This window comes from Homalodisca vitripennis, chromosome 2, assembly GCF_021130785.1.
Source record: "Homalodisca vitripennis isolate AUS2020 chromosome 2, UT_GWSS_2.1, whole genome shotgun sequence".
NCBI classification, from domain to species: domain Eukaryota; kingdom Metazoa; phylum Arthropoda; class Insecta; order Hemiptera; family Cicadellidae; genus Homalodisca; species Homalodisca vitripennis.
Genome location: NC_060208.1, coordinates 108598051 through 108742229, shown reverse-complemented (window position 1 = coordinate 108742229; position 144179 = coordinate 108598051). Strand labels below are relative to the sequence as shown.

Below are 144179 nucleotides of genomic sequence, written 5' to 3'. Positions count from 1 at the left end.
CCATTAAAGAAAATTAGAAGGAAAAAGAAGGTGACAAATAAACATTTTGTAGACCATCAGGTAAACTTGCTAAAAGAAAAACTTCCTTCAGAAACTTCTAGTATATGAGAAAACAAATAATGAGGAAGATAAACGCAATCTAGCAAAGGCTAAGAAAGAATATGACTTGAGGCTGAGAAAATTAAGACAAGAGGCATCAGCCAGTTTCATAAATAGAGCTGAAAATAAATCTAAAGCCTTGTGGAAGATAATACAACGATGAAAGACAGACAAAAAATGTAATACAACAAACACTCAAGCTTGAAATTGATGGACATGTAGAAGATAACCCCTATAAAATTGCAAAGCATATGAATCACTTCTTTACCAGCATCGCTGAGAGAACGCTGAAAAACAATCCTAAACCATCTATAGACCCACACACAACCTCGGACACCGGCCATGACTTACATAACTACCAACACGCAAGCCAAATAGAAATACAAAATATTATAAAAAAATCTCAAACAAAAACTTCTGCAGCCACCGACAATATCTCCACAAAAATACTTAAACATTGTAAGGAATCACTAACAATCCCCCTCACAAGTATTATTAACAAATCATTGAGTCAAGGTCAATTTCCATCAGCCCTAAAACTTGCAAAAGTTTACCCAAAACATAAAAAGGGGAGAAAAAACCGAAGTTGGCAATTACAGGCCAATATCAATATTGCCAAACTTTCTCTAAAATCTTAGAAAAAGTTGTCCTGAGAAGGCTTTTGGACCACTGTGAGAAGTTTAATTTATTAACTGAGAGACAACATGGTTTCATCAAGGGAAAAATCAACCATGACCGCCCTGACCGATTTTGGCTGACTACATAATTGACAACCTTGAGGAAGGAAAACATGTTACTAGTTTCTTCCTAGACCTGAGTAAAGCATTTGACTGCTTGAGCCATGATCTCATATTACACAAATTAGACAAATTAGGAATTAAGAGCACAGCCAAGATGTGGTTTAAAAGCTATCTTAAAGACCGAAAACAAATAGTAGAAATAAAACAAGCAACAAGTGGAATCACAGCAATAACTAGATACCTTTACCTATAAATCGAGGAGTGCCCCAGGGGTCTGTTTTGGGACCAGTATTATTTATACTGTTTACAAATGACATACCCGAACACCTGGACAAATTTTGTACAGTTTCAATGTACGCTGATGATACCACCTTGCTCTTGAGTGGACAAAAAGACAATCTAGATATCAGATCATTCACAGCCTTGAACATGGCTTATCAGTACTGCCACTCAAATGACTTGGTGGTAAATCCAGACAAAACTAGTCAAGTCGCATTTGGGAGAAGATGTGATGAAAGTACCAAACAATACCCGACGTGGATAGAAACACCCAAGCTAAATATTTAGGAGTCATTGTTGATGAGGGATTTACCTGGTCACAGCATGTAGACAATCTTCTCTCCAAATTAAATTCCTCCCTTTATATGATCAAACGTACAAAATGTAATAAGCGACATATCTACTGCGAAAATTGCCCTACCATTCCTTGTTTGAAACTCACATCAGGTATGGCCTAATGATATGGGGAGGAACTTCTGCAAGTAATCTTCAGAAAGTTTTGATTCTACAAAAGAGGGCCGTAAGAACCTTAGCTGAGCTAGGCTACAGAGAAAGTTGTAGAGAAGCCTTCAAAAACCCTGAAGATTATGCCAATAGTAAACCTCTACATAAAAGAAGTCATCTTGTATGCTGTTGGACAACCCCTGACGCAGAATAGACACCTACATGACTACAATACTAGACACGGTACTCGTTACCAACTACCAGTTCACCATCTCTCCCTATATGAAAAGAAACCCTCCTACATGGGCATGAAGCTGCACAACCTTCCTACCTGAAGAATTGAGATGCCTCACCGGGAGAAGACTGAAGACTACTCTTACTGACTGGCTAATTAACAATCCTTTTTACTCACTTAACGAATTTATTGAAAGAAGACAATGAACATTGCCATTTGAAAAGCTTATTTTTGAAATTGTAACAACTGTTTGTGATGATTTTATTTGACGCCATTTCAATACTTAATGTATTTGAAAATAAAGAATATTTGTATTTGTATTTGTATTTGTATTTGTATTCGGGCCATCAAAGCAAAATCCACTTCCATTTCAAAACTACATCATTCATTACATCAAGTATGTTTTAACTGAAAAGCTAAGAACTTAGACTTTAGGATTCCTCCACACTGGCCTAATATTTTTTTCATTGTTACAGTAATATTGGAGAGAAATTCGACGTACTGTTATAAAAACTGTTTCACTCTCTGACTTAAGGTCCCCAAAACACTGCTCTTTAAACATAAATCCAAAAAGGAACAGAAGATTTGGAATATATTACCACATAGACCATGATTGTTTAGAATGTCATTTTAAAGCAATATGGTCACCGATGTTTCTGTTTTTCAGTAGGGACTTGTGTGCGCATTTTTTTTATTGAGTCTATATACGGTTTTATATTGTGGTTATTTGCTTGATTCCTATTAACATTAAACTTTTCATACTCATTTAAGGATATCTCATATTGCTTTTGAAACTATCGTGATTAAAATTGTAGCCCGTTATAGGTTTTTGTTTTTTTTAGTTGATCGATTATTATTATATGTTAAAGAGGTTTTTTCTTTATTTCAAACAGTATTATATTAGTAATACATTTAACACTTTGTAATATATGTGTATTACTTGAGGTATAATTTAACTCCAGATTCTCAAAGCATAAACTCCTTGTATGAACATTTAATTAGTGTAGTAAATCTTTAGAACTTTATTCCAAGGAGGACATTCTCACAATAAAATCCGTTTACGTTTGGATAAATTGTGTATCTTACCTAAATCATTTAATTTGATGTTTTATATTTTTGGGAGTTTATATTGAAACATTCTTATCTTGGCTAAAAACCTGAAAATAGCGTAAAATTTTCTAACACTTTTACAATATTTAAAAAAATATGTGTTAATAATAAATTAGTTAGTAAAATATTTGTACCATAATAATAATATCCTTTATTACAATATATCATATAATTACTTATCATGTGTCACTACTACTGTATACATAATCATAATAGTAATTATAATGCTAACAATAAGGCTTTTGACATTGCTTTCGATACCAGAACTGGGATTTCACATTCACTATCGATTGTAATATTCAAATATTTTCTTCCCAGCGATCCATCTAGAACTGTTCAGCGGAGTAAAACGCCTTTGACTCCAGGAGGTGTTTTAATCGAGATTTGAAGTGTGTGATTATTTAGATGTTTAATTCTCTCAGGAAGCTTATTAATTAGTCTCACGCCAATTTGAGTCAGCAAGTCGTTCTGTGTTGTTCATTTCTAAAGTTTTCCCTGCCTCTCGTCTCTTATTGGTGGACGTCCCTACCTTAGACCAACTCGTATTTAAAACGAAAATACAGGGAACATATAACAGGGTAAACACTTTAAGCTCACTGAAGGCACCTTTGCACTACTCTCTGGAATTCAATTTTAAAAGAATACTGAAAGTTTTGTTTTGTGGTCCAAATATTATTTCAAATTTATATGTATAACAACCGACCCGTAACGTCAAACCGTAAGATAAATATTGATGTATCATCAATCAAAATAGTCAGTTTTCAACTACGTTTGTGCAGGACATAAGACCCAGAAACAACCTTTGAGCAAACACTTTCGATATGATATTCCCATGTCATCCCTCGATCAAGGGATCATTCCGTTTCTTCCAAGAGAACGCCATCCACTATCACCGCAGGTAGATATTCTTGCTCCAGTTCTCCAGTTCTAAGGCAGAAAATCATAACGTTTCAATTTGCACTGTTTGCTTTTAAATTTATTTTTGAAAAATTTGTAATGCATGAATTCAGCTCAATGAAATACTTCACTTCAACATCGTGTTTTTTTATCTAATGCAGAGAATCGTGTCGTTATCATATTGAATCATCTTCACGATTATTTTTATACCCTAACTAAAAGTAATGTATGTTAAAGAATTTGCATGGAAAACATTAACTTTATTTTAATAAATGATGATGTTACAATGATGTTTACATAAATTCATCCAATTCACCTCGTATTGCGGCTGTATAACTTGTTATGTCAAAAGCAGTCCATAAATAGTTGGCTGTGGCCACTACAAAGCTAAGGGCCTCGTTATTTCTTACACGTTATACCTCAACACGCTGTCTGACTTTCCTGTATACCTGTACATTACACAACTTATCCTTCTCCCTATGCAACATAAGTTGTAGCCTACCTTAATATTGCTTTTTATTAATTAAAAATGTAGTTTTACACCGATAAAAATTATAATAAATGTTTTAGGACAAAACTTTATCATTATGAAATATAGTGATGTTACAGAAAATGAATTAGGGACATAGCCAACAATGCTTGCGATAATCATTTGATTGAAATGACAATAGCCGTCTTCATAAAATATGCAATAAATTATGTTCGACTATTCCGAATGATTATTGGTCACCGGATATTGATATCTTCCTCTACAATAAATTATTCCCAAAATTTACATCCCATAACAAATTACTACCGACATTAAATATATATATTGTAACCTAACACTATTTCAGATTCTCAAAGGAAGCAAAATAACATTTTGATGCTTAATTTGCTTCATCATTTTTGTGTATTAAAATATTAGGAATGATGAAAAATTAAATATAGTATATCTTCTAATATTGCGATTAGAACTCAAATGTTTGCCACTTTCAACCTGAGTCGCAGAAGCTTGACTTATTTATGTATCGTGACTGCGAGATCAACTCCATTGTGGGCAACATTGAACTGTCATTATTACTATTATAGCCAGCTCGTAATGGATAATTATAAGATTAATTACATAAACTGTTTTATTAATGTTATGAGTCAAAATAAGAGTAAAACTGTGCAATATTATAGAATATGTTTGTTCTTGTACACACAAGATTGAAAAATTCAGTATGATGGCTAGGTGATAAATCAAACCCCCTACACGTAATGTACACGGAAAATGTATGTGAAGACTAAATCTAAAAATTCTAAAGCTCTGTACAGGTGTTGGTATGTTAATATGCATAATTTACTGCGTTGATAAAGAAACATTATGAGATGTACTCCTATTTTTCTATTGTAATTAATTATTTTGTTAATATATAAGATATTTTTCTTGCATAACTTACTCAGTTTTTCCAAAACATATAATCGGTAAATATAATAAAAATAACTAACCAAATATAATTATATCTGAGTTGGAAGACATTTTGAATATTCATGTAGTAGGTTATAGTAGGTGGAAAATTAAAACGAAGGTTGCACTTTATAAAATATCTTTCATTCTGATTTTATGATACGGAACAGTTTAATATTGAAATTCAAGGAGACCAATCATTTTTTTTTATTTTTATTTAAGATAGCTTTCATTTTTTTATATCATGTAAAATGTTAGTTCACATTTTCATACGTTCGTTTCATTGTCATTAAATCTCATTGGTAACATCAATGTCTCCAATGTTGGAAATTACGAGTAATTTGTGTACTATTTTCGTTGCTAACAATGTTCTGTAAATTTTTAGAGGAGATTAATTAATTAATAAAGGGTATAAATTCATTTTTTTGTAGTCAAGGGAGGATGGAAGGGGGAGGGGGAGTTATGAAGATGAATGGGGAACATGAACGAGGTTACATATTTGCCACTTCCGCACCCGCAACAGATTATGCCGTCCTACATCAAACTGTTTATAACACGTATTTTGAAACAAACTGATTAGGGATTTCCCAATTAAATAAAATCAGACCGAGTCAAAAAGTTTGCATATGAATTTGTAATAGACAAAAGTACTTACTCTACTTTTAGAATTAAAATTTTAGTATTATATCATGATATATTGTTTGCAAAAGATTACAAGATGTTACCTGTTTCTCCACTCAGATTAACTCATTTTGTGAGAATAAATAAGGACTAATAAGCTTTCCTTAGTTCTTCAGGAAGTTTCATTGAGATTGATCCCTCTTTTCGTAACCCTTACATAAGCCAAACCACCAGCAGAAAAAAACATATTCCCAAACTAGGTGATGGTAATGATATTTAAGGTTTAATGATTACGGCCACTGGTGTGAAAAACCAGCCAGGGTTTTCAGGAGGATGTAAGTTCATTTCAAATGATACATGAGTAGTTCGAAATCATTATTGTCAGTTGAGAGGCACCAGCTTTGGACATTTTTGTTGTTCCCGGCTTGTGTTTGCGTATATTTATAGTGGTCGTGCTCGATTATATGCTGACGATATTTTAAACAGGTTTCGTTAGAGTTTTAATAAAATTTCAGGTGCTGCTTTCTTAATATTAAAGCAAACACAATGGTTTTTTGTAACTTCTTATTTTCAATAACCTATGTATGCAGTATGGTACGTATATTACTAATTCTAGAAATAAAAATAAATTGTATGTAATAAATTCATTGGTGGCTAATCAACATGTTTTTCGACCTATGTTTATAAGACATTGTATTGTTTGAAATGATGAGTGCCTATGCCCTTTTCTGAATACTCTGTATATAATAACAATATTTTGTATTTATCCCTATTATATCTTATTATTTATTATTAAATTTTAAAGCGTTTTTGTTATTTGCACACAAATTTGTTGTTTGTTTTTAAATTTTAAATTGTCTTTGTTAGTTCTATTTTTATGAATTTCATTTTATCCCCTAACTTATTTGAATCATTGTTGTTATAATAGTAATGTTTTTTATTTGTTTATCTTTAGTATACTACTTTATTTAGTTTATAAATGCAACCAATATACTTAAAAAAGTGTTATGTACCACGAGAAAACAGTATTGGACTCTTTAACTGTCAAAAAAGTGAACAACAAAATTTATTCAAAAACAAATTGTTTACTTATTCTGCACGTATCATGAAATACACGCGATACCATGGAAACTAACGTAAAACTCACGATACAGTAATAATCTTATTTGAATACTAAGTGTAAATCTACAAATAATATTGGTAATAAAGAAATTTCAAGAGTACGAATAAAGTATGTATGTTGCATTGTACATAATTTCTAATTCTTGCCTATAAACGTAGGAACCTGATTTCAACCCAAATTCAATCCAAAACTGTTGACTTCTTGAATATTTTTTCCAGAATAATCGAAAAGGCAACAGAAGTCTAATTCACAGACCGAAGAATTGCGGTAATATTTTAAATTTTAAAAAGGGCAAGTTCCGTTAACAGTTTTTCTCTGCAATGAACTACCCAAGCATATAGTTGCTTAGACACAGCTGTTGGGGTTTATTCAGATCTAAAGTGGTTGTAAAGAAATTAAATACAAACAATATCCCGATTTCCTGATGTAACTGACGCAACGCAAAGCCGGGGCGTATAATGCGCTTTGTTCCCAGGCCGCTACTTAACAACGCTTTATGAGGAGCTTTACTATTCTTAAAGTTTCTTTTATGCAAGAAAACATGGCGTCTCATTATAGAAAATCCTTTAAAGGAATAATAGAATAATACAATCTAAGAGGATTTTTCAACAAAGGGAATCTTTGAGACCTCAGATCTCTTTAAAATGAGGACAGCCATTCATTATTCTGTCATTGAAACCCATTATATTTTTATAGTAAAAGCATATTACATTTCTATCTTATTTAAAAAGTCACTGTTATTAAAATATAATTTTTAAATATTACATAACATGAAAATGAAATTATTTGACATTTAATCTTTAGGTTGTTCCTATAAACGATTTATTTTTTTGACCTTTCATTGTTTCAGCGGTAGTGATTGCATGCAGATAGGGGCTGTAAGTTCAGGTGTTTTATAGGTAGAGTGAAAACGTCATATGTATTTAACATCATATATGTAGCTATCACTACTGCAGAGCAAGATTAACTAAGTTGTATTTACACAAATATATTTATTGACTGAAAATCTAATTATATATGTCATTGATGTTTCTAATGAGAAAATGATTTGTTTTTGAACAACCTTTTAATGAGAAGACGACAAGGCATCGGAGTAAGTTTGTTTGGTCAATCTAAGAGAAGTTCATTTGTAAAGTCTTCACTTGCAAACCGTAACAAATCATGATGAACCTTTACAGTTGTCGCAACTTCTATGCCCAACTTATAAAATAAAAATGGAAAGAAATCAAATTTATTTTCCAATCTGTTTCTAAAGAACCGCTTCTCTGTTTCTACATTATAAAATAGCGATGGAAAAGTTACGATCGTTGAATCGATTGTGCTTCGATGATGGTGCGGTTGACTTAGGGCATGTAGCGACATGTAGTGGTGAATTAGGAGTCTCCTCTCTGGACTTTGGCATCCATACTGGATTTTGTTCGGACTGAAAATACCTTCATTCATATCTGTAAAGAACAGTAATCTACGAAGCAACTGCAGTAGAAGAAATTGGCCAGACGTCCCTTTTTTGGAACCATTTTGGAACTTTATGAGAGTTGATTCCACTTTCCTTAGGACAACTATAAAATAATGAATATAAAACAGGTTGATTCGTGAACTGAGAGCACTGCTGGATCTCAAGTCCCATTGACACAAATATTTTACCACCGTTACACCTCAACACTATGTTTCAAGGACACTACGTTACAAAACCTATCTTCTAGTTAAGTTCTCAAAAACCTTAATTCCTAGCTTCAAGCATTCCTAAGGTTAAGCATACTAAAACAAAAATTAATCATTATATTATGAGAAAGAACTCGCTAAAGTTAAAGTTCACCAGGATCAGTAAACAACAAAAGCCGCATATTTCAGAGACGTCGAAAAAATATTTTTATATCTATAGAAAAGAACAGATTACAATCCTCGAAATGTACTGTTTATGTTTCCCGTATATAACGATGGGGAAATGTGTGAAAATACTCGTATTGGATCAATAACAAATTATTTATCGTCAATACAAACTCTCAACAAAGGACTGGAGATTGTGGCGCATTTCACAAAATCATTATAAAGGCGTGGTGCTTATAAAATCGTTCTAGTTCAGCACAAAATAAGTAGCAGTGATGACTGCGCCAAATGAACTGTAAGCCGACAATGCCCAGTCTGCTAACTCAGACGGATCAATATGACAGTCTGAGTGGAATTGTCGCCGATACAACTGCATACGTGGTTATCTTTGAATATAGTAACGTTCAACCCTGTGGTTGCTTTCTTACTTATGTTATCAATTATATTTTTTTTATCAGTTCACTAGGATTTTTTATCAGTAGAATTTCTGTTACTGTCACACATAATATCTGACACTTCTACAAAAGACACTATTGTACACTCTGTCCCTTGTTAGTGATGCATTTCAGATAGGAAAATCTGTCATCTCGGCTTTGATAGCTTTTTCCATATTATCTTACTTGATTTCAGAAAGTATGCTTAATTTCTATTACGTTGTCTATAATAAGTGTTATTTTTCTTTTTGGTTATAATTTTGATTGATATAAACGGTTTACAACATTTAGTGTTTCATGTATTGTATTACTGTTATATCATACTTCTATTCTATCCTGGCACCTGGATTATTGGTATCAACTAATAAACATAGGGTCTTATAATAGTCTATCTAGAGTAGCTTATCAAGAAATGTGAGTAAAGGTTATAAAGGTCAATAACGTAAACTTAGATTTTAAAACATACACACATTTTTCGCATCATAGTGCATCATTTAATTAATCAAAAGCGTACTAATAAAAATAACGTTATCACATGTTTACAACCTATAATTTCCCCAAAAAGTTTATAACCATGGAAAACGTTAAAACACAAGCATTGTTACTGTATTTTTAAGTTGAACATTTTTTATTGTTTGGCAAACGTTATGGTTCGTGAGTATTTTTTATATATATATTGGAATTCATTTATGGAATATTTTGAACCAACACGCAACCCAATACACCACTGGATTGTATAAAGCAGGAGATTGTTTCATATTAATTAAATTAAATCTGTGACTAAAACTAAAACCGCATTTTCTGTCTGTCTGTGTGTCTGTCTGTGTGTGTGTGTGTGTGTGTGTGTGTGTGTGTGTGTGTGTGTGTGTGTGTGTGTGTGTGTGTGTGTGTGTGTGTGTGTGTGTGTGTGTGTGTGTGTGTGTGTGTGTGTGTGTGTGTGTGTGTGTGTGTGTGTGTGTGTGTGTGTGTGTGTGTGTGTGTGTGTGTGTGTGTGTGTGTGTGTGTGTGTGTGTGTGTGTGTGTGTGTGTGTGGTGTGTGTGTGTGTGTGTGTGTGTGTGTGTGTGTGTGTGTGTGTGTGTGTGTGTGTGTGTGTGTGTGTGTGTGGTGTGTGTGTGTGTGTGTGTGTGTGTGTGTGTGTGTGTGTGTGTGTGTGTGTGTGTGTGTGTGTGTGTGTGTGTGTGTGTGTGTGTGTGTGTGTGTGTGTGTGTGTGTGTGTGTGTGTGTGTGTGTGTGTGTGTGTGTGTGTGTGTGTGTGTGTGGTGTGTGTGTGTGTGTGTGTGTGTGTGTGTGTGTGTGTGTGTGTGTGTGTGTGTGTGTGTGTGTGTGTGTGTGTGTGTGTGTGGTGTGTGTGTGTGTGTGTGTGTGTGTGTGTGTGTGTGTGTGTGTGTGTGTGTGTGTGTGTGTGTGTGTGTGTGTGTGTGTGTGTGTGTGTGTGTGTGTGTGAATATATACGGTAAAAACCGTCTTCAGGTGTATAAATTGTATCAAATATAAAAGAACATAAAACAATAAAACAAACAAAATAATAAACTGAATACATAATAATAAGATTTATTCCATTATTTGTATGAAATCTACATAATTGTGATGAATTTTATCGTAAAGGAACATTTTCTCTAGAATTTGAGAAGTTAAATAAGTTAAATCACATATGAAAACAATCAGACATCTAATTGGCTATAAACACAAATATAGAAAGAATACCAACCCGAGAACAACTATCTATTGTACAACAATCGTGAAAAAGACGATAATTTATCAAACAATTCCACAGTACAAAAATTCTAGTTGAAAGTGATTTGGTGAAATCTTCTCTCTGATAAGGATAGAAATGTATAAAATTAATAAATGAGAAGTTCTTAAAGAAGAAGTTCAGAAGAATTAAGTTTTATCAAACTAAAACATAATTAAATTTGACTATAAGTAAGACCGTTTTGTTTTAATTTAAAGAACATCCATATATACACATATACGAGGGGGATCGTACATTCGACCATGAGAAGCATAAAACGTTTCGTTAAGTTCAAGGCTGTAGGCGTTATCTCTACGACATCCTATGGAATCAAGTTAATCACTTTGAACTACAAACTGTCTCGACTGAACTACCCCCAAAAGGCACTGAAGGTTAACTGTAATCATGGCATGAGGACTGCTGTCCCTCCGGACCTCTTTACTGTTCAAATGTAATTAATTAGCTTACCCTTGAACGGATAACCGTCCCTCTTCCCTCGTCCCTCTAGATTAGAGATAACCTAGATTTCTTTGATTATAAGTATTATATAATCAAGATAGTACTTAATGCAGTATATAGTCGATTCTTACATACCATAGATGAATATTTTTATTTACACGCAAATGTAGTTTTGATGGTGACTTCCGCGACAAAATGTATAAACAATTTTTTAAACCGTAATTAATAAAATATTATAAATTTGTTTTTACCCGTGGAAATTTAATTACCTATACTTAAAAACTAAATCAAAATCACATAAAATTAAGAAATACCAGTAGGAAATTTAGCACTGAAACAGAAAGTGTATGTAAAGATAGTCCAATATGATAAATCAACTCTCACAATTCCTTATATAGTTGTATATTAAATCATAAACTGTACTTCCTAGAATAAATCTGATTTTCTTTAATAAGTCAAGATTAATATCCATCTCAATTATTCTTTATTTGCTTCTTTAAACACGAAGCTATCGTCCACACTGGAACGAAGTTTTGCAAGATTGTTTTGGAGAATATAATTATATAACTGTAGTTGTTAATTGATTAATCCAACTCGCATCTCGGTAAGTTTCTAAAGTTTATGGAAACATTTTCTTGAACTATATTTTGATGTGCTCTACAATGCGATACTTACCTTAAAATCAGATTTGCTCAGTATATATATATATATATATATATTCGAAAACAGTTATTTTACAATGTTACTGTATAAATATATATTTTTAATCTGTTCTTTTACGGTGAAAAACTCATAAAACAACTTATAATTTATACAATAGGAAAAACCATTGTAAGTCTTGATTGACAAATTTTGTGTAGGGCAGCAACATTTTATTATTATTTGGATTATTCTCACAGTTTAGTCTTGTATATAGAGGCGTTTTTACAAATTTGTACGTTCATTATGACTTCCGAATTGGATACTATCCTTTTAAAAAGGCGTATAAGTCATCATAGCACGATCAAGTCGACAACAATACATGAAATACAGCGCAACAAACAGCATACTAACAAAACACTTAATTGTACGCACAGAATAGCTTGATGAAGTTGACAATAGTAATCAAATATAGCGCTACCAAGAGCGCACGAACACAAAATATAATTGTACGCACAGAATAGCTTGATGAAGTTGACAACAGTAATCAAATATAGCGCTACCAAGAGCGTACGAACACAAAATATAATTGTACGCACAGAATAGCTTGATGAAGTTGACATATAGTAATCAAATATAGCGCTACCAAGAGCGCAGCGTACGAACACAAAATATAATTGTACGCACAGAATAGCTTGATGAAGTTGACAATAGTAATCAAATATAGCGCTACCAACAGCGTACGAACACAAAATATAATTGTACGCACAGAATAGCTTGATGAAGTTGACAATAGTAATCAAATATAGCGCTACCAAGAGCGCACGAACACAAAATATAATTGTACGCACAGAATAGCTTGATGAAGTTGACAACAGTAATCAAATATAGCGCTACCAACAGAGCGCACGAACACAAAATATAATTGTACGCACAGAATAGCTTGATGAAGTTGACAACAGTAATCAAATATAGCGCTACCAAGAGCGCACGAACACAAAATATAATTGTACGCACAGAATAGCTTGATGAAGTTGACAATAGTAATCAAATATAGCGCTACCAACAGCGCACGAACACAAAATATAATTGTACGCACAGAATATCTTGATGAAGTTGACAATAGTAATCAAATATAGCGCTACCAAGAGCGTACGAACACAAAATATAATTGTACGCACAGAATAGCTTGATGAAGTTGACAACAGTAATCAAATATAGCGCTACCAACAGCGTACTAACACAAAATATAATTGTACGCACAGAATAGCTTGATGAAGTTGACAACAGTAATCAAATATAGCGCTACCAACAGCGTACGAACACAAAATATAATTGTACGCACAGAATAGCTTGATGAAGTTGACAACAGTAATCAAATATAGCGCTACGAACAGCGTACTAACACAAAATATAATTGTACGCACAGAATAGCTTGATGAAGTTGACAACAGTAATCAAATATAGCGCTACCAACAGTGTAACAACAAAACATATAAATGTACGCACAGAGTAGCATAATGAAGTTGAGAATAATTCATCAAATACAGCGCTACTAACAGCGTAACAGCAAAACATATAACTGTTCGCACAGAGTAGCATAATGAAGTTGAGAATAATTCATCAAATACAGCGCTACTAACAGCGTAACAGCAAAACATATAACTGTTCGCACAGAGTAGCATAATGAAGTTGAGAATAATTCATCAAATACAGCGCTACTAACAGCGTAACAGCAAAACATATAACTGTTCGCACAGAGTAGTATAATGAAGTTGAGAATAATTCATCAAATACAGCGTAACAAAAAACATATAACTGTTCGCACAGAGTAGCATAATGAAGTTGAGAATAATTCATCAAATACAGCGTAACAAAAAACATATAACTGTTCGCACAGAGTAGCATAATGAAGTTGAGAATAATTCATCAAATACAGCGTAACAAAAAACATATAACTGTTCGCACAGAGTAGCATAATGAAGTTGAGAATAATTCATCAAATACAGCGCTACTGACAGCGTAACAGCAAAACATATAACTGTTCGCACAGAGTAGCATAATGAAGTTGAGAATAATTCATCAAATACAGCGCTACTGACAGCGTAACAGCAAAACATATAACTGTTCGCACAGAGTAGCGTAATGAAGTTGAGAATAATTCATCAAATACAGCGTAACAAAAAACATATAACTGTTCGCACAGAGTAGCATAATGAAGTTGAGAATAATTCATCAAATACAGCGTAACAAAAAACATATAACTGTTCGCACAGAGTAGCATAATGAAGTTGAGAATAATTCATCAAATACAGCGTAACAAAAAACATATAACTGTTCGCACAGAGTAGCATAATGAAGTTGAGAATAATTCATCAAATACAGCGTAACAAATAACATATAACTGTTCGCACAGAGTAGCATAATGAAGTTGAGAATAATTCATCAAATACAGCGTAACAAATAACATATAACTGTTCGCACAGAGTAGCATAATGAAGTTGAGAATAATTCATCAAATACAGCGTAACAAAAAACATATAACTGTTCGCACAGAGTAGCATAATGAAGTTGAGAATAATTCATCAAATACAGCGTAACAAAAAACATATAACTGTTCGCACAGAGTAGCATAATGAAGTTGAGAATAATTCATCAAATACAGCGTAACAAAAAACATATAACTGTTCGCACAGAGTAGCATAATGAAGTTGAGAATAATTCATTAAATACAGCGTAACAAATAACATATAACTGTTCGCACAGAGTAGCATAATGAAGTTGAGAATAATTCATCAAATACAGCGTAACAAAAAACATATAACTGTTCGCACAGAGTAGCATAATGAAGTTGAGAATAATTCATCAAATACAGCGCTACCAACTGCCCAGAGTTACACGACATGCTGCAGGATAAAGTATTTTATATTGGACTGCAGTTTTATATTCATGGCACGCACTAATCCCATATATTATGCTCAAGAGCCTGTCTTATATATCCTGGCGACTATACACGAGTTACAGTTCTCTGGAGTTCTTTCATTTTTAGATTGGATTTGAAGTGATGCCATTAACTGATTACCAAGTATTATGAGTAATTACTCTTTTTGAAAGAACAATTTCGAGTTTTACTAAATAAAGATAATTCTTAATTCCTCATAGAGTTTATGAAAATATTTGAAAAATATATTTTTGTTGTACAAGAAATTTTGCAATGACTGATATCAGGCTTACTTTATTTATGTTTAACATGCTTCCTAATATCTGATTATGCAACGCTGGTACTTGAAGAATAGTTTGAATTCTTTTCGGGAGTCCTATCACTTAATGTGCATATAGATAAATACATAGTAGCTATTACATTCACTTTATGGAAAGTGGGACTATAACTTAACTTGGTGAAAATGCAAATGGAAAGACAGTCGACAACTAATTACAGGCTTCTGCTATACTTTAGCTTGTAGAAGAAGTCAATTAATTATCTTGAATAATTCATTGTAATGAATGTATTAGCTTCGTTTAATTATCAACAAGAGAAACTATGTTTAAATCGTGGTTTGTATAAAACTTTTCTATGCAAAAGTGTATAATAAAGCATCATTTGAGCCAACGTGAATTAGTTTTCTCATAATTTCGTATAATTATTTTTCATATTCGTTACAGTAAATTATCTACTCTTTATTTATTTAAAATAATAGTCCTATCGTAGGCAAGAAACTAAGGGTTTTTCATAACATTAACTGAAATAAATCTCAGTGCTTCTAACAAAAGCTTTATTATCTGTGGCATTATTTTACTTTCATCGAGAATGATAAGCTGAGGATTGATGCGGTAGTACGAACTAGACTGTGTTTCAAGTCCAGCTATTTACATTAATGATTATATTCTTAGAAAATGAGGTGACAAACTGTGCTGTATATAATTGATACTCCTGGCATGGCTCGCAGGCCAAGAATGTTGTCGAGTATCAGGATAACTGTGGCTACGTCTATCCCAAGTGGAATTGATGTAATACTTATTGTCTTGTCTAAATGAAGATCCCTGTTATGATGTTCGAAGCAGCCATGCGAATCTAAAAGAAACCAAGGAGACTGCCTAGTATGTCGGAGTTGTGAAGGTTCCAGTTCCCTTCCAATGAATACTTTCCTCTTCTATTTTCATCAGTTTTACTGCTTGTATTATTTGCGTTCCTGGTATTCCAACCGAATCAGTGTTTCCGTGTTGACATAGCCTTCTGAGTTCAAAATTGTGCACTGAACCCGACGTGCTGATAAACGCTGCTTAATGCAAGCTTTTCAATCACATTTTTAAGTGACTACTTCAATTCATGAACACATTGACAGTGATAGTATCCCAGCTGCTCTAAAGTCGGTAAATGATTCATGTTACAGTGAAGGTTTTAAATAAGGGGGGATTGTTAGTATGTAGTAAATGTCCAAAATACATATTAGATACATCTCAGTTACGAGGTTCAAACATCGATGCACGGCGCTTAAGCAACATTTACCAGGAAGAAACAAAACTATCAATTGTAGCCTCTGTCTTAGAGCACGGTTCAAACCGCTGAGCATGTTTATACTTTGCACTCCTCAACTCAAAATTTTAGAGAACTAAAGTATCCTAAAGAAATCAAATCACTTAGTAAAAAGTGTTTATTTTATGGAGATTCAATAATTGATTATATCAATCAATTCGTGATCCTAGTGGTAAAGGGCCTTAAATGTTGTAAATTAACTATAAGCGTTTTTCTGATTAATTTTATTTATTTCGTCGTTTATACCACAACCTTCCTGTGTATGTATAAAGTATAATAATTAAATTAATTAAAACTGTTATTTTAGATCACTAAAATAAAAAAATAAAACTTGGACCGCATGGTTAGCATTTATAAGCAAATAAGTCTTGTACGCCCCAAGTATTGTACATTGTACATACTTTATTTTTATTTAATGTATGATAATTGTTTTATTTTACTTAACGTAATTTATTGTTATTAAATTATTTTAACTTATTCATCGAAAATACATTTATGCTGGCTTCCAAGTTTTCAGTTTCACCCCGCGTCCAAACATTGTTAATGATTAAACATTCATGATTATATTTTTACTAACCTAACACATAACTTTTTTGTAACTGAACGATGACAAAATGTTCGAAAAATTCTCTTTCCTTCACGATCGAATATTCAAAAACAAACTACAAACAAAGGTACCTATATTATTTGATACAGTTGCTCCTGTGTTCGAATTATTGTAACGGTAGAGTTAAAAATGAAAGTTCAGTGTCCTTCTATCTGGAAAATTACGGTAGTCATTAAATATAATTACTAATTATAGAAATCTCTATAATTTTATACTAAATAATGTTGAAGGCGTTGTAACCAAAAGTAAATGAGAAGATTGTGCGCAGTTTCCTTCATCTGAGATTATACTCGTACTAGTCTGTCTCTATGCATTACCTAGCGTCGTAGTTAAGTAATATTATCTACCTTAACTTCCTAAAGAGGTTTACCAAGCTTCTCATTATCTCTTAATGAGAAGCTTTCAGAAAGAACATTTAGAGTACCGTGTGGGCGAGTGTATTCTGAGAGTTAAGTTGCAAATTCAGGTATGCCCCAAGGCTTTAAATTAAACTCCCAGTTTTTCTTGTTGTTTATAAATGCCAAAACATCTATACTGAAGCGTAATGTTTAATATATCTTTTCAAGACTATTTAGCTCTGTAATTTGTCATTGATTCCTATGTAGTGTGAGCTGAAACAAACAAATATATTTGAACTGTACCAATACGGCAGTAGTCATATCTGGTCATGAAACTCATCCTTTACGGTTTTATATGAGATGAGGAGCAGGACATCATGGAAAAGCACAACGTGCCTAGTCTTAGAGTTTTGTTTTTGTCTTGAAATTAGTGACTTTTTTCAGAGATTTGCTGAGTTGGATCTTACTTTTTAGTGAAGGAAACATGATTTAACCGAACATTTTCTATCATTCAGTTATACACACATTTAGTAAAACTACGTTTCAAGATCTGAAATCTAAAACTATTACTATGTACTATCCAAAGTATTATCCAATATCTATTTATATAAGATAGATAATAATCTAATTAATAAGATATGATCCATGTCTAAACTATTACTGCTATATACTATTACAATGTAGACAGCAACAACAACTCTTTAGATCCTTAGAATTTATATACTTTTACAGATCATTAGGGCCCACTAATTACAGTATTTCCACGTTGAAATATATAAAAAGGTTACGCAGTGAACTTTCATCTTGTCTTACTCTGCAGTACAGTTGATTTTTTTGCAGTACTTGACACAGTTTTTCAAACCATCTTATCTATGGGAGGAAACACAGATCAAAAAGTTCCTGAATATACCTTCCTTTTGTATCAAAGCACACAGTCGTTATTCTAATAATTGAAGTACTTGACCCAATTTTAGTACCGGAATTGCTAACTGTATTGAAAAGTTGCATTTATTCTAGTAGTGACATTTTCTCATTTTCCAATATGTTACACGCTTAGACTCGGCTGTTTTGGAACATACGGTTTTTCAAGACATTGGCCAATAAAATTATCGGATTAGGTGTAGTAGTGGGTGTGAGTGTCTAAAAAAAGTATTGAGTTAGTGATTAGATCAAAATAATGTTCGATATATTAAATTATGCAATAAATGATCTGTACACTACATACCAGTAAACATCCTATAATCACCAAGGACTTTCCCACTTGTGAGTGTGTGTTACTAGAGGTTAAGTATTATAATTTCTGGGATATTGATATCGTGGCTCACCTGCTCGCTATGTACAGTAATGTTGTTTATAATATTGAATACGTCGCTAAACATTATGTAGTGTCAAAATATAATCATGAAGTGTTAACCATTAACAATGTTTGGACGCGGGGTGAAACGGAAAACTTGGAAGCGAGCATAAATGTCTTTTCGATGAATAAGTTAAAATAATTTAATAACAATAAATTATGTTAAATAAAATAAAATAATTGTCATACTTTAAATAAAAATAAAGTACGTATGATACTTGGGAGGTACCTGAGGAAGAGATCAGATGACAGATCTGAAAACGCAGTGTTAATTATTTCTTATACCTTTTGTAATAAGCGCATAATTACCATCAAACCCATACACAAGCTGCTCGAGTATTGAAACAATTTCATAATTTTAATTTATATTTATAACAAACAACAAACCTTTGGAAATAACTTTAAACATGTATTATGTGTTTACTTGTTATATAATAGTCTTAGTGATATTTTAGGTTATAGAAACAGTATTTATTTAATTGCAAACTAAACAGTGTTCGGCAATTATGACGAGATATTTCATGACAAACAATTATTGTTTGCATATAACAGTATTAACATGATACAAAAATCTATAACCTGTAGCCAGTATAACGTGAGTTCCCCTCTCATCCGAAACTTGTGATACTGATGGGTCCCTGGAGAGAAGGGATAATATATTACAAGATAACTACTTTTCCAATATACATACAGACCCTGGCTATTTCTATTTTTCTTTGAAACTCTTATCTATTTTTTAGGATATCTCTCAGTTATATCATAATGACACTAGCTTTAGCTGTTATAATTTATTCCTAAAACTCAATCATATGTAATTTTATATTTTGTAGTTTTTTGTTCTTAACAATAATTCGTTTAATGTAATTAACGTTTAATTTATACCAATTTAATGTGTTACAAATGAGGGATTTTTCAAACAATAAATGCAATTTCTTCGTAACTGGGACGTTTATATAATTTAGCTTTTTTGAGGCTCAGCTATATTATTAATTCATATAAAATCTTTTCATAAAAAGCTCCCTTTCATTTTATTTTAAAAAACAAATCAAATTATTCTGTGACAATGAAGTACGTTAAAGTGACTGTAAGCAATAGTTTCCACTCCATCAACAGGAATGATTTCAAAGGTGGTTCGAGTCGGAATTGAAAGACAGAAAGTGATGCAATTTTCCCAGCTCCATCTTTCCGCTCTGGTGATTGTTAGTTCTGCGGTGATTGATGTCTTTCCACGTGATTACCCTAATACTTCCCCTCTTGAGCCTAGAATTACATTATATTAAAATTGACATGAAATAAAATATTACAAATTACTCACTAATTGTGCTATTTAATTGATGTTATATCTACCTTATATACACATCACTGTTTTTCGACACATTTATGTGGCAAACGTCAAAAACAAACAATATCATCCTTTAGACTTATGTGCCCGTTGTCATACCTAATAAGTTTGTCTATTCACACCACGTAAAAATTTTTATTTCACAATTAGATCCTTGCAAAATTTTAATAGGCTAATTAGTCAGTTGGAGAAAAATAATAAAATGTCACACAACTGATCTCTCCATTTTATATGTATAGTATAACTGAGATCACAGAAATCATCATTCAAATTTTGGTTTAGAAAAAAAAATAATAAAATTTGTTTATCCATAAAATCAAACAACGTAAACAATACTTATCTGACAAACTTGAATAGCCAATCGAGTACTCACATTTAGCTGTGATTAGTTAAGTTTCTGGTTACAAGGACAATAGTTCATCAACCTTTACTCACATCAATTATTCATTCACACACGACAGTTACTCTATTTTCTAATAATAAAACCGTACTTATTTACAACAATATGTATTATTTTACTTATTAAAGCTCAATTTTTACTATTTTATGGGAATAGTTCATCCCTTTTTATAACCTGATGAAGAAGGAGTACACCACAACTTGTGTCACGTAACAGGCTTCTCAGAAGTTTCATGCAAACTTCAAGTTTATAACTCAATTCTTTCTTGAGATATCTTGCATACAGACAAATATACTGGCAGAAGATAAATTTGACAGATAGGTTTAGTTAACACTCAGCGATAAAAACTTGTCCACCACATTATTTTTGCACACACAATGTTGGATGTTTTCTTATATATATATATATATATATATATATAATTTTTTGTATATATCATTTATTGGATGCCGAATTATAAAGGGATTTATTAAAATCATATAGCAGATTCACGGCCAAGGAAGACTCTAAAAGACCGTTTTATGACGAGATCAGGGCTAAGGCGTTTCTTTCTCATACAGCTGAGCTGTAGTAAATGTAGTAGTAGTAACTGTAGCTGTAGTAGTAGGAACTGTAGCTGTAGTAAATGTAGTAGTAGTAAATGTAGCTGTAGTAACCGAAGCGTAGACGAAGGTCTCAGGCTATCAAGAATCTCATTCTAAAGGTTAGTCTAGACTCCTAGGTCTGAGGAGGGAGAATATACGACTTATAATTGAAATAATGCTAACAGGACACTCCTTTTTTTAAATGTCTATTTAATCGATTTTAGGTAGATTTTGTAATGCGAATATCCTCATGGTAGCACTTACCTAAAATTGCTGTATAAGTTAATTTAATCCCCGGATAAAAATTGCACACGCGCACACACACACACACACACACACACACACACACACACACACATATATATATATTATACACGTCTTTTGTTTATTTATTTTATATAGTGTACTTTCTTATTTGTTTACTTGAAAATATAACAATTACAACGAAATATTGTACAGTTAATAATTGTAGTGTTATTTTAAAGTATACATATAAGAAAGTTTTTGCAAACAAAAAAGTTTTTTATTATGTTTTTATATTTGTTTTTTTATAAATAAAAACCATGCCACTTTTTCTAGTTGGCTTTCATGTACTTTGGATACTGCAAAAATATATATCCTTATCTTCTACAAAATTTTCTTAGACTTATTGTAATATGTCCAAAACTTCTGCTTGAAATTCATACTAATCCTTGAGGTATAATCAAAATAACTTTTTAACGTGATTTCTGCTCCCATAAATTATTTGTTGTTATGTATCAAGAGCTGTGACCAAAATTTTCTTTACAGATTAAAAAAAAAAACAGTATTAAAAACGATACCCGACTTCACTACCTTATGCCAGACCTAGGAATGTGTACCGAAATTAGTTAATTAAATTTCATATAATGTAAATTTCGCAACCTAGTCAGCCAGTATAATATAATATTATTTTACATCCCATGTTCCGGAACTAAATTATTGGGCGGAGTAACTACCTAATTGGCACGCGTATGAATATTTTCTTCTAACCCTTTATAGCAGCCCAACTACGTGATCGATCAGACCTCGCGCGCTTTGTCCGTAAGTAAAATTTATCTTTTCGTATTATTAAATTAGCCCTTTGATGCCAAACGTATAAAAATGAATGTAACGTAAAGTAAAGTTGTAAATAGTAAAGTAACGTACCCTTGAAGATATTTTATTTGCTTGATTGAGATAGATAAAAGTTGTGGCGTCATCCCTATGGCGAACACGTTTTTATAATAAGTAATTTGTATCATTAAATGGCTAATACCGTCGCGAATTTGTTTTAGGCGAGTTCACGTAGCTCACGAAGCTGATGTATCGCACGTGTTGTTTGAGTAGATGGCTACCACTTTCCCAACTTCTACTCCTCTTCTAGGAATAACCATTCTTAGACTACAGCTTCAAAGTCTCGTGCCAAGACGCCGACGCCCGGGTTGTGAGTCTACATATTGCGAAGGGAAGTGGAATCTTATTGTTTTATAAAGTAAAACATCGTAGGCATAATTCCACAGAACATTGGATATTTTAGGCCCACCTAGCAGATAAATACATTTTTAGTTCTTATATTCTAATTGGCAGCAACGTGTCATTACTTACTTTTCCTTTACCATCTAAAAGTGGTGCTTGTAAGTATTCATAATTAAACTGAACTTATAAGTAAACTTTGCAATTCGAGTATTTAATACTACGACCTCAGAAGTCACCACCCCCATGTGTTATCGTCATACGGTACAAATGAAGACTGTGGATAAGTAGAAGAGGCACCTATAGAAGTTTAGAACTGGTTCAAAAGTCCGGAGCTTAATCAGGTAAAGTTTAAGAAACTTGTTACTCAATACTTTGGACTTACTGTACACCTGGAAACTTTCATAACAATAGTTTTAGTTTCGATTAGCAAATAAGTAAACTTTGAAATGTTCCATTAATTAATGAGGACTAAGCTTTAGTATGGTGGTCTCAATGGAGAAAAGCTTCATTAAAGTTTATACCGAGCGTTACCTACTTAAATATTCTAGTTCAATTAGAAACTTGCATTATCTTATTTGAATAATCCTTCGATTAAAACTTGTGGACATTGGGAAACAGTTAAGCAAACTCTGCAATTTTCGAGTGAAACGTGAATACATGTTACACCATAGTACAGTTTTCATGAATGTTAGTCAGTAAATACTTGATCAAATTCAAGGAAATACTATATTGTGATGAAATGATGAGTAAATAGATAACCAGTCTCTTAACTTAAGTTATATTTTATTTAGTGACAAAGCAACCTTCGTGCTTAACGAGGAGGCGTCTCTGGCGTGATATGTTCCTTACTGGGTGCGAGAACACCACACAACATCCCGAAAACATTAATGTTTGGCTACGTGTGATGGAAGGATGAGAACCTTACTGGTGGCGTGTACTTAAATATGCTCCAACAACAGATAATTCCAGCAATTCAGACATCCAGAGGTGATTTTGAACAAGGCTTCCAACAAGGTGGAGCACCTTCTTAATATAGCCGGCTAGTCCGCCAATACTTTAATAATTTTCTTCCCCAAATCGATGGGTAGGTAGACTTGAGTTAATTGATTGGTCTGCCAGTCCACTAGACCTGTCACCACTCGACTACGCCATGTGGGGGTACAAATCAAAACTACAAGATATTGATGATCTGAGGAATATAATTGTACAGGAAATACAAGGGATTCCTCAACAAATTAATTAATTGTGGCCAAAATTGTAGTCATAATATGACATAAAGGTATGTAGAATTTAGTTTTTCTAGTGTGAGCTGTTACAATATTAATAGGCAGTGTGCAGACTGTTTGTTAACCCTTTGTGCGTATACATATTTTTTATGAAAGACTTGGAATAAATTCTTCGTATATGTGAACTGCAATTAATACAATACTAAAAGGTGGATTATTATTCATGTGTGTCTTTCATGAATTGATTAAAAAGCATGAAAATTCCCTGCCATACGAGTAAAAGAAAACGTCAATACTCTCACAAACCATATTGACAAGAGCAGAGAGAAATCTTCAACAACAAGAGATGAACAAAACAAAGGTTTTACCTCTCCTTGGCTTTTCTTTAAGAGATTACCTCAGGCTTTTATTTGATGCAATGTTTCTTTAATCTTGTTCTTATTCTCTATGTAGATGTAGTTTCTTCCTTTTAAGACTTTTAAATTATTCTTTTTTTGATAAGTTTTTTATTTTATTAAATTTTGTAAGCTTGCAGTATTACCACATCGTCTTACGTGTAACTATTATTCGGTTTTATCGTATTAGTGAGTCATTTAGGATTATATATTTTGGCGTGGCTATTAACTTAAAAATCGTGTATTATGTTCTCATTTTTGGTACATAACTGTCCAAATTGAACCATTTCTTTTCAAAAACATATTCAAGATTTGAGAGGAGATTTTAAAAATAATTATGATTTTTATTTTTCTATGTCTGAATCTTTGATATTTCATAAAAATAAACCTATATTTCTTCTACAGAATCTATATATCGAATAAATCTTGTAGCAATGATTCTATTTTGATTAATTAAGTTCAAATATTTTATAGTTTTTATTATTACCAGAGTTTACTCTAAACAATGATTGAGTACACCTAAACCATATCAATATTGTTTTGTTTGTTGTTACTACATAGCGCGTGATCATAAGTTTGAAGGAGTTTTTAACATTGAATAACATCTTATAGGCTGTAATGCAGTCAGAACATTTTTTAAGCCAAGTGTAGCTAAACACCATTTAAAATAAACAGTGAAAGCTGTCCTCATTTTCGCTGACAGCGGTAATTATCGCTGAGTTAAAATAAAAACCTCTGCAGCAATGTCGAAAGAAAGGGAGAGAAGCGTATAAGTTATAAGATGAAAGTTTGCGGTATAATCCTAATAATTCTCGGACTCAACATTCCAACATTCAACTCAGGAGATTATTCAATTATCTAAATCTATAGATCAGATGTGAAAATTAGAATATTACGTAATAACGTTATTACGTAATCAAATATGGAAAGTGCTAGGGATATTATGAATTGTATGAGCAGTATAGTTCCCATCTTTTAACAACAGACAGATTGAAAAATTAAACATTTAAAAGTTTGCTGATTTAACATTTTTTGTATTTTATATCCAAAGTACGTAAATAGTTATATGTTGTGATCATACTCCCAAAATCGTGTAGGGTACCAGAAGAATCAATACATAATAAATGTATAAATAATATGTTACTATAATAAATGTTTCTACTCCTTGGCTCTAAACTTGGGCTACCATTTTTCCTGTTCTATTATTAATCATCCATAAATTCTTGAGATTACAGATAAGCACCGATTGTTCTGGTCATTTTGATCAAACAACACGACGCAGTGTTAAAAACATTTTAGTTGTATTTCAAACTGATAGAATTGCGTATGGCACCAACCCCGCACAAACAATTTTATTATAAAAAGTATGTATTAGAAATGTTTATTGTAGAGTTTATGATCAAAATATTGTCAGTTCATTTTTAAGTACTAAAATATAAAAGAGATAAAAGGAATGTGTGAAACCCCAGAAGACAGCTGAGTGCCGTTTGTCAGTCGGTTGTTTCCCTCGAGGGTTGTGAATAAACAATGAACCGTGGGAATTCCTCCCTCCCCTACCCCTCCCCTTACCACTCCTTCCACAAAACCCGTCAGTCTCCGAAGTAAACAACCAATTGTTCTCCAGTGTCTTGGATTTATGACTTTAGGGATATTATATAAGTGTGAGTGGGGTGTTTAAACCAGTGTAACGTTTTATATTATCTTATTGATTATAAATCTTCCTATAATCTTCCTTGCTAATGAAAAAATTTGGAAAAACTATTGATTCTTGTCAAAGTAATAATTAAACTGTTTGTCTACAATCAATATACCAATGCATTGTGCCACAATATGTATAAAACGTGAAATTGTATTAGTAATTATAAAGTAACACTAAGAAATTGCTGTAGTTCACCTTGTGTCTAACTAGCTCAATATGCCAGCTGTCTTAGTCACTAGTAACTTGTAGCTACTTATACTATCGAGTTATGTGAGCTTATACAATATATTTTACTGTGGAAGAATATACCGTCTGCCTTTATTCCTCACGTAACGAGAATTTATCATTGTTTACATGAGATGGCGAGAAAGCTCTTTTATATTCCACTGAAAAACATGTTTACATCGTCTCACCGAATTCTGAGCACATTGTAGTCTCTTTCTACCTTATGATTATTACCTCCACGTGTTTAAAGTTTCACGTGTTAAGTTATATATTATAAAAATACAACAAAAACTTAGCGTGTACGGAAGAACGAATTCTGAGAATTGCTTGCTAAGAAACGGTGTTGAGCAATTTGAGGAAAGCTGTCCACTAAATTATGTTCTGGAACTTAAACTCGCACTTTAGTTGCCTCGTATGTGGATTCAAGAATCGAGGACTGAATATGTATAAATGTGTTAATTATGTTACATTTCTCGAAACATGATATAAAAAACGTTAATTGTTTGAGCATTACGTAATGCTCAAACAATTAACGTTTTTTTTCTTACAATAAAATCTACATAGAAAGCAATACAGGACAAGTTTTAAATTGCAAGATACAAGAATAATTCTTATTTTTATTCAGCTATGAACTATTGTGTAATAATCCAAAATTTTCCATACAATTCAAAAATAACTCGCGTAAGAGTCATATAGAACCAATATTAAAAGATAAAAGTGATTAAATTTCAATAGCCATCAAATTTTATTAGGGCTGCATAATTTTGTAATAATACGCTATACAAAAAACTAACCTTACAAAACTCCCTGATCCAAATGGAAGGGTAATTAGAAATTATTTGGTTTATGATATTTCAAGTAAGTTATTTTAAATAAATAATCAAGAAATCTCGTTATTAAGGGGCATTATGTTTGCAGAATTATTAAATTCAGCAAACGCCCAAAAACTTATAAGGAATATAAAATTGTGGATTAGTATTACGTGAAGGGCCTTAATGCTAGCCGTAGAACATAAAGACACTTTGATGTGCCGTAAAAACTAATCAAAATTAATTGAATTTTAAACTATGCTGAGCTGGTAACCTTTAGTAACACAGATATATAAATTATATTATAAAAAATTTATAAATTAGTATCAAAGTTTAAAAATAATTTGAATGCCGTATGAAATTTGGAAATTACCAAAACACAGGCAAAAAGTAAGATATATTAGGACACTTCAACTTTATACGATGCGTATAAAAAAAGGTTAATGTTACAAGAGTACAGTTTCAGAAACATTAATTAAACCCAAAGTGGTTTGTGTGATAAATTAATCGACAGTCGTTCAAAACCTAAGGGTAAAATATAAAACTTATGAAAGATTTAAAATTGGTTACTAACTTTAAAAAGAGTTTAATTTATGATATTTTGTCAATGTTGGAGAGGAAATACAGATTGAAATATTTCAATGAGAACTTCTGTCAAAAAGAGTTAGTTAATTATCACAAATATTAAGTTCAAACGTTCCTCGCGTATAAACAATAGTTCTTAGAAAATAATATTTCACTCCAAACTGTCAACTGGCTTCAATGCGTAAGTATGAATGTTCTGAAAGTAATTCAGACCGGACTATACATCTATCTTATTAGTGCATCTGTTTAAAACGTTTATCCGTTGTTATGCCTTTCCGAATGGTTGTGAGATTCGTGAAGTTAGACTTCTTATTAAGAAGGGTGAATAGTCGGAGGAATTTTCGTCTGATCTCGCTTCCTTTAGTACATAAATTAATTGAAAAATATGGTGACCAACTGGCTGATTACATGGAAGTAAACAAACTCCTGTGTGAGTGGCAGTATGGTTCAGAAAATGTTAAATCAACTAATCTTGCTATAATTAATTTCGTCAATAATAGCGTCGATGCAATGGGATCGGGAAAGATGGTTGTGAGTTGCTTTGCCGATCTTAGTAAAGCGATTATGTCTGTAATGGGTATTCCAATTGGCAAACTCTCTTGGTATAACAGGTGGCGCTTTGAGATGGATGGTCTCGTATCTAAGTAACTAAGTAGTGACTAAAATCCATCACCTTTTTAAATTTAAAATTGAATTTTCAAATCGGATAAAAGGCAAATTCCACCGGTGATCCACGTGGAACTGTGTTGGAGCGTCTTTTATTTCCCATTTATATAAATAACATTACAGAGAATACCCTAGAGAGCTATCTCTGTATGTTTATAACCAAACCAAACATAAATATTTTAACACATTATAAGCTGACGCATTTACAAAAATAAATAGCATGTTACGATATTTTTCAAATACTTTTCTCACGTTAAATTTTTAAGTATACAATGTTTGTTTCAAAACAAATTTAAAATGCCTCCTAAACTATTCAAAGATACCAACTCTTTCAATTAGAGACACTCAGCTTGAAGTCACTCAGGCAGTCGATTATCTGGCTGTGTGGTTAGGCCAACGTTTAGAGTTAGCGATGATCTCGGCTGGCAAAGATCAAATCTGCTTCTTGGAGGTTTGGGTGGGCTAAATAATTTTGCTCTGCTCTAGGCAATCAAAAAACATTACACTCTATCAACTAATCTGAATAAGCAGATATGTGTTGTTGACTTTTTCGTTTTATCATCTATTGACGTAAGATGGCTCACCACATAGAGACCAAGTAATTCAACAACTTAAGAATTACAAATTTATTATTTAACTAGTTAACGTGGTGTGGACCTGAAAACTTGTGTCGCTAAAGGACCAATAATTTTAAAGTTACGATGATTTTAAAGGCTATAAAACGATGTTCCTCCATAGATCTAAGTCAACTATGCCCTTAAAAATATTTGTAACAAAACAATATTATTGCTATTGTGGTAAGATAATAATTACTTATTGGCCAACCTATGTTTTTATAAGTTTAGTAGGATACCAGTAAAATATAATTATGATTGAGTATTTTGAGTTATATGTATAGTTCTGTAAATCAGTCACTGCTTAAATGCTATTCCTCATATTAACACAAAGAAATTTTGAAACATTCAAATTATTTAATTAAAATAAAATAAATTTTATGCTTACTCTCCACGAATAATATTACTAATAGAAAGAGTAGTGGAAACTAGTTCACTATTCCAATAGCTTTGTAAATTTACCAGTATGAATAAGGTACTGGAGTAGGAATGAAAGAAGCTCCAACAAAGAAAATATATTTTACTGGATAGCCAGACTGAGCCGATAATACTCGTATATCTAGTCTCAAGATACTGTACAAGATACTGCACGATTACCTTTCATAACAATATTTATGTTCCTCCTTCTATCGTGTTTTTCTTTCGAGTTTTCTGAAAATGATCATTCTGAAAACCATCTGTATTTTCTACTACATATTTTAGTATTAGTCAATAGGACGATGTATGTGATAAACAAAATAATTTCAATTAAAATCTTTTGGTGCAATTTTATATACAAGTCATTTTGATCAATTTCACCTTGATGTAGGTGTATGTCTAACGGAAGATAATGTCTCGGTATTTTGCAACACGATTACGATATATTAGATTTAAATGAAGGTAAAAGTACTACTAGCGCATCACCCTAAGCTCGTTATGCGCCTAATGTTCTGTTAGTAGGGGCTCCCCGCCCCTGTAGCTTTAGCTAGATCTAAGGATTTTTGCCCACCACTGACGTCAAATTCAACTTATGGATGTGGAGTTCCAAATAAAGCCCTTCTCCTAACATCAAAGCTCTCAAACTCCAAAATAATATGGTTAGTAGTCTTCTCAGATTGGCCGCATACTCTGCATCTAGGATTTTCTGAAGTGAACCTTGAAAGTGCACAGGTTTTCTTGAAATGGGCATATCCACTGATAAAAGAGATTATCTGTTTCAATAGACTTTAGTTAGTCATCAGCCAGTCTTCGTGATTCTAATGAATTTATTATCAAACAATTCTCAGGAAAAACTGACACCCGTGACAGTGCATACCTCAGCCATTTCGAAATAGCTTGTTAAGTAGTTGACTTAAATACACCACAAGCTGGTACAGGTCCAATAAGGGGCTTATTTGAGAAGCCCATTATTTCTTAGAAACTGGCTAACGTGTGCATTGCATTCAAAACAGACCATTCAGGAACCCAGCTGCAATTCACTGAGTTACGACTAGCTAGAACGGGTATAGTCTTAAAACATTTCCATACCAACCTTAAGGAAATTCTGTCATGTTAAAGGCCTCAATATCAGTCTGACTATCCGATAGAATCACTTTCCGTGGGTCGATATAATCTAGGTCAATCCTGGCACAAGCTGAAACAGCAAAGATTTCAGCCTATGACGTGTTCTGGGCGATAAACTATACACGGCATAATCAGATTTCCTGTTCATAGGAGCAATCTGTATAACAAAAGTTGTGTAGATCCTTTTTTCTCCCCAAATCAACCCGAGTTCGGACAGTTACGAGAAGGGGCTACTAAATATTATCATCGGACTCTTAGGTCATAACGTCCGATACCATATTCCCATATTCGGCACTAAATCACAGATCGCTTTAGCTGTGATATCGATTAAATTTATAAGTGGTTTACACCTTTTCATTCATAATCAGACTTATTAAGCTTCCACCATGATGTGTAACTATTACGGTATAAGTACTAAAAGAATTTCAAGTGCAGCTGTAAATTCTGCTCCTACGACCTCAAGCCGTTAACAAACAGGCCACCTTTGCAAGTTTATCTTTAATACAATAAAAGATGTACGTAGTAATACTGCTATATAGTATGGATTATAACCACAGCACCTTTAGAGAATCTTAGTCATGACTTCCACAAGCACCCAAGACCTAAAACCATATGATGAATTTAACTACATTACGAACTATATGGTATGAGATGACCAGAGTGTACAGGTTTACCCGATGTTGATTGCCCTATAAAATTTAACTTATTCTTCATAACCATCTTCAATGACTTATAAAACATTTGGGTAACTTTATTTTACATATGTTTTTATATCGAAAATATATTATAAGAGTAGAACGTAAGAGATAACAACGTTAACGTTGATACGTTACAATAACGATAAATGAGGCAAGTCGTGGGAAGAATAATAATAAAGCTTCTTCTGTAAGCTGTCCTCCAGAAGGATTGAGATCGACGTGGGTGATGTTGTTTTGGATTGAACCAATCACGTCTTTGTAAGAATATGAGGAATTTTAATAATAATTAGGTTTGTATGGTATTTGTTTTCTCTATCAACACACTGTATTGAAAAAAGATGTGTATAAAATTTCTAGAATTTCATTTATATACTCATTTTAGATTTTAGAGTACCCTGAATTGCAAAATAAGTTTCACAGCGTGTACTCGCGCGTGCGTGGGTTTGTCTGCGTGGTATGTCTACGCGCTTACTGCAGGAGTTATGGAACAGTGCTCAACGCTTGTTATGGAACAATGGGACAACATAATTGTTATAAAATTGGGCGTTGTATGTAGATATAGGTGCAAACTCGACTATGTTGAAACAATTTCTTATTTTATTATTAAGGCATCTAATGCCATTTCTTAATGTGACTTTTCTCACAAATTCTCATAATTTGGCAGAGAATTATGTTAAACCTAAACTGACAATACGCTTATAGACGATGTCTATTATTATCAGCTTCTATTTAATTCGGTTTACTGAACTTGGCTCTCCTGGGCGAGGCCTATTTCAAGACTATAATTGTGCAAGTACGCATTATAATCCAACAAACCTAAATGGTAGTTAAAATTTGTTGCTTGAATATATTTTACTGCATTTATAATGAATGACCTTCAACGTCTTTGGGTTTCATATTGATATTTAATATTTTCACTTTACGTTTTTGCCAGTTACGTGGGAGTACTGTTATTTCATTTATGCGTTGAAGTTGACTTGTATAATAGTAAAAATGTGAAGGAAAGGAAATTCCTTGTTTCCTCTTTCCTTCCCAATCCTTCCATCGTCAAAAATAACCTTCAAACAAAGAATTAAAAATGTAGTAAAAATCACATATTTTTTCGAATATTCTATATTAATAGTGTCACCTCGTTGATTAAAAACACTAATTCAGTATAATATTTACCATTTTACTATCCCATAGTTTTTCTTTGCTGTATAAAACACTAACTTTAAATAAATTTACATTATTACAATATCTCAGAGTAACCAAGAACGCTTGTTATAGAACAAAGACCACGTTCTGGTCAAATGAATATTGCATTACTATTCAAGCAGTGATACCAATTAACACTGAATATTAATTTTCAGTATGAGTCGGGGCTGCTCTCAGTGTATACAACTTATATAAGGATTTGATATCTGCTGTATATATTATTGCATTATCTGTCTTTATAGTACAGACTAATCCATTTATATTTATACACAATGTCCTATTGAATATTATATTTAAAATAATTTCAGAGTACAACATAATAATAAGGCAATATGCTAATCAAACTATAGAGAACACCGGGTCGATTTCATGTGTGGTTGTCATCTCGAAAAGTAAATTTGAAGATGAATTACCCGTATTAGTTTTGAGGGCTAATTTATACAAATTTTATTATTGACTGCTGATTATTGTTTATCATTTTAATAATATGATACTTTCAATCTTTCTGAAATTCCATCATCTAAAACTTTGGCATTAATATTTAAGTAGTTATAAGCCATATTATTGGTTTTTAAATTTGGACTTGGTTTGGATATAATCAGCTTGAGTTACGTTTTTTTCATCTTATAAAACTTTTACAGCTTTGATATTATTGTATATTTTCCAAAACTGTTGATACAACATTTATGAGCAACTACACGGAAATTTTCAAACATAAATGCATTACATGAAATAGTTTTGCTGTAATTGTCTTTAAAATTCTAAAACCATTTCTTTTCAAAACTTTGAATGACCACCATCTAGAAATCATAAAATAAATAAATAAGTATATGGTTATTAAAGTGTTTGACATTTGCGGAAAGCCCGATTTTCGTGTGGTCTATGGCGTTTGACTTTGAATTTGGTTTGAGATAGCGCAGGTCCAATGATATGTGACCGGAACATATTTTATCAGTACTATTGTACTTGAACTGCGTCGACCCTCCTCTTATTGTGTATGATATGATCCTCTCACAGGCCATCAGTAGGATCATATCTTTCAGTCCATGCGGACGGATAGAGCAAAATGAAAAAGAGGATCAACCTTTCCTATTTAAAAAATCCTAAAAGCTACTCATACACTAAATATCTTTATTAAAAAACGTTTTAGGTATTAAATTTTTTTAACTGCTAAAGGCCTAAAATAATCATTTAATTCCCTTATTTTCTAAAATATTTCAGGCAAAATTTGCACGAACGGCAACATTTTATAAGTTTTATTATTTTATAAATATATAAAGAATACTAATAAGCGTAACCCAGAGAAATGACCTTTGTAACAAACTAGTCTACGTCAATTAGAAATTATTGTAGTTGCAACGTTCACTCATAACGTCCATATGCCGTATACATCTAAATGTACGGCCACTATTTTGAAACTTTATTGATACAAAAAACTAATAAGAAAAAAATGTGTAGTAAATAATCTTAGAGTTCATAAACCTTTTCATTGTGCTGTACAATATATAACTTTTGTTTACTGTGAACGTACATACCATCTTGGAAGCAAAACCTATAGGAGTATAAAATGTGTTTAACATTTCTAGAAAATTGCTAAAGAGAGATTTGATTTTTTGGTTGTGTTATGGAATAGTAGAGATATGCATTTTTCACAAGTGCGGACAACTGTTGATACTACCTAACAAACTTATCTAAGCTACTTGACGTATTCGATTACTTATGGACACATGTACTCTCCGTACTAAGTTTAGCTTGAATCAATTAAATATTACGGCAGGTATTCTGATTACAAGCCCGCGTTATATTGCTCAATAACATACATACAGTGTACTAGATGAGAAAAAATATGGAATACCATTATTCTCTCGGATTGCACTTTTACGGTATTGAAAAGGCCTTACCAGTATTGTTGGTCAAAAAACCATAGAGATTCCATAAAAATACAAGTTTAGAACATACTGTATATCGCACACGATGAATATAGATATTATAAAAACATTTACGCAATATGATGTATGATTACATAACCACCTTGAACTCTCAGGCAGAATTTATCTCCCAGTGCCCATTTATAATAATGACGAATTGCCTAGGAACAAGTATTACTTCCAGTATACCAGTTATACGTCAGCATAGATATAGGGCAGAGACAAAACCATCCTGTGTTCTCGGCACATATAGCGTCCATATGTCATATGCACGGCTCATAGACTAGGGACATCGTCGTGCAATATTCACATCAACTTCAGTATCGACTCCTTCGATATTAACTAAGCCATGTTGCCGATTATTGGCTTGCAAATCCTATATTCTCGGCCCATATACACTTATGTTATATTTTAAGATCCGAGACTAGGGACAAGTATTATTTCCACCATCATTCAACACTATATCAGCTCCTATAGTATTGACAAGACCATTCTGTATCCTCAGCCAAAAACATTGTCGATTTATGTTATATTCACATATCATATAAGCATTACGTCGTGCAATATTCATCTATCCTCCAGCATCTCCTCCTTGAGTACTGACAAAACCATCCTGTAATCTTGGCACATGTACAGCCCACATATGTCATATTCAAAAGCCATTTACAAAGTATAACCATTACATCGTGCAATATATCTTATATTCACATATCTTTGACTTGATATCACCATTACGTCGTGCAATATTCATATCTACCTCATCATCGTCTCCTTGGGTACTGACAAAACAACCCTATATTCTCGGTTTATCTGCAGCCACTCATGTCGTATTCAAGAGCCATTAACTAGGTACAACCATTAAATCGTGAATGTATTTTATATTCACACATCTTTGACTTGATATGACAATTACATCATGCAATATTCATCTCTAGACCTCATCATCGTCTCCTTGAGTAATGATAAAACCACCCTGTATTCTCGGCTCATCTGCAACCCACTTAAGTCATATTCAAGAGCCACTGACTAGGTACAACCATTACATCGGGCAATGTTCATCTCTATCTCATCATCGTCTCCTTGAGTAATGATGAAACCACCCTGTATTCTCGGCTCATCTGCAACCCACTTAAGTCATATTCAAGAGCCACTGACTAGGTACAACCATTACATCAGCAATATTCATCTCTACCTCTGCATCGATCTTCGTGTGTTGGCAAAGCCATGGCGCCGATGCTCGGCCTGTAAATTCCCTTATTTTATCCACACGCTGTCCACTTATGTCATAATGAAGGATCATTGACTAGGAACAAGCATTAGTTAAAACATAATTCAGCATTATATCAGTTCCTTTATAACCAAAAAACCTTTTCTATTGCCTCAGAAAAATATTGTCCATTTATGTTATATTCACATTTATAATTACGTTATGCAATATTTATCTCTACCTCAGCGTCGCGTCGGCTCCTTGAGTATTGTCAAAATCAATTTATATTCTCGGGCCATTAGCATCCCACTTATGTCATATTCAAGACCCATTTACTAGAGACAAGCATTACTTCCACTTATATTCAGTACTACCTCAAAGAGCGTCAGCTCCTTTCAAAACCATACGGCTTTCTCGGGACTTATTCCCTTTAGTTTACTAGGAGCAAGCATTACTTCCAGCAGCATTCAAATTTCTTTGGCTATACCAAACCATTTTGAATTGTTGGTCAAAACGATAATTACTACGATTTTATTTGGTACTTGTATGCTAGCCGTGTTTCTACTTAAATTGTTAGTTATGTATATTTTTTCCAAACTTTCAAGAGTACTACTAGGGTCTTAAATAATTAATTCAAAGGCGCGAGAAACCTTTATCGAGGCTAGATACTGTTAGCAGCCACTACATCTTACCGGAATGTTGAGGGAGCTGGGCACGGGCAGCCATCTTTTATAATATTCCTCTGTCCTCACTTTTCAGCAAGCGAAGTTCACTCTCAGGAGTCTGGAAGGCAAGAGAGCTAGCTAAACATTGTACTGTAAAACTAAAAGGCGAAAGGCCTTCAAATCTATAAAGGTGCTCGTAAGCAATATCTATAAGCTTAAAGGAAAAAGGTTAGCTCCCAGAACTGGTAGATGCGGGACCTGCTGTAACTAAGATCAGGAAGAAGGATCGGTACTAATACTGGCCCCACCACCGGGCAACATACAAATGTGTCTAATAGTAACATTTGATTTATTGCAATGTAGATGCCACTGTTATATGTACTACTGTTATATGCTTTCCTATTAAAATATTTATTGAAATGATATAATGACTCCGTTCAAACTTTACAAACAAAAACATTAAGCATACGTTCTAATGTGTAAAATGCAGTTGCTCCAGTTTACTACGACCTATTTCCTCTTTTTACACCGTCTGTGAGGGAGATTTACGGTTTAATCTTGCACCTCACTGTCACTGGTATATCCTATTTTATGCAATTTATTGTTTTTAGTACGCTTTTTAGGTCAACTGTCATAACAATGCAACAAATGCTTCTTTATCGAATTCTGAAACAGTTACTGTACAGATACCCCTTGCATTCGTAAACTAATTCGTTAGCAAAACTACAGAGGTCTCAGTGAATTTCGTCGATTTAGTTTTAAACTGAAATTGACCTCATATTACAAGAGCGAGATACTTCTAAAAACCTGAAGTGGCTTAGACGCTCTATGACGTATATTGTAAACGTACCAATCGATATAATCATTCCATCTACTGAAAACTTACTCCACAGTCTCTTAGTTCCAGTCTACGGTACAATATATAGTCAACTATGTCAGTCTCTATTTCAACATCAATATATTGTGACCTCCAAACCCTCCAAAATGAGATGCTGATTTATCTCATTGCATTCATCGATTATTCAGTAGGTTAATTAAAAAATTTTATTGAAGGTTTAGCTCACAAGTATTACATTACATTAAAAATATATAGAAAGGTCTTACTAATGTGATAAGAAATGAGCCAAATAATATTTCAAGATCATAACATTTCAATTTGTATAAGTGGTTCCACTACCTTAAAATCCATATCTAGTTGAATTTTAATCTGTGCTATCAAAATATTTAATAAGCCTTTACTCAAACTGTAGAATTCTATATAAATAGGTGTTCTTTCAGTATACAAACTTTACATGCAATAAGTTAACTCATTTTCCCATCTTCTGACAGGTATCTTCAAGTTTTCCTTGTATGTTTAATAAATAATTTTCCATACATAAAATCATTCAATTTATACTTTTATAAAAATTCGTACAACCATCTATAAACATTTTAGAAATATGCATATAAAAAGAAATAACAAACAAGAAAAAATACCATGCTTATGTCTTCCCATTTACATTTTCGTAAAAATAAAATGAATACCTGTCCTTTGCTATGAGACAAAACATAAGTTTGTTTCACTTAATTTGCTATATACAAACTATTACTGTGTATTGTTTTCTGTAATATGTGAGTTTATGATCTTAATACATGTGTTTATCATCTTAAAACTTCCGTATAGACGATATTTTTGTGTAATCCGCGTTGGGGAATCAGAATTATTAGACTGTCAAGAGAGCTGGCTGAGAGAGAAACCCTACTTAAATCCAATTCAGCAATTTTTAACAATTGATTCAACTGCCCATTCACTGCAAAATACAGTTTGACTGCGAATTCCAGTCCTTTAAATTTAAGCTGATAATCTAAAGGTATCATGTGTGATTCATCACGGTTAGCGTGATCAGGTGATTTCCACAGCCAGTGAATATAATACTACCTCAATGATATTTTGATGCAAATTTTTAATTGCAGTCTTGTGCCATTGAATAGTTTAGGAGGGATGAGGTTCAGTAGCAACATTATTAAAGTAAATTTAAGATGTCTTACTTTACCAGACGAATGTTATTAGAGATCCAGCCTTTAAACAGGTATTTTAAAGTGAAAATCCTGGTGGGATGACTTTTTCTAGAAACTTCGATACATCCTTTGGTTTTGTTTACCATTAACTTTTATTAATTTGCAGCTGAATTGCATACTTTCATTCATTTCATCTCTAATAAAAAATTAATAACATATTTTATTTTTCCTGTTTTAAGTGTCAAATAAAAATCATCCAAAACATTAAATAAACTATTAACCAAGTCATTTATATTACAAAGGTCATTTGATACGATTGTCTACTGCTAGCTGCAATCAAGTACTTTTCTTCGATTTTCTTCAACATCTTTTTTACTGTAACAGACAATACAAAATTAAAATAAACCTTTGTGTAATTAAAGACATGCAATTCTAATACTGTAATTTCTTTAAAAATGAGTTTTTATAAGTTTTCTTACACAATTGTCAAAACATGTTTTAAATAACATTATTTAATTCATTCCCAAAAAGGAATACGTTATTTTTCATTCATTCTTTTATGGCATGATACATCAAAACGTTAAGTATGTAGTTGTTAACTATCACAATATACCACAGTAAAGTTAGGCTAAATGTAAACGAAGGATAAATGTGAGAGAGATGTAACCATACTACTGGCTGATATCCTAAACTGTTTCTGTCTCTGTAAGTGTAATCATTCATTAAATTGAACAGTCATTAATATGAAAACAGCAAACTCAGAAATACTGCATATTTCATGGAACTGTAATAAATAAGATTGGCTATGGTGTGCTGGACACATTCACAACGCTCCATGCCTTTGAGGTGTTAATGCGGAGGTTATATGATAAAAGATCTTTATTCACCAAATCTTTCAAGGTACACAGGACCATGCCACCAGTACCAAATCCCCTATTTATAGAACAATAGCAATAACACTAAAGCCCCCAGATTTCAAAGCCATTCACCAGTACTAAAAGCCATACTTGCAAAGCTATACCATCAGAATCTAATCTTCCAAGTTAAAGAACCGTTGCGGTAGTATTAAAGCAAGCCCCGAGATTATAGAACTATGCCACTATTATGAAACTGCTAAAATACAACACCATTCCATTAGTAGTAAATAGTCATTTAACAACTAAAACTAATAATTTTGACTTCTTTAATATACTTATTTACTAATATTACTTTTTACTATCGATATTACTCACTTAAAAATCAGACCCTTGCAAAATGTCCGTTTTGAGCATTATAACGGGATCGTCGATTTCTTTCTCTTCGCATTCTTATTTCTTTGATTTTCTCATCATCCGCAGAATTTGCAGACTGACCATTCTTTACGTTGTGTCTTGTCTGAGGCTTTTTATTTCTGTATTGCTGAAAAATAAAATAATTTATAAACAGTTGCCTATCAAGAATTTGAGTTTGGGAGACCCATACCCATTATCTTATGATCAGTGGTGGGTTTCGGAGAATATTACGTTAATCGCTGATTTGTAATAAAACCTTTTTTCAATTGTTATTTAAAACATTTTTCTATAAAATTGAAAAATTGAGTTGATATCACAAGAGGATATTCTACCACTATATATCTTCTTTTTAAACAACGTAATGGATGGATCTACTATAATCCACTGGTAATTAACAAGAAGAAACAAGAATATTTACTTTGCATAAATTTGTATGGGTCAGATTATAATAAAATACCCAAAACCTATAAACGCAACATACACTGGCCACCAGGCAATTCGTTGTTTCAAATGTTTTATTGACGATGGATGATTTGATAGGATAACATGAATTCAAACGTTTGACATTGGTATATGTTACTAAAATAGAACAGAAAGCTTCAAGGATTACAATCTGTTCGCTAGATGTCAAAAAACTTAACTTATAGGGTTAAACTACGAACAAAACTCGTAGCACATTTGTCATTTAAATCAATGAGACAGGAAGGCGATGGTCCGGGGGAAGGATTAAGGTCTCCCCCGGGTCCACCGGCCCTATTGTTTAGTCCTAGGTCTTAATTTTAACTGTGTGTGTACGAATATTGTTGGTTGAGTTTTGTTTTATTGTTGAAATCCTTCTATGTTTCCTAGTTAGTTCTTTTTTAATATTGATAGTCGAAGTGGCCTAACTTCGACCGAAGGTTAATTTAGTTGGTCTGCTTATTGTTAAATTACATGTTACAATTTTGTTACAATTGGTTTTCCCATTATCCTGTTATCACTTTTACAGGCAGTGAATTGCACTAGATTATACAGTATCAAGTGAGTAATAACAAAAAAGGAAAATCCCACTGAATAAATATACGATTATAAATTAAGTATACGCTGACATTGCTGCAAACATTACTATTCGACTATTTCGTGCCTACATCCAAGCCGATGATACAATCTCAGGGAGTTACGTTCCGATATTAGGATTTAGTGGAAGTAAGATATACAAATATAACGCAACTGTATCAATATTGTGCTTTATATCTTTGCTCAAATTGAAAACTAAATTAAATCAAATGATTGATTAATTACTAACTTTTGGTAGAGTTATAACTACTACTGCACCAAATAGATTTAAGTGATTGTATGTTATTTTTAAAGTGCTGTACAATAAATTAATTCCTTAATTTACCAGGACTGAGACTAAGGACTAAGAAGCCCTCTATAACACTTATCCTCGATACTAAGCAGTGGATATTTATTAGGCAGTTAAATGGGATCATACGCCTTAACTGACTGATAATAATTAGTACAAACTTGAGTAAAAACAAGAATTATAGCCTTGGTATTGATTTAGTTTTGTTTGCGACGTCATGTCTTCCAATACAACATCATAGTTTCTCTATTATCACTCGTAACAAAATTACATCACATGTTCTTTACATCTACTCCTACGATGAAAATGTAAATATAAATTACACAAATCTGCGTGTTACATCTTGTGCACGGTTAAATTAATACAGTAAGGAATTAATTCATAGTTAATGATTACTGTTAACACGTCCAGCGCGATTGAAAATTACTTAGTAAAATTTTACAGTAAGTGAAGGCGTAACTTATTCCGGAATATTGCATTTTTAAGTTTATCAAAAGTAAAGAAATCTTATTTGAGAAATTCAATTTATATATACATGTATAAGGTATATAAATTGTGATTACCTTCAGAAACATAACTATACTGTTTTAACTAACTACACAATAAATATTAAGCAAAACTGTAAAAAAATTACCATGATCCTTTCAACACAACGTTGGGCATCACACTAAAAATGTTTAACTTCTTTTGCTTTAATTTTAATGCCACCTGCGGAGTAGGCCAGATCCTACTGCGTCTCAACGTATACATATGCATCCACATACATATATTCATATATGTGTATCCATATACATATATTCATTTGTCCTGCAGCTGTTCTTTTTATTTTAAAGTCAATGGCCATGTTATCTCAAACCTTTTTATATTATTTTGCTTTATTATTTCTAAAACAGAACAACTTCGGCTCTGTAGCTATCATCTGTGTATATTTACACAAGTCAATATTATAGTTAACATATGATTTGCTTCCGGCCAGGTGAGAAGGAAAAGAAATGTAGGTAGGCTTCTCACGTCTTATTGGTGGATGAGTAATATTTTCTATTCTTTTTGAGATCGAGGAAAACTCTGTCCTCTAAATAAAAATTTGAGTTTTAATAGACTACTTAAAAACCATAAAATAAAATAATAATTTTTATTTCCTAATAAGTCTTTAAGTAATGCAAATGTTCTCACCTGTTTATGATGTGAGTTCATTGCAGTGTCTTTCTTTACATTTATCGTCCTTGACTTTTTTCTAGGCTTTACTTTTAAATAGCCGTCATCTTCTCTATATCCCTTCTGCAGGGGAGCCTATGAAAGTAGTAGTATATACTCAATTAGTTGACTCACTTACATTAGTAACTATTTAATATAAAAACTTTTTTTATAACTTTTAAATTGAAAACAACTTCAACTGTAAACTGTAGCAAAATTTTTATGATTTCTTATATTAACACAGGATATACCCAGTCGGAATATGATTATGAATACCCAGATATATTACAATTTTACTAAATAAAAGAGTGTCTAAATCGTTCAAATATAACTTAAACGTATATTTTTTAGCTGACAACATTTTCTAGTGGTTTTCTAAAATTTACTAACAGTTTGGTTATTACAGTACATTTATATTCTAACAAATTCACAACATATTTCTCCAACCACACAAGGCAGAAACGTTGATTTCATGAGTGCTTGCTAGACATATCATCTTGGAGATACAGCAATAGTTGTTGCTATGGTAACTCTAACTGTTGACTCGTACACATTAACTAATTAATGGCAATTTTCTCACAAATATCGGCACAGACACCAGAGTTGAATTTCGTATCATAACCATTACTTTGTGATCTTGTTGACCGCAACGTTCTATCGATGACTGACAATAATAACAATCCGTATCTAATTAACTCAATAGTATCACGATGCAAATCAAAGCATTGAAGGTTGGATTCGAATAATTCTAGACCTTTATCAGTATCTCGTCGGTACTATCGTGCTAATTTAATCATATTTAAAATAATATAATACGTATAGGACATTCCGTAGCATCCGATAACTAAAACTCAGTTTTGATATTCGTAAATCTTATTGTATTTTTACTGTTATTTTTGGCCGTGCAGCGTACTGACGCATCCAATCCTATTTCAGGATTGTTTATACAATAAAGAAAGCTATTATCACTAACTCCGGTTTTCATAATATATCTTTCACTTAGTCCTAGTTGGATAAGTGCTAAAAACCTTATAAATGTAAACTAATACAGTGTTTTATTACTTTAAAATTGAAAACTATTAATCAACTCTACTGAGGTCAGCCCATACATTTGATAAAATAACACAAAATGTATAAAATACATAGAACTCTACATAAATTCTATCACTAAAAATGTCGCTGTTCTACAAGTGAATGGATACAATATTTGATTCTCTGCATAATGTGAAAGTGAATCACAATATTACTCTGTTTCTTTTTTAATTTAACGTAGAGATTTGCAAAATATGTTCTCTAAGATTAAATTTGAATTAACCTCAATTCTGTTCAAGGATACTAAACCCCAGTAGTGAAACAGTGTAAATTTCTGAAGGAATATTCTACATTTACCAAATTTAACGGAGGCTCAGTTCCCCCTCCACCACCCCCTTCCTCTGACGTGTCCCAGTGCGCAGACGAGAGGACGATAGATCTCTCTGTCGTAGGTTCTTCTGTCCCCGTCTGTCTTGTGGTGGCGTCTGTCTTCAGGCGCACACTTACCACCTGCAAAATACGAGAAAATTGTTGAACAACTTGTGGACAAGGAATGGATGGAGGGAATATGTTCTTAGAATTTCTGTAGGCCAATAAGTTTAATCTTTGTTTTCTCTATTTTTACATCATCATCATCATCATCGTCAGACGTTTCCGTTCTCACGGGTCGTCGTACACAGCCTCCTCCACTTTAGTCTATCGTTCCAGGTCTCCTCTTCATCCACCTGTATTTTCTGTAGTCCCCTTCTCTCTATGTCTTTCCACACTTGGTCCTCCCATCTTCCTCTCGGTCTTCCTCTTGGTCTTCTTCCTCCTTCCTCCTTCTCCAGTGCTATTCTAGGCATTCTATTATCTCCCATCCTCTTCACATGCCCCATCCACTGTATTCTTCTTCCTTCCATTGTCTCTTGCAGTGAAACTACCTTCAATCTTTCTCTAGTTATTTCGTTCCTTATTCTATCTCTTCTTGTAGTCTTCTCTATCCCTCTTAAAAATCTCATTTCTGCAGCTTGCAATCTGCTTAAATCATTTTTAGTCCACGTCCACGTCTCTGCTCCATATAATAAAATTGGTTGGAAATAAGATTTATACATCAATACTTTTGATTCTTTCCCAATGTTCCAACTCCACACAATCTTCTTTACCATATTGAAAAACTTTCCACTCTTCCATATTCTGTTTCCTATCTCTTCTCTTATTGTGCCCCTATCTGTTATGATACTTCCTAAATAACAGAATTCCTTCACCTTTTCAAGTCTTTTTCCTTCAACTAACACGTCTTTGTTATTTCCATCCCTTCTCTCTACTTTCATTACTTTACATTTTTGTATGTTCATCTCTAAACCATATTTCTTCGCCACTTTTGCCCATTTGTTTAACTCTCGTTCTAACTCTTCTTCCCTATTTTCCCATATCATTATGTCATCCGCATATGCTATTGTCTTAAGTTCTTCTGCTCCTCTGTTTCCTTGTACTTCTAGAATAATTTCATCCATTGTAATATTGAAAAGGAAAGGTGACAATATGCTTCCCTGCCTTACTCCTCTCTCTGTTTTAAAAGTATCTGTATATTTTTCTTCAATTCTTACCCTGTTTTTACATATGCCGTACAGGTTCTTTATTCTTTCTACTATTCCCTCACGCAATCCTCTCTTTCTCATACTCTCCCATATCCTTTCTCTCAGTACCTTATCATATGCCTTCTGTAGGTCTATAAACGCTACCATTGTATCTTTTCCGTATTCCCACCTCTTTTCTAACACTTGTCTCATCACAAAAATAGCATCCACCGTTGACCTACCTTTCCTAAAACCACATTGCTCCTCTCTTCCTGTTTCTTCCAGTACTGGTCTAATTTTCTGCAACAGTATTTTTTCATAAATTTTTTTGTGTATGGCACAACAAAGTTATTCCCCTGTAATTCTCGCATTTTTGCTTATTGCCTTTCTTAAAAATCGGCACTATTATTCCCATTTTCCAGTCTTCTGGTATCTTCTTTTCCTTCCAAATCACTCTCATCACTCTGTACAACCATTGAATTCCCAATGGGCCCGCCGCCTTTATCATCTCAGCCGTCAGCTCGTCTATTCCCGCAGATTTCCCCTCTTTCATCTCTTTAACCGCTTTTTCCAATTCGCACATACTAAAATCCTCTTCATCTTCTGTCTCCTCTGTCATATCTCTTCTTTCCTCTTCATTTTCTGTTCCTTCCAGTAGTTCCTTAAAATACTCTTTCCACGTCTTCAAAACCTCTTTCTCCTCCCATTTGATTTCCCCTGAAACATCCACCACCTTAGTCAACATTTCTTTAGGTTTCGTCTTGTTCCTTATCACCCCATAAAAAATCTTCTTATTTCCTTTGAAGTTTGATTTCAGTTTTTCTTCAAAATCCTTCCATGTCCTCTCCTTTGCCTCCTTCATCATCTTTGCTGATGCCCTTGCAAGTCTCTTCCATTTATCCCTCTTTTCATTTGACCTATCCTTAAACCATTCTCGCCAAGCTCTATTTTTGTTTTTAACTGCTTCAGCAATTCTTTCATTCCACCAAGGGGTCTCTTTATCCCTTCTTTTACCTGAAGTTCGTCCACATGTTTCTTCTGCAGCTTTGACTATAGCATTCTTGAAATTTGTCCATTCCTCCTCTCCTGTTTTGACCTCCCCCTTGGGTATCGTTCCTCTAATGTTATTTACAAACTCTATTTGTAAACTACTACTCTCTAACTATTTTTACATATAAGCTAGGAATACACCACAGCGTGTGTCGCGTAACAGGCTCGCTGAGGTTGCACAAACAATCTCAAATCTATAAGTACATATGTTACTATTTAACATTTTAAAACATCATATTATTGTACTCAATTGTTTACAAAATTATTTATGCTGTGCTTTTCTAGTTTTCATCATGATTAGCCAAAAGTAAAAAAGACCAATGTAAATATGTCCACTAACACTCAGCCAAATCCCATGGCTTGACATGCATCCAGAACTCGATGTTACCTATATAGAAATAAAGCTTCTTGCAAAGTCGCATGTCTTTAAATTAATTTAATAATTTTCCTAAAAAACTCAGAAGAGAAGAAATGTTACCAAACCTTAGATGCCTCATGATCAACAACTACTGATGGCAAAGTATAGTCAGGTTATACTCACGGGAGCCCCTGGCCTCCAGGTGAAGGGTTCTATATTTTTCCAACGTGACTGTACAGGCTCCGATTCTTGGCTGGGAGTCTGAAAAAATTTAAAAAAACAATGTCATCTGGGTGGGAACAAAAAAATATAATTAATTCCTTAATCAGAATCCTGAAGTAAGACATATCTGCGTTTTCCAACATTTCAAAAAAATTGTGAACCGTTTTAATACCTTTCCCCATATAAAATTGTAGATATGGTAATTTAAAATTTATCATTACCTATCATTATACATAGTTTTATATATTAAGTTTTCAAAAGCTATTTTACTGCTAAAATTATTAGGATGGTTAAAAATAGTCAATTAAATCGTTAATGAATGCAAGAGAAACGAAATTGTTTTGATACTTTGATATATCTTAAGTTATCTATAAGTTCTCAGAAAGTGTAAATAAGAACTAAAATGAATTTGAGGAAACCCCATTTAATGGGTCACAATGTTTCAATTACTGAGTATATAACTTATAAATAGGGTAATTTATAGGATCTTATTAAGTTATGTACAGCTCACTATATATAAAAACCAAATGTGAGTAAAATTAGAATTTTTAATCTTAAGAGTGATTAATCTAGCTAGTCTTAATCTAGCTAAATGTGATTTTTATTTAATAAAAAATATCACAATGAACATAATTCAGTGTTTTACATACATGGAATGTTTGCCTCCCATTTTTACTAGAATATTTGTAATATAATAGTACAAACGCTTTTAGTTAGATTAATCGAGTAATTTATTATTGTCATATTTGAATAAGCAGGTGATTATTATTCACTCCTGTTCTCCATTAATGCAGTCGGAAAATAACTTTTCTTGCAACCCAGTAACTCTGAAATTACTTCAACGAATATTCAAATATACAGAACTTAATGTCCTTATACTAGTAAATGTAATATTATCTCGATGAATATTATCAAAACTATATCTATATAATGTTTTTATCTCAGTAAGCAACTGTTCTGGTTTGTTTATCACAGTCTTACTAGTTTAGTTTTCTATTTCAATACCTCTAAAATATATAAGATTATAGACCCTTAACAAATGTAACTTTTATACGTATGAGAAATACTGTCACAGGAGTAAAGGGTCCAATCAACAGTATTCTTACAAATAATTCCTCCGCAAACCCCCACCCGGTACTTAGATTTGGGCCGCCAACGTACTTTTTTAAGAGAATCCCAAATCGAAGGTTTGTGGCAATATTTAAGGAAATATGATGAAACGTGTGGTCTGTATTTTAATTTATGTGTACACATTAAGTTTATATAAATCACTGAAAGACGTGCTCTAAGGATAAGGTATTGGACAATACACCGATCTTGATTGTTACTAGGGCAACGTAATAGCGAATTATAATGAAGATATTTAATAAGTTTATTTAATTGAAAAAATAAATTCCTTTGTCATAAGATTTGTGTGTTTTACAAACTTATTGAAGTAAAAATATAAGATTGTGTAGTGACATAATATGGTGGAAATAAAGTATTCAAAACCCTCTCAACTTCTTTCAAAATAAATAAAAAATTAAATCTTTAAACCTTTGTAATGGTCATATCTCGAAATATATTGTTTTATTGTCGCTATACGTTTCATTTCTTCTTATTTCGGATAACAAATGGAGATTTTTATTATATTTTCATGATTTTATAAAACGGTAATTTTATAATTGCCAGTTTAAATAAATAACTTTTTAAATAACATCAGAGCCCGTTATCTTTTATTTGGTGTTTCATAAGAAGGAATATCGCCTTTAAATAATTTAAGCTGTATCCTCCTATAATGTTTAAAAAGGAGTAACTATAAATAAATATATTTTAAAAGAAGTGTTTGAAGTTTTCGAACAGAAAATCATCAAATCTATTTATTTAATTGTTCTTATTATTAAAGAAGTATGATAGGTAGTTACTTTATTTTCACTGTTTATTGTGAGGTGAATTCTTAGTTTGAAATTTCTAACAATAATTCTGTAAATAATATTAAACGTTACTAAAGTTATCACTGTAACAGCTATTTATTATAAAGTACCATCTCACCCAAGGAGGATAAGTCCTAGGGTTCTTTATCAGCTCCCTAATCTCTGCGCTCCAGTCAGGCCTATCTCCTTCCTTGGCTTGCCTGTACTGTCAACAGAGCAGATACAAAAGTATAAAAATATATACAGACGAAATATATATGCATTTCATCTGGGCATATTCTCTACCATTGGCTTAGCTAGCTATTTCTTATAACAAAAACAACACGGTAAGAATGAAGAATAAAATTATACATATGTCCTCCATTAGACACACCAATAATTGGAGTACAAAGATTATTACTAATTATATGTTCAGGGCCTGTCAAATCCATTAGTTTAACTAAACTGCAAAGGTAAATACGTTAAATTGTTATTAGTAAAGCTTCAGAAGAAATTGTTTACATCTCTACTATATTGTTGTGTTCTATTTGAGTATAGTTACAAGACAAAAACAGAATGAGGTAATATAAATGCAATCTAAGTCTTCCTCTCCTTACACCCAGCAAAGTCCAACACTTATTTGCAAATCCTTTTTCTTACTATTTCTTTCACTCTATATTTTATTCTGTAAATAAACCACAAACACGCGCTCACGCCCACACATACACACACCACCTCTCCAATAACTTTTTATCACTGAAAATCGTCAGTTAGTTAACACTTCCTTTTTCTTCTCTTCGAATTCAACATTAATCAACTTCAGTTCTATTTCTCAAACTCTAAAGCTTATTGTTTCATTTTTCTCCTTTACATCTCCACAATATATTGTAAATTTCCTTCATACCGCATAAAAAATTTATCTTTCAAGGACAGAAGATGAGAAGAATAAACATTAAGAATGCAAACTTTTAATAATGCAGATTGTTAATCACCCAACACCCACTACGTAGGAGTGAGTAGATAAAACACTTGGCTCTACACAGCTTACCTGATCATCTTCGATCATCAGCAGTACTTTATATAACAGAAACTTTGTTATGTTGTCTAAATTTACGAAGAACTCAACTAACGAAAGTAACCATGTTCTACATTCACGGGTCATTTTCCAAAAATCAAATCTTCCAAAAATAAGTTCCTAGGGAAATTTTATTTTTCAGATCCTTTAACAGTGGAGATCACCAAACCTAACAAGAACGACAATATTATTGGTATTGTACGTCTGAGACACAGTCTACATTGACTTCGGTACTCGTCCAATCAGTGCAATACAACTACCACTGTAATGTGCAAGACACATAGTGGTGCTACCCTTTTTTTATATATATCATATTGGATTTTTGGTTTCTCAACAGTATCAAATGTTTTGATCTATGCAAAAGTTGAGCTAACATGCCTGTATGTTAAGGCTGCAATCACCGCATCACAGACAACATTATGAGTACAATCAATTATTTCATTTAGGATTTAAATATCCATAGACGGAGAGGGTTATAATGAAAACAGAACATTTTACGTATTTTGTCTCTTGTTCTACTCATAAGTTCTCTTAGTTAAGTATAATACTTATCTACAACTGAAATATACTTACAGCATTCCACCATGTGGGTTCTCTTCCTTCAGTGGGCTTTGGTTTCCCTTGACTATCCAATGGGCATTCCTGTCAGTAACAAAACAACAGTTATTGGTTTATTACTCATAAAAAAGTAATATAGTTTATTTAAATATAAGCTACATTATAGCAAAAACTAACAAAGATACTTTTGCTGCTAAATACAGCACTATATGGTGTCTTGCAAAGATCTATTAGGATGTATTGCTTTCTTTGTAGCGTAACTGATATTTATCTGGGATGATATGTATTTAAATATACAGTGTTTGTGTGTTTTTGTGACTTCTAAAAGTTCAATAATCCTTAGAGATTATTGAAATTCATAAAAAATTATATTTATTTCTGTTCAAAACAAAAAGTGCAAGATAAAATAGAATTTTAATTTAGAATATTAATATAATATTAACAAATTAGAAAAAATAAATATCAAAAATTGTATTATACGAATAGGAGAGTTCAAATAAAATAGCCATTCAAACTGTCAATGGTTTGGATTGACTGTTTCCTTGTTTATAATATCAGACTAATATGGAACGTTAAACGTTATGAAAACACATTTCAGCACTATTCGGAAAACTACTGAAATGCATGTGTTTTCTAAATCGGGGATTTTTGTAGTCAATAGTATACTATTTACATTGTATTTAGCGCAGGTTTACAAACCGTGCTGTGTGTGTGCGTGTGTGTGATCTCACGCTGGAGTAAAATGTTTACAACAATCCCCAATTTAATAAATGAATAAAATTTTCTGATTTGAAGACTCAAAAGTCAATTGGATTTTTGCTAAAAGTTAAAAGGAGTTTGACAAACTTATTTTGTATGCTTTTTATTAAAGCTCATGACTACTCTAAAATATGATATAGTCATAGATACAAATTTAAATTGAATTTTTGAAAGTAAATAATAGAACATGAAAACTGAACACATTACTACTTCTAAATTTAACACCAAAAAGTATGTTCTATATTGTTATAATTGTTTTCAATATTACAATAACTAATTTATTTAATAATTAATTATTTATAATTATTAAACAGTGCATAATTACCGTGGTTTCAGGAGCATAGTTGTATTTTATAATCTCGTCTTCGATCATTTTATTAATCCTACGCTCGTTGCTCGTCCAAGGCCTGTCTGTTTTAGGTTCATTCTTCACATAATGTCCGAGTTCCTCGTCCGTATCTTTCCCTGCCAATACGATAGAACTGAAGCCGAAGATTAGAACCAAACTATACCTTTCCATACCGCCGTTGGCTGCTTCACTGTCTTCAGTGCCTCGGTTAGAACAATATTGGAATGTCGGTCACTTCCATATCTGTTGAGTCAATCTCAATCGATAGCGTATAATTGTGTCTGTAACTCTGCTGCTTTATTGGCCTTTAATGAGTTTTTAATATTTAAAGATGTTCATATTAGTAGAATTTTCATTTTATCAAAATAATATAGCCAATTTTAACCATCACAATTAACCCTTTGCGGTAGAATTTCAACAAATGTGCTTTATCAACGGTTGGTTGCAACTTTGTCAGAATCAAACAAATCTGGACTATATGATTCATCGATCTATCAATCACTACATTGTCTGTAGATGGCCAGTTCTAAACGGCAGTTGGAAGCTTGTATGGCAATTCTTACAGTTACTACAAATTACCATAGCTCCAGTTTCATCAACTCCACATATAAATACATAACATAATTGAATAGTTAATTGTTCTGTCTTAAGACAAAGGGGCAATAGTTGCGCTTTGAAAATAATTCTATTTTAATTTAATTATCCTAAGTTAAATATGATCAAAAAGAATGTTAACTAATAAGGTACGAAAGACTAAAAGTCTTAGGTCCCGAGGTGATTAACAGTCAATAGAGCAGCATAACGTATATTGCCTCAATTCTTTCTTTTTAGTTACTATAATAATCTTAGTAAAACAAAACCATAAACTTTTAACACTCTGGAAAGTTTATTAAAATTGTAGTTATAAAAAAACACAATCATAGTGTTATATTTAATTTAATTTTAGTAAAGTTCATAATTGAAAATTATAAAAAGAATGTAAAATTAATAAGTTTATTCACTGAGATAATTCTTTTTTTCTACCATCGATAGCAGTAAGAACTCTTAAAAGCTACATTTGGACAAATGAAATGTCTACGCTAACAAACACTATTCAATTACTTACACAATTCAACACATCCCTATTTTTTATCTGGATAGTTGACTTTTAAATCTTTGTACTTCTCATAAATTATAATATTTTTATTTAATATGAATAGGTTACAGTAGTTAGATATATTGTAAATTGTTCCAAAACCAAAGTATATTTCTTTAATAAAACTTAACTTTCAATTATAAAAAATTGTGGCTTCGCATTAAAATTTGGATTAAACTGGGTATTATTATTGGTTCGAATTATAAATATGTTTGAAAAAAACTAAAAACTAAAGGGCGATTGAAAAAAGTAACTAAATATTAATCAGCATTTGGTTGTCTATAAACACTATTTATACATGAAAAGGTTATGAAGCAACTCATCACGTTGGCTGATTTCTGATCAGCACAGAACATTGTCAATTACGTAATACCTAGCACCCTAAGCTCTTCCTATAGTTTAAATACAGCCTTCAACTAACAAATACGTGATGAGAACCATGGCAAGGTGTCTGTAATAGGAAACCAAAACTGATCATGTTTACAGTTGGCATTAAATTTTGTGTAACTTCTTCGATGTGACCAAGCGCCATTAATTCCTTCTACCCAGAACTACAATATTCTTGCGAATATTCCGTTTAGTTCTATTTCAAGTTTCGCTCTGAAATCTGACGCTAAAACTGACTTAACTCCTAAGTTATGAAGTCGATCGACCCATATTGAACAAATATTTGAAACTGTGTGGTAAAATACTTCTTTAGGGATATAAGATAACACATTTCCCCGTATATTAAATCTTAGCTCCAATATAGCCAATTCAACAAACTCTTTATCCCTGTAATAATTCCAAATAAATATATACCTAATGATACACGCAGACCAAAATCATTGAAAATGTGGAACACGAGGTGATTTTTAGGCAGCAAATTGCACATTATCACACAATATTTTAAAAACATAAGTGTGTAATAAAGATTTAAAAATAATAATTCAAAAGATCTATGTATCCAAAACATATAAATGTCTAAAAATTATCACCCATCATTCTCATATAACAGTACTCGAACCTTTCATAGGATGTAAATCAGGATCGAATCAGATTTTTTGTCCTTCAATATTACTAAAGCATCCTTTCCATTCAAATATGAAGATTGGTATGGAAGCAAGTAACGGACAATTTGATTTTCTTATAAATTCCTTCTTAGAAGCAACAAAAACAAAACGTCTTGGGTACATGACGACGGGAACAGCTCCAAAATAGAAGTATAACCGTTGATTATCTTATAAATAACGGGGATAACTCACTCTATCCGCACTTTCTTTGAATGTATAATTTTCTTTTTTACTATACATTTATTTTTTTCATATATATTTTACTTTCGTATTTTTTTTAATGATGTAACACCCCTACCATCTACTATGATACTGCCCTATCTTATCCTCAATCTACTTAAAATGAATGTTATTTTTAATATATTTACATACTTTTATCACGAAACAAAGTTATAACTAATTATTAAAGAAATGTATTTATAAATGTGTTTCGATAATTTGAGGAATAATTAGCGTTCAATCCAATCTCTCATATTATATTATGATGTTCTTCATTTAATCTATCTTTTACTTTCTCATTACTAGTGTTGCCAACATCACTCTTCTCTTCTAGTTCTTAGGAACTTAATTTCTACAAGAGGATTGAGTGCTGAAATTATATAAATCCTGTCTTTCGGCTTCAAAAGTTGGGTGTTGCACTTGACCATTGATAATTATTTCCATTCAGAAGCAACAAACAATAATCGAAATTTGAAACGCAGTGTAAATATTTTAACCCGAATTACATGACAATGTATTGATAATGAAGCAGATGAGCAAAGGTTCGTGATTACATTGAAACGTACAACGAGAAAGTACAGTAATCGCGTATATGATCAACTTCGCACCTTTATTGTTGAGTGGGGCAGCCAATAGGGCGAGAGTAAAACTGACAAACGCAGGCTGCACAAAATGTCCAGACATCTAAGGATTTACTAAAAAAGAAAGTAATTATATGGAGAGCTGGAGAGCATACTGGGGTCAAGAAATAAAACACCAGTTGTACAACCTTAAAAATTTTATGTACAGTTTGTTACAAAAACAATTGAAATAGTATAAAAAAATATGCTGACATCCTTCACAGTAAGCTATTGAATTACTGAGTTTGATCAAATCGTTTCAAGTTTTACTTGATTTACGGCATTTCTTCTGATTTAAAATGAAATTTCAATGTCATGCCATGAACGTTAGTGACAAGTTTTTCAAAATCATGATGTTTTGGCTGCTCACAGTATTTGACTTCAGCAGACATCTCTGTTCCTCATCTTGGTTCGTTTCTTTTCACAGCCACATAAGCAACTAAAAAAGATTTTATTTTATTATTACAATTACTATAAGTAATACTATACTGTTATTATTGGTACTGTTATATAGCTCTTTATTATATCTTTAAAATTTACACCATTGTTATTTTCATATGTTATATTACTATTCATACTAGTACTTTAAGTACACTAGTACACATCTGCTAATAATATAGTACGTAAGCAGACATTGTTTCACGTCAAACAGGTGACAAATAATAGATCAAACTGTGTTTGCATTTTTACAAGTAATTTAACTGAAAAAGGTAACTATTACTATTATTTTTGTTATTATTACAAGAACATGCTATTTTTACATTAACTGGAATTAATGAAGAGAATAAAATGAAAAGATAAGTGAGTGTGCCTTATTCTAGAATTTATTTTCATACTCCATGTCTTATATTATACACATAACTTTCACTAAGATGAATGTTAAAAGGAGCTAAACTCAACTTTCACATTTGATATTCTTTCTTTATATTCCTTTTCTTGTTACTCTACGCCTTATCTCTTGTAATGCCATGCTTATCTTCTAATTTCTCATTTTTTTATTATAAATTTGTGATTGTATCTTGAAAGTTATAAAGTTAGTTTCGTTTCCTCTAATATTTAATCTCGAGTGTAAGAAAGTTTTAATTTGATTTAAGTCGCAGATACCACTGGATATATTATGTCAGTGAATCCAAATCTTAATACAAGAATTTAACAATTGAAGTGATGGTCTCTAACAGAATATTAACTATTAATTAATTAATTCTCAATAAATAACCAAGAGGACAAGCAAAAATGTTTAAAAGTTATTATTTTTTTAGCATATTTTTAATTTAGGCCTGAACGATGATGTTTCGAATACTATCTGCTATCTTAATGTTTACATTTTAATAAAATTAAAATATATCAAATGAAATAGTATGATTTTTTTAATAACAATGATTTGTTTCATTTCGCATGCTACACATAGGGTATTTGTACAAATTATTATTATTAAATGGCTAAATAATAATGGTTATGGTAATATTAATTGTTAGTTAATAAGTATAAAAATAATTCAACTTTTTTTATTTATCGTTTGTAAAACATTTCATAAACTCCATATTCAGGATCATATTCGTTTTTAAATTTTATTGCAAATAAGTTCATATTAAGAGAATATATCGTATTAACTATAACTTTCAGTTCTTTTTCAGATGAATTGATTTTATAGGTTTTTTTTTATTTTAAGATTGCATTAGCTTTATTTATTTTCTCTTGTAATTCGCTGTATGTGGAATAGTTTAAATCTTTTAATGTTAGAGAAATGTGTGTTGAATTAATAACAAATGCAATATATATAATATGAATACATAAGATTGTGATATGTAACCCCACTTTGGTCAAATAAATATAAAATGATGTAATTTCATTAATTAGGGCTTCAAATAACTTCGTAAATAAATAACAGATAGTTTTAAAATTCTTTTTGGTTCACACCAGGTGCACATTGATAAAAGAAAAATGAAGATCCAGTCTTCATTTATTTATAATCATTCAAAAGTATGCGATTTCAGCTGGTTCCTTCAAATAGTAGACTGCAATATGGCAGCAGTAGTCTACTCACCAAGTCTCGTTTCTAAAGGCACTAATTATTCTGTTTAGTATGCATATTCAATAAGGATTAAATAACAAATTTATGCATTTAACTTCGATTGTATTTTATTTAGTTTGAAAGCTTATTGGGTTTATCTTATACTTACAACCCTAATTGATACTAAAACGTTTAGGTTATTTTATTTAAAAGTGAATGTTTATTAATATTGTGTATTTGTAAATATTTTTGTTTTAAACTATTCAAAAAATTATTAATTATATCTCAATAAGTGTCTAGAACAACACATTGATATCATAGATTAATAATAACAGAATTTAAAAAATTTAATGAACACGATTCTACCATATTTATAGTTTTAGTTTTAGCATCTCATCGTAAACTTTTGAAAATAAGTAAATACTATGCTGTGTGTATTCCTTCCTGTGTATACATAAAAAAATATAACAGAGTATCCGCGTTCTTACATATACGCTACAAACAGAATTTTTTCATTATTTCAATATTTTTAGAAATTTACCACCCTACAATAATCATCTTGTACAACTTTACAAAAAGTTTCACTTTTCTTATTTGAATAATAAAATTATAAAATTTATAAATTGAATTATAAAATATAAAATGTGTTAATAAAATTTGGAAACAACATTAACATTCTGGGTCTAAACAAAAGCTTATCGAACTAAAAAGTAACCAAAATGAACACGTTAGTACCACCAACAAGACCTGTAGAATAGCCAGGAAGAATTTTATGGGCGTTTATTTTGTTGTATGTTATGCAATACAGAGGTGGCGAATATCTCCTTAGATTAGTCCTTATAAGGCCTAATGAGATCTAAGGTCTTTGAGTGTAAATTGATAAAGCTAATATTTTAATAGTTTCACAACTAAATTACCAACATAGATAGCTATGAGCCTGGTTACCTGTTACCTGTGGATGTAGGTGCTAGCTATGACGTAGCGGCCTGCCCTTGCCCCGCCGCAGTAGAACCCGTCTCATCCTCAGCGGGGGCTCTGCCTTACTGCGAGGGCCACGACGGGGCCGCCCCGCTGACGATGATGAGGTAGATTGTGCCCCAGGCCCTGACACAGAAATGTGCTATACTACACCAACACAGCCGTACATGGCAAAAAACAGAAAATAATATAAATCTGTTATCCTTTTAAAAACAAAATACATGTACGTTTCTCTTTCATTCGTTTCATTGGAAACGCACCAAAACCTTGTAGACATTTTATAGTTAAGTGCAACTAAAACAGAAACACTAACGTTTCAATAGATGCAAACCTATGTCATCCTCAGGTGGATGATTAACTTTATACATTAGATATCTTCCAGAAAGATTAATTTTGGCTGGTTTATACCAGTATAGTAGGATAGGCTTGATACAAGGAAATATGATGTAAGCACATATGTTTACAACCCAAGGATCGTCTAGAAAAAACTGCCCCTCCAATACTCTTCGCTCGCAGAGGATAATAAGTAGAACGAAATGCCAAAGGGTATGAGCAGGAATAAGAGAAGTATGAACCCCTCCCCGCTTCACAGAGAGTGATGGCTGAGAGACAGCCCCCAATTCACCACCACACATATTCCATCACTTGGAAAGCTCTGCACATATATGTCCAGCTTCTTGCTCCAAAGAACAAAAACAAGAATAGAAACATTGAAAATGTTTTATTTTACAAACTACATTACTCAGTTTTATTTACATAATCTACCAAATGGGAAACGTATGGTAAGAACACTTATGAGGTATTTAAGATGGGCATCTTACAGTATTGGCAATAGGCAGTGTCAAGAAATAGTCATTAGGTCCTGCTGTCAGTATAAAACAAAAAAAGAGAATGTTTTTGAAAATAATAGATTTATAAATTTTTATTGAAAGCTGAGTTTATTAAACCTAAAAATCAATCTAAATTTAACATTTCAAAAACTTTTTTTCCGAGATAAAAACATAATATTCGGCTTCATGCATTAAAAACAAGAAAACTAACACAAAATGTGATTTTTTTATTTTGGGAATAAACACCCATTTCAGTAACATGTTTCGTCCTTTCAGTCAGTATCCAGATACCTGTTAAATAATCCCCACTGTCGTACAACTCCTGTCTCAACATCTTCTGTTTCTCGAGCCACGCAGCATCCTCCTCCACGGACCTTTTCATCCTCCGGAAGTTCCTCTGAAAAGGAAAAATTATAACAGATCCAAAAAATTTACCCACCCTATGAAATGTTTTTTGGTAAATAAAGACATTGAGTTGGAATCAAGTTTTGAAAATAACGTGCTGCATAACTTGACATTGTTATTGAAAGGTAGTACAGCATTCAATAATATTATAATAAATATTCAGAGTTAATAATTTTGGATTATTGCCAAACAATATACCTCAATGAAAAGCTCTACAATCCTAAGCTGATTATTAAATGTGTAGGGGGAAATAAATCCTGTGTTTTATATTAAAGAATTTTTAAATCTCTTAATTATATTTCAATAACTCTGTGAGGATTAATCTTGGTCGTACAGAACAGTCAGTTTGATTTAAGCTCTACTTGTATAATGGTAATTGTTAGTCAAAATAATGTGCCTTAGTTTAATTTCGGTTACAAAACAATGAGAATTTTTTTTTTTTGTTTGAAACTCCAGAACTATATTTTCAATGTCTACTCTATACCTAATTCTAAATTATAAGGATAAATGTAAATTTAAAAGCCAAAAGAACTTTAAGAAGCATGACAACTGTATTTAAATGAGGTTCTTTTGTTCATGTCACAGTGTACTTCAAACTGAAGTCTCTCACCTGCCCAGTGCCACGGGCCCCGCCTCTTCTGACGAAGGGGCCCGCTCCTCCTACCCTCCTGCCACCACGTCTCCGCCGGCCCTCTCCCGCCTCCCACGCCTCCAACTCCGTCTCCTTGATAGCTTCCCTCGCTGCAGCCCTCATAGCCTCTCTGGCCGTCATCCCCTTGGGTTTCTGTGGAAGCAACAACGTAGAACAGAGGATATAAACTTGCATCGTTGTATAATTAAATGCTACCAGAACTAATCATTACCACTAAGCCACTACTGGTAATGAAAATCAAAAGCCTCCAATACGTGATTATCGTAATTATTATACTGGCTAAGATCTGATGTTTCCTACCAAGAGTTGAGAAAGAATTACCAGTACAACCAAGGGATCCAAAATTTGTACGCAGAGTCTGAACCACAGGGATTCATACATCAGAAAATAGTTAGACTGCTGAATTAGAGTCGTCAATACCAAATTCCATTTCTTTGCTACCTAAAGATGGCCTAAAGCCTCCATATCATCCACGTAGTAATAAAAGTTACATACGAAAACAGGAAATTGATTTTTAAACATATAAACCACCCAGAAAGTCTAAAGAACAATTAAATAGGAAAGAGTACTCAAAGAAACCAACAACTTCATTAATATGCATATATTTTAATACTTTATTAATATTAATAAAATTAACATAAATAATTATGTTTTCTACAGGAGTTATATAATTTTATGATAAAGTTCTTTTATAGCAATAAGCGATACTAATATCAATTTTCGGTTTTTAATGCCATTTAAAGATTCTTCAAATTCAATATCAACATTAGCATAAACATTAAAAATTAATACTTCAATAGTGCATTCTGATTGTAATTAAGTAATTGATATCCCTGCGTTTTCACATCTTTGTTCCTTTTTTTCCATTTTAAACCGATTGGGAGTTAACTACCTAAATATATGCATGCATTCAATTTTGCAACTTCTGTTCTATATTTTTAGAATCGACGATCATTTTGAAAATACTTTTAGCTGTTTTATATATATATATATATATATATATATATATATATATATATATATATATATATATTATATTGCAGCGAAAATATTTTCATTGAAGGCTGTTTTTTTCACAATGGAAGGGAATACTTACAGGCGTAATTCTTGGCACGAGTCCCTTCTTCTCCTCAGGTACTTCAGTAACAACTATAGGAGCAGTGACTGCTTCTACTGCCTCGACTCCCTCACCCTCCGGAGCGACGGTGAACAGATTCTTGAGGTCCTGAAGATTCATTATCCTTCCCTTGGGTGTGATCTGTACTCACCAAAGACAATTATTAATACAAGACCAACACAGAAATGAGTCAACATGTTATATTTGCACAAATTAGGTATGAATAAATGTTTCAATGGGTAAAACAGTATTGCAGCAGCCAGAGTTTTAATGCACTCACTTTATACTTTCCATCAATTAAACAGGTTTATGTATCAATATATATTGATATTTCAAAATACGTTAAGGATATGGAGAGGAGAGGCTACAGTTAGCGTATTTTTGGTATTTTAGTTGTTCCCCATTTATTCAAATCTTTACCAGGTGACCTCGCATAGGAAAATAATAAAAATATCTTAAAGATTTATGGCATAAACCTATAGGATATAATAAAATAAGCATAAGTATAGTAAATTAATACAAACTAAGGATAGCAACAGGGTTTTTAACCCATATTTACTAATCTGATAAATTCAAAGTAATTAAATTTAAAATATAAAAGCTTTTAGGAAGGCAGCCCGAATAACAATTCACATTCCGTACTCTAATTTGTGACATAGAAATGCACTGAAAATAAAACACACTAAACAAATGTAATAATTTGCGATCAAAAAGTATTATATTCACAAAAATACATAACATTTGAGACAATGCACTTTTTTAGTAATTGCTAAGATTTAAAAAAATGTTATGGCTAGAAAATACCATTATTGGGAGAATAAATTAATTATACTTTTAAAAAATAAACCATATTTTTAAAATCTTTTCTATTTTGTACACATGTTGTAAAGACTGCATGTATTAAATTGCAACTTCATGAACACAAGGTTTTCTCAGACGTTATACTGCAGAGCTTCGTACTGAGGATATTGGCACAATTCTCAAATGTTCACTGCCATAAGAACAAATTCAAAATTGCTGGTTTGTGAACATAACTCTTGAAATCGGTCTAAGACTTTGAATGCCTAATTTTAATTTCCTTCTACAGTTTTACAAGAGTAACAGTACTATCGGACATATTTAGACACAATCGTGCTTAAATATCTATAACAAAAACAGGATAAAAATTACTAGAAACTGTTCAGTAGAGATAGAACATTGTATCAAACTAACATATATCGGTGAGTCAAGTTCAGGATAACCTCACGCATAGTTCTTGCCATACCAGACCTTGAAAATGTACAAAATAGCACTTCCTGGGTAAGCAATAAATCTTATATAAAATATAGAGTAATTTAAAACTATTTAATAACTTCTACTCATAATCATATTTGCAATATCAAGTTTTAGCTACCTATTTTAATAGTTATAAAAAATTAAAGAAAAATAAAACTTTCACTAACCGGATTCCCGTAGTAATCTTGCTTATGGGCCATGAATGCTTCCAACCCAATGCTCTAAAACAGTATGCACAAATTAATTAAAATACATTGTACTTCACATAAATTCAATTGTTATATCCTTTACGTTAAATAGACAGTTGTAGATTTTAATTATATGAATTAAAATGTAAGCAGAGACTTTCTGATTTTTCAATGAGTATTGGAAACTACCCTAACTTTGTGTGATAATTCTACTAGTTCAATCAATTATTGAAATCTAACAGTTCATTAAATTTGTTATTGTTTTTAAAATAAGAGTTGTTGCTTGCTCTCTGAAGTTTGTGTATCAAATATTACTTTTAAGACATTTAATCTCTTCTCTGATTTATATTGTAAATGTTTTTTTTCTGTATCATTTATTTTCTACACACACGAATTTATATGAATTTCTTTGAATCATTAGAAAAATGTTTGTAATGTCAACTACTCCCTACATAATATTAAGGAAAAACCCTGAATTGTTTTTACATTTAATATTTTGCGTTGATTAAAATATGTTACTGCTACTTCTCAGAGTTTGAAATGGCAATAAAAGTCCAGTTATGATTCTATAACAACTTACATCGATTCGGCACTTTGTCTAGCCTATCCTTTATCATGCACTGTCAAAAACTGTTGTAGGTTACATATTATAGTTAGTGTAAACTGTTCTAGCCACTGCTTTTTCAATAAAGACATACAGGATATAAAATACTTCAGACATTCAGGATATTATAAATAAATAAGTAGTTAGAACAATTTCAGTTACATCATACGTACATCATTTAGCTTAGCTTCTGTACACATTTATGTGTTTTAAGTTTCAAACTATTGTGTTTTAAATCTGTGTGTTTATAAAAAATGTAAATAGTAAATTCGTATGTTAGCACTTGATTTTCATCCAATCTTTACAAATTAAAAATTAATATATTTATCAATTTCTGAATAAATAGCGGTGTTTCACCTCCTAATCTTTCTTTTGCTGTTATTCATTTTCTTATATTAATTATTACATTGAAATATTGAAACAGTCATCGATATTTTTAAGCCGAGTTTGAAAACTATACTTAAAATTGTATTCTTACATGAATAAATATTCTTCAAACATAAAGGACTCAATGAATACATTAGTGGTGTATATTTATAACAGCACTACTTCACCTAGTTACTAAGAGTCATTAAACAGCAAGGCTAGAGTATTTACTAATTCAATCGAAATTAATTACCAATATGAAATACAAGATACTCACAGGCAGGGTAGGGAGTGTGTAGCCTGGGTAACTCGAACGTCTGAATGATTTTCTGTAGTAAGTTGCGTTCTTTATAGCCAGTCGTAACTGAAAATATATTAATGCCAATTCTAATTGCGTGTATACCATTTTATTTTCCTTTATGTACCATATTGAAGGTAATAGACAGACATTTACACTAGAGGACCAACATCTGCAGAATTGTGGATAAAAAAAGGAAAATCAAAGTTGTGAGATAAACTAAATAGCTTTTAACAAAAATATGTAATAAGCAAAAATTTTTGTTTATTGATTTAGAATTTATCACTAAAAGCGTTTTGTAAGTTCCTATAAAAACTTCTCAGAACTTATGACAACATCGCATACAGATAAACTGATTAACTTCTAATCCACCTAATTTCATTGTATTTAAATTCTCAGTGGAGATAAGATAACAAATATCTTACTTGTTTATATTATTTGTATTATGAAATATAAATCAATTAGCCAAAAACAAACAATGTCTTACCCGTGGGGGAAACGTATAGGATCGGGTGGGTCTCGAATAGTTGAAAGGAACCTGGAAAAGACAACGCAAATATAACAAAAAAGTTACTTACTAAAATAACATTGTAGAATATTTTATTTAGATTGTAATGAATAAGCATCTAGAATGATGATCTAGAGATATAGTTGCCATTTATGAACAATATTTTCTGTAGGAAATATGTATTATTATTATTATTATTATTATTATTATTATTATTATTATTATTGTAAGTATACTGTATAGAACAAATTTATTGTATGTTTGGTCAGACACTACTTTGTACTTCATCGGCGTGTCACAATATTCTATTTATAAGCAAGGAATAAAATATATTAGAATAACATCATAGTCAATAATACTTAGGTAAATATCCTTGTTTTCAGTGGGCCTACAGTTTTATTTTAATATAGCAACTAATGTATACATAGCATTTTCAAGCAACTAAAAGGAGCTGTAAACAACTATATTTTGGGGGGAAACTTTAACTTTATATACTATAGAGTGTTTTGAACATAATTAACAAACAAGTTTAATACATTCTTAGTTATTGCAAGCAAAATGTGAGCATGGATTCAAAACTCTTAATTAGTAAAGACAATCTTGAACATACAATAAAAAAATTAAGAAACTGAAAACGTTTTACATGTAATGTTTATTGTATATCAAAACAGGACAAAATTGTGGAAGTATATGGCTAAAATATCTTTGTACTCAAAAACTATCAATTCAAAAAAACTCTTACGTAATTTCCATCGTTCAGTCTTCTGTATGGCTTGAATTCTCCAAAGTCCTGAAACACAGTAATCAGTCGTATAATGTTATTGAACAATAAACAATCTGCTTTACTGTCAAGGAGGTATACTGGTACACATTTCTTTTCTCATTTACAATGAATTGAGTATTTATTTATATATATAAGAGAAAGCAATTAACCACCCAATTTAATTATATATAATATATTTTATATAATATACAATAATAATATTATATATATATATATATATATATATATATATATATATATATTATTAAAAGCAATTAATAACACAATTTAATTAATAAATTACTATGATAAAAATTACATAGTATACCTAACTAATATATTAATAACGTAAAATATTCATTAAATTTGTAAAAGTGGCAATAGCCTAATTTAATTTAATTTCAATAAACATTAAATCACAAAAAGTACTTGCTCCGCCGGGACTCGAACCACAGAGCCCTTACTTTTTACGATTCATTTATTTTGGATTTGGCTTTTTCTTTCACATAAGTGTTTAAATAACCAAACTAACATATGATCGGAAGACCAAATGCCTGTCAAACTATTTTTATTTATATTCATTAAATTCGTATACGTGGCAATAGCCTAATTTAATGTAATTTCAATAATTGTGATTCAATGTTAATTGCAATTAAATAACATAAAATAGTTATTATAACTATGATGTAATAAGGTTGTTGATAATAAGACTACTTAATATAATAACCAAACCCAGGTTATATAGTTGTGGCTTTTGACACCAAGGATTAACGGACCACAGGATGTCTGACCGCGCACACTAATACAATATGGCAGCTGACATTCACTTAAGCGACCATCTACGTAGCTTGGCAGTCATTAGGATACTGTACTAACTTTTCGTTGTAATCTTTTATTTAAGTTTTCTTTATTCTAGTCCTCTACATGGAAAGTAGTGAAATTAATGAGCAATATCAAGATTTTATAAACAAATCACCAATTTTCTTTTGATTAATTTAACATCGATATAGCTGTATTGAAGTGAAACGCGTTTCAATGATTGCGGAGATGACGCAATGAAGGGACGGCCTCACTTCCTGTCCCTAGTTTACCATTTCTCAATTTTTATCACTATCTCCAAACTGTGTATCTTTAATACATGCTAGTTTCAAAAAGAGAGATCAAACTATACTCCTCTTTACGAAGAAATATGACATCATCAGGGAATTCCTCCCACCTCTCACTTAAACTTTCCTTAACATGTCGAGAAGTAAATTTAATGGCATAATTGTCGTCCCAATACATTTTAGCGTTGTTCTCTTTAATTCATCAGCTGACCACAAGGTAAACAACAATTAGACTAAGAGATCTTTGGCAAGTGCTCGACTTGTGTGTTAAATGCAAGCCAAAACTGTGACTCAAAACTGAATTACCGAAGCTCACTTATTTCTAACCAGACCTTATTTACGCGCGTACATGTAAAACATGCTATTGCTATGAAGTTTTTCACGAGTTTTTTCTATAAACTCTACTTTAAGTTTTTCAGTTCGGCTTTAATTGTATTTACAAGTTTGGAATAAATTAATATTTACCCCAAGAACAGGTGGACGCTCGGCCGCATATCTCCCAAACCCGTAGGGCTGAAAAAACAAAACATGCAGTAGAGCCGTATATAAAAAACTTTTACTAGGTACCTTAAAAGGTTTTTTAAAATTAACTTAAGTGAATAATTTTAACAATATGTAAAATATATATATACTCAATATAACTACTAAATTGGAATATTAAACTGACACTTTCGCTCTTTTCCTCCAAAATAAATTTCCAACCATATCTTAGGAAACTAAACGAATCTTTTTCCCACATTAAACAGTTTAACCCAGTTTACTGGGTTAAGATTCAGTAGCAGTCAAAAATGTTTTCCTGGCTCATCTTTAGATATCCAATGAAACAAATCTACAGAGATAGCATTTCGACACGACGATACAACATTGACAACATTTGACAGTTTTAATTACTTATTAGTATTTGGTTGGTTTTACTTATTTAATATGACAAATTAATACCCCAATCCTTGTTTGTATGCTATTTTCCAACAATCATTGTTTCATGCACTAAAATTATTATTAAAAAAATATTGAGCATAAAAAGTGTCATAACCATCTGTCTTGTCTTGTTTTATAAATTGAAGTCATAATTGTTGCAGTCGTCTAAAGGTTATTTATTGACCCTCAAAAGTCTTCAAAAATGATTTATCACGTGGTTTAAAATTATCATCCATTTTAATATTTTATTTTATACCTCTCGTTATCCATTTTGTACCAAATTTAATGCGTGTCGAACTGTTTTAGAATATGTTTTTTACAATTCGAGTTCGTGAGTACTGATACTAAATAACAATGAATATTCAACAGCATGTGTTAGCCTTCATGTATAAGTTGGATACTAGAGACTATACAATTGTTACTTAGAGAATGTACTGTAGACTGTAGAGCGACTCAGGTTCTTACCTGGATATTTAAGATTATATTTATTTAAAGTTCTTTTGATACAACACCCGCACGAGAATTGAGTTTCATGATGTTCCTTTGCAGTTTTTAAAAATAATTTCAATCAATATATTTAGCAATAAATAAATTAATTTAAATAGTTTTACTGCAATTTACCGTTTACAATATAAATAACGAAATCACAAAATAACAATAGAAAATCTCACCCTTCTTCTGTCGCTGGATCTTCTGTAAGGTTCGTATCCAAATCTCTGTAACACAAACGTAATCAAATATTTTAGAAAAAACGTTTAAACTTACTCTTTCATCTATATTCATACACACAAAAATCAGTAGTATATTGTCACTATCTGGAACTCAACTGGCAGACCAGAATCGCTGACATGATGACAGCACATACTAAACATTAGTTAAGCCGTTAACTTCGTCTTTGAACGGAATCTCCGTACAAACATACATTACAGGTAAAGGTTATTAAAATTATGAATAATAAAAATAAAAATATAAAACATTAGGACAACATTATTGTTTAAAACCTAAACAATTTTATTTAAAAAAATCATTTAACAAACGTTGAAACTGCCGATTATAGCTGGCAAAATACAAATATTAATTATACATTACGTTACATTTACTGATTCATAATATTTAACTAACTGAATTAGCTTCAATTTTAACAATTGTTTAACCTAACTGAATGACTTGTTATTAAAAAAGTTTATTTATTTTAATTTCAAGAACTCATACATTTTTAACCAATATTACTCGATGAATAATTATGTTTACTCCCATTATTTTTAGATACTTACGTTTGATCTAGTTGCCCAAGTTCTACGTGCAAACATCGACCCAGACTGGAAAATAAACAATTATTATTACTATTATTGTTCTGAGTGAGGGCCACTTGTATATTTAGGGATAATAAATAATAACATAGGACTAGGAGATATCACTCAGCAGATATGGTGAAGAAAGATTGAGATAGGATTTTGGTGGGTAAAGCAACTAATCTTACTATTATATAATTTTACTATTTTAGTTCAACATTTTATTTAGTCCGTCATCACAATAAACGAAATTCCTTACTTGGATTTTTGTATAAAATGAAATTTTACATCGCGTTGCGAGTATTTAATTTTACCCACAGTCCAAAGTCCCTATATCAACTATTCAGTGAATGCAATTACTCGCAATGCTCTGTGGCGGTCTACTCGCATGCTGACTACTGTCAGAAACATAAAGTCTACAACGCTATATCTGTATTTAGGATTACTCACAACATGTAGTGGATACAATTTTCAGTCAGTGGGTGAATTCAATTATTGAATAACATATAAAACTATTTGATACCAAAAACTCTGAATTTAAATGTTTACTAATACTTAGTGGGTATCAAATTTAGAGTAATTGAACTCTAAATACATGTGACAATAGATTTCTTGTAAAATGTTGTAATCAATGCAATAAATTCTTAACTAAATTTGGTTATTTCCATAGTTTTAAAATAGTTTTATTTAAAAATTTTAATTCCATCATTTTTAAATATACAATTATTAACAAATATACAATTCTTTATGCTCTTAATTTATTGGATAAGTTTTGTGTACTAATGTTTTAATTCATTTCGATAATATAATGTTATAAGTCAAAAGTACAAAGTGATTGTTAATGAACTGAATGGATTTTTTTAAAGATATCAGTCTATTTTTAAAGATAAAATTTTAACTACCAAGCAGCACAGTGTCTAATGTAGGGACACCACACAACACTACTGTAACCTTTGGTAGCAAACGTCTCCATTAAACCATTTAAGGCCAATCCCACATTAATAAAAACATGTTTATATGTTCATTGTTTCTAAATACAACTGTACAACGTTCTGTGTGTTTTTAACCATAGAAATATTTACGAATATTTACTAAGTAATATACTAGATTCTTTACCTCACTTATGTATACTATTGACAGAAAACCCTCACGCACAAGTAAAAGTAAACAAATTACACTAACCAAAATTTAGGAAACTTACCATAAACGGAGGCCTCGTTATATCATCCTGGAACTCTACTCCAAACCCTGAACCCTGAAAAAGTGTTGAAATAATTGCAGGGTACTGAGAGAAAACTTAAGTAACATTTTAGTATCTTAAATGTGACGTTTCGATTAAGTGCATGCTGTTTTTAATAATCGAATGGGCAAATTGAACAAATGGAAAATAGGACATAAAGAGGGCAATATAACAACGATGGAACAGGGTAGGCAAGATCAACATTAATCTCCGTGTGATCACACTTTGTAGCTCTGGTGGTTATCTTACAGTATTGTATATTGCACTATACAAGCACATTACATTACACATTATTAGATGGAGGAATGTCTGTTGGACAACACACAAGATCTCCGTGTGATCACACTTGTAGCTCTGGTGGTTATCTTACAGTATTGTATATTGCACTATACAAGCACATTACATTACACATTATTAGATGGAGGAATGTCTGTTGGACAACACACAAGATCTCCGTGTGATCACACTTGTAGCTCTGGTGGTTATCTTACAGTATTGTATATTGCACTATACAAGCACATTACATTACACATTATTAGATGGAGGAATGTCTGTTGGACAACAATTCAATCATCAGAAGGACTAGTTTTTGTGGAATACAAATGTTTTAAACAGGCCTGAAATTTTCCGAATAATGTATTTTAAAAACCTGAAATATGTACATCCAATGGGTCAAACACAAAGATAACGGTCTATAGGATGAAAACCACTGAATATTCCTGAACTATTTTGTAAGTTGAGGGTAAATTTGGTTAGGAAGGGAAATTTTACATAGAGAATAAAGGGCACGATGCGACTGAGATGTCTCGTCCTTCCAAAAGACTGTCACTTGGTCGACACACTGTCTATAGACTCATTTACAGATTAGAGTAAGGTACAGCAGATTATGAGTCCTCCGGTAATCAATACATGGGAATTTACATCTGTTCAGGGTCGCGAAAGATGAACTCCACAAAATATAAAGCGGATCAAAGGGAAACTGCTCCAAATCTTGTGTGAGTTAAAATCTTATAATATTTAAAGAGAGTAAAGGGTAACAGATACGTCTTGGTAACTTCACTCAACGAGCAAATTCACTCGAGACCCACGACGGTCCAAGGCTACATTATGGAAATAAATTTAAATGTGAGTACATTACAACTCTCCTTAAGTTACATGTGCCGCATTCCTATGAGCAAAGAGACCAAGATAAACCACTACCGATTCACATTATGGAGTGCAATCGGCCGGGAGCTAAGCGACGTATCATTATAATCTAGAGGGTTGATTCTAGAGTATCGTTGACTAATGAAAAGAGAAGTCGCCTAATTAGACCACTCGTCATCTAGCCAGTGCAGCAGTCCATTGTTTATTATGTATAGAAAATATAGAAATCTAGGGTCAACAATGAAATTTTTTTACATCACAAAGAAACAGAGTTGGAAATTATCATAAAATGCCTTTCTCTTGAATTTCAAGTCATGGAAATGTCATAACTTTATATATACGTATATATATATATATATATATATATATATATATATATATATATATATATACGTTAGAATAAAGCATATTTCGCGGACTAAAGAGTACTGAAACAAAGACAAACTTAAAGTGAGGTATGAGAATGAGATCAGCCGAAAATCAAGTAAAACAAGCATACGAAAAGCTTTATAATAACTTTGTTGGGATAATGTTATCTATCAATTCCAATTATTACTCTAGGAATTTTAAACTTTTATAGAAAACATTTATAAAATATATAATTGATGTCTATGAACTAAGTGGGATCATATAGTACAGTATTCAATTTTTAAGAAAATTTCAATAAAATAAAGGGAAACCCGCTTATGTTTATTTTACTGGTTACAGCTGGTTTTAACTTAAACAATTAATCCTATCCCCATCGAACATCTTTAATAAAGATGTATTATGTATGTACGTAATGTATAGAATATTCTTAATTTAACCACTGTGGTGCTTGCATTACGTGTTGCAGCGTAATGTGTGACGTATTTCGTTTATGTTAAATCTTATTTTGGTGCTGGGTTTTATGCAATAGCTATATTGTGCTAGTGTATGCAATATTATACAATATAATCAAATATTGCTGTAATTTACAGGTTTGTAATTTTGGTATATTTTTTAGTTTTTAATTTCCTTATTTGTTAATGTTCAACACCTTTGTGTATTTTATCTTCATTTCTATGGCATGCTTATCTAAAAGTATAGAATACATTTACTTTAAATAAAGTACATGTATATTGTATTGTACGTTTGTTATTCAAAAAACTGACACCATACAGTTTACAACTCATAAATGAAGATGATTGAAGTAACATTTAAAAAGTATTGAATAACAAAACAAAAAGGTAACAATTATATTTCTTTTTGCATTTATTTGTACTTTTGGCATTATGTTGATAGTTATGAAACTTTGATAGTATTTAGTTTTATCTTTATTGTAAAACAATCATTTAAGTATACAATACTAATTATGAACGTATAAACTGTTGCTCACGCATCCAAATCCACCCCCCTCCTTTTTTTAATTAAGATTCTGGGTAACTGTAGTACACTACCATCAAGTAATAAAACATGTGTGTAGAACATGTGCCTTACCTTTCTAACAGGCATCCGAGGAGCCCCTCTGAAGGCAACGTCATCGAAAAGCTGAAAAATGTAAAAACATTGAGTAAGTTTTTAGACTGGTATTCCTTTTCAGCTACAATGGTTTTAGATTAACTCAATTAAAAGGAAAACATATTTGTTTAATAAGGCTTGATTGGAGCATATAATGAACAAGATAGCAAAAACACAAACGGAAATGTGGAGATATATGTGTACATTACTCAAGTTTCTAGTGTACACATGATTAAAAAATATACCGATCAAATAATATAAAAACTAAATTAAAACCCTTATTTATATCAAGCAATTTATTGGGTTTTTTTTAATAATTTATTATTTGTATACTAAATATGGCTTGGTTCCGAAATACGTGTTTACAATGTAATAAATGTTTAACAAAGAATTTAGTTTAATTTTTATACTAGTTATAAAGATAACCCTGTACTGTGGAATTAATTATATATTCCAATCAATGCTGTATAAATTTGTGACACTAGAAAACACAAGTGACAGTTAGGTTAAAATTAAAGATGAATATAATGGATGAAAAGACAAAGTAGGTACTGAAAAACTCGTTTCTTAGATTGTATCATTAATAAATACAAAAATTAACAATTGTAATTAAAAGAATTTTGCAGTTTTATATCAATTAAAATAAGAAACACAGAGCTAAACTTAATTATAAGACCAACATACAGACAATGTACTTCCACAGACAACCCAGCAGACAAATGAAATAATAAGTACTTACCTAAACTTACTCACTCTGGTTCAGTCAGTTACGGCTCTATTGGGGTGTACTAGTCATCTTGACGCTTGAATATCAGTGCCACAGGATTTTGTATACAATCCAGGAGCCAAATGAAATAAAAAGATTTTACCTAAACTTACTCACTCTGGTTCAGTCAGTTACGGCTCTATTGGGGTGTACTAGTCATCTTGACGCTTGAATATCAGTGCCACAGGATTTTGTATACAATCCAGGAGCCAAATGAAATAATAACATCTTACCTAAACTTACTCACTGTGGTTCAGCTGTGATTCTACTGGAGCGTATAAGTCATTTTCATGCTATAATATCAGTTCCACTCAATATCAGGTTTCTATATGCAACTGTGCAGCTATATTAAATAATGAAATCTTACCTTATCTTGCCCATCCTGGTTACCTACGAGTCTAATAGACTGTACTGGACATCTTGAATACCAGTCCGACACGCTTCCACAGAAACCCAGCAGCCAAATAGAATAATAAAGATCTTTACCTTAACTTGCCTTGGTCTCAAATCTGCTTTTCCGTACTGCTCATACGCTCTTCCCTGCGGAAATTTAAAAAGCATCCATAAATATTCAAAAGCACATTCTCGACTATGTTTTGTATAGCCTATATGTAGCCTTTAAATTTATAAGAAGGCGTTTTAATATTCGTCTTCATAATTAAAGAAGACACAATTATGACGCAATTAAAGGGACTTCAGTAACTTTTTAGTATACAACTGAAGTCAATAATTTAGAAGCGCATTGGGAAAAATATATGGTCAATATTATAACGAATGGTTCATTCTTTAAAATTTTACTAACAACCATAGAAAAATAAAACAAACTAATGGTTATCTTATTTAAAGTTTTATATTGATCTGGAATACATTATAGTAGTCTAAATAAACACGATGGTTTTTGATGATGTATTCTTTCATTATTTGTATATTTATGAAACTTCCCAATTAAACAGTGTATTTGAAACATATATCGTAATTTGTTATCTTAAATATATCAGGAAGACAAAATTAATTACCACACAAATAGTCACATATCAGTATATAGTTATATACTGTCTTTCACAGTATATATCAAGAACGAATTGAGCTGTAGACTTTGGCATGGAAATGTATTTCCACAAAAACAATGAGTTCTTTAATGGTGAATATTTAATCTGTGACATTTGTCTGAGCATTAGCCTATTAATCAGTGAATCTTTATATATATATATTTTTTATGTTTGTGTGTATGTGACTGAACTCCTCCTAGACAACTGGACAATTTTGATGAAATGTTTTGTGTGTTTTCAATGGAAAGGTTTAGAATGTAATAGAAAAAGAATATGTGAATAAAGCGTACTGTTTTCCGACAGGAAATTGCGTGCGAAGACATGGGTAACTGCTAGTATCTCTATATTTATTTGTGCTATAATAGGCTAGAAATATGAATAAAACTATTTCTTCACAGGTATAATCGAGTTTACGGCCAACTGTATATTTTTACATTTTTGGAATTCTGAAAATTAACAAATATCCGACACAAGGGTTGAAAGGGGTCATATGACCTTTATCATATTTCTTCCTACGATGGATCCGGTCATTTACTTCAGTCTTTCCAATACCACTATTATAATGAACTGCCCTCAAAGTTAGAAAGTTATATTTTTCCAGGTAGGCAGCTTACCACGTCCACCCAATTTTAATAAATCAAGACAAAAACATATGAACAGCTGTACACATGGTTTTCACTTATATAGTAATATTCCCTCACAATACTTCGTAATCTTAGTTCAGCGAATCGCTCTTTTGGATAGATTGGATACCTCTTCCCATTGGCTTCAAATAACATTAAAATCAATGTGGTCAAATATATCACTGGAAAAGATATTATAATTTAACGTACAAAATAAAGAAAATACTCACCCGTCTAGGTCCCTTATATCCGCTGAAGTTCCTAGGTTCCTGTGCCATATCAGGAACTCTGGGTAGAGGAGAGAGGAAGTCAGTTTGTACAAGTCTGCGTGGCCAGGGGGCTGGGATTCCATCAATAGGGCTGATGGTCGGGATGTTATCCAGGAAGGGGCGAGGCGGTGGTAGGTTTGGACCTGTCGGATAGGGAGAGGGTGGGGGTGGTGGTGGTCCGGCGGGGAAGGGATCAGGAGGCCCTCGAGGTAGAGGCACCTGAGGGATCATCACCATCTCCGGGGGTGGTGCAGAGGGTATCTCGGGAGCGAACTTCGGAGGTAGAGGTCCCCTCCTGAAGTGAGGAGAAAGGCCCTGGCCAAATGGTGGGGGAGGTGGAGGTGGTGGGGGACCCTGACCGAATGGAGGTGGAGGAGGATAAGGTGGGGGGCCATATGGTGGAGGAGGTGGGAAGGGAGGGAAAGGCCGCTGTGGAAATTGTGGGAAATGGGGCTGTCCAAAGTGGGAAGCAAAGTGAGGGGGTGGTGGCTGCGCGAAGGGAGGTGGACCATGCGACCTGCCCACATTCACTGGTGGCCTCTGAAAGTAATACGGTTTCAGTAATAACAAATATTTTACTAATATTTTTTAACAAATTTTTTTTAAATAATTATGAAATAATTTTCAATAAGTCTTATTACATATTTACGAAAATGAAGTAAAACTTACAAATCTGAAGTTAACGTAGCTTCGTTGGTATGGTCTCGTATTTCGAACCTAAAAACAAACAATAAGCAGTATAATATAGTACTTAAGTTTTTATTATTTACAATACTATGTATTAATTAACGTTTTGCTAAAAATGAGATTATTTCCTTTAAATAGAATCAAAGAGCGCCAAAATAAGGAAGGAACTTCCATTTCTGTGATACTGATTATTTACGAACATGTTACTATTAAATATCCTTTAATAAAACATTCCTTGATTCCGTATGTATTCTTTATTCATTTGTATTAAATTATCGCAATTTACATCAAATCGAAAATTTACTAATACAATTTTAATCCAGTGAGGTATTTTGAACTCACTAAGAAGAGTCATTTAAATTTAAACACTGATAACAAAAATGATTGGAACGAGAAAATAGCTGAACAAGTAATTCTGTAAATAAACTGAATACAATCCTATGAATTTTCAACATGTTACATTAAATAAATGACAGAGGAAAAAATAATATAGTGCATATAAATAACATAATATGAATAAACCTTTAACACTTTTTGAACTTTTATTTTTCTTACGATGTACATTTCGAAATCAGTGATTCCATCTTCAGGTACAATTTTTTTTTTTTTTTTTTTTTTTTTTGTACCTGAAGATGGAATCACTGATTTCGAAATGTACATCGTAAGAAAAATAAAAGTTCAAAAAGTGTTAAAGATTTATTCATATTATGTTATTTATATTTATAAAACCCTTTTCGAGGCTACATCTCTAATATAGTGCAGATTTAGTGTTATGCATTGGTGATAAGGTTTGATTTCAGCGCACTTTTGCAACCTAGCTCATCTAGATTTTTATTATTTGAACATTGCTATGACACCTTACTTAATGAACAAATATTTGAATGTATCATCAGGCAAGATATCTCGAGAAAGCTTTCGTCTGTAACCTTTTTATTTTGCATGTATCTTTATTTCTGCATAGACAAAAATGAGGTCTAACCATGGAATTTAGCTGACAGTTATTGAACCCTATCACTCAAAATGCTGTCATAATTTCTCTTTTGTCTGCCGGGAGGGGGAGGGTGTAAACAATTCATTTCTGTATGAGGATCTCTATATCTATATATCTATCTGTCTGCAGGACATCTCAAAAAAATTTGAGATATAGATTTCAAATCTTACAAGCAGCCTCAGCGAATCTTTTTGCGAGATAAGTACTTTGGCGTAATCCTACCTTGATAATAGCAGATAAAAATAATAAATTGATGTAAAAATACAAAAATATTATGATGACATGCAATTATATAATACCAAATACATGTTACTTACTGTTGGTATAAGGAATGTGGTGTTGTCTGATATGAAGAATTGCTACAAAACAAAACAATTCAGAAATTAAAACAATGTATTATGTAATACTTTTATGACAAATTTTAACTATATTATTAACAAACATTTTAATGGGAAATATTTCTACTTACGCTTAAAGTTGGTCTCACATCCTTCTGAAATAAAAAATAAAATTATACACAACTCTTAGGCACAACTTATTCTAAAATTAATAATATTTAACTTTTATACGGAGGTAAATATTTTTACTGTCTAGTTTAAATTTCTTAGAAAACTATGTGAATGTTGTATAAAATGGTAAGAAAATCAATTTAATTACTAAACTATTATGTATATATTGTATATAGTTTCTAAAATATATTGTGTACTCACTCTGAATCCTGGATCTTTTCCAATTTCATTCTGTAAAATAATGCATACCAAAATAAAATCGTTGTATTTACTTTTTATCCTGGTCTAATTTTGAAAGCGCACTGCTGCAATATTTAAGTTAAGTCTATTAAACTCAATGTTCGTGTGCACCTTCTTAATGCCTAAGATCATTTTACACTTATGAGAGTTTATCCTATATAAAACCTTTATTAATATTATAAAAGGCTACAAGAAACACTTGTGTTATAGATATAAAAATATGTTACTTGCAAAATAATAACAATGATAATTGTTTAAAGCACCCGATATGTAACGGCTGAGAGATTTATAACAATTCATCTAACCAACGCTAAGTTTTTAAACCAACACTAACTTCAAAAACTTACCAGATATCCTCCTCCTTTCTGCCCTCTGAAGCGCAAGCCTAGTCTGTCCCTCTGGAATCATAAATTAAAATTCTGTAAGTAAGCGAACAAAAATCATAATCAGGCTAACACCAGTTTATTCTAGATGAAGTTAAAATTAAAATACATCTTCACAAGCTACTGCTGAGAACTTAAAATGTCTAGTGAAATAAATTACCAGAGTTTACTTGTGGAGCAGGTTAAGGTTCTTATTTCCAAATTAATTTTAAATTTTTTAAACCATTGTAGTTAGTTGACCAAAGGAGATTATTCTGCTTTAAAAAATTTAACACTTTTACATTTAAAAGCTTGTTTTAGAACAATATAAACTAGTTCCAACACCAATTGGAGTTATTTTAGAATTATATAAAACAATTAAATATTAATACAATAACTCATAACTTTATACAATAACCTACAACTCATACATAATTAATATTAATACAGTAATACTCGTAACTTTTGTTGGTTCAACAGTAAGTTCAAAATATTGTTAAAGAATATACACTGAATACAGTTCCTGTCACTGTAGTTAAGAACCACTGGGTAATTTACAACGTTATGAAAACTAATCGCATATTTTAATGTTTTCAGCCCCTAAACAATGCTGCAGAGCTCGCTTATTAACCCAGACCCCAGACCAAGTAATACCGGAAATATGTTTTCTAAAAACGCCAAAAGGCGTCTGCCGCACTCGCCAAAGCAAACAAAAGGTTGATTGAAGTTAACTACAGTGAACGAGTTACATGCTACAAGTAAGTAGTAAGAATCCAATAAAACCACAACTGACTCACCCTGCCCTTGATTCTCCACTTCGCAGAAGCGGCCGGAGTTATCACTTGTTCACCTTCCTAAACCAATAATCAGTTATTTAATAAAAAATGACCTGACATACATAAATATTTTCTCCAATACTAGTTTAATTATGTCAAAACACAAAACACACAATCTTATGTATTATTCAATACACGACTTAAAATTTATAATAAAAGAATAGTTTGGTAAACACCAGTGAATAATGCAAGTTAAAACATCACTTAACTACTCAAAAGCATGGCTTATAAAAGTGTATTTTTAACTAATAACAATGACAACACCAAGTTAATATGGATAATAAATTTAGAATGCATTTATAAGTAACATAAGGTTCAGTTAGCGTACTGAAATACACAATGAATTATAATTGCAGCTGTTCAATAGATCATGTATAGCCAATATTGTGGTAGACTTTAATCACTTTATTTCTTTTATTGTACTGTATTTATGAATATTAAGCTTTATCCCATTTTTATCTGTACTAGTGTTTTCCCCAGATAGATTGTAAAACTATCAATATACAACGATTAGCAGTAATACAAATGTCCTGTTCCAAAAGTAATTCTCTTAATCTTTCAATCATTTTGCAGAATAAAATTATTTCTGGCTATTCCTTTAAATATTAGCGCATAGGCAATACTGAAATATGAGGAATACCTTGTATACCTTTCGGAAAATCTGTTATTTTTTTTATTGAATGTACAAAACTGCAAACGAATTTTAACGCAATTAACTATGATTACTCCGATTCAATAAAAGATCTAACCTAATATCCCAAGTTGTGACTAACTTTTCAATATTAATTACTTAATTTACGTTTAAAATGTATATGATTATTTCTACATAATTAATATTTGGCAGCATTTTGTGTCTCATCTATGTATTTCTATTTGTAATTTATTCATGAAGATAAATTTAAATTTTAATTACTACCTATCAGGTTAGAGTACTGTAAGTACACATACGTATGTTACAAGTGGAAATGTTTACATCTTAGGCTGCTCAGGAATAATATTTTCCCAAGATGTAAACATACATATTATTCCTGAGCAGCCTGGTCTGAGCTTGTCAGCCGACAGAATACAATTCTTAATTGTATAGATGTTTTTTAATTTCTTAATCGTTATTTTTTGTGTTCTACACAAATTCAATTTTTTTTATTTTCATGTGTTGTTACAATGTTTGATCATAAATTTGATTTTCATTTGTCCATTGCTTAAATTAATTAAATTCGTGTATTTTATGATTTTAATGTGGTTATATTGTGTTTGTTTTATAACTTGAAAATGAGGTCGATGCATTATAAAGGATAGTCGATGTAAGATACAACCTTCTAAAATTTTCAGTGCAGATAGAATTGCATATAACACAAAAGAGGTACTACTAAACATTAAAAACCAAACAATATCACTTACAATTATATTAAACTTAAATGCACATATCTTTACTTATTTTATTATCCATCAAAGCAGTCATCGATAAACATATATCATATCGATAAATTATAATAATTAGTATATGAATGAAATAATTTATCAATAATATTTTAAAGTTCAGACAAATAACTGTTTATATTTGAATCTGATTTTAAAGTACCTATCAATAATTGCTTGCTAAAGGAATCTGCTAAATGAGGAACTATAATTTAACATTTGGTTTGTTCGTGTGGTTAACATTCTTTTCATAGTCTTTTTAACAACTCATCAACACTAGTCCTAAAAATAATTTGTAAGGCATAAAACTAATAAATGTACTGTTTTTAAGTTTAAGCAAAATTAAACATCTTTTAACTTAGGACATTTTTATATATTATTCCGTTCTAAGTTAAAACCGTTAAAAATCAACCGCGTATATTACAATATTGTTTGTAAATACCTTACTGGATCTCACCGTAATGTGAGATTTAATAAATTCTCTTCTCATCTCAATAAAAAACAAAACAAAATTTAGATAAACCAAACATTACAAATTTACGATCATAACGGTTTAATTAAACATATTAAAAGTACCAAACCTACTGCAAAGTCCAATTTCCGGTGTCCCATGTAGGGTGGGGAGGCGTAAGAAGATGCGCTGAAAGCCTGCAAACAAACAAAATGTATACAGACTAGATAAAGATATTTAAATAGTAAAAATTAAATCTTTAGTTTATTAAGTTTCTCGATTTGAGCTTCGTGGAATTAGAGAACCTATTGTGAGTACTTTTTTTATTCTACCTTTTTCATTTATAAAGGGCTAAAATTATCAGAATTTAAAAAGGAAGTACAAAAATACATGAGAAAAATCGGAAGGACAGTAAGCATTAGTCTTTGTAAAGTTTATCCTACTGGTTGTACTTGCCGCAGCGATTGTCTCGACGGTATATTAATTTTGAAACTCCTTGACGAAGTGTGTAAACGTTTATAAGTTTCAAGAAAACAATTATAATCGATAAATAATTTATTAAATTGTAATTGACAGCAAAAGGACGCTAAATTACTTTAAAATAATTTAAGCTAAATACTTTAAGCGAATCAAAAAGAATTTAACGTTTATTTATAAGATTTAATTCTAGAAAATATAAAAAAACATTAAATTTATTTAAAACAAGGAAATTAGGACAAGTTTTACTAATACTACATACAGCTCTTTGTTTTATTACACTTATAATCAAAAGCTTATGTTGGAATTTGTGCTGTGATGAGCACATAGCGTACGATTATCTAATCCAAGTTATTCATGTCTTTTGTGTTAATTTCTTACATGGAAACTACTTATAAAATAAAATCTATATTTTAAGAGTAATCTTTAATTTTAATATTAGACAGGATTTCCTGTGAGCCCCTTCATTAATTCAACTTGTGTACTTTGAAATTGCATACTACATCTAATTGTCCAAAACAGAGATTTCCTAATCAACAACAAATTTCAAAATCCAATATCATACTACAAGGAATACAAATAACACACTTTTAACATTTCGAAGTACTTCGTTCATCTAAATGACACCATATCATAGTTAAGATTTTTTAACGTTCTTATAATACAAAAACATTTGTAGGGATATTTTAATAAATTTCATTAAATAATCTTTATTTATCTGTAACTTAAATCAATTGTGAGGACTGTTTACTTCATGTTAAATATTGTCGTTTAAACTAAAGTTGTATAAGTTGTAAGTTTACAAATACTACTTGATGTATGTATATAGTGCTAGACACTTTTTTCAATCTATATTTTTATAACTTTTGTTAGAGTAAAATTTGTATTTGAATTTAATAAAGTCGTAATGATTTTTATATCACGAGTTTTGCACATACAGAGAGACAGACAGCGACACGATTTTACGAAGAACATGTCGGGTCCTTAATAAAATAAAATATAACAAAATACCGCTAACTCCTATTGTCTAGTGGTGGCCTCATACCCATTATCTCTGTACACCATCTATAATTTCCACATTAATTTATATAATTTATGATAATCAAACATTAATTTATTAATATTTATGAAGAAAACCCTATAAAACTGTAGAACTTGTACGTTCCTTATTTCTGTAAAATATTGTTGGAAATAATAATCAAAAAGTTGAGTTCAATTATTTATATCTGATTATACAGATCAGATGCTATAGTGTGATTACGTTTAAATATGAATACAATGAGTAGACACTCACAAGCACTATCTAAAAAGGCACAAGAATAACAGTTCGAATGATATTCTAAATATAATCGAAATAAAATTATCAAATGTGTCTGTTTATAGGGTTCATTCTTACTTAATGTTTATATTTCTCTATTTATATACAATTCATATTAGTACTACATGTAAATAAACTTAAATGTTACTTAGGGTAATTCTCTATAAAATCTAAAACCCTCGTCGGGTAACAAAAAGTCTGTGTGCGCTACTACTCACTTTTCCCTTTCGGTGGATCCTTGGGTTCATGTGAGCGTCGAAGGCCGGGACAGTAGCTCCAAATTTCGGGGCTGGTGGGAAAGGCTGGGAACAATATAGTTACTGTTTTGTTGCGTGTTAGCAATACAACACATGGATAGTAACAGGTTTACTAAGAATAGTTGCCTTAGTCAATATTACTCTAAATTAAAGTTCAAAGATAAGCAATTTTGTTGTTAAGACCTTCACAGATGTACGACTATAAAGATATAAAATGTGAATGTTATTGGTTACAACACATTACCGGGAGTCGAACCCGGATCTCTCACTTGCCGGGTGAATGTGCTACCATTACACCACAGAGCCCTTACTTTTTCCGATTCAATTATTTTGTATTTGGCCGTATCTGTCACATATGCGTTTAAATAAGCAAACTAACATATGATCGGAAGACCAAATACTTGTCAAACGACTTTTATTTACATTAAATTGTATAAATGGCAATAGCCTTATTTAATTTCAATAAACATTGAATCACAAAAAGTACTTGCTCCACCGGGAGTCGAACCCGGATCTCTCACTTGTGTTGATATTTTTACACTTATAGCCCTATTCATTATCATTTATTTCCTGAAGACAGTATAAACCGAAATATAAAATGTTTTTAATTCCAAACAAAAAAAATACCTGTAGCCATAGGTCAAGAAATGTGTCACTTATACGCTAGCCGCCATTTTGTAAAAAGCTACAGATAACAAATTTTGCACACAAATTATAAGAAATAAGGAAAACACAAACAAATATTGTGTGCTTCGCTTTAATATTGACAAAGTGACGTCTGTCGAACATTTTTAAAGTCAAATAATAAAGAAAAAACAGAATAGTTACAAGAAATTCACAAAATACAATATATTTTTCAATTTATATTACAATTTCAACGGCACTTTTTTTAACGAAATCCGTCAACGCATAAGTGAGTACGACTGCTTTACAGGTATACTTGAACAGGCCGAGAATATCACACTAAATATTAGAAGAACTAAAAATATTGTTCTAACTATTCAAGGCTACGGAGTAATTTGTTTAGACATTTGTTTAATACTAACAACCAACTTACATTCAATACCAAAAACATGTTAACGATTGTTGATTAAAATTATGAAATTTGATTTAAAACAAACGATGTAGCAGAATTTTTAGAATATATAAATACGAGACAATTAGTTTTTTTCATATGTAATCTTTAATGATTATTATGATCTAATCTTACAATGCGATGTAAATATCCAAAATTTAGTATATAGACCCTGTACTAATCTTCTAAATCTACTAATCTAAATCTACTAAATCATCATCCATACTCACTTTTTAATAATGAACCTGGTCTGTACTCTTTGATTTAAAGATAAAAAAAGAATAATAATTGTTTAAAAATTGAGTTGAGTTTGCATTTTTACTTTTGATTAAAAAATTTTAAGAATACAAACTTCAAAATTAAAAAAGTAAAAACAAAAATAATATAAACAATTTGACGATAATATTTGTAATATTTTCAGTGTGTTTTTACCTTTTTAACCTTATTAATTAATTATTTTCTAGTTTTTGTACAACATTTTCCACAAAATATTTTAACAGCTTTTAGTTGAATCTATTTATTATTACTAAATCCAAGACAGTGTGAATTTTTAGTACTTTTCAAATATATCTAATCAAAGTTTCACGTAATAATCCATTAATTTTTTGAAGAGATAATATTTTGTAATTTTTCAATACTGAATAAATCCTAATGATTCAAATTATTTCATACTCCATTTAATAAACATTTTTATTTAAGAATTTCAACAGTAGTAAATTTATGAGTAAATGTTAAGAATATTCTTATATGTTTTGTATGAGACAATATAATTGTAATCAAAATTTTTCTTTAATTTTATTTGATTTTCTACAGATTTGACATTAATTTTTTTTTTTTTTATTAACATAATGTTGTTTTACCAGTATTTTAATACTTTTTCAATATATCTTACACTTTAAGATTTTTCGTTACAAAATTTACAGTATATGTAGTTCACATTAATATCTATTATTTTTTTTTTTTTTTTGCTGTTGATATAACTATCGAGAGTTTAGGCAGTAAAAGAGTATACAGTTTTCTGTTTGTTTCCATAGATGCGTTTATAGATATACGCATATCAGTGGCCCTAAAAGTGGTCCATAAGTGCCATATTATAAGCTACTTACAATGTCTTTCTTCAAATCTAAAACCCTCATCATGACATTAAAATTAAATAACATTTTAAATACAGCTATAATTATGCAAAAAAACTCACATCGATACAAAAAAATATAAATTTATAAAATAGGAATGAGACAGAATTGGTGCGATTTTCATGTCTTTTTCAGCTGAAACTTTGATGTCTAAGTCACAGGCTAAGTGGACATTTTAATTTTGAACAGGATTTAGTCTATTGTTCTAAAACTGGTCATACTTCAATTTTGAAATGTTTTCATTGTGGGTTGTACTAAATATGTATCTTTGTAATTTAAATTGTTGGTTTTACCATGTGATACTACAAGTTTTTCTTTCTTTTTGTGTTTGTATTTCATTTCTGTGCTCAGTCATTCGTGTTCTCTGGGAATTTATAGAAGAGTAACTTTAGTCTTTAGGAAATCTTTAGCACTGATTTTGTATACAAGAATTTATTATTCACTTGATGGATCTTCATGTATTCTGCATTTTTTTAGTAGCAATACTTGTAAATAATCTTGAAGTGAAGCAAATTTTGCATACTAAACATCTTGGCCTCTTGTTACAAGCATGTGATCCAATTGTTATATATTTTTTTTTTTTTTTTTGTTCATTATGTTCAGGTAATTTGATGAATTAAAGTATTCTTCAGTGATAATATTTTCACAAATGCTATTTATCGACTATCATTGAAAACTGTTATTGACTGTATAAAGCCCTGCGTGGTATTATTAATGAAATTATGGTTGTCTAATTTACTATTATTTAATTTGGCAATAAAAAGTTTTTAAAGATAACTTTTGTTAGAAAACACCGATAGACTGATTTTTTAATATATAACATTTTTAAGATATACATAGAATCAAACCTACCTTTGCACCATCTGGCATTTTTGGCTCTGGCCAATCTTCGGGTGGTGGCTTCAGAACTATCACATTTTCCTTAAACACATTTCATATGATAATATTCTCAGGTACATATTCCTTAATACATTAAACTGAGTTAGTTCCCTAACGTGAACTGGTCTTTGAACATATATAAAGAAGTTATTATTCCTTCACAACATAATAAGAAATAGTTATGTGGGATAAAGTAAGCAAATGTTGTTTTAATATATATTAAAAATTATACCCTTAGAAACTGAACTAAACGGATCAAACTCTAAGGGATTAAAGTGAATCCTTTGTCCTTAATCCTGAATCATCAAAGTCAATAACAAACTTTAAGCAAGTAATAAAATGTACTATTTTCTTTAAGCAGTTAAAAATCTTAATAATAAAAGGTAAAATATTACTTTGTTGCTTTCAGCTTTAAATACATTTTGTTTTTTAGATTATTTGGATTTAAAACATTTTTAGTTTAAAAATAACTATAAAAAAACCCTAATGCTATTAAATCGTTTATTTAATGTTCTATCAAACAGAATTGGTCTGTAATATGCTTCAAAATTATACCTATGTATTCATTTTCATAATACTATTGTATTTTTAATATTTGTTTTATTAATTGGATGAACTTAAAACAAAACTATTTATTATTATTTATTTTGTATATGAAAATAATAATTTTAACAGTTATAAACTTATATTTTTCTTTGTTTAAATTATGCCACAAAGTTTAAATTTTCATAGATATGTTATTTACTGAATAGATTTAAATTAGAAATAATTAATATATGAAACTTACTTTTCTCTTTTTTGACCTGTCCTGGAACAAATAACAAAACTTTTTAAAGCAGTAATAACGAAAAGTTTTGTGAAAATAACTAATGCTATCAATTGTCCATAGCAGTTTTTGACTTATTATTTACAACCACTTGCGGTGATTCTGAATCTGATGTTACTTTATAGTTATTTTTAGATACTAAAGATTTGATGATATTAAGGTTATAAGATCAAATTAAGTTGCTACTGAGTTGTTATTTTAAGTTTTACAAGAGATATAAAACTCTTTTATGTCTTTTTTGTAATCTTATTTGTAAATATGGATGATTTTGAACCCAAGGAAGAAATAAGATCTTAAGTTTCGAAACGTAGAGTTTCTAGTTTTAAAACGCAACCTGGTGATACGCAACTAACCCATTCAGTTGTAATATTTCAAACGGTATATACAATATTATAAGGGCGTTAAATAAATAAACCTTTAGGTCATCACTCTGACCAAATATGAGCTACGTCTTTGGTGAAATCTGAATTCTACAAATAATAGTTGCTGAATATTGAATTATTTTCTACATCAATAAATCATTTTGTAACCTTTCAAATCTTAAATATTTTATTTCATGTTGAAAATGTATGGAAGTTTTAGGCTGTTTAAAGAACTTATAAGTTTAAAATGTAATTCAAAAATTATAAATTTTACAAAGTTCTGGACGCTATTTCGTAAAACATTCTGGCTATCAAAATTATCATTATTTGTCCCAATTGTTAATGGCTTAGTATTCCATTTAGCCATATTGTGAACTTTAATTCTAAGCCCTGAAAATTAAACGGGCAACGCTCTGAGGGCAAATCGGTGAACTTGTGCGTGTTCTGCGCGTGCGCGTACTCACACTACTTACTCACAGTTCGACATCCAACGCGACATGTTCTGTTAACCTGTTTAAAATATATTGCAAACATGTTCCAGATATCAAATTTTTTCTCTTTGTTTACAGAAATAACAAAGAACTAAATAACTTATTTAATTCATAAATCAATCAATAATTAAACCCGTTTTGGGAACAATAAACAGTTATAACAAATGAACAAAAGCCAATTTAAACTCTGCCACCGTTTGATTTAAATATATTATATTGGTTCTTATGAGAAAGAATCGTAGAGGAGATCAGTACAATACTCAACTTGATTACTATTTAAAGTGTTTAATAAATAAAAATATTCTTTCACAGTAACTAATAAAAATTCTTAAATATGACAAGCTGACGAGATGAAATGTGGCACTATGTACAGATGGAGTGTCCACTGGCACGACTCGTGGGAGGCATGCGGATAAATGGAACTGTCTCACCCGAACTGTCTGTGCGGTTTAGACGGTTGGAGCTGTTTGATGGATGGCGTAAATGTACCCCAGAACGATTAACAACAAACAGACAACGGGAACCTGCACAAACAACTTGCTAGTAATGTTTGGGATTCAACAATTTGATTTCAATACTGGATTCAGTGTTATAACTTTAACCTCTCCGCACTTCAAGAACTTCATTGCCTTACGAGATCCGTAGATCTCATTGATCACAATATTTTCTAAACTTCGTAGTAGAAGTTAAATTACAAACTGAACACTCTTTGAGTTATTATGGAGTACTATATGTCGTGTTCATCAGTCCCAGTCATGATGGTATGATAAAATATATCAAGCAAAGTTTCAAGGATTTAGAAAGTAAGATATAATTCTGTCTGCTGCATAGAGTTGAGTAGGTAATATTGTACTATTGTTCGCTTAGAGACGTAACTATTGTAACTGTATAACCCAGATCGGCTTCAGTTTGGAAGTGTCTACTTGTAGGACTAATTATTTTCTTGTTGCTCTACTACAGATTTCCTAAATGTCCACTGTCGTATCAAACATTGTACAGAGAGGTAATTATATCGCTTGTTTCGGGAGGAATACAAGTGCTTGGCATGAAGAGTAGTGTAGCAATGGTTGTTACAGGTTATCTAGTTTCAAAATGTAATAAAACAAAATCATTAATCTTTTTGTAGTGAAACACTATGGGTGGGTTACAGAGACGTGATAACAATCAATTACTTATTGTGAAAGGTAACAAGTTTCTTACTTCGAGAACAACGCTATTCTAAAATGAGGGCATGGAATTCTTACTAAACAACATGACAAAAAATTTAAGGAAACATGATTTTTCCAAACATTTGCCATCGTACGTGATATAACACTTCAGTGCCAAAAAACGTGTTCGGAAAAAACGATGATAAACGTCCGGAAAAAATCCTGTTTCCTTCACAATACTTCCACCTTCAAAAAATACTTTAAATGTTTATGAATGAATACCGAACTAATAACTGTGATATTTTTGTTTGTAAATAAATAAAAACATGTACTTTTTCACGTAATGGAACTTACTTTCGAAGTTTGTGGTGTAATATTAGCATCAAAGCAATTCACAAATCTAAAATCTTTATCTATACATAAAAGAGATTATTTAATACATATTTACTCATAAAGGATATGTTACTTTATTTATAAGTAGACACTTTAGGTTTATCAAAGAAAGAAGATTTAATCAGTATATATCTATATTTTATTTGCAACCTTGCTCATTACAACAACAAATGAATAAAAATGGATTTAAGACAAACTCCTCACCAGTTACTCTCCAGTTGAAAGCATTAATAATTATTAGGGACAGAACATTATTAAAACCCTCTAGTGGCCTTTCATTGTCCACATTAGAATTGTTTTCTTGCAATTCCCTAAAAAAATTTTGCGATAATAAATTGTATTCTTTAAATAATGTTTGTAATTGTATTTATAAAAATCTAAGATATAAAATATATTAAAGTTTTACATCTGATGAGAGCTACATGCAGGTGTAGTTCCTGGTTCCAAGGTAAGCATCTAAATATGTTTAAAATTAATTATAACAAAAAGTACTCGTATATGGGTATTTTGGACATAGGGACTGTGGCCGATAACAATTTACTAACTAAGCACTAATCGCTTGATATTATTTTGGTAATTTCAATCATTCAACTTTTTCTCTACTACACGATAACTCAGTAAAATAAGGTAGTGAAAAATCAAAGCAAGATTGTTTATTTAAATATTTATTGGCCATGTTTTTTTAGATTTAAATCTAGATAAAACGAATAATTCTTAACACTTAATAATCAAAATATAAATGAATAAAATTTCAAACATATCTAGTGAGTTTCTTAGTACAGTCCTAACAAACACTTAGGTATTATCGTAAAACTTTCTCCTTCTTGTATAGTTTTTTTTTCTATTTTTTAGAAAACTTTAGAATTTTTTTAACATGAGTAATGGGAAACCTTTAACGTACCAATAGCTGTTAGTAATTTGAAAACATTTGAGTGGATACGCCAGTCCATGGAGATAAGAAACTTGTATGGATTTATAAAATTAACTAATATAGTTGCTACATTTTTAATTTCAAATGTAAACTTTTAATTGTGGTGATAGAAAAATTATGAAATAAAGAATATTTGAAACTAAATTTGATAATTTTAATGTACCCATATAGTGAGTACTAATTGTGATCTTGATTTTTAATTATTTAAAAGAAAAGAAATAGATGGGACTTTATTAAATATTGGAAATTATATCATACGTATATTCTACAGCCCTAATATATATTATTCTGTATATTATGAAAACTCACCATTTTAGGTAGAGCAGGTCCCCAGGTTCGAGTTTTGAGACGAGAAGCAGCCACAGTGGACTGAAACAATGTTATTCATTGTATCTACAAAGGATACAGATTATAAATACATGGCTATGGCGGGTATGATTGATCAGTGTGTGTTAGGTTTGGCTCCAGTTCACCTTCCGTCTAAAATCTGACGCTGTCACAGACTTGACTCCTGGAATCTGGAGCCATACCCGCCTCAACTTTCAACAAAAAATCGGTGGCGAAGAAACTCATAAACGAACTCTCTAAATCATTCAATTCCAGATTTCAGACGCTGCAATATGCTGAAGGCCAACTGAAGCTAAACTCAATATTCGCATTATAAATAACAATAATAACAAGTAACAATTTGTAAATGTCTCCAATTTATAGGTTGAACTAAACATTCACAACATAAGACATTAAACAAGTTAAATTCTGTTGTGAAGTTAAATTGTTCAATTATCCTTTTAGTATACCTATAATATTCACTGATACATTTTTATATTAACTTAACACAATTAAAATTGTCACAAATTTTCTCCCTTTCTCAATTCTCTTGGATGAGGTAAACGAACTAACCACACTTGTACAAGCAAAGTTCAGGAGAAACGTTGAGTAAAAGCATTGCAAATTTGGACATTTTGGACAGTGTGTTTATGAAAATGTATTTAAAAACATAGATTTCTTAACGCACAGTACATGGGTTTGTTTTAAATTGTTGAAATGTACCCTGTATTGTAACAATTCGATCTTTTGTACGATATGTTACAAATAAAGCCCTTTTTCGTTTGTTTTTCATTTATTAATTATGCTATTTAAATATCCTGACAGAGTGTAAATTAAGTCCTGATACATCTGGATATATTCTAAACGGATTGAGATATCGATGTATAACAGTCACCAAACTTATTAAAATACTTTCTTTTTTTTGGAGGATACAAATGTTACCCCCCCCTTTTCAAAGGGAGGTAGAAGGGGGTAACTATAAGTTTTCAAATTGCAACCCCTATCTTGTCACATGTCATACTTCAGCAATGTTCAAGTTCAGCAAATGTGAACGTAAGCTTAGCCCAAGTTGTACGTTATTTTAAACAAACAATATATGATATGAAGAGTCGATAAAAAACCTTTAAACAATATTTCTTAGGTCCAGTATTGATATACTAAGTTTAACTTTCACAACTTAAAGTCACGAAAAGAGTATTAAGCCATTAGAACAGAACCTAAATTGTATACGGTTCAAACTCTAAACCAGCGTAATTTTTTAAAGAGTGGACCTTTTCAGGTCGAACTTGCGGCATTTACTCTACTAATAGAGAGAGACCTTTAAGTTGATTTACTATTCGAAGTATGCTCTAATTTAAGACTTTCTTCTGACTCCTTGCGGGCCGTCCCTCTGATATGACAAAACATTTGTAGTTACTTTAAATGGTAAATGTTTAGGTGCAGCAATAATGTACCAAGTTTGTATTGCTTTTACCTGTAATCTTTTGGAAGTTACCAATCCAGTTACCAAATCGGTTCCGCACTGGCTTGGTAACTTCCGATAGATTACAGGTAAAATCAATACAAACTAAAGGTTAACGGACCACCTTTAAAATATTATAATTATATAAATTATTATTATGAATTATTTTATGTCCGTCATAGCTTCATATAGACTATAATTATGAGATAAATGGAAATAAATATATTTGTTTCCCTTGGGAATATTTTACTTTGGGAATTTTCAGACTTTAACCTTACGAACCGTCGACTTAATTGGTATAGATGAAATCTGGAAATGCCAAACTTGGGGTAGCTGACATACTTAAATTATCAAAAAATATTTCAAACAAATCTATTTCAACTCCGGAATAAAAATTATATCCAGGTGTTATTCCACTCACAGACCGGAGCATCAATTTCACTCAACATCAACATTTTATAAGTCATTAAGTATATTTTCCTTGACAGTGTATAAAGGCAAGTTTCAAGAACAAAGGGATATACTGAAGGAGAGAAGTAATTGCAAGAAAACTCAAAGAAATACACGAACCTCAAATCAGAAACTTTCAAGGAAAACTTTTAGATCTAATATCCAGTTCTTTTATGACGACAAGAGCAAGAAACCCCTCTTCCATACTGTTGTCGTCGTATTTCTTGTCAGATTTGTAAATAATACAATTATTTTATTACCATCGGGTTCATACACCAGCCTAAATTATATTTTAATTATAATTTGAAATTATTGACCTTAAGTTTGATTTATTTTAAAAATTTAATTTTTTTAAGAAATCATTTTCAAATAGAATATACCACAGCTTTGTGCTGTTCCGTGACGCCAGTTCTAATTAAAACATTCATTTATCTCCCACAACCCCTAGCTATGCATCTCCAACAAAATAATTAAACCACAAACATTAAATTCGTCTCATTTCACAACACTTTCTCACTGGTCAGATTCCAGATTCACTGGACAAATATTAAAACAACTATCAACAGTGTTTCAAATTTGTAATACAATGACAAATATACAAAACAACTGTATAATGTTTTGTTGGTACATATTCTGACATAATTTAATAAACTTTAATTTGAATAAAAATCCAATCACTAACATTTTGGGATTTTAAACGAAAAACTGCTTCACATGTTACTTACTTTTTTTGGTTTTTCAGTCTACGTAACATAAAACCACACCAACATTGTCAATAACATGGCATAGAACATCAATAAAACATTTAACAAAACTTCAAACCACGCGAAATTTCACATTTAATGTTGTTGAATATGACAGAATTATATAGAATCAGAACTAAAGAATTATTTTAATTAACTGGCACCTAAAATATACAGACGCGTACCTCTTCAAAAGAAGGAAAGGCTTATCTTCTCTAAGCCTGATTCTGCCCGTCCTCATAGACCACTGACCTTTGCGAGGATGTTATTAAATAAAGGAGAGAATTGGTACAGTATAGTGTACTTATCAGTATAATGTACTCATTGGTCAATTGTACTTATTAAAAGTGCTACAGTTACAGATAGAAATTAAACATATACTATCTCTAATTCAGATACAAAGTCTGACGTCTTATATCGCTCAGCCACCGGCAATCCCAAATCATTATACTGACTGATGTTGGTTACGGTTAGTAGATAAATAATTGTATCTTCTATCGGAAGCGTTAAATATACTGTGTTCAAACTCAAGTATGGCTTATTGTAACGTATCTATATACTCTTCACGGACAAATCTACATTATACAAGCCGTTCTGAAATTTCTTGATTATCTTTCTTCAATTTTATCAACAAGTTTCCCCTTAATTCATTGCTTCGTAATTTAATTCATATCATTTTTTAGTTGCCATTAAATAGAAACAATAAATAAGAACAGAGCCAAATACAAGGTCTATTGGGCCGGAAAATACTTGATACTACCCTGCCGACTACCTCCTCACTCTTGAGTAGTTCACACGGCTCAATAGTTGGCAGGGTATTTGCTGTCATGATACATTTGAGTTGATGGATCCGAACATAAAGTCACGCGAATGCCATCATGTTTGATTACTTTATAAATACAGTAAGTAAATGGTGTGTGTGTGTGTGTGTGTGTGTGTGTGTGTGTGTGTGTGTGTGTGTGTGTGTGTGTGTGTGTGTGTGTGTGTGTGTGTGTGTGTGTGTGTGTGTGTGTGTGTGTGTGTGTGTGTGTGTGTGTGTGTGTGTGTTTATATGTACAAAAGGAGAGAATATCGAGTATGTAACCCGCGTGTAGTTCCGTTCAGATATTCTTCAGGCATCATGCATCAGAATACAAACAAAAATGCAGATACATGTTATAGAAAATATGTTAAAATCCTAATTATTCACTTCTTTATGTATACCTGTCTGTCTAGAATCGCGTCTATGATGTATTGGGGGTTCCTGATAGGCTGGCTTCTCCTCCATCTCGAATCTATAATCTCCGGTAGTAAACAATCCATGTAGAACGCTTTGAGCTTATCCTCCATCTGCTCCACCCAGAACCTGTCATCCCTCTTAATCTTCTCCATCTTTATTCCTCTTGGAGTCCAGATGACAAAAAGGCCAAAATCCCTCCTAGTAATGTGCAGCTGGCCTTGGAGCTGGTAGTAATAAGAATGGTTCCGGTTAATCCCAGTAATTCTCCCATCATCAATTCTCCAGAAAGTGCTCATCATTCCTTTCCGCTGTAATATCGCCTCATCCGGACTCAGGTTGGCAGCGGACGAAGGACACTTCACTTCTAGAATTCCATTATTTCCTATCACACCATCAGGAGTTGCTGCCAGGAACGGCAGAGCGCTGTCAATGAATAGTCCGCATTCGGAAATATTCAAACCCATATGTTTTAATTCGCCTATAGCGACGGCCTCATTTTCTCTTCCATATACCATGCTGAACGTGTTCAACTCTTCGCCGTACAGTAGCCTCGTCACCAAACTGTCACATCGAGTGTAAGGCAATCTCTTGCAAACGGTTCCAAAATTAGAAGCCGTCAAAAGATTTCTTCTTACGTCTCTCCAGAGATCGCTCCCTCGCTGCTGCCTAGTCTCAACCTCGATCTGTACGATCTCTTCCATCGTTTTTCTTTGACTCTTCAAAAACGACAATAACTTTTCATTGTATGTAATGTCGTCCAAATCAGGAGTAAAGCATTCGGTTGACTTGCCAGAACTGCGTTTCGTCCGTTTTCGTACCTCCACTGATTCTGCGTTAGCACCTCGGTAGTTCCCATCCTGCGTCAAACCGGTTTTCTGACTTTCCAATATTTTCTTCTTCTTCCACTTACAATTACAAGTCAAAGTCTCAAAATGTGGAGTACAATTTTTAACAAAAAATGTATTTTTACCAAATTTATAATTGAGTTGCTAACGTCTAGTAATAACATTGAGTTTTGAGTAAAATTGTTCCCTTTAGCAAAAATTGGAACTTAGCTCTTGAATCTTTTAGCAATAGTTAGTATTTGTATATTCTATTTTCTATCAATATTAAAACCTGCAACCACTCTGAATTGTGCTGGCAATATAGTTTTAACATTTTTATTAAGTAAGTAATAACAATAAACAATATTACATTATATTCTTTGTTTTAAGTTTGTTATTGACGATGGAAGGGTTGAAAGGATAACAGGATTTTTTACAGGATTATTATGCGAACTCAATGTGTATTGTTTCGTTATATTAATGGATAAGCTATTCGTAAATACAATACGAGATAACTGTGGTATAGTTCTCTCAAGAGTCCATGAAACAGCTAACCGATGCCTAGGTAGTTCTGAACCTATGCTAAACCGTAATCTCTTAGTTTATTTCAGGTACTATTGATTATGACTCTGTAGACCTGTCAAATTTCTCATACCACAAAGACTACAAAGAATAAATTTAATAAAAACAAATCTCATCACATCATAATTGAAGAGATAAAATAATAAAAAAGACGTTATTTTAATAAATGACGTAAATGATCTAGAGCAGAATTTTTTTACTTTTTCTACAATTAATTTCCACTGTATGCTATTTGAGATTATAAGATCAATAAGGGATTTTATTATTTCATTATAATTGAAATAAATTCACATACGTTCATAAAACGTAAATAAAGTAAATATCCCCTTGTAATATTCTACAATTTAAATAATAATGTTCATTTTTACTTCATAATTAACCTTATAAAACAATTAAAAATACTTTTATTTCATTTAACACTCACCAAATAATGATGTCCACCAGAGAATTCACCGGGGGCAGTTGTATGTGTCTGGAACAAACAATTTAAGCAATGTACTTTGAATCTGTCCTAAATAAAGGTATATCATTTTCCTTGGAAATTACATTAGTTCAAAACATGTTATATATCAAGCGTCATGTAATTGAAAAATATTATGTTGTTATGTTGTACAGGTTATATGTTGTTGAAATATGATACATCAAATTCTTATTCAGCTTTATATTTACAATACTTATTATTTTTTTAATTTACTTGTTTTCTCAGAATACGGCACTATAATTAGACAAGAGACCACTAACTAAATTAAAAAGCACTCGGTTTAGAATACTAATATAATTTTAAGTCCCATAGATACTACAATGTTTTTTAATTAATATGTTTCAATTTAAATGTCAAAAGAAACTACTGTCTTATAAAGAAATTTTATCTTATCGATACCAGACAACCGTTATGTGTGAATAAGATATAATATAAATTATTATTTGAACTAATTACAAAATTCTCGTGATATTATGCCAGAGGCTCGGTGGCAGTAATTAGGCACGCCAGAATCAAATCTAAATTATTTTTTAAAAACATTTTTAAAATCATATAATTATCATATTAATAATTAATTTGACTGAAACTGGACAACGATAAAATACCTCAATATTCAGTACATTCATTAAAATAATTTCAATCCAGTCCGGTATTGAATTTTCTTTATTAGATATTATTTCATTGAAATCTTTTAAATAACTAGCTTTAAATTTTCAATTAAGTTTTAGGGTAAATTTTCATTAATTAAATTCTGTATTTGGCTAATACTCACAGGTATTTTCGAATGGTCATCCGTAGGTGATAGTGTTTCGGTTGATACCTGTAAAACGCAAAAGGCTTGAGAAGTTGCGAATGTAAATATATGTGAACAATCGTAAATCTGAGTTCGACTAAAACTTTCACTTTGGGTTTACTAGGAAAGAGGAAGTTTTCCATATCGCACTTCGTAAACAAAAATAGCCGCCAAAAGTCGGTACTCACCTTTTATGACTGGGAGATAAATGGCTGAGAATATAAACTTTTACTACATTTGTGCAGCCACATTTATGGACATTTACATAATATTTGTGTTATTCAGAGATTAAAAATGTATTTATTCAGTTATTTCTTATTACATCTCAAGGAATAAAGCACTCAAGTTTTTAAATTGTGTTAAACTATTTTCACTTATCGGTTTTCATTTATTTTAGATTCTCTTAAATAACATAATTTTAAAATCGTTTAACATTGTAAAAAAAGTGTACGTGTCACGTTCTATTAAAGCAAATGCATTATACAATGAACAGACAATCAGGTTCTTCTTATAAAATATGTTAAACCTAAGAAGACATTTCCTTACATATATAATGATTTTTACATATCTATTGCTAACGTATCTTATGGAAAATAAAAAACCTTAAGTTTACATTTATAAAATTAAGAAATAATATTTTTACATAATATAGAGTTTATTGTACATGTCTGAAGTACGGTTTATATGTTTATCCCAATTTTACTCCTATTAACGAACGTATTAAAGAAGTATTTCTTGTCTAGAAGGAATTTCTTTATTGCTGAGTAAATTATATAATAATACTAAAGTAATTTTAAATCTCATCAAAATCAAATCAAATTTACATTAATTTTACCGCAATAAGAATAGCGAGACCACCACAATATAAGGTGCGTCTGTTTTGTAAATACTTACAAAATGAAGGCTATCAGAAGGAACTTGCGTATGATGTTGTGAGGCCTGAAACATATAAGACATGAGTTCCATCACAACCGTCATACTTACTGGGACATTTATTCACCAGAACTTTATTAATGTCCAAGCTATTCTTACACAACTATAATACTTTGTTTTTTACAGATTGCTAGTTACGTATGTAAACAAGCTTATGTAGAATTTCCCATTGACTCGAATCCAATTGTTATCGAAAAAATCCCTAGAGCAACCAAGACCGGTGATCTGACTATAGAGGGTTGAAGTAGTTTCCAGGGGCAACATCTCTCCTTTCATTACTTACCTCCATAGGCTAGATTTTCGCAGTTACAGACAATGAGGACAGCTCCGGAAGTTGAATATGTATATAATATATCTCAAGCGCCCATTACCCTACGTTTTCCTAATCACCACCTCTTAAAAAATAAATATAACGAATTTGATGATTACTCCTAACTCCACAGCAACACAATTTTACGTACTTGTATATTTATACAAAATACTCCTTTTGGATTTTATCTTCTCATGGGATCAATTCCAAAACAACCGCAGAACACAGTTTTTAAAAATGTGGAAGAAAACCAGGACACGTAGAAGAAAGCAGTTCTGATGAAAACCTATAATGACGTTTTTCAGAATGAAATCCTTTGCCTTTCTCACAACGACTTCTCTTATATTCTTAGGATCATATTACGCCACTAAGTGTACCTTCAGAGCGCAGAGACAGCCAACAAAACACTGCTAGTTTGATGGGCAGTGTACACGTCGACACCTGAATTTAAATTAAATTTTCCATGCAAAATACCAAGGACACGTATTCAAACATGTTAACAACGTGCATAATTCCAAAACCATTTATCGACGTACTCGTATCTGATAAGGATGTCTCTGCAAGAGTAAAATTACAGCTTTCTTCATTGTGTTGTATTCCGTGATGTTTTAAAATTTCGCCTCAGTAATAATATCCACACTCTAATACTAGGAATATGAGGATATTACATTTCTTATGAAAAAAAGTGTACGAGCAATCTTTTTAGTTTGGGCAACAAGATGACGCGTCACATCTCCAGCATCTTCGAGGTTGCTTCAATGCAACAGATTGATTGATGCCACTGATTCCTTGATGCGGGGATTTGTTGTAAGTAAATCTTTTAATACACACGATTTCACCCCATTTTAGTTTTTTGGTCTAATTCTACGTGCCTACACTATACTCGTACTACCAGGCCCAGAGTAAATGTAAAAATGACTATGCAATCCTAACTTCGCAAGAGTTTATTTTTTCGACAGCAACAGCCTTATGGCAAAGAGACAAAGACTGTTGCTGTCATTACTCAAATAAAAATCCCTTTTTAGTACAGAAGATTGCATCAATTTCCATTAAAACTGTCATAAATACTATGAGGACAGTTAACTTTTGAAAATATTTCGTATTTACATTATCATAAACTATTAACATTAATTATGCCATATTCAATCTTAGTTGTTTACATCAATATTTACATTATACAAATAAGATTTGTATTTTCCCATTCTTACCATCGGGGATGCAGTCGAATATTGATGTTCTATGATTTCAGAAGTTTCATGAGCTGTAGCTAATATCCTTTCTGTACTTATCTGCCAAACAAGAAATAACATAGAAAAAACATAATGGTTTTTTTTTAATTCATATTGCGCTAAATAATTACTGTTTTAATAAGCTTAAAAGAGTATCATACAGAACTATTCAAATAGAAAATAGAAAATTGCTAAAACTGTTTTACCACTTACAGTTGATATCATTGTGGTGCTGGTTGTTGGAGTGATTTTAGGTCTTAGAAGGTCTCCGGCTCTGTTCAAAATTCTGTCGTAAGCTCGTAAAGTTGGCTTGGGACTCGAGCGGATGTGGGGCGCAGTGTTTACAAATCTAGCGTTTGAGTGGGGATATGTACCACTGGGAGATACTTTAGAATGAGTATTCTTAGGAATTGGTGAAACAACGTTGTTTTGCGAATTGTGTGAAGTTTTAGCAGCCAAAGAAGTTTCTGATGATGCGATAATCTGAGGAGGTATAGATACTTGGGCTGTAGCTGGATTGTTAGCAACCACAGAAGCTAGAGTACTCATAATAGTTATCGCTGGAATTTTAGAATAAGTCTGAGTTGCAATATGTGCTGTATCAGCCATGGTAGCTTGAGTTACAAATGGACCTTGAGAAGTTATAGAAGCTGGAGTTGCCGTCTTGTCTACTTCAGATGCAGCTTGATTTTGAGAAACAGCAGAGGATTGAGATACATAAGCAGGAGCTTGATTAGTTACAAGAGCTTGGGCTGTTGCTATAATTTGAGTAATGACAAAAGCTTGAGTTTTAGTAGGAGTTTCAGTAGTCATAATTGCGTTGGCTGTAACAGGAACTTGATCAACAGCAAAATCTTGGGATGTAGTAGGAACTTGATTGTTTATGGGAGCTTGTGCTGTAACTAGGCGTTTAGTTAGAACAGAAATTTGCGTTGCTGTAGGAGCTTGATTCGACAGGGAAGGCAGAGTGACAGCTTTAATTGGATCTAGAACAGAAGCTTGAGTTGCAGTTTGAACTTGATTGTTCATGAGAGCTTGTGTTGTAACTGGACTTTGAGTAAAAACACTAATTTGTATAGTTGTGGGAGCTTGATTATTCAGGGGAGCTTGAGTGACAACTTTAGCTGGGTTTAGAACAGAAGGTTGAGCTGTAAGTGGAATCTGAGTAGCAACAGAGAACTGAGTTAAAATAGGAGCTTGAGATGTTGTGGGAACTTGGTTTGTAGCTGGAAGTGGCGTAATAATAAGATCTTGAATACTCTTACAAACTTGATCTTTAGGTTGAATTTTCATACCGGAAGTAGTATGAGTTGCAATATGAGTTGGTGTAGCCATAGGATTTTGAGTTACAACGGGAATTTTGGAAAACACAGATGATTTAGTAACAATAGAATGTTGGTTAACAATAGATACGTTAGACTCATCTGGCATTTTAGATCTAAGAAAACTTTCACCGCCTAAAGAACTTTTATCAACTCTGGGATCTTGGTTTTTAATTTGGGGTTCGGTTGCTAAGAAATTAGAACCTTCAGAGATGTTCTTTCCAATAATATTGAAAGCTGTTGTGGACAGTTGAGCAGAAATTGCAAGAGGAGCTTGGGTTTTAACGTAAGTCTGAGTTTTGATTGTAACTTCAGCAGTAACATCCATAGATCTGTTATAAATACGATCTGGGATTGTAGAAAATTGATGGCTGTATTTTTGGGAAGCCGTGGTAAACTTTGAAGCAATCACAGGATGAGTGACTAATGAAGATTGAATGTTGGATGATGACTGAGTAGTGACGACCTGGGTAGCAGTAACAGGCTGAGTGGCTAATGAAGATTGAACGTTAGTTGATGACTTACTATCAACGATCTGGGTAGCAGTGGCTAATGGAGATTGAATAATAGCTGATGGCTGAGTAGCTTTTATGTTGGTAGTAGTTGGGTCAACTTCTTCAGTAGCACGAGAAAGTTGAGAATTAGTAGAAGTTATTGGACGTTTAGTTGATTTATGGATAACAATATGATTTTTAGTATGTTGGTTATTTGGTTTTATGGTTTCCTTCGATGTTGAAGGATTTCCTGGGGTCCTACATGAAGTGTGATCAACGTCCGACTTAAAAGTAGTTACAGTTTTTATTTCCGGCCCACGGAACTTTTCAGTTGTTGTTTGACTTTCTATTTTCACTTTTGAATGTCGCATTTCATGTGTTTCTACTGTATGTATGTCACTTTTACCCTGATAGTTGACTTTTGTACTTACAACTTGAGACCTTTGAAGATGTGTTTTTGGCTGTTCAATTTTTCTTCCATGAGTTATAGCTGACTGAAATGATGGTTTTTCCGTAAATTTACTGTTGGTTGTCATTGCACGTAGTGTTGTTTTAACTTCTTCGTTCAGTTTCGTGCCTAATTTAGTACCGATTTCAAGTTTGTTCTCGCTGTGTGCACTTTTAGTTTGCGTATGTAGAACTTTTGCTTTCTGATTATGTTTATGTTCTTGAGACGTTTTCAATAGATGTGGTACAACATTTTTAGTAGTTTTATGTGTTGTTGGCAGCATATTTGGATTTTGTTTAGGTGATTTTTTGTTTGTTTTTGCATTTAAGGTTGTATTTTTCTTAATTGTTGTAGACGATAATTTTCCTGCTGACAAAGCCTGGAACAATGGATAACAAACTAAGGTTTCAAAATAGTGGTTCAAGTTTTTACCTCTAAACAAATACTAAAATACGACGTCAATTATATTTTTAGGATAGGATTAAAATTAATATAGTAAACTTTAACAATAATATACACACGCCAAAGTAACATTTATTTTACTAACCATTCCTAGTTTTTTGTGGTCTTCCCCATGTTTCTGTAACAAAATTAAAATTGATTTATTACCCACTAGTTGACTTATTCTTCTTCATTCGTATAATTTAGTATAATAACCAATACGGTTCTAAGATCAGAAGAATGACTTTTAAAATTGCCTTAAATTCACACATTGTCTTTTTGATAACTTACGAAATTAATAATTCTAAGTAATATTTGGACAGAGATAAATGTAATAGAGATCAAGTTTAAAAAAGGGCAGCCACAAAAAAATTTAAAAGTTTAATAACTAAAAAACAAAAGTTTGATGAAAATGCATAAAAATAATAAAATATGGATTATGTTTAATTGAACGTTATCTCATCAAGTTTATTTCGCCTCAATAAATAGTATTAATTACTATAATGATTCCGAATGTTTAGACCCTACTTCATGGTTGTCACTTTATTTTTGTCCTCATCCAAATCTAATGTTTCTAATCACGTTTGAGTAATATGTATATAATTTAAAATTTATTTATTTTTACCAATTTAAAAAACGTTTAGCCAAACATTTTGTTGGAAACAACATTTATAATAATAAAACTATGGTATGATTTACTTAAAGTAGCATTGATTCAATCAAATTTGTTATGATAAAAGTCACAGCATTGCCTAAAGTACATTTTGTTGAAGTCAGGAAAATAAACAAATATTCCCATGAAGTCTCTCGTAATCGAGGTATAGTCAAGTCTCTTCTAATTAAAAATATTCTAAAATTATATTATTATTTTACTATCATACTAAGTAACTAAATAAAATGTTTATCATCATATAATTTCACAACATACTAAATCTCTTCGCCCTTCATAATTTAAAACAATAACATGACGTCCTTCGAATATAATGCCATGCTTCTCAAAAGATTGCATTTAACTTTGCTCACAAAACAATTGTATCTTATGCTCGACTAAATAAAGGCAAGGAGAAGGTTTATTATAATATAAGTGTTGTTTTCCAATTACAATAATTGCATTATATAAAATTTGAAAGCTAGGCTAAGTATAAAGATGTCAGGGGTAAACATACTTTTTACTTACAGAAGAAGATTCATCTTCATAACTTCCCGACTCAGTATTATCTAAAACTCGGGGTCTTCCATAGTCCTCCTGTGAAAAAATAACACGTACTATCACCAGTGTTATAAACGTTCCCTTGTATTCCGTCTCGGATTGTTCTCTGTGATTACCCATATTTGAGTTTAATCTACTGAGAAGTAAATCGACTCTTAGAGAATTGCATGGGGAGGGTGCTGTTTGAGAATCACAGATTGAAATCTATACAATAATATTGAATTAAATAAAGATTCTTTTTAATTTGTATTACCCAGATGTTTAGTAATCTGTTACCAACATAGTCTTTATTATTCTGATAACATAAAATATGTTGTAGGTATTTATAATTCTATACTTTTTCTAAAGATTATAGACAAATTAATCAAAACTTCAAAAGTTGTAACATTTTATTTGTGCTAGTCTAAAACCTTTTTTATTTATAAGTCATCATAAAGATTAAAGGAGTCTTTTAAAATAAATTTACTATATTTACGTCACTAATGCAGCAACTGAGACAGGGTAAATGAATAATAGTAATAAACGCTTTATATAGTGGAAATATTTTCTATACTCGTTTTAAAATTAATGATATTACAGTAATAATCCATCCATTATTTTGTGATCCTATCTTTCCAGGAATAGTAGGAACGTCTCAGTCAAACTACTAGTATAGTGGGTACGTACACAGACATTAATTAGTATTTGTTACAAATAATACCAAGAAAAACATTATTGAACAACAATATACTGTTTATATGTTATTTTCTGTACGTATCAAGTGGACCTAGATACAATGTATAAAGTTTAATGATAGTGTACAGAAATTTAATTCAGTAAATTGAACAATAATAATTATATAAATCAAGAAAACTAATATTAATATTTTGTTGCAATTAATAGAAAGGTGACTATAGAATAAACAATTAAAGTACACTTTATTCCAGTTACAGATACAACTCTACAATAAAACATATAAGTAATGCTTTGCAATAAATGTAAACTAAAATTTTGCTGCTGAGGGAAAAGTAATAAATTTTAGCACATACTAAAAATTATGTACTAATTTTTAGAGATATCAATGACACTGCAACATCACATCTCATTTGACAGAATGTTACAATGGGACCAATAATTTTAACAACTACTCTAAACAATTGTTTCAACAATACTGCTAGGTGTGGCAAGTCTGATGGACTAATCAGCTAAACTTAAATGCTACTTACAAAGGAGGCTCGTCTACTCAGGATGGGGTGTGGTGTCCTGATTCCCCAGGTCTTATTGATGCCGAAACGTGCATGGAAGTCACTTGGTATATCCGGGGACTGCAACAATTTACAGCACTTAAGTTCTACTTTCGATTAGCTACTTGACAAAATGAGAGAGTGAGAAGCAAATATATAAAGTGCTTCCTGTTTAGAGATATTTTACTTCAAATTGCAAACACTTCGGTACATTTTCTATACGCGTTATAAAATTAATGCTGCACCTATAATTTTGCGATCTTGTCTTTCCGGAAAAGAAAGGATTGAAAATACTAGAAAATAGTCAAAATACTAGAGTAGTTGGTACCTTCACAGACAGTAATTAGTACGGTATTTATTACAAATTATACTAAGAGAAACAACATTATTGAATAATAATATGCAAGAGGTGTTACCGCGTATTATCCAAACACAGCAGTATTAAGTTTATCAGTATCACAGATTAGTTACTCTACTAATATATTCAGATATCCATAATCTTACTAAGTACTTGTACCCTAGAGCCAATTTGTATTGTATAATCACACAACGCGGTTATTCTTGAAATCGATGGAGGAATTTCTTAATAAATAAATTGAGGTGTTACCGCGCATTATCCAAACACAGCAGTATTAAGTTTATCAGTATCACAGATTAGTTTACTCTACTAATATATTCAGATATCCATAATCTTACTAAGTACTTGTACCCTAGAGCCAATTTGTATTGTATAATCACACAACGCGGTTAATCTTGAAATCGATGGAGGAATTCTTAATAAATAAATTGAGGTGTTACCGCGCATTATCCAAACACAGCAGTATTAAGTTTATCAGTATCACAGATTAGTTACTCTACTAATATATTCAGATATCCATAATCTTACTAAGTACTTGTACCCTAGAGCCAATTTGTATTGTATAATCACACAACGCGGTTAATCTTGAAATCGATGGAGGAATTCTTAATAAATAAATTGAGGTGTTACCGCGCATTATCCAAACACAGCAGTATTAAGTTTATCAGTATCACAGATTAGTTACTCTACTAATATATTCAGATATCCATAATCTTACTAAGTACTTGTACCCTAGAGCCAATTTGTATTGTATAATCACACAACGCGGTTAATCTTGAAATCGATGGAGGAATTCTTAATAAATAAATTGACCGTCAGCCACGCTAGTTTTGGTGAGATCGAAATGGGAAGTTATCAAGGTTTAAAATAACAAATTATAACTGTTTTCTCAATCATGGGTTTTCTAGCTTGAGACATTTTAAACTAACCGCGATACAAGTAAATAAATGTTAAATTAGCGTCAAATAACCGTATAATGACTCTGACAATGGCGATTTTTATCTTTATCTAGTTGTCTGACGGTTTTAAATGCCTTAAGAGAGAAAAATATTATTCGTGAAAGTTATTATTTGATATTTTTAACCCTTTCGGTACCCTTCCTATTTCAACCCCAAACATAACTAGCGAAAAAAAAAATATATATATATATGTGTGTGTGTGTGTGTGTGTGTGTGTGTGTGGGTACGTTATGGTAATTATTTATAGGAATTGAAACATAACAAACAGGACTGGATCGCTTTCAGGAAACTTACGTCAAAATCTTCACTGCCGAAAGAAGAAGAATGACTCAAGTCCCTCCCAGCGCTTCGAGTTTTCTAAAACCAACAAAAAACGAACCTTAAACATTGTTATGGAAACTGTATGTTTTCCTCTTAACCTATAATAGTGCATTACACAAGTTATCGCTTTAGCAAAAGAATGACTTGACCTTAAAAGAGCCTTTATACAAAATTCACAAACAGCTAATAGCTTTAATACATTTGTAAACCACACAAAATCTCAAAATTACAATAACATTATTTAGTAATGCAAAATTGGCCTTAAAGAGCTCTATCAGGAGCGGTACGTAAGCTTACAGTTGTAGAATTTCTAACTATTTATTTAATCGTCAACTTGATATAGGGATGAGTGTAACATGTTAACGTAGTAACGTAAGTAAGCAATACATTACTTATTTAAGCTACAGCGCATATTCACCCTGGGTGATGACGCGTTTTTATGCTGTACTCCAATATAAAACAAGCAATAATCTGTATTTCAGTAACACTCAGGTTGTAAGTGGAGCCTGGTAATCTGTCAATCATCCAAATACATTGGATTGGGATTATTTCAACAAGGCTCAGTATTATGTGTACTATCGCCATCCTATTTTTTGTCTATTTATATCATTACTCAGTTATTTTTCCAATTCATTAATATGGAAAATTAGTAGGCCTATGACTTTAATTTAACAGTTAATACAAGTTGGCCAGCGTAACGTCTAGCTGAGCAATGTTACTCGGAAAAATCACCGAATTTTCGAAAATATTACATTGTTACCCAGCAATCTCCATGCCCGAAATCTCGTTAACATCTGAAGAAAATGGTTGTCACTACTAACAAAATGAAGGTACAATAGTGAAATCTGTTTAATTCACTAAGAACAAGAGAATGACGCTCGTACCTGTATGGGAATAATCTTCTCTCAGTGTCAAAGGCGTGCGGTATAACAAAAAACTCCCTTGACATTTCAATGAGATGCTTCGGGGGAAAAGACTTGTTTATGTAACTGATGAGGGGGTTGATTGTGTTGTTTATGAACCTTACTCAGTACCAAAATCTGGTAAGGTTTTCCAGAGTGAGATCTAAGTTATGTCTCAAGAGTGGCAACCTGCTAAACATCGTTTGATTAACCATCGATTGACATCGGAAAGTGACAAGTGTAGTTCACCACGGACGTTATCAGTAGATGTTTGTGGACTTAACTTAGTTCTGAAGTCTTTTAACAGGCGTGAACTAGAGTTATACCACCAGGAAAGTGGCAACTATATCTTTCTAACTATTTATTATTGCCATAATACCCTTCTTATTATGAAAATATCAGGAGTTTAACCTTGCGATTCATGGAAAATAAATACATTTTTGAGTTAATATCACTAGTAATCAATATACTTTCAGCCAACTTCTCACACTTTTTATTTCGTAGTAGATAAGAAATGAAAAGGTAGCAATTAAAAAATAAAGGCATGATGAATCAATGGATTTATCCCAGTAAACTAGATATTATACATAATTACAAGAATATGTGTCTGAAATTACATGTGTAGTTTACATGTTTGTGTGTTTTGTGTTGTTCGCAAAAGTGGAGAGATTTATGAATATGTTCGTGAAGATTGTTCTTAAAGAGTATGTGCCCAATGCCAACAGCGCACAAGAATCATGTGTAAAAAATGTGATGTATGAATACATATTCAATGTTGATTTTCAGACCACGCCAAAATATGAGGCTAAGAAACCTAACAACCAACGCTGTCTGTAATTTGTTGTTTGTGTACTACTAAAAGTATCACCTTTGTTAGTTTTCACATGTTTTAATTGTGTGGATAAAACAAGTCTTATTTTGTAAGTATTCTTCTTCTTATACTTTGTTTTAAATGATACTTTGCTTGTTAAATGATACCAAATAACATATTTTTTAGTATAAATATCAACAAAATTAATTTCTGAGAAACTGGAATTAAAGAGTTAATATTATAGTACAATTTATTATAAAAGAATTACTTTAAGTTTATCTTTCAAGTATACCAAAGAAATAACAATATCAAAATTCCCCATCAGAACAATTACCTTCAAATAATGTAAAACCATTATTCTTAGCAAGATATTTAGAAATGTTTTACGTTAAAGATAGAAGCTCTACAAACTGAAATAGTTCTTATTGTATATATTTGTCATTATCTATGTTAGGTTTAGGTCATACAGCTTCTAACAAACCTTGTTAACAGAACTGTGATATATAACAAAAGGCAAATACTCGTTATTCCAATATACCCATAATTCTTTTTTTTATTTTCACAAGATTTTACTGAGCGTGTAGTTGTTAAGAGTTTATAAATATATTCTTTTTTTTAATGAAACATCAAACCTATGTTTGAATTATTGGACGAGATGATACATCGAAAACAATCACAAGATAGTTTAAATAGTATATCACTTGAAGTTAATGACTCACGAGAAATCCAGAAGTTAACTTGGACGGGGTGTCTTCAGAATTTTCCTTAGAACTTCTCCCGACGACTACCCCCGCCCCCAACACAAGCGCTAACAAGAAAAAAAACATCTTTAGTAAATCATGATTCCTAATCTGGGTTTATTTTTAACGGACAGAGAGAGACCTGAACAAATCAAACTATCAATTGAAAAATCTTTGATAAGAAAATAGACTCCTCCTAATGGTGTAATTATGTAATGTGTAATCGCTACAGATTATAAAGTGATTACTTCATCTAGTGACACTTAGATTTTAGTACAGTTTTTGATTTGTATGAACAAGTGTAATTCTTCACAAGCTCAGTGTTAGTGAATCGTTTAGAGATTAGTTTAAGAGTGCCATACCAATGGTTTGTACTGATTATAATAATAAACGACATATCGTTTCATAATAATGTAAAATATATGTGATTACATTTGAAATAAATAATATCCTGTAATAATTTAAATATAGACTAGTAGCGTTTAGAATGTATTAGTTTATTTTGAAATATAAATTACAATTTTGAACTTAAAACTATATTTAGAAGACATTCACTTTGTAAACATACTCTAACTGTTTTAGACCTTTGTAAATAGTTCCAGATGCTTTTAAATAAATAAAATATGCTACATACTCATATAGCATTTTAAACTTCTACATACTCGTATATGCAGTTTAAAATATAAAACTATTGTTGTGACTTATTTCTAAAGTCAAGACCAATGTTAGGTTGTGTAATGTGCAACAGTAAAAAGTAACCAGCCACCTTCACAGCCCAGAAAAAAATCACTGTAAATTAAACTAAAACGTTTCACCACTATGTATAATTTAGATTAATTTACTTTCCTTCTTTTCCATGTATTATTTTTACGTTATCCTTTTCCTCCTTTGCAAAGTACAAAAGTATTTTTAACTTTTAGCATTATTTCCGTTACAATAATATTTTTATTTTTATTTTCAAATATGCAGGGTTCAGTGACTTACTGATAGATATGGGATTTGAAGAGACACTCAAGAGAGAGAGAGAGAGGAGAGGGAGAGAGAGAGAGAGTGAGAGAGAGAGAGAGAGAGAGAGAGAGAGAGCCTATGAGTATTAAAAACTTGTATTAATCACTTTACTTAGTGTACACTAATATCTATAATAAGCTGTTTAATGCTCTTACAAAAATAATCGTAATATTTTCAAACATTTACAAAGTTCATAATGTGGCAATCATAAAAATTTCTTTGTAAAAACGTAACATTATTTTGTTATAATTAATCCGAAATTATGGTTGTAAATATATTCACTTATAACGGTTTTAATTGTATACTTCTAGAACTTTAAATAGCCACTTTAAAAGTTATTGAAACAGAAATAGGAATAAATGTTCCTTATAATACTTGGAAATGTTTTATTTATCTTGTTAAATAGTCGAAAAAATGTTGGCCAAATGCGAATGATCTCCATATTGAAACGTTTTATTGGTTAAGACTGGCTAACGAACTCATCCTAGATATGTGTAAGTATTGACTCTGTGCCAAATTTGGTCTGAACCTATTAAGAGCTACGGTAGTTATCATGTTCACAATTATTCCCGGAATGTTGTAAACTAGTTAACACTTTGTACGCCCGCTATCTGAAACCATACATAATATAACAAAAACACGTAAGAATAATCATTATTGTAAACTAACCTGACAATTCTAAAACAGTTTTTTTCTTTTTTTTGCGATATAATTCATAATAACTTATACATAACGAAATTCCTGTTCCATATTTTGAATGCCCACCATCTTGAAACCTTAAGAGATTATCAAAAACTGTAAGAATAAAAGTAATTTATAAATGTAATATATGTAAAATATATATATTGAACTGAGTCTAAGTTTGGAATTAGTTGAGTAAAGATTTTTGCTCAAATAGCCGTCATCTTGAAACTTTTTATTGATTAAGACTAACTAATGAACTTATCCAAGTTTGTGTAAGTACTACCTATGTATTAAGTTAATTCTAATGAGTCACTAGAGATAAGTATCTTTAGAGTATTAGCGTAGTCGGTATGACTTTGAGTGTGGCACAATTAAAGGTGTATAACTCTTGTTATTAGACCTACTCAAACTTGGTATTATGTTTAATTTTGAGCTTCTGTAAGTCAGAGCCTTGGGTGTATGACCTTGGTAATGACAAGTGTCGTGAAGTCCCTCATTTATTAACGTTTCTTCCAAAAAGCTGCGATTTAAGATAGAAAGGATATAAATTATTTTTTTATGATTGGTTATATCTTTTTCTTATTCACTTAGTACAAGAAGATGAGGAAACCTCTAGTTGCACTTTATTCCTAAAAGGACCTTTGCGCTGCTTCCGGAATGACAAAATATTTAGTACTTATAAGATTAAAAGTTAGGGCCGCTTCCAGTCAATAACTCATGAGAAGGGATAGCAGTCACACTATCAGTCATGTCGCATTGGAGGAAGGGAAGACTATCTCTGTTCTAGTTTCCACAAGTAAAAGCAGAGAGAGGAGACCGAGGCAGACAATAATCTCTCATGTTTGGGATGTTAACTTGTTCTACTGATCAGTCATTTGTACCTCAATATCTCGACATTTGGAGCAAGTTATGTGCCTACATATATGTTTTTGTGTACCTAGTATAGGTTCAACTAGCAGTAGAAAGAGGTGAACCCTCCTGGAACTAGTTTTATTTTACTGGCTTTTAATTAAAATATTAAAAAGATCATTTTGGAATTTTTGAAAAACATGATCAAATACCATTATTAGAGTCCAAAGGATATTTTGAAAAAATGTTATTCGTACAAAGGTAAAGCAGTATACTGATCTGGTAATCTATCACCATTGTAATTGGCACTAGCAAGCTTTTCAGCGTCAAATTTTAGTATTACAGGAATAGGACAGTAGTAAGTATTATCGCTGCCAAACATTAGCAACTCTATACAGTTTGTTATTTCTCGACGCGACGCACATAACATTGCTCCTGCTAAATATTGTAATTGTAAAAATGAAGGATCACAAACCCTCGCCGACACAAGCACGAGTGTCCGTGTACCCACAACCCAGTCTAAGCTCCCGCTTCCAAACCTTAGCAACTCTATACAGTTTGTTATTTCTCGACGCGACGCACATAACATTGCTCCTGCTGAATATTGTAATTGTAAAAATGAAGGATCACAAACCCTCGCCGACACAAGCACGAGTGTCCGTGTACTCACAACCCAGTCTAAGCTCTCGCTTCCAAACCTTAGCAACTCTATACAGTTTGTTACTTCTCAACGCGACGCACACAACATTGCTCCTGCTAAATAATGTAATTGTAAAAATGAAGGATTACAAACCCTCGCCGACACAAGCACGAGTGTACGTGTACTATCAAACCTAGTCTAAGCTCTCGCTTCCAAACCTTAGCAACTCTATACAGTTTGTTATTTCTCGACGCGACGCACATAACATTGCTCCTGCTGAATATTATAATTGTAAAAATGAAGGATTACATACCTTTGCCGACACAAGCACGAGTGTACATACACTCTCAACCCAGTCTAAGCTCCCGCTGCCAAACCTTAGCAACTCTATACAGTTTGTTATTTCTCGACGCGACGCACATATCATTGCTCCTGGTTGAATATTGTAATTGTAAAAATGAAGGATCTCAGGGACCCTCGCGAACAAGCACAAGTGTCAGTGTTGTACTCACAACCAGTCTAAGCTCTCGGTTCCATAACCTTAGCAACTCCTATACAGTTTGTTATCTCGACGGCGACGCACATAACATTGCTCCTGCCTGTTTATTGTAATTGTAAAAATGAAGGATCACTAACCCTCGCGGACTACCATGCACGAGTGGCCGTTTGTAATCACAACCAGTTATGCTCTCGCTTCCAAACTTAGCAACTCTATACAGTTTGTTATTTCTCGACGCGGACGCACATAGCATTGCTCCTGCTGAATATTATAATTGTAAAAATGGAGGATTACAAACTTTGCGACACCAAGAACAAAGTGTCCATGTACAATCACAACCCCAGTCTAAGCTCTCGCTGCCAAACCTTAGCAACTCTACACAGTTTGTTACTTCTCACGAGTCGCACAGATCATTGCACCATGTGAATATTATAATTGTAAAAATGAAGGATTACAAACCTTTGCCAAAACAAGCGCGAGTGTACGTGCACTATCAAAACCAGTCTAAGCTCTCGCTGCCAAAACCTTAGCAATCTACACAGTTTGTTATTATCAACGCGGGCAACAGAAATTCACTCCTGCTGAATATGTAATTGTAAAAATGAAGGATCACAACCCTCGCCGGACAAAGCACGAGTGTCGTGTACTACAACACGTCTAAGCACTCGCTGCCAAACTAAGCTACTCTTTACAGTTTGTTACTTCTCGACGCGACGCACACAATCATTGCTCTGCTAAATATTGTAATTGTAAAATTGAAGGATTACAAACCCATCGCGACACAGCACGAGTGTACGTGTACTCTCAACCCAGTCTAAGCACTCGCTGCCAAACCTTAGCAACTCTATACAGTTTGTTACTTTCGACGCGACCGCCACACAACATTGCTCCTGCTAATTATTTGTAATTGTAATAAATGGAGGATTACAAACCCTCGCCGACACAAGCACGAGTGTACGTGTACTATCAACCAGGCTAAGACTCTCGCTGCCAAAAACCTTAGCAACTCGTATACATGTTTGTTACTTCGCGACTCGACGCACTATCATTGCTCTGCTGAATATTATAATTGTAAAAATGACAGATTAAAAACTTGGCCGACACAAGGCACGTGGTGTGCTAGACACTCTCAACCCAGTTCTAAGCTCCGTGCAAACATTTGCAAACACTATACAGTTGTTATTTCTCGACAGCGACGCACTTTAATTGCTCCTGTTGAATATTGTAATTGTAAAAATAAAGGTTCTCAAACCCTCGCCGACACAAGACGAGTGTCCGTGTACTCACAAACCCACTCTAAGCTCTCGCTTCCAAACCTTTAGCAACTCTATTCAGTTTGTTACTCTCAAACGCGGCGCACAGAACTTGTTCCTGCTGCTATTGTAATTGTTAAAAATGAGGATTACAAAACTTCGCCGACACTAGCACGAGTGTACGTGGTACTCTCAACCAATTAAGCTCTCGCTGCACAAACCTTAGCAACTTTATACAGTTTGTTTTGTTACTTCTCGACGCGACGCACAGAACATTGTTTCCTGCTGAATATTGTAATTTTAAAATGAAGGAATTACAGATCCTGCGCCGACATAAGCACGAGTGTCCGTATACTCTCAAACCCAGTCTAAGCTCATCGCTGCTAAACCGAAGCAATCTACACAGTTTGTTACTTCTCGACGACGACGCAATACACATTGCTGCTGGTAAATATTGTAATTGTAAAATGAAGATTACAAACCCTCGCCAGACACAAGCTACGAGTGTTATCGTTGTACTCTCAACCCAGTCTAAGCTCTCGCTTGACCAACATCCTTCGCAACTCTATACAGTTTGTTACTTCTCGTCGCGGCGCACAGAACATAGCTCCTGCTGAATATTATGAATTGTAAAAAGCACGGATTACTCACCCTCGGCCGGACACAAGCACGGTGTCCGTGTACTCACAACCCAGTCTAAGCTCTCGCTGCTAAACGAAGCAAAATTACACAGTTTGTTACTTCTGACGCAACGCACATAACATTGCTTACTAAAATATTGTAATTGTAAAAATGAAGGATTTCAAAACCCTCGCCGACACAAGCACGAGTGTCCGTGTACTCACAACACAGTCTAAGCTCTCGCTTCAAACCTTAGCAACTCATAACAGTTTGTTACTGCTCGACGCGGCGCACAGAACATATGCTCCTGCTGAATATTTAATTGTTAAGAATGGGGTGGAAGGATCACAACACCTTCGCCGACCCAAGGCACGAGTGTACTGTGCACTCTCAACCCAGTCTAAGCTCTCGTTCCAAACCTTAGAACTTATACAGTTTGTTATTTCTCAACGCGACGCCACAAAACATTGCTCCTGAGAATACTGTATTTGTAAAATGAAGGATCGCTCAAACCCTCGCCGGCACAAGAACGAGGTCGTGTGTACTCCACAACCCAGTCTAAGCTCCCGCTGCAAACTTAGCCAACTCTATACAGTTTGTATTTCTCGACGACGACGCACATAACATTGCTCATGCTGAATATCTATAATTTGTAAAAATGTAAGATTTACAAAACCCTCCGCCGACACAAGCCCGAGTGTCCGGTGTACTCAAATCCAGTCTAAGCTCTCGTTTCCAAACCTTAGCAACTCTATACAGTTTGTTACTTCTCGACGCGACCACATAAATTTGCTCCTGCTGAATATTATAATTGTAAAAATGAAATGGATTACAAAACCTTTGCCGAACATGCACGAGTGTAGTACATGCACTCTCAACGCAGACTAAGCTCTCGCTGCCTACCGAAGCAAATCTACACAGTTTGTTTTATCTCGACGCCGACGCACCATAACATTGCTCATGCTGAAATATTTATAATTGTAAAATTGATGCATTTTTTCAATCCTCGCGCACAATGCACGAGTGTCCGTGTATCACAAACCAGTCTAAGCTCTCGGTGCCAAAAACCTTAGCAACTCTATCCAGTTTGGCTACTTCTCGACGCGGCACACTGAAACATTGTCTGCTGAATATTGTATAATTATAAAATGAAGGATCACAAACCCTCCCGACACAGCACGAGTGTCTGTACTCACACCCAGTCTTAGTTTCTCGCTTCCAAACCTTAGTCAACTCTCATACAGTTTGTTAATTCTCGACGCGACGCACATAACATTGCTCCTGCTAAATATGGTAATTGTAAAATGAAGGATTCAAACCCTCGCCGACCTCAAGCACGAGTGTACGTGTACTTAGCCAGTCTATGCGTCTCGCTTCCAAACTTAGCTAACTCTATACAGTTTGTTACTTCTCGACGCGGCGCACAGGACATGTGTCATGATGAATTATTGTAATTGTAAAAACGAAGGATCACAAACCTCGCCTGACACAAGCACGAGTGTCCGTTTACTACACACAACACCAGTCTAAGCTCTTCGCTTTCCAAAACTCTAACCAACTCTCACAGTTTGTTATTTCTCGGACGCGACGCACCATAACATTGTCCTGCTGAATACTGAATTGTAAACTACGAAAGGATCACACTAAATTTTCCGACACTCATGCACGAGAGTACGTAAACGCACTCTCAATCCAGTCTAAGCTCTCGCTGCCAAACCGAAGCAAAAAATCTACACAGTTTGTGACTTTCTCGACGCGAGCACTATCATTGCTCCTGCTGAAAATTGTAATTGTAAAAATGAAGGATCACATACCATCGCCGACACAAGCACGAGTGTCCGTGTACTCACAACCCTGTCTATGCTCTCGCTTCCAAACTTAGCAACTCTACACAGTTTGTTACTGCTCGACGCAGGCGCACAGACATGCTCCTGCTGAATATCTTAAATTGTAAAAATGAAGGATCACAAACCTTTCGCCGACACAAGCCGAGTGTACGTGATCTTCAACCTGTCTAAGCTCTCGCTTCCAAACCTTAGCAACTCTATACGTTTGTATTTCTCGACGGGAAGCACGTAACATTGTCATGCTGAAATAGTATAATTGTAAAAAATGAAGGATTACAAACCCTCGCCGACACAAAGCACGAGTGTTACGTGGTACTCACAACCCAGTCATAAGCTCTAGTTTCCAAAACTTGCAACCTCTATACAGTTGTTACTTCTCGACGCGACGCACATAAACATTGAATCCTGCTGGACTATTATAATTTAAAAATGAAGGATTACTATCTTCGCCGAGCATAAACTCGAGTGTCCGTTTAATCTCACCCAGTCATAAGCTCTTCGCTGCTCTAAACCGGAAGCAAATCTACACAGTTTGTTTCTAATTCTCGACGCAGACGCACATACATTGCTCCTGCTAAATATTGTAAATTGTAAAAATGAAGGATTACAAACCCTCGCCGACACATGCACGAGGTACGTACATGCCACTCTCAATCGCGACTAAGCTCCTCGTGCCAAACCGAAGCAAATCTACACAGTTTGTTACTTCTCGACGCGACGCACATACATTGCTCCTGCTGATTATGGTTAATTGTAAAAAATCAAAAAAAATATGAAGGATTACAAACCCCCAATCGCCGACACAAGCACGAGTGTCGTGCACTCACAACCCAGTCTAGCTTCGCTTCCAAACCTTAGCAACTCTATACAGTTTGTTACTTCTCGACGCGACGCACATAACATTGCTCCTGCTGAAATATTGTATTTGTAAAAATGAAGGATCACAAACCCTCGCCGACCAAGCACGATGTGGCCGTTGTACTCACAACCTGTCTAAGGCTCTCGCTTCCAACCTTAGCAACTCTATACAGTTGTTATTTCTCGACGCGACGCACATAGATTGCCTCGCTGCATGATTATTATAATTGTAAAAAATGGAGGATACAAACTCTTTGCCGACACAAGCACAAGTGTGTCCATGTACTCACAACCCAGTCTAAGCTCTCGCTGCCAAAACCTTAGCAAACTCTACACAGTTTGTTAATTCTCATCGAGGGCACAGAACATTGCACCTGCTGTATATATATTTGTAAAAATGAAGGATTACAAAACCTTTGCCAACACAAAGCGGAGTGTACGTGCATATCAACCAGTCTAAGCTTGCTGCAAACCTTAGCAACTCTACACAGTTTGTACTTATCAAAGCGGCGCACAGAAACATTCCTCCTGCTGAATATTGTAATTGTAAAAATGAAGGATCACTCAAAACCTCGCCGACACAAGCACGTGTGTCGGTTGTACTCAACAAAACCAGTCTAAAGCACTCGCTGCCAAACCTTAGCAACTCTATACAGTTTGTACTTCTCGACGGACGCACACAACATTGCTCCTGCTAAATATTGTAATTGTAAAAATGAAGGATTACAAACCCTCGCCGACCAAAGCACGAGTGTACGCTGTTGTACTCTCAACCCATTCTAAGCACTTCGCTGCCAAATACCTTAGCAAACTCTATTACAGTTTGTTACTTCTCGGACGGACGCACACAACATTGCTCCTGCTAAATATTGTAATTGTAAAATGAAGGATTACCAAAACCCTGCCGACACAAGCACGAGTGTACGTGTACTATCAACCCAGGCTAAGCTCTCGCTGCCAACCTTAGCAACTCTTTACAGTTTGTTATTCTCGACGCGACCGACACATATCATTGCTCCTGCTGAATTTTATAATTGTAAAAATGATGGATTAAAAACCTTTGACGACACAAGCACGTAATGCAGGGAGGTTTGTGTGCTTACACTCTCAACCCCGTCTAGAGCTCCCGCTGCCAACCTTTGCAAACTATTTACAGTTAGTTAATTTCTCGACGCGACGCACATTTCCTTGCTCCTGTTGAATATTGTAATTGTAAAAATAAAGGATCTCAAACCATCGCCGACACAAGCACGAGTTTCCGTGTACTCACCCCCAACTTCTAAGCTCTCGCTTCCAAAACCTTCGCAACTCTATACAGTTTGTTATTTCTCAACGAGGCGCACAGAACTTGTTCCTGCTCATATTGTAATTGTAAAAATGACAGGATTACAAAACCTTCGCCGACACTAGCACGGGGTGTAGTGGACTCTCAACCAATCTAAGCCTCTCGCTGCAAACCTTAGCTACTTTGATTTACAGTTTGTTACTTCTCGACGCGACGCACAGAACTAATGTTCCTGCTGAATATTGTAATTTTAAAATGAAGGATTTACAATCCTTCGCCGACATAAGCACGAGTGTCCGTGATACTCACAACCCAGTCTAAGCTCTCGTGCTAAACCGAAGCACAAATCTACACAGTTTGTTACTTCTCGACGCGAGCACATAACATTGCTGCTGGTAAATATTGTAATTGTAAAAATTGAAGGATTACAACCCTCGCCGACACAAGCACGAGGTACGTGTACTCTCAACCCAGTCTAAGCTCTCGCTGCCAAAAACCTTAGCAAACTCGTTTATACCAGTTTGTTACTTCTCTCGCGGCGACAGAACTTAGCTCCGCTGAATATTATAATTGTAAAAATGACGGATTACACACCCTCGCCGACACAAGCACGAGTGTCCGTGTACCTTGTACTCACAACCAGTCTAAGCTTCTCGCTGCTAAACGAAGCAAATCTACACAGTTTGTTACTTCTCGACGCAAACGCACATAACATTGCTCCTACTTAAATATTGTTAATTGTAAAATGAAGGATTACAAACCCTCGCCGACCAAAAGACGAGTGTCCGTGTACTCACAACCCAGTCTAAGCTCTCGCTTCCAAACCTTAGCAACTCTACACAGTTTGTACCCTATCGCTCGACGCGGCCACCGGCGCACAGAACATTGCTCCTGCGAATTTTTATAATTGTAAAAATGAGGTCACAAACCTTCGCCGACACTAGCACGGTGTACGTGCACTTCGCTGCAACCCAGTCCTAAGCTCTCGCTTCCTAACCTTAGCAACTCTATACAGTTTGTTATTTACTCAACGCGACGCACAAAAACATTGCTCCTGGCTGAATACTGTAATTGTAAAAAAATGAAGGATCGCAAACCTCGCCGACACAAGATCGAGTGTCCGGTGTCCTCAACAACCCAGTCTAAAGCTCCGCTGCCAAACCTTAGCAACTCTATTACAGTTTGTTATTTCGACGCGACGCACATAACATTGCTCCTGCTGAATATTATTAATTGTAAAAATGAAGATACAAACCCTCGCCGACAACAGCACGAGTGTCGGTGTACTCACAATCACAGTCTAAGCTCTCGTTTCCAAACCTTAGCAAACTCTATGACAGTTTGTTACTTCTCGACGCGACGCACATAACATTGCTCCAGCTGAATATTATAATTGTAAAAATGCGGATTACAAACCTTTGCCGACAATGCACGAGTGTACGTACAATGCACTCTCCAACGCAGACTAGGCTCTCGCTGCCATACCGAAGCAAATCTTCACTGTTTGTTACTTCTCGACGCGACGCACACAGAACATTGCTCCATGTGAATATTTAATTGTAACATGAAGGATTTCAATCCCTGCCGAACAAGCTCGAGTGTCCGTGTACTCAACAAACAGTCTACAGCTCTCGGTGCAAACCTTAGGCAACTCTATTCAGTTTGTTACTTCTCGACGCGGCACACAGACATTGCCCTGCCTGATAATTTTTGTTAATTATAAAAATGAAGGATCACAAACCTCGCCGACACAAGCACGAGTGTCCATGTACTCACAAACGTAGTCTAAGTTCTCGCTTCCAACATTAGCAACTCTATACAGTTTGTTATTTTCTCGTCGCGACGCACATAACATTGTCTGCTAAATATGGTAATTGTAAAAATGAAGGATTACATACCCTCGCAGAACTCAAGCACGAGAGTACGTGTACTCTCAGCCCAGTCTATGCTCTCGCTTCCAACCTTAGCACTCCTATTTACAGTTTGTTACTCTCGACGCGGCGCACAGAACATTGCTCTGCTGAATATTGTAATTGTATAAAAACGAGGATCACAAACCTCGCCGACACTAGCACGAGTGTCCGTGTACTCACATAACCCAGTCTAAGCTCTCGCTTCCAAACCTTACCAACTCCTTACACGTTTGTTATTCTCGACGCGACGCACATAAAAACATGCTCCGTGGAAATACTGAATTGTAAAAACAGAAGGAGCACACAAATTTTCCGGACACATGCACGAGGTACGTACACGCACTCTCAAACAGTCTAAGTCCTCGCTGCAAACGAAGCAAATCTACACAGTTGTTCTTCTCCGACGCGACCGACCACACATAACATTGCTCTGCTGAATTTTGTAATTGTAAAAAATGAAGGATCACATACCTCGCCGACTCATGCACGAGTGTCCGTTTGTACTCACAACCCAGTCTAAGATCTCGCTTCCAAACCTTAGCAACTCTACACTGTTTGTTACTGCTCGACGCGGCGCACAGAACATTGCTTCCTGCTGAATATTCATAATTGTAAAAAGGAAGGGATCACAAAACCTTCGCTCGACACAAGCTACGAGTGACGTGCACTATAAACCCAGTCTAAGGCTCTCGCTTCCAAACCTTAGCAACTATATACAGTTTGTTATTCTCGCCGGGTCGCACGTAATACATGTGCTCTCCCGCTGAATATTATAATTGTAAAAATGAAGGATTACAAACCTCGCCGGACACAAGCACGAGTGTCCGTGGTACTCACACCTGTCTAAAAAAAAAAAAAGCTCTCGTTTCCAAACCTTAGCAACTCTATACAGTTTGTTACTTCTCGACGCGGACGCACATAACATTGCTCCGCTGGAATATTATTAATTGTAAAAATGAAGGATTACAAACCTTCGCGACATAAACCACGAGTGTCGTTTGTACCTCACAACCCAGTCTAAGCTCTCGCTGCTAAACGAAGCAAATCTACACAGTTGTTACTTCTCGAACGCGACGCACTAACATTGCTCCTGCTAAATATTGTAATTGTAAAAATGAAGGGATTACAAACCTCGCCGACACATGCACGAGATTAGGCGTACATGCACACTCAACGCAGACTAAGCTCTCGCTGCCAAACGAGCAAATCTACACAGTTGTACTTCTCGACCGCGAGACGCACATAACATTGCTCCTTGCTGAATATGGTATGTAAAAATGAAGGTTTACAAACCGTCGCCGACACAAGACGAGTGTACGTGCACTCTCAACCCGTCTTGCTCTCGCTTCCAAACTTTTAGCAACTCTATACAGTTTGTTACTTCTAGACGCGGCACACAGAATATTGCTCATGATGAAATTATAATTGTAAAAATGGAAGGATTACAAAACCTTCGCCGACTCAAGCATGAGTGTACGTTCACTCTGAACCCAGTCTAAGCTCTCGCTGCCGATCCTTAGCAATCTATACAGTTTGTTACTTCTCGTTTGCGGCGCACAGAACATTGCTCCTGCTGGAATATGGTAATTGTAAAAATAAAGGATTACAACCTCGGCCGACACAAGCACGAGTTGTACGTGTACGCTCAGCCCAGTCTAAGCCTCTCGCATCCAAACTAGCACACTCTATACAGTTTGTTACTTCTCGACGCGCGCAAAGAAACATTGCTCCTGCTGAATATTGCTTAATTGTTAAAAACGAAGGATCACAAACCTAGCGACACAAGCACGAGGTTGTCGTGTACTCACAACCCAGTCTAAGCTCTCGCTTCCAAACCTACCAACTCTACACAGTTTGTTATTCATCCGATCGCGACGCACATAACATTGCTCTGCTGAATATTGAATTGTAAAAACGAAGGATCACACAAATTTTCCGACATACAAGCACGAGTTGTACCGTACACGCACTCTCAACCCAGTCTAAAAGCTCTCGCTGCCAAACCGAAGCAAATATACACAGTTTGTTACTTTCGAAGCGACGCACCGATAACATTGCTCCTGCCTGAAATATTGTAATTGTTAAAAATGAAGGATTTAAATTCCCTCGGCAGACACAAGCACGAGTGTCCGTTGTACTCACAAACCAGTCTAAGCTCTCGCTTCCCAACCTAGCAACTTCTATACCCCCAGTTGATACTCTAGGACGGGCGGCACAAGAAACATGCTCCTGCTGAATATTGTAATTGTAAAAATGAAGGATCACAAACCCTCACCGCACAAGCACGAGTGTCCGTTGTACTCACAACACAGTCTAAGCTCCCGCAGCCAAAACCTTAGCAACATCTATACAGTTTGTTATTCTCCGACGCGACGCACATAACATTGCTCCTTCTGACTAATAGTATAATTGTAAAAATGAAGGATTTTCAATTACCTCGCGACACCATGCACGAGTGTCCGTGTACTCACAAAACCAAGTTCTTCTTCTCTCCCCTCTATTTCTTATTTTCTCGCTTTCTAAGTGTTTCTCTTATTTTTTTTATTCTTTCTTTCCTAAGCTCTAGCTTTCCAAACCTTAGCAACTCTATACAGTTTGTTATTTCTCGACGCCGACGCACATATCATTGTGCTCCTGCTGAATATTGTAATTGTTAAAAATGAAGGATTACAAACCTCGGCCGACATAAACACGAGTGTCCGTTGTTACTCACAAACCCAGTTAAGCTTCTCGCTGCTAACCGAAGCAAATCTACACAGTTTGTTACTTCTCTGAACGCGACGCAAATAACAATTGTCCTGCTAAATATTGAATTGTAAAAATGAAGGATTTACAAAACCCTCGGCCGACAATGCACGGTGTACGTACATTGCATCTCAACGCAGACTAAGCTCTCGCTGCAAACCGAAGCAAAATACCTACACAGTTTGTTACTTCTCGAACGTCGTCGCACATAAATTGCTCTGCTTGGGGGGGGGGGAATATTGTAATTGTAAAAAATGAAGGATCACAAATCCCTCGCCCGACACAAAGCACAAGTGTCCGTTCCTTGTACTCCACAACCCAGTCTAAGTTCTCGCTTCCAAAACCTTAGCAACTCTATACAGTTTGTTATTTTCTCGGACGCGACGCACATAACATTGCTCCTTCTGAATATGGGAATTGTAAAAATGAAGGATTACAACCGTCGCCCGACACAAGCACGAGTGTACGTGCACTCTCAACCAGTCTTTGCTCTCGCTTCCCAACCTTAGAACTCTATACAGTTTGTTACTTCTCGACGCGGCGCTCAGAACATTGCTCCTGCTAAATTATTGTTAATTGTAAAATGAAGGATTACAAACTTCGCCGATCAAGATGAGTGTACGTTCATCTGAACCCATTAAGCTCTCGCTGCGATCCTTTGCAAACTCTAATACAGTTTGTTATTCTCGTTGCGGCTGCACAGAACATTGCTCCTGATGAATATGGTAATTGTAAAATGAAGGATTACCAAACCCCGCGACACAAGCACGAGTGTCCGTTGTGTACCTCACACCTAGGTCTAAGCTCTCGCTCCAAACCTTACCAATCTACACAGTTTTGTTATTTCTCGACGCGACCGCACATAAAACATTGCTCTGCTGAATATTGAATGTAAAAAACGAAGGATCACAACAAATTTTTCGACACATGCACGAGTGTACGTACACGCACTTTCAACCCCAGTCTAAGCTCTCGCTGCCAAACGAAGCAAATCTACACAGTTATGTTACTTTCTCGACGCGACGCACATTAAATAGCTCCTGCTGAAATATTGTAATTGTAAATGAGAGGATTTCAATCCCTCGCCCGACACAAGCAGAGTGTCCGTTTATCACAACCAAAATAAGCCTCTTCGGCTTCAAAAACCTTAGGCAATTCTAAACAGTTTGATACTTCTCGGACGCGGCGCACAGACATCTCCTGGCTGAATATTGTAATTGTTAAAAATGAAGGATCACAAAACCCTCACCGACACAAGCAACGAGTGTCCGTGTAATCACAACCCAGTCTTAGCTACGCTGTCAAACCTTAGCTAACTTATACAGTTTGTTATTCTCGTTCGCGGCGCACAGAACATTGCTCTGCTGAATATTGTAATTGTTAAAAAGAAGGATTTCAATCCCTCGCCGACACAAGACGAGTGTTCCGCATTTGTACTCACAAACCAGGGTCTAAGCCTTGCTTCCAAACCTTAGCAATCTATACAGTTTGTTATTTCTCGACGCGACGCCATACATTGCTCCTGTGATATTGTAATTGTACAAAATGAAAGGATTCACATACTCGCCGACACAAGCACGCGTGTACGCGTACTCACAACCAGTCTAAGCTCTCGCTTCCCAAACCTTAGCAACTCTAACAGTTTGTTACTGCTCGACGCGTCGCAAAGAACATTGCTCCTGCTGAATATTTTAAATTGGTTAAAATTGAAGGATCACAACTTCGCCGAACAAGCACGAGTGTACTGCAACTCTTAAACCAGTCTAAGGCTCTCGCTTCCAACACCTTAGGCAACTCTATACAGTTTTTTTACTTCTTGACACGCCGCACAGAAACATTGCTCCTGCTAAATATGTTAATTGTTAAAATGAAGGATTAACAAAAAAACCCTCGCCGACACAAGCACGAGTGTACATGCACTATCAAACCAGTCTAAGGCTCTCGCTGCCAAAACCTTTAGCAACTCTTAGACAGTTTGTTACTTCTCGTCGCGGCGCAACAGAACATTTTGCTTCTGCTGAAATATTGTAATTTGTAAATATTGAAAGGATGAAGGAGGGTTTGTACCCTCGCCGACACAAGCACGAGTGTACGTGTACTCTCAACCAGTCTATGGTCGAGATGTTCTGTTAATCAACTACTGTGTTCCCGATGGCTATTGATCAGTTTTATTTATTCTTAACACATTATTATGTATGAATTTTCATAAAATATAAAGTATTTGGACACGTTTTATGACATGACGACATACTAATGACACAGTAAAGGCAAATTATAAATACTTAGGGTGGGCTATATTGAAATCACCATTTCATTATACAGCTGAAAAACTAGTTTGAAATGACCATTCTATTATTTAACAAGTTACGCTTATGCCTTGTTTAGACTCTTTTTTTCACGGATATAACATAATTCACATGTACAAATTTTAAATTCGTAAAAAATATTAACAAGTAGTTGCTCCTCAACATAGTATCAGTTAATTACAGGCAAATAGAGAGAGAATTTCGGCGATCAGCTGTTTTTCTATATAGTGGTAAAGGGTCTATAATTCTTCAGAAACTGCTGTTTTCTCGACAGAGTTTGGTTTTTACTTATAATTCCCATAGTCCAAGAAATTGCTTGCTTTTATGCACTTACCAACTGCGTAGGCTTACGGTATTTATTACTATAAGAACTTGTTTTTATTCTGTAAATAGCGGTTTTAGAATTTTTCGAGCTTTTGCATTACTTGAATGTGTTACATCTCGAGCGCAGGCCTAATATAACAGAATGGTGTATACGAAATAGTTCGGGAACAGCAACCTAAGTGCTCTATTTGTATTTTATTAAATTGTACGGCGCGGTGTGTAGAAAGTATATTATACGTAAAACAGAGAATTTCTTAACAATTTAAAAACAATATTGCATAAGAAAGGTCAATAACTTTAACGCACAAGTCGGTATAATAAACACAACATAATGTGACAACAAGAATAGCTGCCCCTTGTTATCATGAACATTGACCATCCTGTAGCAACTCAACGTATCTGTCGGCGCGGCGACCAATAGTGAGTAGCCTAGTAGGAAAACACATCTTAATCCTGACTTCGCCTGTTAAAATAACACCTGCTATAACTATAATGCACCTTTGACAGAAAAAGGCTAATTTTCTTCCACAGTAATGTGTTCATGTATATATTATCAAACATGTTATTGCTGATACGCCTATTTGAATCACTTTAATGGTCAGGTTGTAGACAGTGGTTAATTTCAGTGGGAACGCAAGGGAACGGCGTTCCCTTACCTCCCAAGAGTGCCGGAACGCAAGGGAACGCTTTTAAAACTACGAGTACAAGTTTTAGTTAAAAAAAATTGTAGGTAGGATCAATATTATGCTATGCTTTGTTTGCGAGTGACTCGTAAGCAGATAGTAAGCGCCCGTACAAGCAGTTGTGAGCTGTGCTGTGATGAGTCTTGCACGGAATCAGGCAGGAGGAAGGTGACGGGCGAGTCATCCTAGTTCGCGCATGCGCGGCTGCGCCTCTCAATAACAAAGCAATACCCACCCCACCCCCTTCCTTTCCCCCTCCATTCCTTCACCGCGCCACCGCCCCAGTGATCACAAGTGTGTTGACTAGTTGACTTGACCTTGGTGTGTTTCGCGTTTAAGTTACAAGTTGCATCGCATCCCATCACGCTTAAGTTCGTTTTTGAGGTGCAGGTCGTTGATTGTGTTCGTGTTTATGCTTATTAGTGCTGGTGCAGCTAAATAGTTTCCTAATTGACTATGACTACCAGAAAAATTGTTGATTTCTTTAAACCTAACCCTAAGAAACAAAAAGGTTATGCGAATAATGAGAACTGCAGTTCGGAAGCATTGACTACAACTTCAATTGTTGATCAAGATAAAAAAGAAGACGCAATCGGGATCAATGAGGATAATTGCGATTACCATTCCCCTTCGACTTCCTCGTCGGTCAAAATAGTATCCAGGATGGTGGGTTTGGGATCTGATGCAGACGAAGCTAAGGTTAGTAATGAAAATAATGATTTTGTTAATAGGGGTGAACAGCCAGTTTGTTGGTCTGAAGAACAAATTGTTGAATTTAAAGCTAAAAAATCCATGGTTAATTGTGAACAGAGAACTAGGTTGCAACGTTTGCCGTAGTGTGAGTACTCTAGGTGCAGAGAAAACGAAGGGCCTAAAGATTAGCGAAGAGTGGGTTTTAGGAACTGTTACCGCTTATGGAAACAATAAAAAAGACCAGCAATCCTCTCTTAGGAAAAAGATATTTTTACACCGTGGGTCTCGAGCTCATTGTTTAGCTGAAAAAATACTCATTGAAGCTAAGAAAGATACAATGAAAAAAGCTGTTGCTTCTATGCATAAAGAGCAGCAGATTGTAACTGAGCGCATTTTCCGCACGGCTTATAAGCAAGCTAAACTAAATAGGCCATTTTTTTGAGTTTGAAACTGAAATTGATCTTCAAATAATGAATGGCTTAGATATGGGGCGAATCCTACATTCAAATGTTGCTTGCTCCAATATAATTCATCATATTTCTGATGAAATGAAATCAGACTTGATAAATGGCCTAATCAAGTCAGACTCTAAATTTTCCCTGCTTTTGGATGAAGCCACTTCAGTTTCAAACAAAAATGCTTTGGTGGTTTATATCAGAACTGTTCTAAAGGGAATGCAAAACCCTATGACAGTGTTCTTAACACTTTTTGAGCTAAATAGCACAACATCAGCTGGTATATTACAATAACTTTTAAATCAGTTACAAGCATTAGGTCTAAGCTTTGAATTCATGAAATACCATATGATTGCTCTAACTTGTGATGGTGCTTCAGTGCTACTAGGCAAGAAATCTGGCCGTGCTACTAGGCAAGAAATCTGGCCTTGCTATACAGCTTACTGAAACGTTCCCCAACTTGTTCATTTGGCATTGTTTGAACCATCGTTTAGAGCTTGCCGTGCACGATTCCATAGAAGAAGTAGCTGGAATCAATCATTTTAAGATATTCATGGATAAAATTAGAAATATGTTTAGTTGTTCACCGAAAAACAGCAGGGAGTTGGCAGAAGTTGCTAAAGGACTAGAGGAGCAAATGTTGAAAATCGGCCGTGTTTTAGATACTCGTTGGGTAGCCTCCAGCTTAATGGCGGTGAAAGCAGTTTGGACAGATTTTAAAGCTTTGTACAATCATTTCATTGAAGCATCTGAAGACAAACAAAGGGACTCGAAGCAACGTTCAACTTACAAAGGGCTTTGTAGTACATTATCTTCTACAACTTTTGTACACAACCTGGCATTGATGTTCGATGCTCTAGAAGAGTTATCGAATTTGTCCTTACAGCTTCAAAAATCAAGCCTCAACCTTATCCAAGCCCACAGTGATGTAACACTGTTAATCAAAGTGTTTTAAAACCGAGTTGAAAACATGGGTAGACGTTCAGTGGAAGCTAAAATTGCTATTGACGATTTGATGTTTCAAGATGTTAAACTTTGTGTAAGATCCAAGATACCCAGTATTCCAGAAAAACAGTTCTATCGGAGCCTCGCTAACAACTTGACTTCAAGGTTGCTATCATCATCTTCAAATGCGGCTGAACACTACACCAAAATCATGAATGACATCAAAGTGATCCACCCCATGTATTGGCCAAAAGACTTATCCATCACCTACGGAGAATGTGAGATCCAGCGAATCTGCGGTAGATTTAAGATTAGCAGCTCTCAGGATATAATTAGAGACTTCAGACACTTCAAGCAGGGACTGAAGCCTATGTTAAGTGGAGAGAAACCTACTATTCTAGAGCAACCGCCGTCGTTTAAGAAACTGATTTCCATCATAAATAGTATTGCAGTGTCTAGTGCTGAATGTGAACGTGGGTTTTCTGCAATGAATCTAATTATGTCTCCTCTTAGATCTTCACTCTACATTAGCACTGTTTGCGATTTATTGCGGATCAGGCTCCTAGGACCTCCTGTGGCTAGATACAATTCCGAGCGACACGTCAAAACCTGGCTGGCGAAGGGACACCATTCTGCACTTGACACCAAGTCAAAACAACGAGGGCAGAAAACTTACCATGAAGACAGCATTGCATTGTAGGAACTTCTTTCCTAAATCTGTTTTTTAAATATCTTTTAGAATTTCAGAACATTAAGTTTTCATTAAAATAACTAGCCTATGCCTAACTTATAGTTGTGTTCTGAACTCAAGTTTCTGAGTTCTTTTTTGTACTTACAGTTAGTTTTGTGTATTGTTGTTTTGTTTCTTTTGTAGTTTTCACTTTAAAATATTTACAAACAACTAAAACTAAGTTTACCAACAGTCTTGGCATTGCCTTACAATATTATACTACAAATCCGTACATATTTGTTATAATAACTAATAAGCAAATAAAATAATCAACCTTAACTTTTTAAAACTACACTAAATTTTTTAAAAATGAAACCGTGTTACTCCACTCTGTGTGTCATTTATTTTGTGTGTAATTAAACGCTTCCTTTTCCTTTCCAAGAAGTTGGTTTATTTTGAATGTATTAATATTGTTTTGTACCCATAAGGTATGCAATTTTTTTGTAAAATATGCAAACTTGTAAAAAAGCTGTTATATTAACAAACATCCATTTACATATTAATATGTATTATTATTACTACTGTAATGTGTATAAATAAAACTGTGAATAAGGCTCAATTTGTTTTTATTTTACCATTCATTAAAAAATTAATATTGGCGAGCTTCATTGATTCAAACAAAATGGTCAATGAAATCAAACCAAATATTTCTGGGAAATTTAAAGTAGGCAACAAGGTGTTAATGTAGTAGAGTAGAGTAGAGAGTAAACTCAATAATTTAAATTCATGTTTTTATTTTCTTACATCCTAATCAAGCACCTTAAAGAAAATAAACAGCATTAAAATATCACTTGGTATTTTATAAAAATGAATGTATTATTATGTCTGGGTGGCCTAAAAACAAAGGTTTACAGTTATAATTTTCAAAAGTGTTCCTGGGTGAGGGCCCCCCTCCTTCCTGGGGTGTATTCCATACCCACCGGTCTGAGCTTCCCGCTTTAAGAGTTCCCACACCTAAAATTTTAGAAATTAAGCACTGGTTGTAGATATGATACAATATACCTTTGATTATATAATATTACTAACCTACTCTATGAATATTTGCTTCAAAAACATATTGGTGTGTTAGTAAAATAATTAAAGTTATAACCTTTTGCAGTAGAAGTAGTTAAACAATATAAATTATTCAGCTTTGCAATGTCAATGTTACCTTTGTTGCGTGGTCCATGCGAACGAGCACAACTCTGAATTCTAGAAAACCGAGTTAAAATCTGGAGAAGACAAATACTGACATCTACCGGACGTTGCCAGAACTAAGTGTGTATTGATAAAATACGCATTTGTTGAATACAGACCAAATTTGTACGTACTTCGCTATGAATCTATTATTTAGTCAAAAACTGTTTAGGTGTTTAATTTCCATGTTTTCGTAAGGTAAATAAGAAAAGAATAAACTATAATCAATAAAAAGTTATTTCTCAATATTTTAGAATTTTAATTATTAAGATAGTGCTATAAATTGATAGGAGACATTATGTTATATCTTAAGAGGAGAGGTGTCACTGGTTTCCTATTAAGCATTGTAACACACATACGACGACAACAAAAATCACAACTATGACATTGAAGAAGATACAGCCATACATTACGTATATCACAGATCCTCTTTGGTTCTGAAATGAAACCAAAATTATAAATTAATTACGCTTAAGGTAAATGTATTTGGTATCTAAAGCAAGTAATAAAACTATACTAACAATATATACAACCACCAAATCAAAAGTGAACCGATTTTATTGTACTTAGAATGTATCTATTTCAAATAGACCTCAATAAACACAAAACATTTGTTATTTTATGCTATTTTTATATTACAAAGCGTTATAACAGCCAAAATAATTTCAATAGTTTTATTCAATAGTGTTGTAAAATAGGTACGCCTATTTAAAACAATGATATTCAGTAAACATTAAGTGCATTTTTAAACACTTAAGGAAAAACCACAGCTTTACTTTTTAACCAACTTGTCCATTTAGTTAGTTTATTATAGTAGAAAATTTTCAAATACCTTCCAACGATGATAAATTTATACACTAGACTTTCCAATATCAAAGATTCTACCGTAATGTGTGAATAAAACAATTTAAATAACATAAATATTTTTAGAATTAACGTCTTACAAAATTTATTTTATAAAATAGTTGTTGCTATAAATATAAAATGTAAAATTTAGCTTCAAGAAGAATTCATTTTTTTTTTTTTTTTAGAGGAGGGTAAATTTTGAATCAGTTCTGTCATTGCTCCTTTCTTCGTGCTTTTTAATTTATTAAGTGCTTAAGCGTATAGTTGTTCTTAAAAACTTTGAAAATGATTGCATTAAAACGTGAAAAATAGGTTGGCCACTGCTGTTCCTTCAGTGTGATAATAAAAATTGTTCTGAAATTGAAATGCTTTGGGCATGCATAATTCTGTTAACAATAGAAATGCTAAGTATTCTAAACACTACGTATTCTTTAACTTATTGATGTTTCAAGGCCTAGTGTAATAAATTTTAAAACAAACCATTTGTGAAAACTTTCTACTACAAAAACAATTTCCAATAAGAAACAGCTCCTCCTTTAATAGTATAACAATTGCCGCATTTTAACTGATTTTAAAGATTATATTAACAGGCGTGTGTCACAGTGGTACCACAAATTAAAGCAACTATCAGAAATTTTTCCAAGCCACATTTTCATAAAATAACTTTATTACTATTTGTCTAATATTTTCCTTACTCACTTGAGGCACAAACAATGTTTAATAACACGTTAACTTTTTAAATAAAACTATAAAGCAGTAATAAAAGGCTCTAGATTCAAGGTAAGCCTCCTTCTTGAACTTTTTGAGAAATGTAATAATGTTAACAAAATGTTTGCTACATATCTGAACTAATGTGAACATTGCACGGCTGTTTTGTGAGTATACTTTCTTAACACTGCCATACAATTGTTATTCAAGAAAAACCCCTAAATTCCACTATATACAAAAGTACAATTTTAACACAAAATACCAAAACAAATTTTAATGAAATATTGTATATTACTAAAAAACAAATCTCAAGAGGTCTTACAGAGGTTATACATCCTTGTATGTGTATATTCCACATATGAATGGTAGTGACAATTCTAAACAGATTTTTTAACTAGGATTCTTCCATTACGGTATTTCAAAATTATTACATCTAGGTGAAATTCCGAAGAACCACATGTCAAAATTTCTATTATTGTTAGTAGTCTATTGTTTAATTATGTTAATAATGTTTCCAATTTACCTTTCACATGTAAAGTGTATTTCATTATTTTTAAGTTTATAAAGTAGAATTTGGATGATTCAAAGCTCTAGGGACAAAAACTTAACAAAGTGAGATTTCAAATTATGCAGGCTCTATTATTATTGTAAAAAAGGTATGAATCATCCAAAATTTAGAACTAAAAATGTTTAAATTATCCAAATTTGACTGTTGTTTATACAAACAACAAAATTAAGTTAACCTTAGAAAATTACACATATAATGCCATCTAAATTGCACAAAATTGGAAGGTGTTAGAGAGATTGTTCCTTGTATGTATGAGACCTGAACTACATATAGATTCAACTAAATTTACATTTCGTGAGTGTAATATTGAATATTAATTATATTTCTTGCAGACAATAAGTACTCATTGGCTGAGCATTTAGCGAAGCCTCTACAATTTCTGTTTTCATAGTGTATGATAAGACACTTTCACTTCTGTATGTATGATAAGTGTCAAACTAAGTTAACCTACAGTATTTTGCGAATTAATGAGAACAAGCAGAATTAATTTGTATATATGATTTATTTATTGAGGCCAAAACTATATTTAGGTTCACTTACATGAAATTGCTATCATTAATTAATATGGAATATGTCCTCCTTTTACTTTTATGACTTCCTGGACTCTTCTTGGAATCCACAAGTTTTTGCTTCATTTCTAAACCACACCTGAATTACTGCTTCCACCAGTTTTGTTTTTGTTGTATCGTTAATTTTTTGCAGTCTAGCCTTACGTATTGCCCACAAATTCTCAATAGGATTAAGATCAGGTGAATTCTCAGTCCCAGGCCAATCCAGAAGATTAATATTGAATACCCATCATAGTATTTCACCCCTTGAAGTATTTCATCATAGTCTTTGATACGTGGCACGGAGCTGATTCTTGTTCAAAAATTTCAGTCCCTTCGGCCTGGACTTTGTCAAGCTCTATAGCTAAGCGCTGCACCAGCAATGCTTTGTACTTTTCACTGTTCATCATACCTTCAATAAGAATAAGAGTGCTAGTTCCTGAGTATGAAAGTCAGTTCCAGAACATTTTCTTAGTGGGATTTTCTTAGTGGGATTTTTAACTGTTTGGTTAAAATGGCTAGTAGAAAGTGATTCATTGACTGCCTTTCGAACGAATTTTGATCGCTGGCCTGCAATTATCAGAAAATAATACTTTCCTGAGCTCCATTGAGCGTATTGTTTTGCCCAATTTAGTCATTTTTCATAATAGGCGCTGTCAGAAGTTGTTTCCTCAGCGGTCTTACAGTTCTTCTCCATCCTTCTAAGAGATGTTTGCATACCGTTGAGTCGTAAACTTTTACTCTAGCCTTTTCTACATTTTTCTAAAGTGTGTTTTTCTAGGATGAAGTTTTCTATCACGCAAAAGAAAGGCTTCATCTCGAGGAATAGTTTTTCATTTCCTTCCACATTTTCCTTTCCGCTGCTCTTCAACGGATACTGTTTCCTTCTTTTGTTTAGTTACTTTGTTTACAGCACCCAAACTTACACAACACTCCTTTGCAATGTCCCTCTGAGTCATTGGTGTATGATCCTCACTACGTGTTATGATCCTTTCTCTTTTCCTAGGTGTGATATCCATATCAGTAAACAGCTAAACCTGATTGCACAGTTTTAATAAAATCGATGGAAATAACATAAACTTGCATACATAACCTAAGATATAATGAAATATAATACTAATGTAACAAAAAGCACGTGTTTTGAGCATTATGTCAATAAGGCTTTGAGGTTGTGTTGTTTTCTTAAACAAAACAGCTGACAGATATATGCACAGCAAGTGCGCCAGCATATGAAAACTGAATTTCAACCTCTGTTCACATTAATTCACACAATACTGTAGATGATTGATGATTAATTGGTGTGAAACTATCTATCATCTCTAGTCTACTACTGAAAATAATAAACATCAGCTCATTGGGGGACTTTATTTCTGTCTGTCAAAAAGTGACTGGTTGCATTGGTCTTATGGGTAACAATCTAAACAATGAGAGAAATTGAATTAGTAAACAGAATATATTGTGAAGATTAATCATGTAACATTTTTCACTAACTTATCAACAATGTGAAGTTATTCTGTTGTATTGATTGATTTCATACAAAGCTTGAATATTTTATAACTTAACCTGTGATGTTATTTTCACAACAAGCTAAGCAACAAGTGGCTTTTCTACTGTGTTATATTGACTGAGATTACTGATAAAATAGGATTCAGTTTACTGCTTTACATAGTAAATACCCATATACACGTTATTTATACAATTATTTACCTATTCCTATGATAGTACCCTTAAAATAAGAGTTCACTTAAGTATTCATACCTTTTGGAATCTGAAAATCAATTAATTTTTTTAATTAATACCTATATAATATGCCACACCCATAATTCAGGTTGAGATTTTTTCAAGATTTCTTCTTTCTCCACATCCAGTTCATTATGTTGCCCAGTTTCCCTCTTCGTAATCTTTTTTATCCGTTTTCCTTTTTTATCTAGGAATGGATGTCCATTTGTAGCTACTTTCGGTACAGGAATGATTTTATACTGGAAGCATTTGATACAAATTAAATAAGTGTAGAAAATATTAAATTATTATGTTAAGTCTCCATATTACTGACCAGAAATAATTCTCAATGCATCTGGTAACAAAGCTATAGTTTTCGGTTCATCAATGATCCATTATTTATTGAGTCACATAAAAATCAGCAGCAATAGCTTCAAAGCTCATATAATAAGTATCTGTTTCATACAAATCTTCAACACAAAATTGTTACATACTAAAAAATTGTTTATGAACATTTATTTTAAAAGTAAGCAAATAAGAGTAAACCATCTAGTACTAATCTGTTTCAAACGAGTAAGTTAGATTATTGATAAAAGTGCTCATCCTGATACTTGAAATATCTATTTTACTGTGAAGCAGAAGTTAATAATGGATCAATCAGTAGTTTTAGAAGTAAAAGGGCTATATTTTGAGTTAACACTACATTTAACATTTAAGTGGCATTTGGCAACTGAAAATACAAAGCCTCTCAAATTCTAAAATATAACCACTGATTTATATCTACTATTAAATAGTTGTGGAGAAATGATGAAATTCCTCAATAGTGCATTCTATTTAACTATTTTCCGAATGTTTGAATTGTCAAAAAGAATACCCGCTTTTAAAAAGACACAAGCCTTCCACAAAACTACATTTTCAGAGGTCCAACACTCTTCAAAACTTTTGAATCTCTTGGTTATTAGAAAATCTAGCACATACATATTTTGAAAATAAGTAACAAATTCATATTTTGGAAAAGAAATCTTCATTAATATTAATGGCCATGATGAAATAATTTGATGGGATCTCATAAGCTTGTAAATAAACTACCACAGCATTATTTCTCTGTTATTTGTAATGGTATTCCATTTATAAAATATTTCTTTATTGTTTTTTCTGATTTATTTTTAAATAGGCTAAAATTAAGTTTGCAAAAATAATATTTGAGGAATATTTAAGTTGGTATTTTCCACAGCTATATGAATAACTTACTATTTAAATTTATTTACAGCAGTAAATACAATTTTATTAAGTATTTTTTAAACTAAAAACCTAAAACTACAAAAATATTTCATAAGTAAATGTTTAAAATTTATCTTTAAAACTAGTTGTTCACTCATTTATTGTATTCTATTAAATGTTTAAATGATGATTTGACCTTACTGTTTTGATTTAACTAGCTATTATTATTTAAAATCAATGTAATCAGGGATTTTGTATATTTCTACAATTAAAAGTTACCAACTGAACTTTAGCAAAGTCTATCATTGGTGAGGCTGGAAAAATTTCATTTCTGTCTGTCTGCATGATATCTTGAAAACAAACTGATCTATAGACTTGTTGAAATGGAGCATGAAGGTTCAGTTCTATATGAGGAGCACTGAGTTGGATGATAGAGCAATTGAAACTATGACAGAAGTGATATGGATGGTATAAATTTTATAATATCAGTATAAGTCATGTGTTTGATTTAAACGTACGAGGCGTGTTCAGAAAGTAAGTACCGTTTCATTCTACTGCCGCCGTAGCTCAGCAATCGGTTTTCCGCGCTTGGGCACTAGTCATCCTTGTTCACTGGCTATCGACTCACATCATTTTAGTTGTTCAATGTTGTGTTTCCAGTTTTCTCTGAACGTTTAAAATGTTTAAGACAGTTAATGATCCCGCCGATTGTGAGATTCGTTCTGTAATAAGATTTTTGAACGCGAGGAATGTGAAACCGGCTGAAATTTATCGTCAATTTCAAGATGTTTACGGGGAAGACGTGATGAGTGAAGGAATGGTGAGAAAGTGGGTTAGAATGTTCAATGGCGGTCGAACAAATGTGCATGATGAGAATCGGAGCGGTTGGCCTTCTCTCGTCACCGATGATCTGGTAAGGGCAGTTGACGAAAAATCTAAGAGAACAGACATTTCACTATGACAATGTTATCTGATGATTTCCACCAAATTTCATGCACACTTTTGTAGGCCAGACCGCTTAGGCTATCGCCAGCTGTGTTCCCGATGGGTTTCAAAAATGTTCACTGACGTGCACAAAACCAAGAGACTCGGAAGAGCTTTGACTTTTCTCACACGGTACAGTGATGATGGTGAGGATTTTTTAGACAAAATTGTGACAGGTGGTGAAAATTTTGTCCGTCATGTCACACCGGAATCCAAACAGTAGTCAATGGAGTGGCGACACACACAATCCCTAAAGAAACAAAAATTTAAGATGACAGTGTCTGCACAAAAAGTCATGTGCACTATCTTTTGGGATCGGAAAGGTGTTCTGCTGATTGGTTCTCTCCCAAGAGGTGATACCATTAATGCGGCAAGGAATTCCGAAACCTTAAGAAAGGCGGGCAATTCAAAACAAACTGAGAGGAATGTTCAGTAACGGAATTGTGTTGCTCCATAACAAAGCTTGGCCCTATGCTGCTGGTGACACTCAAACATTGGTGCGACAATTTCGTTAGGAGCAGTAAGATCACCCACCCTACAGCCCGCACTTGGCACCGTCTGACTACCACTTATTCTTACACACGAAGCGCGAGCTAGGCGGCCAACGTTTTAAAACCGACGATGAAGTGAAAAGTGCTGAGGAGTCGTGGCTACATTCGTTGGCAGAAACCTTCTACGAAGAGGGTATAGACAAATTGATCACCCACTACGACAAGTGTTTGGACATCGGTGGAAACTAAGTTGAAAAATAGTTTAAGGTTTGGGCTTTCATGTAGAAAAATATGTGTTACTTGTTTTTTTTAAAAAAAACGGTACTTACTTTCTGAACACACCTCGTATTTAAAATGTCTTTCGAAAATGATCTATTTTAGTTACAAAATACAATTAAACCACAAGGACTCGACCAACATTTTCCAGAAAAACCAGCATCTGGAAAGTCTCTGTATGTCTCAGAAATAACCTGCGTGTATTCTAATAAATATTGTCTTACATCGCCTTCTCCATCATCAGGTTCCTCCGTAGTTGTTGATCTAGTCGGCCTTTCACGGCTGAATCTAGGAGGTGGTGGCTGAGTGAACATTGTCGGATGGTTGCGCCACCTGTACTGAGACATATCCTTTCTTACTGTAGAAAGATTCCAATGTCCATAATTTAACTTACAAAAACCAGAAAAAATATATATAACAGTAGCCTCCTAGCAAATAATTTCATATTATGTGCTTATATTACATCCGTGGTCTTTTATTACTTATTTTATATTTATTTTATTTTAATTTACCTATTAAAAAGAGGATGGAAGAATGACTACAAAGTCAAATTTAAGATGAATTTATTAATAGTTAAGTATAAACTGTGTCATTCATCTACACTTGTAACAAAATTCAACCCTGTAAATGATAAAAATGAAAGAAAGAAAACATATATTTATACAAATAAAATACCATTTTTTAACTTTCAACTTTTATAACATTTCATATGTCACTCAAAAACGTGAAATGAATATTGCTCAGTAACTCTAAACGCAATGAAAAAACTATTTGAGTGTCAGTTTTGCATAATATTTATCAAATAAACAACGTTAACCTTATGAGAATTTAAAATTCTTATTAAATTAGTAATTTTCTTAGAAAAACCTGTATTGTGATGCAAATCACAGAAATGCAAAGTGACAAGTAGAGAAAGACTCTGTTACATGTAGATGAACATGTGAAGAATAATAGTTAAGTACCGGTAGTGTAATATGCCATTTAAATAAATGACAAGATAAAAAAGGTGTATCATTTATTTGTGAAAAATAATTAGTATATTTTAAACTTACAAAATGAAATCAAACCTAAACATTTAAGCAAAGCTACAATAGACAGTAAAAACGTTTAAAACTCAACAAATAATGTCAACAAAATTCTGAATTGGGGTATTTTAATAATATATTTAAAAAGTTCAACTCAAAAATCAACAATTTAACATCAAAATAAACAGATATTTCAGAACCAACAGGATAAAATAGTAACTGAATTAATAAAGAATGAAATAATTTTTGTAATAGCTATATATATAAAATGTATATTATTATTATTGGGCTTACCATTTTATAAACAGGAATGTCCCCATCCTTGGAGGTTTCTGTAGTCAAGTCAGGAAAAAATTTGTCAAAGGACTGAAAGGGTTTCAGTAAATTAGTGCACATAATAATAATAATAATAATTCTTTATTGCAGTAAAACAATTAACAAAATTGCATTGCAAGCGTCATTTCAAACATTTGGATTTAAAAATCTATAAACTAAAACCTATCTTAACATAGGCACAGTTAATTCACACATAACTAATGTGTGAACCTAACAATATATTGTATTTTGCATGTTTTGGATATCAGAAAAGGATAAATAGAATAATAATAATAAAATTATTAATTTTCATCCCAGCGGCCCATTGTAAACTCATCAACGGAGTAAAATGCCTTTGACAACAAAAAGTGTCTTAATCGAGATTTGAATTGTTTGGGTTCATTAATTCGTTTGAGATCTCCAGGGAGCTTATTGATTAACCTGACACCCATTTGAGATGGTAAGTGTTCGAACATAGCCGTTCTATGCTGTTCTGTCCTGAAATTGTTCCTGCCTCTGGTCTCGTACTGATGGACGTCCCTGCCCTGAACCAGTTCACATTTGAATCGGCAGTACAGGGTAACGTCGAGAATATAGAGGCTGGGTAAGGTTAGAAATCCAAGCTCCCTGAAGGCAATTTTAACACGACTCTCTGGGTTTTAATTTCGAAATTATTCGAACAGCTTTCTTTTGTGTTCTAAATACTCTGTCAAATTTGTATTTAGAACAGCTGCCCCATAGTCTCAAACGTAGGTCAATGTGGATGTACTATGCCAAAGTAGGCAGTTTTCAGTACATCAAACGAGCAGAATTTTGCTAGATTGCGTAAGACATAAGTGCCTGAGGCAACCTTTGAGCAAACTCTGTCAATGTGATCGCTCCAGGTCAGTCCCCTGTCCAGGTACATCCCCAGAAACTTGGTGGATTCGGCTTCATCTAAGATAGCTTCATCGCCATTCACAATTGGTCTGTATTCGTCTTCTTGTTGACGGAGACAAAATTTTATTACGTTAGTTTTGGCATAGTTAGTTTTTAGATTTATCTTTGAAAAGTGCTCGATGCATGCGTTTAGTTCAATAAAGGCTTTGATCTCAAGATCTTGTTTCGTACTTGATCTGATGCAGAGAGTCGTATCGTCCGCATATTGAATCACCTCTCCATTTTGAATTGATGAATTCAATCTGTTGACGTAAATGAGAAAAGTATGGGCCCCAAAATTGAACCCTGGGGAACACCGTACTGCATTTTTACTTTGCCTGACAGGGTGTTCGCGATCTGCACACACTGCTCTCTGCCACTGAGGTATGACGAAAGCCATTTATGCGGCTGACCTCGAACACCACATGTCCATAACTGATGCAACAATGTCCCATGATGCACACAGTCAAAGGCCTTTGAAAGGTCGAGAAATATGATGAGCACTTGTTCTCGCCTCTCCAAGCCATCAACAAACACAGTCCAATGAGTTTTGTTACAGCATCAATCGTCAAATTTATTTTTCCTGAATCCGTACTGCTCAGGGTTAAGAATTTCAAATGTTCAAGAAAACCTTCAAGCCTTCTAATGAAAAACCTTTTCGAAAATTTTTGCTCATGACAGGAAGAATGGATAAAGGACCGGTAATTACTTGCGATGCAAGGATCATCCTTTTTAAAGATCGGAACCACTCTTGCTGTCTTCAAAGCTGAAGGGAAAACGCCTTGGGCGAAGGACAGATTTATCAATTTAGTAAGTGGTGTCAAAATGTGCTTGAAGCAACGCTTGATCAGCCACACGGACATTCCGTTGATGTCGCTGGACTTCTTCGGCTTGAGGTCTCTCAAGACGACTGCCATCTCCACCTCCCCACAGGAAACAGAACCATGGAAGAGATGGTCTCACTACTACATTTTCTACAAGATTGTCACAACTGAAAGATGTGCTTGGTACAGCCACAGTCGAAAAAAAAATTATTAAATTCGCTAGCCACTAGAAGTGGGTCGTCTGTTAATTTACCGTCAATTTTTAGTTTCGGATTTGATTGTTTTGAGTTATTTGTTTGTGATGTAACGCTTTTTATTACTTCCCACGCACTTTTTGAAAAATTTTCTGCGTTCTCCAATTTTTGTTCAATATGTCTTGCTTTAGCGGCTTTTATTTCCTTGCGATAATTTTGTTTAAATGTTCTATAAAAATTTTTGAAGTTTTCGTTATTTGATTTTAAATAAATTGAATGGTAAAATTTGAGTCTTTCTCTCAAGTAGAGAATATCCTGAGTAATCCAGGCATTACTCTTCCTATGAGATCGCTCCTTTATCATTCTATTATGGGCAAGTAATATTTAAGTAATAATTAAGGCAGTCATTGAACGCAGTGAATGCTTCCTCTACGTGTTCAAAAGCATCCACAAATGACCAAGATTCTCTTTGGAGGAAATCTGTTGAGAATTTTAATGTTTTCATTTTTTAAATCTCTTTTAAATTTTGCTGAAGAGGGGTTCGTATTTTTAGGATTGAATTGTTTGATTACAGTCTCCTGTGCGAAATGGTCAGAGATGGCCGCGTCGAGAACAGTAACAGAGACGCCCGGAAAGTTTGTGATGACGTTGTCGATGGCCGTACTCGACCTGGCAGTCACTCGAGTTGGTGTGTTCACGGACCAGACTTAAGTCAAAAGAAGTGAGAACATCGCGAAACCGCTGGGTTTGAGGGTTGGTGTGGTCTAATACATCAATGTTGAAATCACCAGTAATTATGAATTTTATTGCCTTGGAATGTAACAAATTTAGAAGGGACTCGAATTGTTCAAAACAATGTTGTGAAGCATACGTTCGGGGATCTATTATACGCCAATTATTACAAGTTTTCCCAGAAAAATTTAGACTGATTTGTATACCTTCCGCTTCAAAATTCCAACTCACTAGTGCGGTCAAATCTGAAGGGTTGGAATACCAGTTTCGATTTGACAAAAATTGCCACACCTCCCCCTTTGTATTGCGTTCGACATAACATACACTAAGGAAATTTTGTTATTTTTGTAAACAATATTCCTACATCATTTATGAACTAGATTGAACAATTGAAGTGTCATAAAAATTGTCTCAAACCATAGGTGTGTAAGTGGTTTAAAATTTTCTTTTTTATGATTCTGAAGGAATAGATTTTGTTTTATGCATAGCATAACGTTTAGATCTGTTTAATTTCAATTTCATTTTTAAACTGTTCATTCAATGACATCTATGTAAAGAACAACGAAACCAGGAAGTTACATTTCAGTTGGATTTCAGCAGCACATTTATTTTGTAAAATAGACATAAACAATAACCAAATATGTTATTATTTGAAACATTTTGATATAAATCTCCTCTTAATATTTAATAAATAAACAGTAAATCTTTGTTTTGGACAAGTCTAGACAAAACAAGATTGTTAATATGTATTCTTAAAAAATAGTACAGATTCAAAATATAACAGGTTGTAATTTTATTATATTCTTTTTAAAGCAATGCCATTTTATAATATGTATTAATATATCATTACAAACAACCAACAAAGCCTTCATAATATTGTGTCCTTCCCAATTTGTCTGTACAAAAACTCTTGATAGAAAGGTTCTAGAGAGAAACTTTGTCTTTTTTAAATGATGGACAACCAAACAAGTCTCATACTAAAGGTATACCCTTGAAGTCTACATTTTCTTCTGATAATTATGACCGTGGATAATTCAATAGAATATCAAAAAGTCTACCTCAGTATGACAAACCAAAAAAAAACAGGGATTTGAAGATTATTTAGCACATTTACTCCAATCAGCTTAGGAAACCTCCAGAACATCTATAAAAGGAACTTCTTCTGCACAGACTAGATCGCTACATTTTGTACCAAATCTCAGCTCCTGCACCATACTATGAGGATGAACTTAAGAACAAGGATATATAAAGCATCAAAAAATCTTTGTTGTTGAAAAATAAAGTTATACACAGAACAAGACCAAAATTCATGCTTGCTTTCATATAAAATTCCTTATTGCTCAGAGAAGATTAGCTTGGAATCTAAGAGATCATCAAGATCTATCCAATGTGTTATTTTTACACTTCTGCCCTCTTAGTCTAATAAAATAGAATGAAGGATTATGTTTTTGCATAAAGGTAACTATGACAGTTTTACTGTAAGTTAGTTGATTTCTGCCCATCCTACAGCAGAAACAAGAACTAATTGCAGAGCTTTATCATTCTAATAAATAGTAATCAAAAGAAAGAGCTTAATATCGTCAAAATAGGATGATGTCATATTCAAGATATGTCATAAGTTATTGATAAACAAGGAAGAACACAGAGAGCCCAAATTTGAGCATTGGGTCATTCTCTTACATGAGCAGAACATACTCCACCAATCTTTTTTTATCAAAAAGCTGGAAGCTTTCTCAAAAAGAGGTGATGGTTGACCTTGTAAGGTAAATATGGAAAATAAAATATTTTATCTTCATAACTGCACTTATTATGGCATAATACAAAACTATTACTTATATATATTCAAATCAAAATTCTTTTTACTGTCATAAAAATCACAAGGATTATTGACAAAGTATTAAAATGAGGCTTAGTGACAGCCATGTCCATCTTACAAATTATAATGTAATCACATACAAAGTATAATGTTAACATGTTGTGCTAAAAATATATATATATATATATAGCACAATGTTGTTATTCATTGAGCAAGCTTAATCACTAATTTGTTAAAAAATTCAAATGTGCAAAATAAAACATAACAAGCCGTACATTGGGTTCATCCTCAGCATCACTGTGACTCCCTGATTCCAGCGCGTGGCTCATACAGCAGGCAAAGCTTACATAGTAGACCACAACAGGTGATAACATCTTTATCACTTTCTTATCTCTCACTGTAACAGCCATTTAGTATTGTGATACTATAATATGTAAAACTTCAGTAATCAATTACACAATTTTAAATTCACTTAATAATGAGAGAATATGCATGATTTAAAAAGAATTCTATATTTTTTCTCTTAATCAGATTTGTTCTCGCTCTGCATTACCATTATTGTTTTTTAAAACAGAAGTACAAAGCAGGTACTTCTGGGAAAATATCATTCCAACCAATCACATTTAGAATATATAAAATATGAGAAATCGGTTCTTTGAATATTTCACCTGTATTTTTACTGTAAGTTCAAGTTGGAGGGCTGACACATGACTATTTATGAAATTTTCGATTTTAGGGAAAACTAAGAACAATGCACAGTAATATTTTTAGCTACACAGGAAAAACAAGGCATAAACCACACTCAACACTCTTGACCAAAGAAATCAAATCAAATCAAAATTCTTTTTACTGTCATAAAAATCACAAGGATTATTGACAAAGTATTAAAATGAGGCTTAGTGACAGCCATGTCCATCTTACAAATTATAATGTAATCACATACAAAGTATAATGTTAACATGTTAGTTGTAAAACAAGAGAATGAGAATATGTTGAGTGACTAGTAGGAATTAAAATGTATTGAAAGTCACACTAGTAGATCAAAAAGAGTATATACTTTATAAATTATCTCGAATTTTATAGATTTTGTGCAAAAGAATTCTTCCAGCTAATACAGTAGAAAGGATTGTCCAAAAGCCATAAATAATTTTTTCTTAGAAAACTTTATTGATCATATTTTTGAACTAATGATAGCAGATGAATGTATACTTTCAAGGAAACTACTGAGGGAATATTTTGCGTTTTGGTTAACCTATTGTGATCAATTAATACCGAACTCTTACGCCTTTGTATTATAGGAGAGATTATCACTGAGGGGTTTTAAAAGTGTTGGATTTTGAAAACTATATTTCATTAAATTAAAAAGATACAGATTTATGACAGTTTGAATTTTGAAATCTTTAAAAAAAGTTTACAATGCTTTGAACTATGTGAATTCATAACTATTCTTAAAATCTTTTTTTAAGAATAAGAATAGTATTGATTTTGTTATCATTTCCCTACATGACAAGCCCGTATCTATAGATGGACTGAGAAAAGGCAAAATAAGCAGTTTTAACATACTCACTACAGACAAATTGAGTGAGATGTCTAATGAGAAAGACAAAGTGTGATAATTCAGAAGATATGTAGTTTATGTGTGTATCTCAATTTAAATTTGTATTCTGAAATATTCAAAGGATTTGGCACTTAATAGGTTACTAAGCGGGTCACAATCAGTTGGCCTTAAACTGACTAACATATTTTGATTTTTGATTAATTTAAAATAACCCATTGCTTTTACCAATTTGAGGCTTCTGCAATAACAGATTGTGTAGTTAAATTAAGTTCATTTAAACCGTTGTTAATACTGAAGAAAGTTGTGCTTTCAGCACATATAACTGTTGATGCTGAGACTGAATAAGGAAGGTCATTAATAGATATTAGGAACAACAGTGGGCCAAGTATAGATTCCTGAGGGGCTCCATATTTCACTGTAGTTCCAGACCATGTGCACTAACAAATACTTTTTGTTTCCTACCAACTAAGTAAGTTTTAAGAAATGACATACATTTGGTGTCAAAATTAAAATATGATTGTTTCATAATGAGATCATCCATTTCCACACAGCCAAAAGCCCTGCTGAGGTTACAGAATGTCACCCAAGCAAAAGCTTTTTTCCTCAAAAGCCTGAGAGATTCTCCTTACCAGAATTTTCAAGGCCTGAATGATAGATTTATTCTTTCAAAATCCAAACTGCATGGGATCCAAAAGATGATCTATTTCATGATAATGACATATCTGTTGATTGACCACAGCCTTTAATAATTTTCCCAAGACCGGGACAATACAGATGGGTCAGTAACTTTCTGGTTTACTTTTTGTGGCTTTTTTGAAAATACA

The 144179-nt window shown here is 33.0% G+C and overlaps 3 protein-coding genes across 8 annotated transcripts; all 3 read right to left on the bottom strand.

Moving 5' to 3' along the window:
* Nucleotides 1–39393: 39393 nt before the first annotated feature.
* On the bottom strand, nucleotides 39394–51123 carry LOC124354557. Its single transcript, XM_046805109.1, has 7 exons — nucleotides 50802–51123; nucleotides 49733–49801; nucleotides 48224–48310; nucleotides 46154–46231; nucleotides 43361–43513; nucleotides 41951–42067; nucleotides 39394–39559 (listed from the first exon to the last, which is right to left on the bottom strand). Exons 1-7 carry the CDS (start codon nucleotides 50994–50996, stop codon nucleotides 39401–39403), a joined length of 858 nt encoding a protein of 285 aa, XP_046661065.1. The 5' UTR covers nucleotides 50997–51123; the 3' UTR covers nucleotides 39394–39400.
* A 2871-nt stretch (nucleotides 51124–53994) lies between these two features.
* Nucleotides 53995–107280, bottom strand: LOC124354556 (serine/arginine repetitive matrix protein 1-like). 3 transcript variants are annotated; one of them, XM_046805108.1, is made up of 37 exons: nucleotides 107078–107280; nucleotides 104619–104681; nucleotides 102990–103088; nucleotides 101752–101820; nucleotides 100681–100713; nucleotides 100117–100512; nucleotides 97849–97929; nucleotides 96292–96336; nucleotides 95377–95424; nucleotides 94548–94595; nucleotides 88826–88885; nucleotides 85153–85173; nucleotides 84339–84407; nucleotides 81240–81323; nucleotides 79361–79423; nucleotides 77321–77377; nucleotides 76509–76559; nucleotides 76123–76152; nucleotides 75882–75905; nucleotides 75730–75771; nucleotides 74404–74451; nucleotides 73696–74274; nucleotides 72280–72333; nucleotides 71007–71057; nucleotides 68364–68417; nucleotides 67145–67189; nucleotides 66542–66586; nucleotides 65418–65465; nucleotides 63826–63873; nucleotides 63063–63113; nucleotides 62555–62641; nucleotides 61287–61340; nucleotides 59824–59985; nucleotides 58686–58859; nucleotides 57962–58067; nucleotides 56815–56966; nucleotides 53995–54290 (listed from the first exon to the last, which is right to left on the bottom strand). In XM_046805108.1, the coding sequence occupies exons 1-36, from the start codon at nucleotides 107183–107185 to the stop codon at nucleotides 56830–56832; spliced, it is 3234 nt and encodes a 1077-aa protein (XP_046661064.1). In that variant the 5' UTR covers nucleotides 107186–107280; the 3' UTR covers nucleotides 53995–54290; nucleotides 56815–56829. The 3 variants fall into 3 exon arrangements, with proteins under 3 accessions (XP_046661064.1, XP_046661062.1, XP_046661061.1); XM_046805106.1 differs by lacking the exons at nucleotides 100117–100512; nucleotides 100681–100713; nucleotides 101752–101820; ... (1 more) ...; nucleotides 104619–104681; nucleotides 107078–107280 and adding an exon at nucleotides 98083–100102 and having other exon boundaries at nucleotides 56808–56966; XM_046805105.1 differs by lacking the exons at nucleotides 100117–100512; nucleotides 100681–100713; nucleotides 101752–101820; ... (1 more) ...; nucleotides 104619–104681; nucleotides 107078–107280 and adding an exon at nucleotides 98083–100102.
* A 21090-nt stretch (nucleotides 107281–128370) lies between these two features.
* LOC124354554 lies at nucleotides 128371–142195 on the bottom strand. Of its 4 annotated transcripts, none has more exons than XM_046805104.1 (5): nucleotides 142073–142195; nucleotides 137293–137364; nucleotides 136198–136311; nucleotides 133082–133261; nucleotides 128371–128390 (listed from the first exon to the last, which is right to left on the bottom strand). In XM_046805104.1, exons 1-4 carry the CDS (start codon nucleotides 142169–142171, stop codon nucleotides 133082–133084), a joined length of 465 nt encoding a protein of 154 aa, XP_046661060.1. In that variant the 5' UTR covers nucleotides 142172–142195; the 3' UTR covers nucleotides 128371–128390. The 4 variants fall into 4 exon arrangements, with proteins under 4 accessions (XP_046661060.1, XP_046661059.1, XP_046661058.1 ...); XM_046805103.1 differs by lacking the exon at nucleotides 128371–128390 and adding an exon at nucleotides 128843–129049 and having other exon boundaries at nucleotides 133041–133261; XM_046805102.1 differs by lacking the exon at nucleotides 128371–128390 and adding an exon at nucleotides 128843–129049.
* Nucleotides 142196–144179: the final 1984 nt, after the last annotated feature.

Coding starts and splice junctions, on each gene's coding strand:
- LOC124354557 (XM_046805109.1), bottom strand. CDS start 50,996: ATGGAAAGGTATAGTTTGGTTCTAATCTTCGGCTTCAGTTCTATCGTA. Junction 46,232..48,223: donor CTAGGACTTATCCTCCTTGG/GTGAGATGGTAC, acceptor AAATTTTTTCAG/ACTCCCAGCCAAGAATCGGA. Junction 43,514..46,153: donor CCTGGAGGCCAGGGGCTCCC/GTGAGTATAACC, acceptor CGTATTTTGCAG/GTGGTAAGTGTGCGCCTGAA.
- LOC124354556 (XM_046805106.1), bottom strand. CDS start 100,056: ATGCGACATTCAAAAGTGAAAATAGAAAGTCAAACAACAACTGAAAAG. Junction 67,190..68,363: donor TAACGAGGCCTCCGTTTATG/GTAAGTTTCCTA, acceptor TTTATTTTCCAG/TCTGGGTCGATGTTTGCACG. Junction 61,341..62,554: donor ACACACTCCCTACCCTGCCT/GTGAGTATCTTG, acceptor ATACTGTTTTAG/AGCATTGGGTTGGAAGCATT.
- LOC124354554 (XM_046805101.1), bottom strand. CDS start 142,171: ATGTTATCACCTGTTGTGGTCTACTATGTAAGCTTTGCCTGCTGTATG. Junction 133,262..136,197: donor CTGATGATGGAGAAGGCGAT/GTAAGACAATAT, acceptor AAATGCTTCCAG/TATAAAATCATTCCTGTACC. Junction 129,050..133,099: donor AATCTCAACCTGAATTATGG/GTGTGGCATATT, acceptor GTTTCATTTCAG/AACCAAAGAGGATCTGTGAT.